Source organism: Arvicanthis niloticus, chromosome 14, assembly GCF_011762505.2.
Source record: "Arvicanthis niloticus isolate mArvNil1 chromosome 14, mArvNil1.pat.X, whole genome shotgun sequence".
In the NCBI taxonomy this organism is placed as follows: Eukaryota; Metazoa; Chordata; class Mammalia; order Rodentia; family Muridae; genus Arvicanthis; species Arvicanthis niloticus.
The window spans coordinates 33,836,967-33,969,145 of NC_047671.1; the positions used below are offsets into that span (position 1 = coordinate 33,836,967).

The 132,179-nt window shown below is 40.9% G+C and overlaps 2 long non-coding RNA genes across 2 annotated transcripts; both read right to left on the minus strand.

The window, feature by feature from the left end:
- Positions 1-23,724: 23,724 nt before the first annotated feature.
- LOC143434308 (uncharacterized) lies at positions 23,725-54,556 on the minus strand. The gene is made up of 7 exons (XR_013103717.1): positions 48,697-54,556; positions 46,173-46,311; positions 45,877-46,058; positions 44,642-44,767; positions 41,034-41,133; positions 40,407-40,650; positions 23,725-24,545 (listed from the first exon to the last, which is right to left on the minus strand). It is a non-coding gene; the product is annotated as an uncharacterized LOC143434308 (long non-coding RNA).
- Positions 54,557-56,536: 1,980 nt separating this feature from the next.
- On the minus strand, positions 56,537-71,880 carry LOC143434309 (uncharacterized). Its single transcript, XR_013103718.1, has 2 exons — positions 71,385-71,880; positions 56,537-58,950 (listed from the first exon to the last, which is right to left on the minus strand). It is a non-coding gene; the product is annotated as an uncharacterized LOC143434309 (long non-coding RNA).
- Positions 71,881-132,179: the final 60,299 nt, after the last annotated feature.

The following is a 132,179-nucleotide window of genomic DNA, read 5'->3' on the forward strand; positions in this document are numbered from 1 at the left end:
GGCGGGAACTGAAGCTGAACCTTGGAGGAACAACTGACTCGATTACTGACTTGCTTCTAGCTTCCCATGCAGCTAGCTTTCTTATACAGCCCAGGTCTTCGTGCCTAGGGAGGGTATCAACAGCAGGGGGCTTGTTCCTCCTATATCAACTGGTAATCAAGAAAATGTTTATAGACATAACCACAGGCCAGTATGATGAAGTCTCACATATGGTTTCTTGTTCCCTGGAGTATCAAGTTAATTGAAGGACTCAGGTCCTGGTTCTTTATGATGGTTTATGAGTGTTGGAATTTATTGAAAATATGATTATTTTATTAGGATTGACAGAATCTGGTGCCAGATTGATATCATTGTCATAGAGAAGTGCTCTTCCAGAGTCTTCCCTGGGACATGTTGCTTTTGTTAAGACTATAAGAAGAAAATGTCATGGCTTCTTGGAGCAAGTGAGTACATTGCTTACTGTTGGGAACCAGACTGTCTTCTAGAGGCCAAAAGCCTCAGTCCAAGGTGTATAAGCAACGTGTAGATAAACATGGGTATGGTTGTGGTTTGGGGAGGTGTTGTAGATTGTCAGGAGGTAGGATCCAGTGGGAAGAGATTCAGAACCCTCCCAGATTCTATCCAGGTTTCTAGGCTTTAGATATGCACACAGTTCTGCCTTAATGGGCTGCCCTCACCAAAGGCTCCAGCTGGCAGACTCAATGAATCAAGAAATGTGAACGAATACAATCATCTTTAAAACCGTATCTGGGTTTTGTTATGGCTGTGTCAGGGGCTTCTCTTTACTTTGCCTTTTCCTTCTCTTGGGTCAGCAAATGCAATGAGCTTAGATACTTGAAAGAAGTCAGGAGAGAGATGAGTGGGATGTAAGTCATCTCTAACAATAACAAATAAACAAACAAATAACTCTTCAAAAAACAAAAAACAAAACCATGAGAAACAGGAACAGCAGATCCTGTGTGACCTTTTGGGCGTTATCAAGGCTCTGTAAAGCAAAAGACTTCCAAACCTCTTGGAGTTGTCTGTTTAGTTTTGGTAATATGACAATTGAAGTCATTTGGCATGTTTTCAAAGATTGCCAAGCTCGAACCTTTAAGAGTGAAATGGGGGAAGATCAAGGGAGACTTAAAATTTTCAAGCACCAGTCGAATAATACCTTGAATACTGGGCTTGCTTTAAGAAGAGATCTACCTGTTCTCACCCCTTGCTACCCACAGCAGTTGGGTGAGCTAGTGCTGGGAGCCACAGGAGCGGAAAAGCTGGCCCTGCTCCTTGCCGGCTGCAGTACTCAGGAGAGTGGCCCTACATGTCTCCTGGCAGCATAGTAGAGCTGGCTCCGGTGGCATGGGTGCAGGTGAGCTTGCTGACCTTGCCCCTTGATGGTGGCAGCATTGGGTGAGCTATGTCAGGCAGCACTGAAGAGCTTGCCCTGGTGGTACAGGTGAGGAAGAGCTGGTGGGCTGCCAACCAGGCCCAGATCCTGACCTTCGAGTTGGCTTATCCCAATGTCTGCTTCATCAGTGAAGTGCTGGAGTGCATGGCAGGGCTGGTCCTGTGGATCCAAATCGGCAGGATCTCCATGGCACAGAGTAACAACAGAATATCTGAGAAAGTCCCAGAAGATCCAGAGGCCTCAAAACAGACCAATGACAATAAACATTTGCAAGTAAAGATATGTGTGAACAAAAGGGTGTACTGTGGGACACGCTGTGACATACTATGACTTCCACAATGAGATTTTTATCTGGGTTCTATTTATTTATTTGTTTGTTTGTTTTCTTTTGGGGGCAAGGTTGCAAGGACAAAGGGTAGTTATGAAGGGACTGGGAGATGAATGGGATTGGGGTGCATGATGTAAAACTCACAAAGAATCAATAAAAAGTTGATTCTTATCAACTTTTTATTCTTACATTTATTCATTTACTTTTGCTATTTGAAAAGCAACAAACAAACAAACAACCCCCCAAAAAAACCCAAAACAAAAGAAGGGGTCCAAGTTTAACCATTTACTTGAGTCACCCAAGCAAACACTTAGACATGCACACAATCAACAGGATAGGATCTCTGATTAGAAGCATAAAAGTAGCAGCATCTTGAGTTAAATTGCTCACCCAGCTTTCTCAATCACAGGCGAAGTCCCTAATGAAGACAAACAATTGTAATCAAATGGAACAGCTAGGGAGGAGCTCAAGGCCAGGGGACATGCTTATCAAAGAAGATGCTAAAAAACAAAAACAAAAACAAAACAATAATAACAAAATAGTCAAATCACACAGTTCTAGAGATGTGCAGTCCTGCAGGAGCTAATGCATCACTCCTCTGTAAACAGTCGCCAGCAAGCCCACATCCTTTCTGTTCTGCCGTTTGTGTCAATCAAATGTTTTGTACAAAGAATAGTAATAAGCATTGTCTTAGAACACAATGCACAATCAGTTGTCACCCTCTGCCTGAAGCGTTCCAGTTTACAGAGTGACCATTTACTGGACACTGCTCTGCCCAGGACCGTGGAATTATTTAAGGAGGCTTGCTTTTTTTTTTTTTTTTTTTCTGAGTTGAAAGGATAAGGAAACAAAGTCTTTACATCATGCAGTGACCAGGCATAGATGCAGATAGGAGAAACTTCTGAAACAAGTGCTTCTGAATCTTTTGAATGTCTGATGTGAATCAATTAACCACATAACTCATTTGTGTACCAAAGTTCCTCAGCTACCATGAAGAAACTACAGATCTCTTTGTGCAAATATTTCCCTGTCACAAATAAATGTAAAGGACTGGAGAGATGCCTGAATAAGGATAAGAGCACTTACTATCCTCTCAGAGAACCCAAGTTCAATTTCCAGTGCCCACATAGGGATTATGGCTACCTAAAATTTCAGTTCTAGAGGATCTGACATCCTCTTCTTAACTCAGAAGGAACCTACATTCACATATGTACAGATACACCTATATACACACAATTTTTAAATGTTTAAAAAAATTTCAAGAAAGAAAGAGATGTCCATAATAATGTCACACCATGAGCTTCTTTAGTTTTAGATGATAATAGCCATCATGTTTAGTAAGTTATAACCAGTAAGTTCAGGGTTATAACTCATTTATGTTGAGTCTTCCATTAGTGCCCCACTATCGAGGGATCAATAAGTGTCTTCTGAACTTAACATATTTTTTATCAATCCTCTTAGAATCCCTGCTTTGTCTCCCTAATTCTGTAATGCATTTAATTTGTTTAGCCAATATTTATTGAACAGCTACTACATGCTGTGCTAAGGGCTGTGTAACACGTGGTGATTAAGCCTCCCAGGTACATTTCATTTAGAGATTAAAATCATGGAGAGGGTGGCACTTCTCCATGAGTCAGGTCAGTTTCTCCCAGATAGCCATGTGTGACTATCGGCCCCATTCTGGCCATTAATGAGACATCTTGAGGCCAGCAGGGAGACTCCTGTCTAACGCACCCTGCTTCCACCCTACTCCAAGTGTGCATCACTGAATATTCCACTTTCACATCTTCAGGACATGAATTAGATTCATCTCAGATGCAGCTTTCCAGAGCACACAGTATTAGTGGTGTGACCACTGATTGTCTATTAGCTGGAGACAGAAGTCTTAAACAAAGCTTATGATCAGAGCTTTGTGTGCATGGATGCTGTGTTATATAAATAGTAGACTCAGGTCAGTACATGAGTGACCTGGGATGGAAATGAAGATAACAAAGCTCTAGAATAGCCCCAAGTTTCCATGCATCATCTTATCCCAGTTCCACATGTACAAAAAAGTGCATATCTCTACTGGTAGGTGGTAACCATGTATAGCCTTCCCAAATATAAGAGCTCAAAGCTTCCCAGAGGGAGGGCTTTGACAGAAAGAGAGGGAAGAAGGTTCTTGCTAGGGACTAGTGAGTATGTGGTGTATCAAAAGAGCTGAGTGTTCAATATGGTGGATTAAGTGTCTATATTTGAGGAGGGAGTGATCCAGGATATGGAGGAATGAATAACATAGACAAGAAGGCAAGGTTGGGAAAGCCAGTATGAGATGATCCATGAAAAGCCAACCATTGCCCAGAGTTATGAGTTGACACAAAATGAGAGTATAATAATATAGGACACAGGTCCTAGTGGTGAGCTGTGAGATGACATGGACAAGTTTTAATCTCAGAGCAGGTAACGGGATTGTATGCTTATAAAATTAGGCTTTGAACTTTAGGAGAACGGACTTGAGATGAGTTGATCATGGCCTCAGACACGTGTAAGACATAGGCAAATGGGGACACAGAGCCGAGGGATATTTTAGAGGTGGTTTTATAGAATTTTGTGACTGATTAAATGGGAATGATAACAGTTATGGAAACAGGGGCCATGTCTGGCTTGGGTTTGCAGAATTAGGTGACAGGGATGTTGGTAGAACGTTAACTTAATTATGAAGAAGAAAAGGAGGGATTTCTGAGGAACAGTAAGTTAGAACCCAAGGCAGCTTAGGGCCCTCTGACAGAACCTTCCCCCGAGATTCAGGAGGAGATATCAAAGGAACCTAAGGAAAGCCCTCTTGAAGTCTGTTTTCTAACTCCTCCAGTAGCCTGTGGGAGCTGAAGAAGCATTATTCATCAATCATTCAATTCCAGTAGAAAGCCTCAGATGGACCAATGAGTGGGCCACCCAGCTGCTTCCATCCAGTTCACTCCCCTGAAGACAAACCCAGAGACTACTTTTCATCTCTGAGTGTGAACAAGCCACTTACAATGGGCTCTACAGCTTCCTTGAGACCAAAGCCCAGGGAAAATCCATCCTACTAGCTTAGCTTGTGTTAGGAGCCGCGGTGAGCGTGACAACATTCGCCATTACAAGATGGCACGGACATCCTGTGTTCCCACAAGTAAACAACTAACTGCGCAGGTGCAAAAGGCAAAAGTGAGCCAAGCCACTGCCCATCCTGGGGCATAATATGGGGTGATGAGTGAACAGCCAATCAGAAGTGAACACACCACTCTAGGGTACATATAGCAGTGCCTTTCCCGGGCTTGGGGTCTTCTGCTTCTGCTGATACAAGAATAAAGCCTCGCTGTAGTAACTACCCGAACACTGCCTTACGTGTCTCTTTCGCGGGCGAAGGGGACTCGGAAGGGGCACAGAATATATTCCAGGCCCTAACAGCAGCTGTTATTTGTGCGTATACCTGCCAAGGGTGAGCGGTCTGGCCGTTCGCGTGTACGCTAACTCCAGCCAGCATGTCAAAAGTCCATAATTGTTGTTCCTCAGTGTTTGCATTAATCCTGGCTTGTGCTTGCAGTGCCTCGTGCCACAAGGCCTTCCACTCTAGGTATTGGCCCATATTGTTAAGTACCGCCTTCACTGTGTCCTGCCAGTCTCCTGGCGTCATAGCAGCTGCACTTAATCTCTCCACTTGGGATACGGTAAAATTAGCCCCAATTCCATATGTGTGTACTGCCTCAGCTAATTCTTTGACCTGCCTATACTCTACTGGGGCATGAACACGGGTGCCTGCTGCCCCTTCAAAGACCGGAAATGCCAGCTGTAGCTGTCTCCGATCTCCTGGGCTGAGAAATGAATTAGAGACGCTGCCAGGGGTATAGGTCAGAGGCAAGGGTGGGGCCTAGGGACTCAAGGTCTTTCTTAGTCTTATCTCAGAATGGTTATTTTTTGCATAGGCAGCTGCTTCCTCCTCTAGGCTTTCGTCTTTGGAGCTGCTAAGGTCTACGGCGGCAAGCTCCTTAATGGGGTATAGGGGTGTCCTTTTGACCTCCACTCTCTCTTCACCAGCCGGTGAAGGGTCCTTAACCTTAATAGGCCCTGCAGTGGCCCCTGTTCCTTTTGAGTACTCTTTTCTTTGACCAGCTCCTTGGCCTGTCTCTGTTGCCCAGGCTTTTTTGCCTGCTTCTCCTTTCCAGGCTCCTTGGCCTTGTCTTTTCCCCAGGCTCCTTGGCCTGATGCTGGCTAACACGCTCTGTTTCTGATACCCTGGAGTGGACCTCTCCTGAAACCTCTTGACTTGTCCTAATAGCTGTGCTGTGAGCTGGATCCCCACAACACAAATAAGCTAAAAGCAAAAGCAACACAAACAAGAGGCCAACTAGTGCAGCGGCGGCAATGGGTGAAAATCCGCTCACAACGAAGGCTTCCACCCCAAACATACTCTCAGAGACGTACCTCGATCCTGTAGTCTTTTAACCCGCCCCGAATCTGGGGGGGGGGGTGTCTCCGTGGCGCCTTGAAATTCCCAGGTTTCGGCACCAGATATTCTGCGCCCCTTCCGAGTCCCCTTTGCCTGGGAAAGAGACACATGAGGCAGTGTTCGGGTAGTTACTACAGCGAGGCTTTATTCTTGTATCAGCAGAAGCAGAAGACCCCAAGCCCGGGAAAGGCACTGCTATATGTACCCTAGAGTGGCGTGTTCACTTCTGATTGTCTGTTCACTCATCACCCCATATTATGCCCCGGGATGGGCAGTGGCTTGGCTCACTTTTGCCTTTTGCACCTGCGCAGTTAGTTGTTTACTTGTGGGAACACAGGATGTCCGTGCCATCTTGTAATGGCGAATGTTGTCACGCTCACCGTGGCTCCTAACAAGCTTGTCATGCTGGCAAAGTGGACCCCATTCTTATTATCACTGATGAAATCAACCAACATCATCTCATTTTCTTTTATCCGTTGGCTTTAGAAGAGCAATGACTTCAAGACTGGCTTCCATAAGAGCATCCAACTAAGCCCTAGACTCAGCCCATTATTTTCCAGGGTCCTTAATGTCTCAAAGGGCAGATGTGTTGATCTCCCTTAGTCTACTGACCTCCAGGGATATTTATTCCCACCTCAACCTTTCCCTACACAGCCAGCGCAGAGCAGACCCACTCTGATTGATGCTGGAAGCTAATGCTGAGGAGCGGTGTAACAGGGGAAAAGAAAGAGAGACATACGATCAGGGAGGGGTTGGAGGAAAAAGGAGTGGGTAGAAATGATATAATATAGCATTTACACGTGGAATTCTCAAATTTTAATTAAAAATCATGTTGCAACACGAAGACACCATTCTTCTAAATTTTCTTAACCATTTTCATGAATTAACTGGAGAAATTTCTTAGTGGTTGTTAGCATGCTTGCTGCTCTTGCAGAGGACTGGAGTTTGGTTCTCAACGCCCACATCAAGTGGTCCACAGACAAACATCTGTAATTCCTGATCTAGGATCTGATGCCTTCTTTTGGCCTCATAGCCATCTCTATGTTTACATGGATGTGCGTGTGTGCACACACACAAATATTTTAAAATGTCTTCACAGAATCTTCATTTCCTTGGAAATCTGTGTATTATCTCTTTCTTGGTTCAACCATAGTAAACTGATAAAGAGCTATAATCCCAGAAAGCAGTGTATTATCTTGGAAATCTGTGTATTATCTCTTTCTTGGTTCAACCATAGTAAACTGATAAAGAGCTATAATCCCAGAAAGCAGGAGCAATAAATGCCAAAACACTGTGAAATCATAGATGACCCCATTTCTGAGGATTTTCCCAAGCTCTGGAAACCATTATAGTGATTGTCCTCACCAACAACATTTCCCCAGGTGATGGAGAAATACATTACTGTGTTACTTAGTGTTTAGTTTAGCTTCTTTGTAGGTAATTTTAATTTACTGGCTAATATTTTTTCTATTAAATTTTTCCTGTTCATATTTGAGAGAGATCAAGAGAAAGATCCAGAGCAAGAAAAGGGGCGGGGAAGAAGAGGAGGAGGAGGAGGAGAAGAAAGAGGAAGAAGAGAAGAGCAAATTAATATTCATGTTTTTTGAGATAGGTGACCAGTTGGTGTGAAATATAGAAGGGCTCTAGGTAGAATGGGGAAGAGGGATCAAAGGATTTCTTCAGGGAATAGCAGAGGTATGGAACAGTTGGGACTTTTGTAGGTCTTAGTGACACACTGATTGCCTTTGAAGATATGATAGCACAAAGAAGTCCAATTTAGCCAGAAATGATAGCCTGAGCTACGTCAACAACTCTGTCTTGTGACCTCAGTCTGGCACAGATCCCAGGAGAGATACAGAGGATGACAGAACTGTAATTAGGACCAGATATTTCCCAGCTCGAATGTTAGAATCAAGTTCTCAGCTTGCAAGATAGAATCAAGTTGCATTATTCCAGAACTTGTAAAAACACAGTCACTATGACTCCAGAGAAAACTCTTTGCTCTAAGGAACTTGGGAAGTACTGCTAGGAAGAAAAAGACAAATAGAAATCAATGCTGTGAACATCTGACCCCTACCTGGCCCTGACACATACCGCATTTTTAAAATGTCCCAATAGCATCATCAATATCCCTTGAGAACCTAAGAGGGTTTTGAAATGAGTTGAAATGAGTTGCCATTTCTCTTCTTGGTTGGGCTCATTCATAATTTGTTTCTCAGTTTTGTGAGCTCGGAATTCTACCTTTATATCTAGTCTCTTAATTTGTCAGTTGGATACTTACACTCAAGTCATACTCAAATTCAGAAATGCTGGCTGAGAGTATCCACATTTAGAATTGTCCTAATTCAGAGGGAGATTTGAAGTGTGATGTCCACTGGCCCAGTGGCATACCCTTTTGCATCACACAGAAGAAAAGTCTCTGGAAGACATAAGGCTATGACCGTTACTATTGATTTTGCAGAGAAGGTAGCCATAGGGAAGCAGTGTCAGGTGACAATAAGGTCCAGCTATGGAAAAGGTTCAAATCTCTTCAGCTTGCTTGCTTCCTGTTGGAATCCTGGAAAAATCTCAGAGATGCTGCATGGAAGTGGCTATGGCCTATAGCTTTAACTGGAGACTTACCAGTTTCATGTTCTATTGCTACTTTAATAAGATTGCTAAAAAGAAAACACCATTCTTGTGATTCTTCCTTAATAAGCCATCACAGTGTGAATGATGGGCAATGACTTATGTGCTGAAGCTCCTTCTTTGCAGTGGGAAGCAGCCATGGCCCTAGGAGGGCATAACTGACTAAGTTGTTTATTTTATGGGGACACAGATTCAAGAGGTTCTATGAGGCAGAAGGAAAGGATCATTTGTGATTCCAAACCATTTATGTTTTTAAATTGGGTTTTAATTCACAATAATATGCTAAAGAGGAACACACACACACTTAAGAATTATGATGTTTAGTTGTGTCAACTTCTACAATTTAAAATCACCTGAACTGATGTGGGAAGACTCATCCCAAATATGGATGGCACCTTTTGGTATACCCTGTTCAAAAAGAGTACATGGCAGAAGAAGGTTATTTGTCTTTTGCTTGATTGGCCTTCCCTCCCCACCCCCAAGTAGATTCACCCTGTTGGTGATGCTGCTGAATCCTTTGCTGACAGTAGAACCTGTGGTTCCAGCTTTTTATCAGTGATTGAGGACCAGTGGCTCTCCAGGAACACTCCAGGTCTTCAGGGAAAGACTGAGACTGTGGAGGCCCCTACCCTTGTCACCTAAGAAACTTATGGTTCTCTGCTTATCTAGTATGAGATAGCTATTGTGGGGCTACTCCTGATGCTGAGGTAGCCTGTCTCAAGGACTGAGCAACTATTGGGTACTTAGCTCCTTAGATGTGAGACAATAGTTACTATTTTGAAGTATCTGATTTAATTATATATAAAACATATATATGTAAAACATGTATATCTGTAAAATATGTGTGTGTGTGTGTGTTTCTCAAGAGAGCCCTACTGCAAGGATGGCTTATGACTTAAATCCACATCCTACATACATAGATAGAATTACAATAAGATATTAGTGTGACTAATAAAGACATTTCTTATCCCAACTTCTCTTTCCTATTCTTTTGCTGTTTTAGTCCTCTGTGCATTTTCTTCATGTATCACTGACACCTCTGTCTGTCCACCTGACAAATTGCCGCTGCCCTGCAAGACTCTGTTCAGACTCCCCCTTCCCGTGGGGACAGTACCCGGCAGGATCCCTATCTGCAGAAATTGGCTGCCACTGTTTTGACTCTCAAGATGCTGCACACTGGTGTGTCACACATGGTATTGGGGAAAGTTCTACGCCATGGACTTCATCTATATTTATTACACTTAGGTTTGTTTTTGTAACTCCCCTGCATACACCATAGAGCTGGGATAGTGAATAGGTTCAGAAGAATTCATTATATAAAATCAAATATTTATTGCATGGCCGTTATGTGGGAGGCTGTGAAGCAATGGTATAAAATATGACAAAACGCCAGCCCCTTTTGAGCCTATAATCTAGTTAGAGTGTCCAGATGGAATATCTGCAAACATGACTGAGCAGTGCAAAGGCAACAAGTGGCAGTGTAGACAGATGACTCCAGGACCACAGACACTAATGTGATGGAGATTGGCATCTCTTCTAGGCTGGCACAATAAGCAACCCCTTGAAGCAATTCCCTGGGAGAGAAGTCATCCGTCTCCTCTTTTGAATTATAAAATTAGTTGATATATCTTTCGTGACACTCATCACACTCTGCATTGTCATACAGATACTTGTGTCATGTGTCATCATCTCTTCTTCCTGGAGTAAATTTTATTCATTAAAAAAAAGAAGACCTGCTACAGTGAAGAGCTTAGCATTATATCGAGGATATAGCAGATACTCAAAGGAACTCAGTTGCAGAAATACATCCTTGCCCTGTACAGAGAATGCTACATGAATTCGAGGCAGGGTCAGCGGTTAATGGTCTGCTCTTTTATTCGCTGGATGACTAAAACAAGTGTAAGATTTTAACAGTGTTCTGAGATGAAGGGCAGATCTTTCTAAATAGATGTCTTTGTGTTGTTTATTTACCTGTAAGTTGCTTCCATCTTGACACCCTAACTAGATTATAGGCTCAAATGGTCTGGAATCTTTCCAAGGAGAATGGTATTAACTAATGTGTTGTAAGAGAATGAGAAAAAAAAAGACAAGGAATAAGTATATAGGACTCATGAAAAGAAAGGATGTAGGGAAAAACGGAGCACTGACTGTGAGAAGCAACTTACCTCGTGATGAGTGGGGATTGTAACCCTTTAACTTTTCAAGTATTTTTTATTTTCTGCTGGTATCATGGCAGGCCAGGGCTTCAGTCAGCCCTCACAGTTTGAGGCGAAGTAGATGGAATGTATAGAAGGAGCAGAAGAGGAAGGGGGCAGAATATGTGGAAGGCTATGGAAAGAGAGAAGATACCCAGGAAAATCCAGTCTAAAAAACTTAAAGGGTCTGAGCAGTTTCTTAAGCTAATCTGATAGCACCAACAGCCCAGCTCCTGCGGTTAATTGAACATAGAGTTGCTGAGCAAGAAAATTTCCCTCAAATTATAACTATTTTTTCTAGTTTGTGAAGATTCAGGACAGTATCAATTTTTTTATTTTTATTTATCTGGGGAAAACAATTGCTACATCAGCAAAGAGACTCATACATCAAAACCTTGCTATGGTGGATCATTTGAAAACTTATTGGTGTATTTTTGCACAGAATAAAAGGTTCTCAGTGCTTCACCTTCTTTATCTTAACATAAACACAGTGTGAAATGGTAAAGTTCAACACCACGCCTGTGTTAGTCACGGGCTGGCAAATTCGCTGGCCATAAAACAGTAGTGGGGATTTCTCTGTAGGTAAAATGGTAATTGTATCCATCACAGAAGGCAGAAAGTGGTTGCGTATGGGGGTCAGAAGAGCAGCCACAAGCCTCTTGCCATCACTGGGAGATGCATTCATGTTAAGCCTGTTTCTCCTCCTTTGAAGACGGAAGTTATTGGCTGTTGTCTGAGGCCTGTTATGACCAGGCAGGGATCAAAAGCGCAAGGAGGGGGTGGGAAATCCTTTGTTCCTGGCTTTCTCATAATGCCCCCCCCCCTTTCTTTGACCAAGAGAAGCTAGCCAAATCGGATTATACTAATAGAACAGAAGTGTTTTGTATAAAAAGTTCAGAAAAGAAATCCAAACCAACGCCAAGGGCTTTCATTTACCGAACATTATTTTATTACTGAACCAACACGGAAAATATGTTGGCGCTCAGTGGACCACTTTCTGAAGCTGTAAAGAAACCACCATTGCTCAAATTGGGACTGATTTATTGGTAAATATAAAAGTCCTTTTATCCCAGTAAATAAGCAAAACAAATGTTTTCCTCTTAATTCAGACCCCTTAAAACACAACCTTCAAAGGAGAGCCTCTTCTCAATTGACCACAACTCACAGTGGGTTCAGTTGTTGCAAAACGAACCATGTGTGTCAGATGAAAATACAGATGCCCCAAGGTCACACCCGAAGATATAATAGAGAACAACACAGGTGCCAGAATGCAATGCGGCTGTTCAAGTAACAGAGGCAGGACTGTGAAGGCACAGAAGAATAGTTAGAGCCTTGTCTGCAGAGGCTGGGTTTCCTGGTTAAATGGCACTATTTTCTTGACCACAGGGCTCTTCACTGAGATCAAAGTTGAATACCTGACCATTCTCTCTTGGCAGCTCCGCTATGAAGATCCGGAATCAGGATAGACAGCTGAAGTGGCTCTGAGAACCTGTACTGCTAGCTCATTTTGAGAAAACAGACAAACAATATTCTTAGAAAGGAGGCCAAGTTGATTATAGCTACTGGAGGCCAGTGGGGGCAAGCTTTGAAGCTGAGAAACCAAGGTCCACCTCGATCTTTGATCACTGCGGGGGGGGGGGGGAGGTGGGAGGGTTGGGGGCGGGAGTAGGAAACTCCGGTGAGTTTCCTTCATTCCAGGACTTCAGCTTTGGTAACAAAAGTAGGAGGAATTTGGAAGCATCCTGTGCTTCTAGAAAACACGTTTCCAAGGAAAGCAGAGGAGTAATTGCAGCAATTTACCCTTTCAATTAAAATTTTCTTGGATGGCTGATTGCTGAATTCAATTTTTTTTTTTTTTTTTTTTTTTTTTTTTTTTTTTTTTTTTTTTTTTTTTTTTTTTTTTTTTTGCAATTTAAGGAGAAAGTGAAGAATGGTGGACAGTTAGATGCGGGGAATCAGTGTGGAGGCAGGGTTCTGAACGGATAAGCTGATGAGTAAAATCCCCTGGGGAGTGGGGGGTGGGGTGGGGGAAGGGCATTAGCAAGAGATGGAATTATTTCCCTTTGGACAAAGGATTATTTAGTGATGGTTCATATTTGTGTTCTGAATGGACAATGGAGTGGAAGTAATTGAATTAATCAACAATATTTAATATTGGTCATTTCACAAAAACCAAATTTTCTCGTGAGTTTGAAAGAGTGGACAATAAACTCTCCGGATGTCACTGTGGCTCAAGTTTAGTGTCAGCTGCCTCTTCAGATGGGGTGTATGTGCCCTCCAACTCATTGTTTGGTCCCTGTAACAGCTAAAATTTGAAGTCTCATTCTTAGGACTCTTTTCTTTTTTTCTTAAGAATAAAAATGAAGATGTTGCTCTACAGTCCCTAATATCCATCAGTGCCAGTACCTTGTCTTAATTGAGTCATACGAACTAAACATTTGCTTAGTTCAACTACATCATGAAGTAGAGGCCACATGAGATGAAGTCTTTTGCCCAAGCCCTCCTCCCCACAGCTGCTGCTATTGGCGACCTCAAGGTCAAGGAAACTTCCATAGATCATCCTCAAGAAAACTGGGCTTTGCTAAACCCCTTCACCAGCTCTGGTTTTATTATGTTTCCTGATTTCAAGTGTTCATTCCTGCCTTTTTATTGATAATTTACATCAGAAAGACACAAAATACTGCACCTCCATCAGGCTCACAAAAGCTTAGGCTAGTGACACCTCACATCTTCGTCTACAAAGTCACCTCCAGGGTCTAAATTGGTTCAAACCCATTTACCAGTGTTTTCTACTCTCCATGGCATTTTAGTGTCAATGACACCAGGTTAAAGAGAGTCAGCACCTGCTGCAGCCTCGAAACAGAAAAGTGAGAATAAAAATGAGAAGCATTTAGGGATTTCTGGGTAAGAAGGTGGTGGTACTTCTGGAAAGTAACCATCTGCCAGGGCCACAATGCTGTGGCTTGGAGTTTAACTACGTTATAGAGCATAGAATAGTCCTTGAAAAAGAGAGGCTGAAAAAGCACATAAATATCAACTAGGGTGGGAGTGTGTGTGTGTGTGTGTGTGTGTGTGTGTGTGTGTGTGTGTGTGTGGTTTCTCTTCATCAGGATCAAGTTGGAGAGACAGCTAAGGATTACTTAAGGATGCCCTGTTGAGAGAATAGTCAGGTTTAACTCAGTCTGAGGATAGAGAACAAACTCGTGTACCAGTAGGGCCTAGTGTGAGTGCAAGTATGTGCCACAGGCCTGAGGGCAAATGCAGGTTCATTGAGAGCTGAAGGTGTCAGGTACAGCTTCTACTCAGGGCCAGTCTTGTGCTGCAACACCAGAAACCAGGATGGAATTGCTGAAGAAAAGCCTAGAGTTCAGGGTTTTACATGAATCTCCTGGTTTAAAAATGGAGAATTGTTCAGAAGCCATAGGCTACCAAGCAAAAAGCTGAGTTCCCACTGTGGGATTCCTTTCTTTAAGTTCTTGGTCAATAGTGCTCTCGAGACCCCTATAACCATATAGGCTAGTACCTTTGCTCTCAGTTGCTCACAAGAACTCAATGGCAAGACCTCCTTGCCTAAGATACCACATACGTTGGTGCTTAGGAGGCCCCATTTTTAGCTAAGAGCTATTTGCAATTGATTGCTAGGCTGGGGACAGAGTTAGTTTTTTTCACAGTTGTGACCACATAGAGGTTGTTCATGTTCAACTAGATAAACCAGCACTTATGGTCATAAAGACAGTACTAACTCCAAGAATTGTATTATGTTTATTTTTGTTTGTTTGTTTGTTTGTTTTTTGAAGACAGAACCTTGGAACTCACTCTGCAAATCAGGTTGGCCTGGAACTCACAGAGATCCTCTACCTCTGCCTTCTGAGTGCTCAGATTAAAGGTATGCATTGCCATACCTGGCTCATAAACTCAATGGATAATAAATGAAAAAAAGAAGATACAATGTTGAGAAGGGAAGACAGGGAATCTAGGAGGAGAAGGTGAAAGTGAGAGGTAGGGGTGTCTATGATTAAAATACATGTGTGTGAACTTCTCAGAGAATAAAGGAAAAGTTAAAAACCAGCCGTTGAATTTTTTTGTGTTATAGGCAAAAGCCAAAGAAAACTGTGGTGTAAAGCTTCCCTTGTGACAATGGAAACACTGTCTTGGCAGGTGGTGACAGGTAAGATGGGAGCCAGGGCTGAATAGCATTCTCTGTGAGGATGATGGGAAGTGGCCTTGTGGCAGTAGAGGAGTCCAGCAGGTGTTTAGTGGCCTGTCACAATGAATGTGTGTGATAATGAAGCCAATCGAGGTAACTAGAAACAAATGATCATGGGGCTACATCATGAGGACCATGGAGGCAAGACTTACAAGGACTCAGGGCTTGTATTTAGCTTGCAGGTGCCATCATACATACACTACCAATGTATATTCCCCAAATGCATTCCCAAATCCTGGTACCTGCGACTGGAGCCTCATTTGGGCACTGGATCTGTACAGATTCTGGTAATGATATTAAGATGAGATCATCTTGGATCAACTAGGGAACGTGAATGACCAATGTCTCTTATGAGAAAAGGGAAAGAAATGAGACACAGACCCCGAGTAGAAATAAAGAAGGCAGGAAACACAGCAACCTGTCTCCAAGGTCACCAAGTGTTACTGAGAGCTGGTAAGATGTCTGGACAGATGCCTCATCTGAGCTCTCAGCTCTGTCTACGTCTTTAATTTTAACCTCTGGCTTTCAGAACTCAGAGACAAAATATTTGGTGTCCTTAGCCATCCAGTTTGGAGCAAGTTGTCATGACAGCCCTCAGCAACAAGTGTCTAAGAGATTTCTTATATGAATTCATTGCAAACCCACAGAGGTAGGAGTGGGAAAGCCATGAAAGGCTGCTGGGCTGGGAGTGATGTAGTCAGATTCAAAGGAGCATCATGGAGCTCACCCAGGGAAAAAAGCAAGCAGGAGGCCTCTAAATGGAAATGAAGGAGAGCCCTGACCATGGGATAGATAGACAGAGGTTCATTCTTAAGGAGAAACATGGCTAGAAGATTTGTCAGTGATTGGTTATTTTGAGGTGACTAAATAGTAAAGCAGATATGCCATGAAAAGTAGCAGGCCATGTGGAAACATGGCAAAATAATCTGTGATGAACATGCAAGGATGTTAAAGTTGACCCAGGAGCATATGCATTTGTTGCCAGTAGCATGCTTCTGTTCTTTGCTTCTCTGTGCCTGTAGTGAGTATTTAAGCAACGGTCATAGGAAAGGACATTTATAGTCCTGCCTGGGATTGATGAGCAAGGCATTCACGATATCTTTGGGTATGTATTCTTGTTCATGTGTATGCTGGTGCATGTGTGTGCCAGTGAACTTATATCTGTGTTTGTGTGTGTGTGAGGTCAGAGGGCAACCTAGAGTGTCATTCCTCAGGCACTCAGGCACATTACAAAAATGTATGTTTGTGTGTATGTATGAATTATGATATATGTGTGTCTGAGAATGTTCTTGTGTGAGTGGGGATATGTGTATGTCCTTTGAGGCTTTTGGAGGTCACGGGACAAATGTGGTTCTTTGGAATTACGTTCCACCCTTGCTTTTGTGGCAGGGCTCTTGTTGAGGATCTCGTGTATCAGGCCAGTTGGTCTGTACGCTTCTGGGAATCCTCCTGTCTCTACCTCCCATAGGCACACTGATGAACATCTGGTTTTATGTGACTTCTGGGAATCCTGACTTGGGTTGTTATGTTTGCGTGAAAAGTGCTTTGTCCACTGAGGAAAATTCTCTCTCTCTTTCTCTCTGTCTGTCTGTCTGTCTGTCTGTCTGTCTTTCTTTTTTCTTTCTTTCTTTTCTTTCTAAGAGACAAGCTTTCTTACTGGCTTGTAACTCACTAAATAGACTAGACTGCCTGGCCAGCAAACTCTAGGAATCCCCTATCTTGGTCTCTCTAGCACTGAGTTCAAGTGCTTGCTACAACACCCAGCATGTGGACTCTGGGGATTGAACTCAGGTTCTCATGCTTGCAAAACAAGCACTTAAACAAATTGAGCTATATCTCCAGCCCTCCTGGCACTTCCAAACTGCTGAATCCTCCTTTGCCTTAAGCCAGTCAGGTGATACACTTTTAGAATTAGAAAGGTTGCTAATTAACCTACTACTAGTACAAGACGTTTTACCAGCTACTGGTGCCCCTGGCTTTGGTATCAGTGGCAACCATGCAGTATGGTAGCATGCTCAGGGTTTTGCTTTGAAGAGCAGAACATGGAACTAAGCGTCTAGGGTCACTCTGAAGGAAGCCGGCATCCTTGTCAGAGAGAAAGGACCTTGTCATAGCAGTGGTGCATCAATGGATGTCATTTTTGTCATGCTAACTTGGGTAGTGTTTCACTCAACAGAGAGTTTCCAATGACCCTTTCAAGGCTATAGTGACTAATTGGACTGCCGGGGTGGGGGTGGGGGGCTGCGATATGCCTCTAAATTTTAATTGTTGTCACACTCCTTTTCTTTGCAGCAGAAACAATGGTCTGGCGTTGCTGGTGCTCTTTAAGTCCATTGCAGAGTACTCGGATGCCTTCCACCAAGCTTCTCATTGCACCTTCGAGAAGCACACATGTGACTACCAGCTCTTTGGGATCCCTGTGGAATTCCCTATGCTGCTCACTGAGGGCAATTAGCTCAGAACGTACGATGCCAATGACGTCTTGTTTTCGAATCGGTAAAATGGTGACTGTAAAAGGAAGGTATCATTGACTTTTTAATCTTCTGAAACTAAAACTTTCCTATTCCAAGTGTCTACACAATTATTGCTTTGCTGCTACAAGTAGGTGTACATTCACATAAACACGGGGCTAAGAGGAACACAGAGCTCATGAGCAGGACTAGCCAAACTGAGGCCTGGTTTTTACCTTCACTGAAGAAAAAGTTGGCTATCCCTACAGCGCAGAGAGTACAGGGCTTTAGAATTTTACTACAAATCTGGCAATAAACTTAGCTCTTAGCTAACTACTAGTTCTTTTACTTTTACTCCTAAAGATTCTGAGCCTTGGGCTGGGGATGCAGCTTGGTTGGTAATGTGCTTGCCCAGCATGCATGAAGCCCTGAATCTAATCTTCACCAATTTACAACAGGAGCTGTGCAGAATATGCTGATGACAGTACTTTCTGATCTTGGATAGCATCATGGAGTGGAGGGGAAAAAAGAAACATCAGTCATTATCTCCAAGGACAAGAGTTCATAAGGAGATTACAGGATGTGAAGTGACTTTGGAGGGAAGATGATGTTTGCAATGGGTCATTGAGGTTAAGTAGAAGCCTGCCACAGGGTCAAAGCCAAAGCCTTTTCCGAGATGGAAGTGTGGGCATGTCTACAGATTTCAGACGTGAGACACCGATGTTTGGCCACAGCAAATACATGCAGGTTAAACAGGTGGGTGTGGGTGAGACAACTTTGTGCGAAGCAGAGTGAATGGCTTTTCAGTTTATCCCAAAGGGAAGCCATATGCAGAGGCCTAACTGGATTCGTGACTGAGAAATACTGCACAATGGCAAGTATGGTGCATGAGAAACATGAATATGTGTGAAGGATGCTGAGGAGGAGAGTGAGCAGGAGTAGACTCAGTGGCTCATTTTGTGCAGGACAATAGCCTCCATGAGGGCAGTGTCCTGAGAGTGACAAACAGGGGTATACAGTAGTCTGAGGGACACTTAAACAGAAGCCAGAGCTGCCCATGGGTGATGGTGAGAGATGAAAAATCAGGTATGCCAAGTTTCATATCTTGAGAAACTGAAGGTTGAATGAAGCCATTTATCAAATTCAAGGATAAGCAAGAAAGAAACCTTAAAGCCATCTTAGTATTAGAGGCCTCCAGAACAATTGGGCATCTTCCATGATATCAAAGATCAGTGTGTCTGAGAAGGAGTTGTCCGTTTCCAGGACACCACAGGGGCTCCATGCTAGTGCTAAAGTTTAAATGGTTGTTAGTGCTAATGTTCTTTCTCTCTGAGAAACCATTGAGGTCAGCCTTCCACAAACAAACTATTAAGAACTCCCTTCTTCAGCTTTTGACTTTGGAATAGGCTTACATTTCTGGAAAAAGATAGATAGATAGATAGATAGATAGATAGATAGATAGATAGATAGATAGACAGACAGTCCTTTCATGGCATTCTGACTGCAGAATACAGTGTGGCTAGAAGAGACAGAACATTCAACTTCTACTTAGTATAGAAAATATCTTATATGTTGCCAATGGCTTATTCTTGCTTACTAAATGAAAATTGTAAAAACTGTCATTTAAATATATCTTCCCCAGAACCAAATCTGTTCAACAAGCACATGAAATTCTCTTCCTTTCAAAGCTCTTGTACACACTATGGATAAATGTACATAACACATTAGACTCTCCCTACTGTCTCGGCATCTTAGAGTCTTTCCAACAAGACTATTTCATCAAGGTTTAAATCCTTGATACTGATCGATGTTCAGCTATTTGATGAGAATGGGAGTCTGAATGTAGCACCAAATAAAATGAGTTAAGTCGAACGTATTGACCTTGTTTAGTGTGAATTCATCGATGTGGCAGGCTCAGAAAAGGCTGTCCAGTGACTTCATCTGTCATTCTAGGAGCCACAATTTTTAAAGTTTTCCTGGGGGTATGTAGGGATAATAAAGTTTCTAAAAGTAAGTTCCACTCTTATTTTAAGAATAAGCACCTGCTCTGTTCAGAAGCCTGTTTTGTAAAGGAGAAAGGTACCTCTTCTACTCTGGGTGACATGTTCAAAGCAGTCCCAATACTTCCTCCATGTCCTCTAATTGAATGCTGAGACCACCCAAAATACTGAAGGAAACACCAAGGAAGATGAGTGGAGATGACCATGAACCCCATATTTTACATCACAATTCAGAAGTAGCCCTGATGTCGCTAATATTATTCATCTGGGTTTACACACTGCAGAAGACATGCTTTATGGGCAGCTACAATTCTTTGCCTGTCTGGCTCAGAGAAATCCAGCAAATTCTCTTGGCTTTAGTCCCATGCACCAATTGCTTTGATCATTTTTAAGACATGAAAGTGTTACTTAAACACAAAGCACAGTGAACTCACAAAAGCATCTTTGGTATTCCATTGTTCCGCTTCTAGCACAGCAGATATGACTTGTTTCTATTATTTATTTAATGAGGGATGGGGCTCTATATATGCAGGTCAGAGAAAATTTTGAGGAAGTCAGTCCTTTCCATCATAAAACTCAGGTCATCAGGCTTGGTGATAGATATTTTCTACCCACCGAGCTAACTAGCTAGTCCAACATTCATTTCTAAATATGGAAGTGGGGGAAATGTACTAAATTAATGACATTTAAATTAATGAATCATGGAATCATGGAAGGATCCAGAGACACTGAGGTCAGTAGAGCATGCAGGATAGTCCCGCTTACAGATTTCTCATGCTTTAGAAACTGCATGTTAAAACCAAATAAGCAAACCTTAGTGATGTTTTCTGAATACGGCTGTTGATATTCCTCGTAAAGGGCAAGGCCCTTTGTAGGACAGAGGTGCTTTCCGTCTCTAGTGAAAGATACTAGATAATTTTGTCCCGGGCTTTCCTTCTTTCTGCCTTTGTGGTGAGCCCTGATCTTTTTACCTGGCCATTAATAAATTTTGCTTCTGTTTGTTCAGGAACATAGAGCTGTTTAAAATATTGGCAATGTCTCTGCCATGGCCCCTGGACAACCTGTCTTGCAGGCGTTGTTTGTTATGATAGATGTGCTAGCTTTTTTTTTTTTTTTTTTTTTTTTTTTTTTCACATTTGACATAAGCTGCCTGACAGTAAATATTCCATGTGCTGCCACAGACTGCTACCAGCCTGACTTCTTAATCCTTAGCTTGTGCCAATACTTGTATGGCTGGGTTAGCACACCAATCCTATAAAAACACAGAGGGGAAAAAATCTTTCCAGGTCTCCACACTTTCTTTCAAAAGAATTTGCTTTTTAGACTTAAGAGTAAACACAGAGTGAAGTCCACATGGAGATGGTAAACTTTGACAAGCAGCTGCTACTGACACTTGGGAGAGCTTTGGTTATTGGATGGATTCGCCCTGAGTTTGAGCTGCCAATTTGTAGCTCACTTTCTTATGTATCAAAGTGAAACAGAAAGCTTAAAAAACACTTTTATTGCTCATTGGCTATATGTAGATTGCATTGGTTTTGAAAACTAGTTTTCAACAGACTAGAAAATTGAGCTGAGTAGGATCTTCAAATTCTACTAGCAAATGCAATGAGAGGAGAGGAGGAGGCAGAGAGAGAGAGAGAGAGAGAGAGAGAGAGAGAGAGAGAATCCTTTGGAGACTGGCAGGGGGACGGGGAAGAAGGAATGGGATGAGGAACTGTGGGAGGGTGGACCGGGAGGGGGGGCAAAGACTGGACTATAAAAAATAAAAGTAATAAAAAATAAAGGAATTTGATCTGTTAAAAAGAAAAAAAATCCAAGCCCCTTCCATTATAAAGAAATAAAGCAATTTCATATAAGGAGACTTTTTTTTTTTGTAAAAAGACATTTAGTGAAACTAAAATTACTGACCTGCCTGATACCAAGTAGTAAACAAGTTTGAGGACAAGATTTCTAACTACCCACCAAACCATCTTCCTCTTTCTTTCATAGTAATGAAAGTGAGGCAGTGGCTGCCAAGACCCATTACCATTCCCAGCTGCTCTTGCAATGAGGTAGACCAGATGACTCTAAAGGATACAATCATCTCTACTCCTATGCCCAGACTGCTGAATATTTGTGTTTTATTGTGGCAGTAACAAGAAGGAAACCCACCTGAAGCTGTATCATCTTGAGTCATGGCATCCATAAAGCACAATGTACTTAGAGATGTATCCTTCCTATCAAAAGCTCACAGCATGTATGTGTGTGCGGAGCATCCAGCTCATAGCTATATTTGATTTCACTTTTATTTATCACCAGGTGCTCAGTGAAGAATACTGTGAGCTCTTTTTAAGGTATGATTATGTTCTCAAGCTGGTGAAAATGTAGGTGTGAAGCTGAATGAGAATCCAGCTATAGACATATTGATGACGGATAGGGATTTCAATTCTTATAGAGAGAGCAAGTCAGGCTGTACTGGCCTGGCAGGAGCCGGAGGGTTGGCATGGTGGAGGAATACTCAGGTGCAGGCTGGAGAGAGGTGGGGAGCCCTATAGTCAAAGTGTAACCAGAAAGCCTGCAAACTGAGGAGTAGATAAGAAAGTAAATTGACAGCAGAGCTCGGAATAAAAAGCGAAGTCTGGGAAGAGGCCAGCAGTTTGATAGTAAAAAGCAGATGTCAGAGAGAAAGAAATGCAGGTGGCTCTAGAGTCTCAGCAAGATGGAGATCAAAGGACTGAAGAGGCAAGGCAAAGAAGGTAAGTGGATGTGCACTTCCCATTCAAAAAGGAGTTTGGGAGAAGGAGTCCAAGCTGCCTCTGCCAATTGGCTCTTCTCCCTCAATTACGAAAAAGCAAGGGATGTGAAGTGTTTGGTGCACGTGTGGTGCCTCCTTCATTTCACGTGTATCAAGGCACTGCACGGGTGAGTCTCAGAGGGTTCCTAGTGAGCAGGAAGAGAACTATCCTATCACTGTTTCACTATTTTCACCCAATTTGAACAAAGTCCTTGTTATTGAAAGAGGCACTTGCTGTGCCTCTACTTCAGCCCGTTCCAGATGCTTTTTCTAAGTAGAGTAGTCATATCAAGGTTCACGGCAGAGGGTACAATACAAGTGTATAAAAGCCCTTTGGGTATGTACCTTATCACATTATATTTGTATGGATATGGTGAACATCTAATGAGTAGCTCTCTTTCCCTCTCCCTCGCCACACTTGTGTGTGTGTGTGTGTGTGTGTGTGTGTGTGTGTGTGTGTGTGTGTACCGAATAAGCATATGTATATATGGATGTAGGCAACCATGCAAGTGCTTGGGGAAGCCAGAAAAGGAAATCTGTTTGGGTGTCTGCCTCAATTGCTCACCATCTTGTTTTTTGAGGCACAGTCCCTCCATGAGCCTGAAGCTTCTTGTTTTGGTTCTTTTGGCCAACAGACTCCTGAGATCTCCTTGTCTCCTCCCTCTCTCACAAGTGTTTCCGTCACAAGAGACCCTGACTACCTTTTCAATATGCATGGTTATGACCTGATCTCAGATCCTCTTGTGTGCACAACAAATGTTCTTACCCACTGAGCCACTTTCCCTGAGCCTCATAATAATAGTTGCTGCATCGCACAGTCCATTTCTTCTTATTTCCAAACTGTAGTCATGTGTTTGAGCTCTTCATGTAAACAGAAGAAGTCATCCTTTCAGATGAAGATAGATAAGCTCTCTTCCAACCACTACGAGTGCAACGTCGGCAAAAGAGATTTTAGGGCAGTGACATCATTTTGAGTTTCACATGGAAGCTTTCAATGGAGATTAGCTTTCTTCCTGACGCCTTGAGGTTTTCAGGACAAAGGTCGCTTTGGTTTAGGAGTCTAACTTCCAATTAATAAAAACATTACCTAATGGTGACTGGTTTAATGACTAACAAGTGTGATAAGAAGGTCATCTGGATTTGAAAGACAGGAAAACGTCAGGATCCTGTGTGTCTCTTTCTTTAGAAAGAAATATCCAGAATATATCCACACAATATCCAGAATGAATATGAATTTTTATTACAATTTATCATAAGATTCATATCTTTGCAAATAGGACTAGAATAAGAAGCAACCAGCTTTACTAGCTTCTGGTGGGAAGAAGCCATTTATTTTGTGTGTCTTGTTAAATACAGGAAAACTGGAGCAAGGTAGATAGGTGGAACAGAGTACTATCATGACCTTGCTGGTGAAGAATACTGTGGTCACCTGAGATGCCAAAATAGCCTAGTCTTGGTAAGGAATCAAACACTTAGCCTCTGCTCTGTCTCTCTGAGCTGTTTCTCCCCTGACAGCAGGCTTTCCTCTTACTTGTAATTATGGGCCACTTCATGTTTTAAAAGGGCTTAAAAAGAATATTTCTAATCAGGTGACTTGATGTCTAAACCCTCTAAACCTAATTAAAAATCTTTCCCCTAACATCTAGGCTTTGGCTTCACCTTCATATCTGGTGGGATTTTCTGTTGCTCTCTTGATGCCAAGGAACTTGGAGAAAATGTGGGAAGGAAAGTTGCAGGACAGCCTATCCTGGTTGCTTCCACAGAATTACTCTGAATGATACTGCCTTTGCCTACAGAGGAAAGAAACAGCAATGGGAGATTGAATTATGTGTTTAAGATGAAATCTGGGTTGTAATTTCCCAAGAACAAACATATTACTTTATGACAAGCAAATACCCTGGCAGCCCCGCCTTTGGTTTAGAGGCCAGGGAGGATCTAACAGAGGATTGCTGTGTCAGATCCTGTGGAAACAAACTTGGTTCTTCCAGTCTGGCCTTCCATCAGGCTGGCTGGCTGGCCTCACATCTTCATTCTCCAAATGGATCCACACACATGAGATTTTGAAAGCAAGAGAGAAGTTTATCTTTTCAGGTAGGCTCTGATTTTCTGGAAAACAGGAAGGAACAGTGTGATTCTAAGGTTGCAAGCTCCAGAAGGAATTTCTGGACTCAGCATTTCCTAATGGCAGCACAGGGCCCAGCAAGGACCACATGCCTGGTCCCTGGAGTAGATCTGGAAGCTTTTCCAGTAAATTGGTTTTTTGGTGTGCCTTTTCAAATCACCACTTTGTACTATGTTTTGTGAAATCTTTTCTTCGTATCAGTTCTAGTGGATTTTGTTGTCTGAGATTAAAAAAAACCAACCAAACAAAAAAAAAAACAACCCACCAACCAACATAATAAGTCTGCTTGAAAAATCACAATGGCAGTGTGTGTGACTGTGTGTGTGACTGTGTGTGTCTGTGTCTCTCTGTGTTCTTTTTATGTACATAAGTGTGTGTGGAGGTACATGTGCACACATATGCATGTGTACATGAAGATCAAAATGACTACTAGGCATTTTCTTCCATAACTCTTCATTATATTTTATGTGACGGAAACTCTCACTGACAGTTATCAAGCTATCAATTCTACTAGACTGGCTGGTCAGGTTAGGAGACCCAAGATCATCCAGTTCCCAGGTCTCTAGTACTGGGATTACTTGGGTCCTCATGGTTATGTGACAAGTGCTTTACTGACTAAGCTATCTGCTTAACCTCATGGCTGCCTCCCTGTAGTATCTCCCACGGGCTCACTCTTCACTTCTTTCTCACTGCTGGGTCCCAGAATTTGGCTTGTATACCTTTCTTCTATTTAGCTGTCATTGTCTTTCCATTTTTCTGGGATTTGATGTGTCTATTTACCTGAAAGCAAAAGATATTAATGCATATATATATATATATATATATATATATATGTATTCTTAACCCTCCAATCCCATATCTTTTTGAAGTTTCTTGTTGCTATTCATGACAGAAAGCAAAAGAAAAGAAAAAAAAGAAGAGAAAAGAAAGGAAAAGAAAAAGGTTGCTATAAAACTGTGTGAATGGTAGGAATCCAGAAGTTCTTCATGGGTTGTCCCTGCCCTCCACTACCATGTCTTCTTCAGTCTCCCGGGATGGATCTCTCCAAGACCTCTTCTTCAAAGGAGTCAACTGCCTTGGTTACTAAATTAATGCTTTCAAATTTCAGAACCTTCCTTGTGTATGAAGGAACCTCAGATATGCTCATCGTTCTGAAGTCATTCTTGCTATCTCTGCCCTGGATATACCATCTTAAAACCATAGCCAATTTAATCTGTCCCCAAGACTAGCTTCACACCCTTGAGTCCTGAGAAGCATCAGCGCCTCAGCAGGACACTGGCATTGGTTTGTGAGAGCAACCTGGCTCAGGGCACCGTCTGAATGGATGCTGTATCTGCCACGATGTCATTTTTCAAGGCATGCTCATTCTTTTAAGGAAGCAAGCCCCAAACAGGTGTTTAAAAATGAAAGAGTGAGCACAGCAGACTTCAGACAGGTGGAAATAAACTTAGAGAACATATTAAGCCTCTTTGATTTCTTTTGGGAGCTTATGCTCCTGGAATTTGTGCTCTGCTTAGATCTAAGAAAAGTCAAAACAGCTGAGAAGGGTAGAGAATCTGGTAATGTCAGCAAGAAAGAGACTGGCTGGGGAGATGGCTCAGTGTGTAAGGTGCATATTGTAAGATGTGGTGACCTGAGTTCAGATCTCTAGAAACTACATCAACCAGACTTGGCAGTGCATGTCTGGAATGCCAGCACTAGTATAGGCAGACACGAGGCAGAGGCGAGAGAATGCCTAGAAGCTCGCAGTCCAGCTAGCCTGGCGTATACAGCAGCAAACAAGATGGAAGGCAGAGACAGACATCCCAAGTTGTTCTCTGATCGGTACATGTACGTCAGCAGACACAAACACCCGCACACCCACACCCATACCACCTTACTTGTCTCTCTCTTTCTCTCTCTCTCTCTCTCTCTCTCTCTCTCTCTCTCTCTCTCTCTCACACACACACACACACACACACACACACACACTGAAAAACAAAGAATAATCGATAGGCTGAAATAGAAAACAGAGGAAGTTTTCCACTTTTAAGGAGTTAGAATTAATATATCCACTTGGTTTCTAGGTCTCTTCAGCACTGCATCTGTTTCTGTCTCTACTATTTTTTTTTCTTCAGAGAACTAAGTTGCTTTGCCATACAGCCTGTGGCATTGTGTGAAGGAAATGTGTCAAAATTAGATAAGGCTACACTAATTTACACTGGTGCCATCAAGGGGCTAGGCTTTTTTGTTTGTTTTGTTGTTGTTGTTGTTTTTACTAATAAAAATTGTATTTACTTAGAAGCATTCAGAATGTCAACAAAACAGCCTCATTTTTTTTCAGTTATAGAGCAGTATTCAGTTAACAGGACAATTATCTCATAAGCTGCACGAGAGACAACTGGAGATGAAAAACCAAAACAAAATCCAAAAACAAACAAATAGGACAAAACAACTGTCCCCATATATAACTAACATGTGCTGTGCACCAACAAGAACCTGCTTTAAATTTCCATACCAATTTACAGCTCCCAGACTGTACCAAGCAAGATTAGTGGCTACTGAAAATACCACCTGGACAGGGCTATCTAAAGACAAATTTGGTAGTGCATTACCTATACCAAAAAGACACTGTACAGTTTAAAAACAAATCTTCTACAGCTATACATTTCAATTTTTATTTAAAAGGAGTGAGTCCTGTATATGGGGGTTAAATGCTTTATAGATAAGAAAAATAACTGTGCCAGAACCAACTTATTCATCATCTTCATCTTCCTCCTCTTCCTCCTCCTCCTCCTCCTCATCTTCCTCTTCCTTCTTTTTTTTTTGCTCTTTTCAGCCTTGACCCCCTCCTTTTTCGCTGCGTCAGATTTTCCTTTAGCTGTGTGGGCAGCAATATCCTTCTCCTACTTCTCCTTCAGCTCGGCAGCCTTCTTCTCGTAAGGCTGCTTGTCATCCGCGGCAGTGTTGTTCCACGTCTCTCCTAGTTCCTTTGCAACATCACCAGTGGATAAGCCAGGATGCTCGCCTTTGATTTTGGGGAGGTACCCAGAACAGAACAGGAAGAAGGCCAAAGGAGGCCTCTTGGGTGCAGCCGGGTCCTTGAACTTCTTTTTGGTCTCCTCTTTGGGGGCAGGGATGGAGGTTTTCATTTCTCTCTCATAACAAGCCTTGTCAGCCTTTGCCATGTCTTCAAACTCCCCCTTTTTTTCAGCAGACATGGTCTTCCACCTCTCTGAGCACTTCTTGGAGAACTCTAAGAAGTCAACAGAAGCATTTACATGCTTCTTCTTGTGTTCCTCCCATCAAGTTTGTACAAAGAATGCATATGAGGACATTTTGCCTCTCAACTTCTTAGGATCTCCTTCGCCCATGTTTAGTTGATTTTCCTCCATGAGGCACAGAGTTGCCCAGTATCTGACCGGTTCTTGCTTTCCCCGGCACTGTCTCTATAGAGCTCAATATACTTTGATGGCCGAAGGGGCTAGATTTAAAGAGAAATTTCAGGTGGGTTCTCTTCCATGCCTGAAAAGAAATTACTTTCTGTGGTGGGGTTGTTGTAATTAAAGCAACTTTTTTTTTTTTTTTTTTTTTTGCTTTTGTTTTTTTTTAGAAGAGCTGAATGGTATAGTTAAAAAATAAATGCATTAAAGGCCTAGGTAGGGATGATCAGTGCTTGCTGGGAACTCTGACCTCTTACTCCATATTGGATTGACTTGTCAATTTACCATCCTGAAGCTGAGAACTCTGAAACTGTGCTATCCTGAACCCTCCTAGGATTAACAGGAGCACCAATGGAGTTCATATTTTTGGTTAAAAATATATAGATGGCTGCATACTTAAGGAGTAATACTGGTTAACCAAGTGATAGTTGCTTAAAACATTTTTTTTCCTGGCTAGTATGGTACATTATGTCATAGTTGGCCAAAGCTTTCGAACCAATTAGGAATGTTTCCATTGTAAAGGGACAAAAGTGGTCTCTTGTAGAATTAAGCAAAATGATGAATTTATTGTAAAGCTCTTATAGGCTTCTGAAATGATAGAAGATTCAAGAGCTAGGCTTGGGGAAACACATGAAATCATGAGAGTCTGCAATCTGACGTGGTATGACCGAGTGTCACCAGAATTAGCGTGGCCAGGACACTGTTGCCTTATCAGGTCTGTAGGCCAGTACCAATGCACTGTTGATCAATTCATTCCATAAGCTGGATGCCGCCATTTGTGGGGCTTGTGGGACGGGAGGCTAGAGTGTCCTTCACGTCTACAAAATGATGCAGGATGCTGCCCGTAAAGCTACGCTCATAGGGATTCCACACGTTCAGCTCAAATTTATTTGTTTTAGAACTTACTGGTTCTGCCATCAAAAGAAAATTGGAGCAACAAGCCTTGGTATGAATTCAAACCAGAGAAAGTTCATCTAAATACTAGTAAAGAGAATGGACCATGACCTGCCTTGCCGGGGTCATGGTGTTTCTAAGTAAGAGGATGTGAAAGGGTCTATGGTTTCACAGTTTGTTATACTCCATTCCCATTAACAAATATGGGAGCATACGCTGGAAAAACAAACAAACAAACAAACAAACAAAACAAACTGGAAATGGCCCTACATCCTATCGAGTACTGCATGTGAGAAAGAAAGCCCATGAGAGTTTTGACCCAACCACTCTCTGAAGAAGCTGAAGCTGAGCTGATGTCCACATACATGTCCCAAAGCACATTAAGGGCAAAGCCATTACCAGCTCAATTTTCCTGCCTCTAGCTGAGAGATAGTTTCCGAGCATCACCTGGCATCTCTCCCCTAAGGATACATTTTAACATTTTTCTTCTGAGAAAGAAATCAGTAGACAATATCCTCCTTAGAAACACGCTTTGCAGCATTTGGAGATACAGGCCATCTGGGTACCAAGTTCTGCAGCTGGCTCATGCCTTCTGTGGGTCCAGGCACTGAGGATTTTCTAGAGGTTTAACCTGATGGCCAGACAAAATGCATTTATCTCAGGAAGGATAGTTTGGAACACCCACTATGTTTGAGGTTAGTTAACATAAAACAATGAGAAAATGTGTTCACCAATCCCAGAGGTCTTAGAACTGAGATTGGCAAGCCTGGGCTATATCCCAAATGAATTTCAAGTGTGACAGAACAGCTACTAATGAACAACTGCAGGTTTGGAGGACACATCTAATTCTTCCATATTGTCCTTGTTATAGGTATTCATGGCTTATCCACACTTGTCTCTCTAGGTCCTCTGACGAGTCAGGAGTGTCACAGCTTGCTGCCTGGGGACTAGTTATGGCCAAAAGGCTTCAAGAACACATTGTGTGTGCAATTGCCTAACTAGAAGGTTCAGGCTATTGTAGCAGTGTTTTTTATTGTGGTGACTGTCCTCAGATGGTCTAACTACAATTGCTCTCCTGTTAGTCTCAGAATGGAATTAGTGAGTAGTGGGTACTACCTACCCCCTAAACTCCCCTGGGGTCGCACTAGATATTGAATGGAGAAGAATAAATGTCTGCTAGCTTTTATCACTGGAATATGGGCCTTATTTGGTACAGTTTTGTCTCACTTATTCAGGTAAATGTTTCTTCAACCTGCCCTATTCTTATGATAAAAAAGGCATATAAGCTAAAGTATAAATAATTCAACAGATATAGTCATTAATTTAAACATTTAACAAATATGTAATCATTATAATAATAAATAGGTTGTCAATGAAATTGTTCTTCCCTCAAAGGAATAAAAGATATGGTTTATTCTGAAGCCAAATACAAGTGACCATGACCCCAAAACACAGATTTAGGTTACCTCAAATAACATGTTTCAGTGAAGCAGCAATTTCATGAATCTTTTTTAATAAAAAAATTTTTTACACGTATGAGTGCTTTCCCTGCATGTATGTCTGTGTGCCACATGCATGCAGTGTTGCAGTGTCTTAGGGGGCCAAGAAAAGGCATCAGGTCGCCTGGACCATGTGGGTATTTGGAATCGAACCTTGGTCCTCTGGAAGAGCAGCAGGTGCTCTTACCTGCTAAGCCGTCTTTTCAGACCTTTCACAAGCTTTTTGTGGTGACAAAACAAAGGTGTTTATAAATCAACACACTTTTCAAATGTATCAGTGGATACATTGGGAAGGCAGGTTACAACAAACCAGGAAAAAGCCCTAAAGGCCTCGGACAAGGACAGCATTCTTAGCCCTTTGATTGCTAGAAACTTGGGATCTGTTCATACACGAAAGGATTTTTACCTGATAGTCACAGAGTATCAGGTCCGATCCAGAAGTGGGCAAGGAATGACTATCTAGGGAACTACTAATAATCCAAGGAAATTGTAATTATGCTCTGAATCTGCAATATTCTAACACCACGCGTTATTGAATAACTATCTGATAAGTTAGCCTTTGCAGGCATAAATTTCTTCCAGGAATTCTCAACCACAGGGCCAAGTATCTTAAGTCAATAATTTAGTGTAAGTTGGTAATTTTAATGTATGACTTATTACAGGTCTATACCATACTCCCAGAAATCAAGAAGACTTGTAAATTTGAATTTAGCTTGGGTTGTGTTATGAGTCCCAGACCACTTCTGGCCCAAAAAATTAAACAGAATTTTGGCTATATATTATTTATTCTATTGAACCATATAATACTAAAGAATCCTAACAGGCTAATTCAAAGTCCAGACTCTCCTTTTTTTTTTTTTTTTTTTTTTTTTTTTTCTTTCTTTCTCCAGCCTGTTTCTGAATACTGAGAAAATAGTTCCCTTTGCTTCCCTGTTCAGAACTGCCTCACATCACAGAGGCAAGATTTTTCAAGTCTTATTCAACTGACGACAGGCTAAGGGTAGTAAATTGCAGGCATGGAGCTGACAAACACAGAATGTTCAGGATAGATGACTGGGCAGACGAGAGCAAGTTTGGGGTCTTTACTGACACTTCAGGGGGTGGGGCATATGGAAGGAAGAAGGAAAAAGATAACTTTTCAAAAGAAATACCCATTTAAGACCTATGATTCATACTGAAAAAGCCAAACTGAAGGACAGGACTCTGCCTCTGGCTGCACCAGATTGGAGTTGAGTCCTGAGCTCTTTACCTGGGCCTAGGAGTCTCTACAGCAAGCTTCTACCACCACTAACTTTGTAGTGCTCTCTGCACCTACCATGGACAGAAATCCCCCTGAATCCATGAGCCAAAATAAATCCTTTCTCTCCTACAGCAAGAAGGAAGAAAACTGCATTTCAGATATAGTTTTTCTTGTAGGAAAAGTAAAAACATAAGTTGGTTATAAGATTTCCTCTTCTTCCTCTTCCTCTCCTTCTCCTTCTTCTTCTTCATCTTCTTTTTTTTTCCTCTCCTACTTTTCCTCCACCTCCTTTTTCTTTTTCTATTACTACTACTATCTTACTTTTTCCCCCTTTGGCAAGGTAGTGGTGCGGGCTGGGAGGGTTGTTTGGTTATTTCAAGTCAAGGAAGTCAAAGATAATCATTCTATCCAACTGCATGCTCAAAGGAAGCTGAAATTACTCCAACTTGCAAGTGTATGATACTTCTTCCTGAATCTACTGAAAATCTTCCTGGATGTGTCCAGATAAAGTCTCCTTTGTTGTTGCTGCCTTGGCACCATGGAATCAAACGGCTGCCAATCACAGAGCCTCCAGGACTGCTGAGGGGCTCTCTGCAAGCAGCAATGTGTGCCACAGATAGGCTTATTCGTTGAAATATGTGGCACCGAGGGTCACTTTCCTCCTTCACACACTGTGACTAACCCTTTGCCTTGCAATCTTGCAGCTTTGTTACTTTCTTGTTAACTCCCTTGTTCACATCCAAAGGAAACTTGAAGAGACACTTAAAAAAAAAAAAAAAAAACAAAAAAAACTGGGAGACTCTGGAACAGTTTGCTCTTTTTAAAGCTGGCGTTTAACCTTTGCTGTAACATTTCTTTTTTCCTTTGCAAATAAAAAAAACTTGGAAATTTCCCTGGCATTGAAATCCAGCCTGCCTTGGACCCAAATTAAGCTACAAAGTTGCTGTTCTCTGGTATAATGACAAATTTTCTGTCTTAGCTCATTTCCTTCTTTGGAAAGGCTGCCCTGTTGCATTATTTACCATTTGAGCTGTTTGGACAGTGACCCGTTTGGTTCTGGACTGGGGATTTCTTGAAGAGGCATACTTATTTGTCCATAGTCTGCTGGTCTTTCACACACTGATCAAGGGCCATTTCTGCACAGCTGACTTGACCTCTCTCTCCTCCTTCTCCAGGAAGCATTTAAATTTTTTTCCCCAAACTCATTCATTTTGTTTCACCGGCTGGGAATCATGTTTACATACAACAAAGCTGTAAGAACCTATAGAGAAATCCTCTGTACTGTCGTTAATGTGTTTTCATTTCTGAACAGAGCGGAGTTTTCTTGTGCAGCTCTCCACTGACACCCTATTCAGGCTTCCTATTGTCCCTCTAGCTTTGTCTTCTGCTAAACACAGTCTCTCCCTCTCTCTTTTTCCTCCAAGCGACTATTTGCATGGAGATTTGCATTTAAATGGATGTGGAAAGTACATTAACAACACCTACACTAACCATGTAAAAAAAGGCACTGCATTTATTGCTGCCAGACATGAATGGAGAAAAAAAAATTCAATGAATGTTTTGTAAGGAGAGTCCTCAGGTAACTGTGTTTTAGACACAAAGACACTTCATTAGATTGTATTTAATACTGATTATGCATAGAGAAATATATGAATACAAATGCTGTACTCCCTAAGGGGATGCTGTGAAATTTGGTCCAGTTACCTGCTCAACACAGGAGGCAAGCATATTTCAGTATTTAGGTGGAATCTAAAGGCTCTTAAATAGGTGGAGAGGCTTTCCAGGGCTGGTCCATTTTTTGAGCTTTATGTCCTTGCTAATAGAATAAGGGAAGAAAGGGAGACAGAATTTAAATATACTGCATTTTATGGCAACTGCTTGAGGCTTTTCTTTATTCTTGAGAGGCTCTAGCAATAAGCATTGCATAAGAAGACTCCACAGCATGGATAGGAAAGGAAAAAGAAAATAAAAGAATATGCTGAATGGAAGCAGAAAGAATGGGGAGAGAGGCTCTGTTGCCTTCCTATTTGGGGTCTAGCCAGGTTTTAATGAAAAGGAAGAAACAAATAGAAGAAAGGGAAAAGATAGAAGAAAGCTAAAGAGAAGAAGAAAGGCATGCTATGGGGTAATATAAATCCGACAGTGAGTGTGCACACAGAAGAGGGACAGGAGAGCAGAAGCCAATTCAAGAAGGCTGTAAAGAGGCCTTGGTGCTTGCCACACAAAGCAGGGGCTCTGGGTTATCATTCAGTATTACGAGGGAGAAAATTAAACTGGTCTTGGCAAAAGGGATTCTATTAAGGGATAATATCTTCCCTTTATTGTTAATTATTTTATGTTTACAGTAGTCAGTGTAAATGTATATTATTCTTACAGTAACACATGGCTTAGCATAAATAATTTACCAGGGATATATGGCTAATTTCTAATTAACTTCTAGCTCTGTTCGTTTGCTTTAGATTAAAGCCCTTTCTCTTCTTAACAAGTCCTTGAAAGGGAAGCAGACAACCTAATTACAGTCATTCATTGTGGAATATTTATATTTAGCCATTAAAAAAAAAAGGTAGTATCAAACGAGGAACGTGATGGAAAATGAGGTGGAAACAGAAAAGCCTGTGCTGGAGGGAGGGGTAATTTATTGTTTGTCTTTGTATTTTTATGTCTACATAAGAAAATAAATAGGTCAGAGAAATTTATCAGTGGGCCGAATGCAATGTGGTACTATACCTCTCTGCTCCCAAATACAATTATTGTTTATTGCTTAAAAACAATCTTCCATAGGCTGTATGCTCTAAGGAGAAATCTATAAACATCAGAAACAAGTCTCTAACAAGTCTTCATTGTTTATATGGATGGAGAAAAGAAAAATCCATATTTTCCTTCCTGTTAACCCAGAATAGACCTGAATACCCGAATAGAGCAAATCCAGTGGGTCACATGAGCTTTGAAATGCAACTGTAGCAGAATCTGATTTCATACATTATGGTAAGAGTCCTTCCACACCAAGCTGCAACAAGGTAATAAATAATGTGAACTCTAAAACCAGGCACATAGCCTCAGTCATTGACAGGCTGTCTGCATGAGACACAATGCTCTCTGAATGCAAGGGGCTAGCCTGAGTCAGAGAGCATTGGGAAATTCACCATGGGAATGTTCTGGCATAAACACTCTTTTGTGTGTGCAGCCTCATCCTCTGTGCTGAAGCATCTTTAAAAAGGGACAAAAATGGGATCAGTCCTTGCTTTGTACCTGTGTCATTGTAATTGACACAAGAGAGGAAAACCCTAGCCCTCCCCCCCCCCCCAGAGACTTTGTATCTTGAACTAATCTGTGACACCCTTGGACTTGTGACACCACGGCTCTGAATTCACTGAGGCTTACATAAGTGTGCTGTATTAGTCTCAATATGCATTTACAATACATGGCATAATTGTTGCTTTGCCCCCACCAAGAAAAAAAGAAAGAAGGAAACAATTTTCCCCCAAACAGAGTATTAAGGGGAAACGTCTGTCTGAAGATTTACTGTTGAGACTGTACAAAAACACAGCCAAACATCCTAGCGTGTACATTCATCTTGTTAAAGACTGCGCGCACCCGGGTGTATTTGTTCTTCAAAGAGTGTGAGGAACATCAAATGCTTTCTTTGTGCTTTCTAAGTCTGGCTGCAGTTTCCCCCCCTCCATCCTTTTCTCTTTCCTTCTCTGTCTTTAGAATATAAGGCCAGCTAGGGAACGAGTGAGACAATAAAGAGCAAAAAGGTTTTGGGGATGTGATGAAAGGGAGAAACTTTAAAATCAGACCTGGTAGTTTACATGGGCGAAGCCAGGGAGGAAAGTCTTAAAAGGAGAGTGTGGTGTACCAAAGAACAAAGGATGAGACCTAAAATACCTTCCCTTTCCTCTCTCACTAATTCTTTAAGTACATTACATAATTTTTACCCAAACACCGGGTGGGTAGGCATCCCAATTATCCCGTTTTGTCTGCCAATCTTGGTGCTTTCTCTGCAAAGACCCCTCTCCTAGGGAGTTGTCTTATGCCCGCACCATTGAGCTCTTTTGCCAGCTGGCTCTCAGTTCAGGTTAGCTAATAGGAGGTACTGGCTGGAGCTCAGGGGGCAGAAGAAGGGAACTAAGTCTTTTCTTCCTTGTTCCCTCTTTGCTTTGGTGCTTTGGGTCTGGCATGAGTCCCTCTGTGATAACAATGTTTGCCAAGCCCTGGGTCCTTTGGGTTCCAGCTCTGGACATGGGTAGCACAGGATATAAAAAGCTTCTTATTAATGCTTATCTTGGGGCTCAGTCTCTCCTAATCTTGTTTATACTTCTGCAAGTAATCACTTTATAAATTGTATTTGTAGGGCTTTGACAAATACAGTAACTGGACAGACAGAAGCAGTTGGTTCTAAATACCTTGACCCTGCCCACTTCACTTACATAGTGTCTGAAATACTCCACAGCTTGGTGGACTATAAAGTTTTGGGGAATTCTTTCTATGGCTGCCAAAATGATGAGTCTTTCAAGCTCTTGGCTGCTTTTATTATGTAGATGAACTACTTGGCTTTGGTCAGAGTTGAACTTGTGTGCTTTAGGAAGGCCTAACAGCAACAGTTGACAGAGATCCAATCCTTAAAAGGAAAGAGGGTGGGTTATTGTAACTAAAAAATCCAGTGGCATAGAAGCTTCTAGACATGGTTAGGGTTAGCAATTTGAAAGATGCATCTGGACTCTGTTTCTTTCAGTCAAAATCTCAACTGGATTTTCTTCTGTGACAGCTTTGGCTTTTAACTGAATTATTCTCTTGGGTCAAAACTCCCCTGGGAGCTCTTAGCCTGTACTACCCTCCCCACCTTATCAAACCATAGAAATGGTGGCCTGTCTTCTTATCTCAAGGAAATAAGGACTGTTCCTTTAACTTTGAAAAGGGCAGCCTTTGGAGGATAAAATGCTACTGAGTAGAAAGAGGAAGAAGGAAGGACATAATGTGTGTACAGTTTATATGTTTTTAAGCAGTTTACAGAAATGTTCTGTCAGTGGTTATAGAAATGAAACCTGAGGGCCAAGTGTGAATGAGGATGCAGGAACCCATGAGCGGCTTACACTAAACATAGCCACGACCTTCACAACTGCCTTAAACACCTGTCTCTGGTCCACAGATAAATACCCATAAAAACAACCATGTCTGTCTAGTCTCTGCTTTATGGCAAAACCAAGATAAGGGATTTTGGAAAGCAGACTGAATACATTACCTTATGTCCAGTGGATGGGCAATCAATTTTAATTACCCTATTTATGAATGGGGGAGAAAGATAAGACAGTCAAAAACCCTCTCTGAGAAACAAAACATTTCAAATACAATTCAGCCAGTAACTTACGGGCCTTTAGGCATGCTCACGAGAACCTACATCTCTTGGTTTCCTCTTCCTTCGGGAAGTGAGGAGGACTCTGGACTCAGAAGCTGGGCCCTCCCTTTAATTCTTGCCTGCTTTTAATGGAGGTTTTTTGGCAAGAGAGAATCAGCAGGCAGACAGTCACTGGGCTTAAGTTTTGATATTTCTTCACTACTCAGGAAACAGATAACATTGAAAAAATAATAATACTTGCCACCTGGACATTTCCTTAATGAAAAGCATTTCAGAAGAAAGAACACTATAGTGGTCAAACTCCATCAATGACTGGGCAGGATACTCTTATTTATACCTAATTTTTATATTATTTATAATGTATATTTAATTTATATATAAATATTTATATTTAATACCTTCTTTGGACTTAGACTGTCTTCTTTCAGTTGTGAATTTCTAGATCCTGAGAGATAACTGGAACCAAGTGGAAACAGAAGCCTGTTAGCTCATTTTCTATCTGACCTAGAAGGAGAAGGTTGGGAGATCCTTGCGGGATAGCTTCCAAAGCATGTGGGACAAGAATCACCTGAACATCTTGGACTTGTGGTAGTTACTCTCCAAAGATGGCTCTTTCTCCAGTGAAATATGACTTGAATTGACTACACCCCTTGACTCTAGGCTGGCTAAATAAAGGTGGAAATGCTGCTTCCTTACTACCAAGCACATTAAAAAGCCTAGTCCATCTTGCCTGGTATCTTAGGATCTCTTGGGATGTTCTCTCTGGGCACTAGAAAATCCAAAGTGGATCCAGTTTCTTGAAAGGAGAGGAAGGACCCAGAGGTTTTTCGTTATGAAGGATCCAAGGTAGCTGTATGGTAAGGACTTATCGGAAGAGGAATGTCTGCTTGTTTACTGAGCCGTCCTACTGCTGTGCCAGCGAGCTGATGCACTGCACATAAACAGTGAAGCCATTGGAGCAGGCCAGCTATCTCTGGAGTTTGGATGACTCCAGCCTCACTTGCCACCTGATTACAACTGCATCTAATGTGGGAATCCATGTGGGAAGACCTCTCCCCAGGGCCCCATCGACTCTAGGACCACAGAAATAACAATGCACAGGGTAAAGGCACAGAACATTGGACAGCTTGCTGTATACCGATAGATCATTGAAAGAAGTTTGTCCATAAGACAGCTGAATGGTTTTATAGCGGCCAAAATGGTCCATGAAGGAAGAGTGACTTGGTGTCAATTGTAATCTAGTCCAGGGGTTGTGGCTGTGAAGAATAAAGACACCTTAAAGATTGAATTGCTTCATTTGTCTGACTTTTTTTGTCCTCAGGGCTGTTCTCATTCCTGTTATGGGATTTTTCCAACCCTATTTTTATACTCCTGTACTCTATGGATATCTAACTTTAGTAATGCATAGTTTTTCTCTGGGTGCTAACTCTGACTCCAATTTACCTCTAATCTCTGAAGTTAGTATCTATTATTGCATGTCATGAATATAATTCCGAGTAATATAAATAAATACATTATAATTTACATACAATAATGCATACTTATCAATTTCATCCTTTTTTAATGAGTAGGTTGGAGGAAGGGGGATCTCATACAAAGGCAAATAACTATTGAGAAATGTACAGGAAAAATCTTGTTTTGAGTTGAGAGATGTTATAATCACTCAACAATATTAATATTTGTACCCTATTTTTACTATAAAGATGTGTTTAATGACAAATTTTGGGATACAATGAGCTACTTCAGTATAACCTTTGATTTATTTGAGACACAACCTCTGATTTTAGTGAATTTAGAATTGAGTTGTAACTGAGTAATGAAGTAGTATTTACGAGCACATATCATATGCCAGGTACCATAGCATACATTCATATGTAGTCTAAATGGGTTCATTTAGTCCTCAGAAAAATCTATTTAGTAGGTAATTTTGAGACTATAGATGAGAAAAATCCCCTAAAAGATATTACATAGCCCATGATCATGCAACTTATAAGTTATAGAAATGAGTAGATGCCTATTATTGTCATGCATACAGAAAAGTGGATTTTCACACCATTTTGTACGATTTATCATAGTATGCTTTGTCACTCAACATCAGCATTCCTCAAGAACTTAATAATGGAGAACCTCAACCCTCACCCCAGGCTTACTGAATCAGGATCTGTGTTTTAGCAAGATCTGTGTTTTAACTCTGGCTGGATCAAAGGCATATTCAAGTTTCAGAGGTATCAACCTGGAAAACAGATACTGGAGGACTTCTAAGAAAGAGGCTGACACTGTGACATTCAAGGGGCAGGAGCTGATTCCCTGACTAGAGAAATGGGTTCTATCATTCTATATGAGAGAGGTTCCTTTGCCAGTTAAGAACACACAAAGCCATTATGCAAATGAAATGTGGTGAATGGCCTTTTAATGCATTTGCATTTTAAAAAATCTGAAAAAGATACTGTTTGATCTGAGAAGTATGGTGATCTATAACTGGGCAAACTCTAGTTTCCAGGATATAGTTTATTCTATTCTTTAAACTACCATGCCCCGCCTCACTAACAGTCACACGTATAATGTGTCAGCTTGGTTCTGGAAGATGGATGAACTTCTAAAGGGATATTTGGCTGTATTTCGTGGTCTAAGAATAGCTGCCAGAAGTCTCTACACAGTAGTAAATGTACTTCATCACTTTATGAAAAAAATAGCTCCAATTGCTGAAGAAATTTGACTAGGTCACAGATTTCGGAGAGACAAGAAAGCATTACATGTGACACTGCTGTCTAAGAAATGAGATCAATAAACGTTTGAAATGTAGGTGCAAGTAATGAAAGAAGAAAAGGCAGAGGGTTGGTGGAGGAAGTCTCATAATGTAACTTGCTGCCTGACTTTGATTTTGGCTTTAAAATATCTTCAGAGCACTGGAACATCTTGTTCCAGATCTTGAGACATCTAACAGATGGCCACAGAGAGCCGAAGAGGACAAGGCAAGGAAGTCGAGGGGAAATCCGTTTCACCAGTGTATAAAAAGCAAATCCACAGACAGATGCCACAGGACAGAAATGTTATCTAGCTAATTCAAGGAAACTCTATGAGGTGCAGATGGGGACACATTACTGCTCATCCTTTCCACAGTCAATGGTGGAGACTTGACCTTAAATACAGCACTTGTAGGAGAATACACATGTCGTAAGATTCATGACATGCTCTTATACTTGCTCTTAGAACAGCAAGTATAATAACAAGAGTTAATCCTGAGGGCAAAGCTGAGAACAGAAAACAAAGACTGACACAGTAAGAGAATGTTCACAAATAGTGGGTGGCAGTCCTGAAGCCCACCCTCTGCTTCACTGGAAACATTTTTATGAAAAAAACAATGGGCTTTGAGCCAGAGCTGGGTTGGAATTTTGGTTTTATCCTTAAGCCTTTCTGAACCTTTGATTTCTTACCTGTAAATAACAGCAATCTCAACAGGCTGTTCTGGAAATTCATTGTGACAATGGCTATTAAAGATCACATTTCTCCATATTCAGCTCCTCCTCCTCCTCCTCTTCCTCCTCCTTTTCCTTCTTCTTCTAGATTTATTTATTTATATGAGTACGCTGTCTTCAGACACACCAGAAGAGGCCATCATATCCCATTTCAGATGATTGTGAGCCAACATGTGGTTGCAGGGAATTGAACTCAGGACCTCTGGAAGAGCAATCAGTGCTCTTAGCCATAAGCCATCTCTCCAGCCCCCTTGTTTGTCCTTCTTAAAGACTCTTTAACCTATTTACGTTGCCCACCACTGTTTCCCCTCAGTTAGACCCCAAGTGCTCAGCCCTCCTTACTGTTTTGATGTCCTTGTGATCTTCTCATTCTGAACCTCCTTTTTGGAAGATGTTTATACTGCAGGCCCTGGCCCACACCTAAGCATTGTCTTCTCCGGTCCTTGATCTCCTCATTCACTGCAACTTATTTGGTTGTTCAGACAACATTTCCACCCCTACAATTTTACCTCCATGAGCTCAGGGTCTGAGTCTGTTTTATTCATCTCTGTATTTTTACTATTGAGTACAATGCTAAATACAAACCCTGGTGATCATTCGGTTCTCCCAAATAATGAAAGATGACATCAGGTTAACAAATTCCATGTTGGTGTTTCTTGATGAAAGAGAAAATGTTTCTTGAAGCCTGTAAAAGAATAGAAGGTAAAGTTTAAATATCGGTCCGTGATCATTGGGCCTACCTACGACTCACTTAAAGGACAGAGGGAATAGCCATATGGGTGTTGTACCTTTGAGAACTTAAAGAATGCCATTTGCAGCTTAGGTACAGTGTATGAAACAAAACCAAAACAACCAAAAACCAAAATAAATAAAAAAAAATAAATAAAATAAAATAAAAAGAAAAAGAAAGAAACAACATAAGAACTGGAAATAGAAGTTGCCGTCAAGCTGGAGTAACACTTTCCAAGCAATGGGGTTAGGGATTGTAGCACAGTAGCTAGAGTGTTTGTTTAGCATGGATGAAACGCTAGGCTCGACTCCCTACTACATCAAACCTGCTGTGTTAGGGGCTGCCTGCGAACCTATCACTCTAGAGGTAGAGAAAAGAAAAATTCAAGGTCATTTTTATTACATAGGAGGTTTGAGATCAGCCTGTCCCCAAAGAAAGAAAACCGCAATTGTAGAGAGCTGCTGTTTCAGTGGCTACACGTTTGCATTTCCAAGATTGGCCCTGGCCGCATGTTTCGCCAGATGTAAACATTTAGCTGCGCAGTTGCTAGGCAGATAGGCGTGCCTTAGCCACTGCCAATCCCGAGGCATATTGGGTGGTGAGCGAACAGCCAATCAAAAGTGAATACGTCACTCTAGACTGCACTTAAGCGGGGACCCCTTCCTCAGCTCAGCCTCTCTCTCTCTCTCTCTCTCTCTCTCTCTCTCTCTCTCTCTCTCTCTCTCTCTCTCTCTCTCTCTCTTTCTCTCCCTCCCTCCCTTCCGCCCTTCCGCCCTTCCGCGTCTCTCCACGTTTCTCCACGTGGGTGATAAAGATTAAAAAGCCTCGTTTACAGTAACTACCTGTTCTCTGCGTCTCGTGATTTCTCCGAGGACGCAAAAGCGCCAGGGGGGCGCGTTAGACGCAATGTCTATAATATCCCCATGCTTTCCAAATACTATAAACTGTGATAGCTTATAACTCATTTTTTTTGCAGCCTCAAGAATGTTTTGCCAGTGTTCATTTCATCTTGTGTGTTGTACTTAACATAGAAGGTAAACACGTACATACACACACAAACACACACACACACACACACACACACACACACACAGGACGATAAATAAAACATTATAATCTTAAATACTTAGAGACATTTAAATAAAGGAGCATCTTAATTGTCTAATCTATTCTTAATTTTTTTTTAATCGAGTGCCTTGTTTTCTTATTCCCACTTGGCAGTAGCCTTCTGTTACTTTAATATTGACTTGCTCACATCTCAAGAATTATCCCGTGTAATCTAATCTCTGCAAGTTCATCTTTTGCAGTTGCTAATAATAGCGTGATATGATTAATTTCCAAAGATTCTCATTAGTAATAATATTCATTTCAGATCCTCGTTAACCTGTCAGAAAAGAGCTTTGGATGCTTCATTGCTAGAGTCAAGGCAGGTTCCAAGATGCTTTAATTACTTGGGAGGAAGTGTTGTGCGCTATCTTTCAGAGTGTTTATGTGTGTTGGCTCAGATTCGGTCTCAGACACTTACTTTCTAGAATCTGTTGCATTAAGAGTCTTTTCAAAGACTAGGTGAATGAAAAACTGTAAAAAAAAAAAAAAAAAAAAAAAAAGTCTGATTTTCTTTTTTTTTTTTTGGCTAATGTTCTAGCCAGCCTTCTCTCTTAGGGTGAAGCCTCTTCTGCCTTAACAATTTCAGTTATGTTTAGCATATGTGGCCATGAAGGTTAGAGACTCAATACTTTCAATCTCTCAGCTGGTCAGATTTAGAGGCATGCATTTGGAAAGCAGAAGAGTTCAGGAAAGCCAGAGAAAATGAATTGGATTGACTGACTTTTGAGTTTTGACATATGTCTAACATCTACACAGCATGGTAGGACCATTAGTACTTGGGCCTATTGTGTCTGGTGGAGTCCTCTGAGAATGCGCACTATGTAGCCATCTCTCTCAGGATACTTCTTTCAGAGAAATAATTTTAAAGACACATGACCATGTAGTACCAAGTGGGAGACTATACCCAGATACAGTTGGATACATTTGAGAAGACTAATCTTCAGATAGCTAAATGAAGATTGGTGCCAGTCTTAATCCTAAAAATTTTTATTTATTTTAAAATTTTAATTAGGGGTGTGTGTGTGTGTGTGTGTGTGCGCGCGCATGCTTATATGCACATGAGTGTAGCTACTCTCAGAGACCTGAGACTTAGGGTCTTCCTGGAACCGGAGTCACAGGTGGGTGTAGGTCAAGTAACCTGGGTGCTAGAAACAGAACTCAGATTCTCAGCAAGAGGAATGGGTAACTTCCTACCACTGTGCTGGCTCTCCAGCCAGGATGTCCACTCTTTCACCACTGGTTCTAAACTTTTATCTTTATAGTCAATGATATACTGATGCCATTTTCTGGCTAGGGGTTTAGATATACCAAAGACATCAGCCTTTTGCAACCAGAAGCCATATAGACTACACCAGAAATGAGATCAGGTAGCTGTTTAGACTCTAAAGTGGGCACCTCCTATGATGAAGGATATTTTTGTGTTTTAAATAATTCTCTCAGCACATGGAGTGTATACAGTTAAGAAGGCTTTGTTATGCTACATTGAAAAAATGTGAATGAGCAGAATGGAAAACAACAAAGAACTTTCCAAGTCTAGCCACCATCCAGAATCCTGTCGACCTTCGGTGTTCTCCCAGCCACTCTTTATGGTGCTGTCTTACGGGGATGTGTATATGCACTCAGGCACATGAGTGCAATAGTTATATGTAAGCAGAAACATGCAGAGCAAAATCCCTAATTACATAAACTCAGATCACTCACAAACATTTATCCTTGGGTTTTTCTAACTAATCTGATCTTCCCTCTGAGACCCTACTCCCTACCTGTGGGAATAAAAATTGAATTTGAATTTAGTCAGATAAACTCAATGCGATGTCATACAAACATTAAAGCTTCTTTTGATAACCCAGGCTCTTATTTGACTCAAGTGAAATCCATGTTTGCAGGGTCCTGTCTCTTCCTCTAACTCTTCTCTAACGAGGTGCCCACATGATTCAAGTGACCTCAATAATGGAAAGAAGGGACCTTTGGGCATTTTTGACATGGTCTGCTCCTTCTGCTGTTTGATTTCTGAGCTATGAATCCCAAGGTGGCATTTCCAGGTCACAAGTGCCCACTGCTTGTGTCTGAGTATCCCTAGCTCTGATTCTCTGCCTCGTAGCACATGTACTTTTTAGAGACAGAAATTGTGTTCTCCACCATACAGGACATCTTGCTGCCGTGCTGGGTTGGAGCTATGCCTACTGAGAGTGTGGAGGGAGTTTGAACATATGAAAATAGCCTAGCCAGTCAGCCTGGGATTTAGAAATTACTTTAAGTACTGCCGAGTGTGAGAAATGAAGGGTCTAAGAATTGAGCACAGTTGAGCTATCTGTTACTGAAAAGGCTTCATTCTGCTTTGAAAATTCAACATTACCTGCCTTGCCCTCTCATCTGGGTCAAGCTTTGTTCTCATAAAATGCTGCCAGGACAACAATGCCTGTGGCTTTTCAAGGTGTTTCAGGAGAGACTGAAGAGCTCTTTCCATCTGCTGGGGAAGCTGCTGGGGGATAAGAGAGGGGCCTTATGTCAACTTGTCTCTTATTAAGATCACGTTAATAAGCACCACTCATGTAAATCTCAGAGGCAAACAGGAGTTTTTGGGTTGAAGAGTCCCTATTGCCAAACAGAATTCTCGTGCTTTCCCAAAAACACTTTGCCTGCTGTCTTTCCTCTGCAAATCAAGATCAGGTTTGTGTTTGCGGCCATAGAGGACAGCTGGAGAAACGTAAATTGTTTTAAAAGAAAGTCACTGATATGCTTGGTTATGTATAGAATAATATATCAGGTAAATGACATGCCGTTTGATAGGCAGCAAAAAGATCTTGGGAGTAACACCAGGAGGTCTCCCCCCAGAGCAGTATGCATGAGTATGTGTTATGGTTCCTGTGCAAAACCTCCATAAAGCTTCCTAAGAAGAATTGGTCGTCAGGTGTCCATGGTATTAAGAGGTGATTGGATCATGGGGCCACTAACCTCAGCAATGGATTAATTAATTGATAAATGGACTAAAGATAGCATCTAACTGGGGGAGGCTGTCACAGAGAACTTGCTTGGAGGTGCATATCTATTCCCTAGATTTCCTTTCTCCTTTTCTCTTCCTCCCCAAACCCACCTTTTCCTGGGCTTCTGAGATGAGTAGCCTCTGACAAAATGGTCCTAGTCAGGTTTCTCCTGCCATGTTAAAACTTCATGACCATTTAGACCCGATCTCTGCACTTATACTTTATAATCATGGTTCATCATTGAAGGAAGTCAGGGCAGAAACTCAAGACAGGAACCTGGAGGCAGGAACTGAAGCAGAGATCATGGAGGAGCACTGCTTACTAGATTACTTCTTACTGGCTTGTTCACTTTGTTTTCTTATATACCCCAAGACCACCTACCCAGGGAGAGCACCACACATGATGGACTTAGATTTTCCACATCAACCATTAAGCAAGAAAATGTTCCACAGGTTTCCCAAAAGGCTAATCTTATGAAAGCATTAGAAAATGTCTTCTTATTAATTAAAATTAAAGTTTCCTGTTCCTAGATGACTCTAGCTGTGTCAAGTTGAAAAGTTTAACAATAAATATTAAAAAAGGAAAGAAAAAAGAAACTAGCTAGTACCCATACTCATCCTCTGCAGTCTTGTTGTCTTTCACATACAGAAATAAAGCCAACCAACAACAGGCACATTTTCTGAAACAGTAGCATTCTTCCAGAATTCTTCAAGTATTTTGTCACAGCATCAGAAACTGTCACAGTGGGTAGCAGAGAAAATCGGAGATTCCTGGTGCTCTATACCCAGCCTGCAAAGAAAGGAGATATCCAAGCCAATTCAGATCTGGGTCTGTCTGTATATGCGCTACTGTTCTGCCGTAAAGAACACCATGACCGATGCATTTATAAAAGGAAGCATTTACCTGGGACTTGCTTGTAGTTTCAGAGGGCTGAAACCACATGATGGGAAGTGTGGTGGCAGGCAGGCAGGCAGGCAGGCAGGCAGGCAGGCAGGCAGGCAGGCATGGCCTTGGAGCAGTAGTTGAGAGCTTACATTTTGATCTACAAGCAGTAGACAGAGTGAACTGAGTGGGCTTGGTGGGGGACCAAAGCCCCCTAAAATCCCCAACCCCACCCCTACCCCAATGACACACCTCCTTAAATAAACCCACATCTCCCACCCATTCCTAATTCATCAAACATTCAGATACAGGAGCCTATGGAAGTCGTTATCATTCAAACCACCACAGTGGTCTGGATTAGGTACCAGGGGCAGGGGTTGGATAGGGTATGTGTGATGAGGTGAAAAGCCAAGAGATCCTTTGTTTTCTCTCTGTTGAAGCAGATTTTACATATGAAGAATAAGCAAAGAACTTGAACTTTTTCTCCATTTCACATTTGTGAATAAAATTACATTTGAACTATATTCCCCTCCTGTCAAGGACACAAATATCTAATAACGTGCTTCCAAAAAATAGCATACAACCATGAGCAGGCTAAACCTGATGGTATAAATGCCAGACAGGAGAGGGAATCGGTGGCTTCCTGACATTAATCGGGTCGTCTTGATTACATAGCACAGGCAATGAAAAGCTTGATTAAATGACTTTACTTCATTGATGTCTTTAAATAGCTGGATATGTAATTTGCAATTTTACCAACTCAGTTACCTATGGGTTACCATGGTGACAAAGTATATGCTGAAATGACATTTGACATTAATTTTATTATTTTAATTTACAATCAGTGAAACAATAGCACTTCTCCTTTCAATGTGTTTCATTTTAAGGCAACCGAGGTAGGATAAATGTACGCAAACTGCAGAGCAGTTATGAATTAAAGTATATTAAAGTGAAAAGGTTAAGTCCAATTCATCCATCATCTAAATTAAGCTTTAAATTGCTATAGGTGGTTGGGTTAAATGGTTTGTCTTGAAATAGGTATCTACCTGGCCTTCTAACCTGTGGTTGGTATTTAGTCCTGAGACAAGTTACACTCAAATATGTATATTATGAGATCTAGTGGTCTTAATGCTTGAACTGAATTTGAACACAAAATGAAAGTGTACTTACATTGAAACTACTGGCTATAAAAAAGAATAGGCCCAACTGGCTTAGTGGTAAAAATCCATAGTCTTAGCACCCAGAACAGCAGGATCAGGAATTTGAAACCAATCTTGGCTACATAGAGAGCTCAGGTCAGACTAAATCACATGAGACTCTGTTTCGTGCCTAACCCAAAGAAGACTGGATTAAGTATTAATGTTTTAGTTAATAGTAGAGGATGATATTATTTATTATACAGTTCAGTAACATAAGAAACTATGGACATTCTTTTTACTGATGATAGACTTTTATCAAGAACGGTGAAACAGTAAGGACTATAGGAAACCATTCTGCTCTTTGTCATGACTGTTATTGCTAACATAAGGCAGGCAGGAGAAGGACCTGAAATGTGTTTTGGAAATGAGTGCATGTGTGCTCCTGATTTCCCAGGTTCTGGGTTGTTAGGAGTTCTGTTTATGTCTGGTGAAAAGATCATGGCATCTTTAGCTTCATATACATCTCTGCTCTTAACCACCTCTGATTTAGGATGTCCATATGCCACACCACTTATTGTGTTTTCAGACAGGGTCTCAGGTCTATCACATGAACTTCCAACTGTCTATACAGCCAATAATGACTTTGAACTTTTAATCTTTCTGTCTCCACTTCCAGAATGCTGTGGTTATGGACATGAACTGGCATAGCTGACTTATGTGGGGTTGGACTTTGGCCCCTGAATTTCATATCTGCTATGGAAACAAGTTAATAAGTCTACCACCCCTCTACCCCCATACTATCTCTCTATATCAGTATATATATAGATAGAGATAGAAACAGAGACAGAGATAGAGATATATGGATAACTTTTTAAAAATCATTTTTAAATCATTATTATGGGAACATATTTAGAATATTTCTTTACAGTTTGCTAATAAGGAGAACTAATATCCCATCCCCTATTATAATATATCTGATATGTATGAATATTTCTCCTGTTTTTCGCAATGACACGTTTTCTTTTCAGTGTGGAGATGAAGATGAATAAGAAATATTTTAAGCCTACCTAATACATTGTTTTGTTAGACAGCTGTGCACAGAAATACTCTTAAAAATAGATTCTGTATTTTAATGGAAAAAGCCATTGCTAAAGCAGCCAGCAATGACAAAAAACATAAAATTGAAGTTTCTTTTCTTACATCAAGACTGTATTTGGAAGCTGACAATAGGAACACAGAACTCGGTACCTTTTAGTTCATTGTTGAGAGGAACACCTTGGCAACAAGTGTTCATTTTGATTACTTTTCTATTCAACCATCCAACTAGCCAACAAGAAATAAGGTGGTCACAAATAATTAGCATTCATAGGAAAATAAATTAAGAAATAGAAAATAAGTTCACCTACCCACTGATGGAAATAAACCAGTAAGTGCAGAAAGGAAACAGTAAGGAAAACATTAATTCAGGAGGTGCCCTTTCAGATCGCCCGAGGAATCACGAGTAGCAATTGGAAATCCTGTTTTTCTCCTGGGAGGAAGTGCTGCCTGGAATATCATATAAACTCTACTGATCAAATAAAGAGGAGAGCCTGGGGCTAAAACAGAGAGAAAAAAGTTACAACAAAGGAAAACAGAGAGTTGTATGAAATGACACATTTATACACCAGCAAAGTAAAATTAGAAATCCTCTCAACCCCTCATAAATGTGATACCAGCTGCAGAAGAAAAATAGCTATATGACAGACTCCAGACTTCAAAAACAAGATAGCATAAAGTAGATTATTTCAGAGAGTTCCCAGAACATGCCTCCCTAATAGATATGTTTAGGCTCCGAATGTCATAGATTCACTTAATTTTGATAAGTGATATACACACTTACTTGAAATAATTGGAATGTTTAAGAGAAATGTAATCGTGGAATAATATTAAAAAGAGGAAGTTGGAACAAAAATGATGTCTACGTATTATTAAATTTAAACAACGATTTGACATTTGCTTTCTTCTTTGGAAGCGTAAAGCTCCCCATTCAGGCAAAATGGTACTCTCTGGCTTTCACAGACCTCGTGGAAAAGCTTAGAAAAGTGTAACCAATGACAAAATGAAATATTGCGGGGCCATGCTTCGACATGATGAATTTGCCTTTGCAGAAGTTTCCATTAGAAATTCAATGTCGTCTATTAGGAAGGCCAGTGTGCCTCGGTTCATGCAGTAGATGGATCCTGATAGACCACAGATAAGGGACATTTGTGTAAATTAAATCAGTGGGCTTGTCATTTGTGGTTCATCATTTTGCAAAACCAGAGTCCATTTGTAATGTCAATGATGAGGCTTAAAATACCTAATTGATTAGATTTTCTAAATCAGATTTTATTAGAGGAAAGCATAAAAATATCCCTGAAAGCAATCTAAATGTCTGTGAAAACCTAGAATGACCAAGGAAAAAAGATAATTGTAGGAAATCATGAGTGATTCACATTTGAGTCAATAAAATGTAAACAAGCCTGCATGAGGGTTTCATCTGTGCACAAGGCCATTCTTCACCGAGAGAGCCTTGGATTTCCAGCGCAGGTTCATATCTGTCCATTTTACAGTTGCTCGGCCCTAAGTGCTCAAGTTGCTACTGAGTCTACCCTTGCTACAACTTCTGGTTTCATTGACACCTCCACCATGTTCTTTCCTAGTGTGTCTCAACATTGGAATAGTCTAGGTTACTCTAGGTTAACACTGCTTTTCATTTGGCTTCATACTTTTTGTGGTCTCTTCTTGTTTCATAGGTTGAAATATCACATGCACGAATTACATATTTTTTTTAATGTTTACTGCCTATAAATACCATATACACATGGACTTAGACTCACCCATGCAGCTGTGTCCTCAGTGGGTTAATATACACCAGTATTAAGTATGTTATTCTACTATGGGCAAAACAGGAAGTCTGAATCCTTAACCCCATGCATTCCTAAGATATCTTTCCATTTCAGTAAATAATATACTCATGCCTTTACTTACTCGAGTGTCCAACATAGACCACCCTACAAACCAAGTTTAAGGCCAGTGGGACTACCTGAGATCTTATCTCTAAACAAACGAACAGGGTGGGGGTGTAGTTCAGTTGGTAGACTCCTTGCACAGAAAGCTGTTGGTTTAGTCCCCAGCAACACAGAAAGCCCACCATAGTGGTTCACGGATGCAATCCCAACATTTGGGATATAGAGGCATGAGAATCATAAGTTCAAGGCTATCCTCAGCTACAAACCTAAAAACATCCTTTATGATTCTGACATCTCATGACAAATTCACTAGCAAAGTTTCAGCACCTCTAACAACGACCTGATCCTGTTACTTCCTTGTTGTATCGAGATGACTTCTTTGGATGCCTCCCTGTTTTATCTCTTATCTACAGTTGATTTCCACCAATTCAATCAGAGTAATTCTTTTAAAATAGATGCAAGATCAAGCAACTCAACCAATGCAAACTCTCCTATCAGCTTCCTGTGTACTCAGGATCCTTCCACCAGTCTACACAGCCCTGCATGTTGTGGACCTGATGCATTCATCTCTGATTTCAATTCTTTCTACTATGGCCCTAACTCCAGCACTTTACCACAGCTGCAGCCTTCTTTTATTATGTCATGGTCACTTAATTGCAGAGGCTTTACACTTGGCCTTGCTCCTTCCTCCCTCAGATACTCCCCTGGCTGCATTCTACCTTCACTCCAATGTCTTTGCTCTGAAATAGCCTCTATCCATGCTGGCTACAGCTCTTCTGTATTTTCTGAGGGTACCAGACCAGGAGAAAAAGTGACATCTGGTTGTTGACACCCACCAACTCAGAGTCACTGGCCTCTAGACTTTTTGATAAGCAAAGTAATAAATATTTGTATTATTTAAGCCAGTTTCCATTGAGTGTTTTTTTTTTTTTTTTTACCTTAATTAAAAATTACCTGTAGCTAAGACATTATCCTAACTGGTGCAAAGAACTGAGACAGTAAAAACGTGGCATTCATTTAAGTAAACCTCAGCTGTACTCAGAGAAAACAAACACAGCTCTTCCAGGAAAAACAAAAACAACAACAACAAAAAAAAACTCTGGACTCTTTTGGGCCGTGGAAGGGTATCCTGGTTCTTGGGTTGTGGATTTGGCCATCCCCCCAGAACCCCAGGACTCGTTTAAAATCTTGGAGTTTATAGGATGGTGATCTTGACCTCTGGTCTCTTCACTAGTTTTAGTCCTATGTATAGACTATAAACTATTATAAAGCAGTACATTAAATTTCATATTTCTTCATGTTCTTTGTGAGATTGCCTTATCACCAGTACAGCTCCTTAGCAAGGTGGTCTTGGCCAGACAGCTATCCCTCAATCCTTCTGTACTCATTACTGAATGACAAAGACTGGTGTCTTAGTTTCCTCTGTGAAGAAACACCATGACCAAGGAAACTCTTGTAAAGACAACATTTAATTGATGCTGGCTTACAGGTTCAGAGGTTCAGTCCATTATCATCAAGGTAGGAACACAGTGTAGGAGGATCTGAGAGTTCTATATCATGTTTCAAAGGCAAACATGAGAAAACTGGCTTTCAGGGAGTTTGGGTCTCAAAGTCCATGCCTATGATGATACACTTCCTCCAACAAGGCCACATCTCCTAATAGTGCCACTCCAGGGCCAAGCATATACAAACTATCACAAACGGCTGTTCTTTATCTATACAGGGAAGCTCTGCATTTCACAGAGCTGAACAGTGGCCACCTGAGCATGGCAGAATTTCCATTTCTCATTATTCTTCCCATTTGAGTCAGCTCCAAATCCTTTGGCTTCAGTGAAATGACTCCCCTCTAACATTTTCTTTACAGCGTTTAGCATTGTTCATGCTCAATTAAGGATGATGACGAATAATGTAACCAATGGTAATTAGTAGCCTGAAAGAATATGATGGCTGAAAAAAACAGTGGGAATCTTCCCAGGAGAGTTCTCTTCCTATTTCCAGGAGCTGTGTAGACGATGCTGTGAGGAGCACCATCCACCTGGGATAGAATGAGGGTGGACAAATAGCAAGAATAGATGACAGTGGGGAATTCTGCAATAGTGAGGTAATGAGCTGAAAGGCACAGTCGTTCCTTTATTCTATTTTGTTTCTAAAGCTTAATTTTTACCATTACTAAATATGACAATTATGTCTCCTTGTGAACACAGCAGTGACCTAGATATTGCCACTGTGAAGTATAGCATGGCTTTTGGATTTCCCTTGCTTATTTTTATTGGAAACTAGCCCCCAATGAGATGTTCTTAGCCAACAATGATCTTGCTCTTTCTTTTCTGGCTCCTGTTGTGTGCTGTGCCTGGAGTGGCCTGGCATCTTCTTCTGGTTCTGCTTGCTGTTTAGACCATCCTTTCTCTCCAGAGTATTGCTCTCCTGGAACCTTTATTAATCTTCCTCTCACAGGAAATGCTTATTCTTTGAAGTATTTTTCCCCGAATCTTAAGCCAGTCATTTTCTTAAAGGAATTGCATGAATTACAAACAATAATGTGCACCTATCTTAGGTGCTCAGTTTAATAACTTTGAATATATGTATGACTGTAGTCAAGGGCTGGTAGGTTTTCAAAAGGCTCCTTCATCACTACTGTTGCCTATAATACTACAGACCAGCCTGGATTATTTGCTTTTTAAATCCCTTCATATAAATTAGTGGGTTTCTCTTGAAGGTAATTTTTTTCCTCAGGCAGATATTTGATAGTGCCTGGAGACATCTTCCCCCCACCCCATGGGCACAGTGAGCAGGGTGTGGGAGAGTTACTATCAGATAGTAAATGAAGGGCAGTGTTGGTACTGACCCCTCTATAGTGCATGCAGAACATTGCCTGATCCCCAAAACAGGCCCTGAATGAAAATAGCCCTAAGGTTGAAATTTTCTGCTGTAAATAAAACCATAAAGTATATACTCCTTTGGATATGATCTACTTTCCTTAACTTTAAACCTATGAGATTCCTCCATGCATTTGTGCAAATCAGTTATTTATTACTGGGTGATATTCACCTGTATCATAACCCAATGTGACTTAATTTCACTATGTTATAAATATGAACATTCTACTTGGATGGATGTATATGTGTGTATCCCAGGCATGCATGCTTGATGCTCACAGAGGTTAGATCAGGACATGGAATCCCCCAGGACTGGAGTTACAGACTGCTCCGAGTCATCACACCCATGGTGGGAATTGAACCCCCGTCCTTTGCAGAAACAAGTGCGCTTAACCCCTAAGCTGTCTCTCCAGCCTCTCAAAGTCATTTAAAATATGGCACTTTGAATACTTCTTGAAAGGTATGTGCCAGAGTACGGAAAGTTAATATGAGAAGTGTAAGGTAAATTTTCTGCCAAAGACTCTAGATTCACCTCTGCTTTCATAGTTCCTTCTGCACCTCAAGTCAGAAAAATGTAGAGAATGAAAAGTTGGTATCTGCTTATAGAGCTATTGAAAGTATTAAATATATCTATATATCTATATAGGTCTATCTATCTATCTATCTATCTTTATATATCTCTATCTATATTTAACATTGTTTCCTATCATGTTGGTTTTGCTATGTTAAAATATGTTGGTCTATGTGTGTACGTTAGTTTTTGGTCAAAAAATATCATCTGTAATTGACACTAGTGAAAGTCAGGGGGGAGGAAAGTAATTATTTATTTGGACATTTTCCAAGACTCCAAAAGCCACTGTTAGCTGAAGGTCTCTGATGAAATACACCATTCTCAACATTGTTGACTTAACTAGCAAAAGAACTAGAGACAGATCACATGTATTTGAAACAATAACAAGTTTCAAGAACTCAATCAAAGAACTGTAAAGAAAAAACCTTCCAGTATCACCTTCTTACATCTGCTTACAGACAAGAACTCAAGTTATCATTTATTAGAAACCCTTCACAGGCTGGATTATGGATGAGTTAAATTTTCTTCTTCACTCCTCCCCACAGTCTTCTGGTTTTGACTTTGGGTAATAGTGTCTCATTCTGCAGCTCAGGTTCTTTCTGTGTAGAGCTTGTTGTATAGGCCAGGTGGACCTCAAACTGGCAGCAGTCCCCCTGCCTCTGCCTCTCAAGTTCTGGAATTACAGGTGTGTGTCAGTATGCTAGACTTTTTTTTTTTTCAGAATGTCAGGAATCACAGCACATGAGAGGAGACGAGGGTAAAAACTACTTTAGATGTTAATATTAAATATTTTTTGAAACACATCCTATTAAAATAAATTAAGTGGAAATTTAAGGGTTTTTTTTTTTTTTTTTTTTTTTTTTTTTTTTTTTTTTTTTTTTTGACAGTGTTGGATGGGGATTTTTTGGGGCAAAATTGTGAAGGAGCGTTTTCCTGAAGCAGACACAGGTGAAAGGATGTTCTGTTAAGGCAAGACTGGTACTGAGGCAAGACCCCTGGAGGATACATGGTGTTGGAGGGAATATAAATAGGACTCAGAAAGTGAAGAACTTTCTTCACTTTCACTTTCACTTCACAGAACAGAAAGTGAAGGAGGTTGAGCTTAACTTGCCTAGAGAGCTAGTGTTGGTCTCTCATGCATCTAATCTTTGCTAATCTTCGCTTCACTGAGAGAGGCACAGCTGAAAAATTGTCCTGGCCTTCCTGTTGGCCTTGGTCCCTCCTACTGACTTGTGTGAAGGCTGAGGCCTAGCCGTCTCTGCTAGGTAATTCCACTGATACAGATTCCTGTTTGCTATCCCAACTCTACTGAACTGGACTGCTGGTATATCTGTGAATTGTTTTCGAGTGGATCAAGCTACCATAGCTAATCTGTGAACTGAATTGCTGATTTCCTGACAGGGCAGATGGGATCTGCTCCAAAGAACCATTTCTAAACAGGTCCACTTTTCCCATATCCTTCTTTTTCCCCCACTACCTCTGGTGGGTAGTGGGCTAGAAGGGAGATTAAAGCATTTGAGAACCATCATTAAAAGAAGGATCTGAAAAAAATTTCAAGTTACAAATAAGCAACTAATTCATATGGTTGAGTGAAGAAATCGGTAGCGATATCATTAAATTTTAAATTTTATACTTTTTGAGGTTCCTGTGATGTTTTATTGTCTTATTATACGTCCCCTATATTTAGAGACAAATTCGGTGCTTGACCAGATAGGGTAATGCAATATGCAGTACGTGGACAATTAATGACAATGGCTTTTAAAAATAGCTCCATATAAAATAGGTTTTAAAAATCCTTTGTTTGAGAACTTCACATATGATTACAGTACGTCTTTGACATTTACAATCATTTCGCTGCCTCTTCTGTGATTTTCCTTGAGCCTTAGGTGTAGGGGTCATGGTGCAGATGGGTCAGCTGGGGTTGAGTTCTCCACAATGAGCCTTGCTCATCACCTTGACCAGTTCTGGGTTTCTGTTTATTTTGCTCTGTTGTCGTCACTGTTCTTGTGTGAAGGTCAACAGTAGTCCTTTGTTCTTGTTGTCCTATTGTGGGAGGGATCTCAATGCTAAGTCTGCATCTGATCTGTGTATAAATTCTAGAGGAGCTCTGTTTTAGTTAGCTTTGGTCTTCTGACAGAACGTTGGTTAGAAATAACGTAAAGAGAAGGTATTGTCAAATTTCATGCTTCTGAGGGAGTTCAATCTACCTGGTGAGGCAGGCTTTGTCCACAGTGACAGAGTGTACTGTGGTCACTGTTAACACTGTAGTAAACCTGGAAGCAAGAATTGTGGCTGGAACCAGGGACAGGTATGTTTTTCAAAGGCCTTCCCCAAATGATGCACTTCGTCCTGCTGGGACTCACCTCCTGAAGGCTGTCTAGTTCCCTCAACATGACACTCTAGTGCTGAGAGCTGCAAACAAGCCTTCTGCAAATGAACCTGTGAAGGATGCTATGGCTTCAAACTACAATCAATTAATCTGTTTAATGGTTCCTGGTCTTCCTTCTCAGATGTGTGGGGACATGACTCCTTATTAACCTGGTAGGTGAGGATAAGAAGAAGTAGCTTTGGCCCATGGAAATAAGTGAGAATGTTTAAATACTTACGTCATTTGGAACATGTCTATTGTTAAAAAGTCAAGTGATATCAGGTCAAGAGTTACAACATGGTGGGCTCAGATTATACCATGCGATTGCTTCATTGTTGCCTCTGGACAGCCAGTGGTCATGTTCCTGGCAATGAAATTGTTACAATAGCCTGAGTCTTACTCTTTAACAACAAACAAATACAGACTCTCTGAAAACAAACATTGAGTTTTGGAGAAAGTACAATTTATTTGGTACACATTAAACATCAGTAAAGGGCATAAAATTTTGAGTATTCCTCAAATGTGAGGCTGTTGTCATTGTTTCCCTAAGAAACAGTTCCCACTATCAGTGAATCAATGACATATGTAAATCTGTCAAAATTTGGGAGTTACCTGTTGTGACTTTTGTCCTGGGCTAGGGCAGAGTTGAACTTACTGCCCTCTGATATAAAGATTCAAAATACACTTTCCTGCAAACAAGACAAGACTATTAAAAAGAACTGACACTTAGGTGAAGACAGCAAAACAGGAGGTTCGCTCAGCAGAAGTTTAATTTGGAGGACTACCATCGAATATGACCAAGTTTTATGTCACAGAGGGAAAAAAAAAAAGAGCATCAGTGAAGATACAAGAAAAAATGAGGCCAATGTGCCCCTGTACCCTTAAACAAGACTGGTTTTAGGCATATGTTATAACAATTTTAGTGTCAAGTCCACAGCATGATTTACCCAGAGAGACTGAAGATTGCAATCCTTGCTCGATTCATTTGTCCTCTCTCCCGAGTGTGAGTACAGCCAGAGCTGTCTGCTTTTCGATTCAGTTGGTATATATAAAATATGTAAATGTCAAGCAGGCCTAAAGAAGAGCCTTGCCCTTTAGAAGCTGGGAGCCAGCGGTCTGTACCTTTTCCCATCCATCCTTGCCATCTAGTTGGTCATTCCAACCAAGACCTCTTCACTGGCAATGTCTACCTGAGGGCCAGGGAGACCATTGATCCCATGTGAATTCAGGCTACTTGAGCCACTATGCATCCTTTCCAGATCCTTCTGGCTCCATGCCCTCTCAGATAACACTCACTCTACTATCTTCACTACATTCTTCTTTTTAAAAACAATACTTATTTTTATTTTATATGTATGAGTGCTTTCCCTGCATGCCTGGATACCATGTGCATGCAGTGCCCTCAGAGGCCAAAAGAGGGTGCTAGATCCCTTGGATCCTAAGTTGTTACTCACTATGTAGGTGCTGGGAACTGAACCCTGCAAGCACTGATCAAGAAGCGCTATTAACCTCACCTCTGAATCATTTCTCTACCCTCTCCTCATCCATATCTTTTTGCTGTTGTCGTTAATATTTTAAAACAGCCCCTAAGTTATTGGTATAGTGAGGATCGAGTTTTGTTTACTTGTTTTTTTTTCTTCCACATAGCATTCATATTAACATACTTTAAAGTTACCACAGACCTAACAGATCTACCGTGTGCCTTGGACCATGCCGGAGTGTCAGGAATAGCCACTGCTCCCATGAGGCATGCATTTGTATGGCGAGTGACTGGTGTGTAGTTAAAAGGTTAAAAGAGCTGTGGAGAAGCAGCAGAGGAAAGGGGACAGTGAGAATTGGAACGGATGGGAATCAGGAAAGGTCAACGTTGAGAGGACATGGGGAGGCAGAATCATGACCCTCTGGACTCAGCTTTGCTCTAGATGAGAAAGTAAAGATGCAAAAGCTTGAGGTCCAGTGGTCTGCAGTCTTTCAGCCCGATTTCAGGCCAGGGAGGATCAGGCATAATGAGGGTCACAATAGAAGTGGTCATGGGCTGGAGATCCTGGTCTGCAAGGTCAAGTTCAAGAACCCTGACTGTGACGAGAAGTTCCCAAACAGGAAAGTGATTCATCATGTGTGAGGTTTTAAAGTCCACAGAAAAGTATTAGATTTTTTTTTCAGGACTATTCAGAGATGACTGGTATCTAACAACCAACTTATCCAGTAATAATTGTTTTAAATGTGTTCATATCCAAACACATAATACTCATAAGAAGAACATTTTCTGCAGACATGATGCGATGGCATCTCTGTAGTTTTTCTCTAGTTTTTATCAAATCTGTATGGGTGCTACCAGTCATGTTTTATTTGTTACATTTAAAAATTAGATGTAATTTTATAGATTTATTTTAATTGTAGATTTTTTTTCTTATTCTATTTTTCTTATTATACACAGTAATTGGACACAGTAGAAGAACTCGGTGAGATACTTTCATATATACAGTATGGATCAAGTCCAGCCACTTTTACTCCTACTCTATCTACCCTCCAGTAACCATGATTCTACTCCGCTGAGCTGGTGTGCCCAGCTTCCTCCTATGAAAGCAGCCAGCATGTTGTTGGCATCTGGCTTATTTCATTTAATGTCCCCAGTCCTACTGCAGAGGGCAGGGCTGTTTCCTCTCTGTTCCCGAACAGCAGTCCATACTGTGTTTATGTCACATTTCCTTTATCCATTTGTCCATTGATGGGCACCAGGCTGATTCCACGTCTTACCTATACTAAGAGAACATAGAAGCAGGTACCTCAGGTCCAGTCAAAATGTAACATTACCTTTCCAATGAGCTCATTCCTTAGTGCATGACTCACAGAACCTGTAAGGAAGCAAATGGTTACTATTTCAGGTCACTGGATTTGGAGGCAGACTGCCATTCAATAATGGATAATGAACATAATTAGAGTACAAGGGACCCGTTCAAACTCCATGGTTATTCCCTTTATTAAAAAAGTATGCAGTCTGAAAACAACTATGATCACCATGGTTCTAGAACTTTTAGATGAAGTTTCAAGCATCTCTCATGTATTATCTAACTTAGTCTATAAAATAGCACTGTCATATAAAAATCTATCTATCTATCTATCTATCTATCTATCTATCTATCTATCTCTATCTCTCTTTCATTTTGTTAGGATCTTGCTACATAGTCCAGTTCTGCCTCGGTCTCCCATGTCCTGAGGTTGTAAGTCTGTGCCACCATGACTAGTAAAAGTGTGTGTCCTTGATGATCTTGTTTTACGGACAAGGAAGTTTGAATCCAAAAAACTATTAAGGCTATTAAAACCAAAGTGAGTGGCTGTAAGGGTGACAGTCTGCCTCTAATGCTTAGCACCTACACAATGTAGAGCTACGATGAGCTCTACATTGAATAGAGAGGTGGAGATGTTGTGTACAGCTGGATCAAGGAGACAGGCTTGGTTAATCTCCCAAGGTGCAGTCTCTGCATGGAAGCAGTCTTCACTTAGTAAATGTCTGAGGGGAGAAAGATATGGTCGACATATTTTACACTGGCTTCCACATTTGCACTTGGACCCTGGAGGAAGGCTTTGCCAAGCCTCTGAGCCTCACTAGGGTCTGGAGAGGCTTTGCCATTCCCATGAGTCCTAGGCTATGGGGTCCTTGACATGGCTGTATCTGTGTCACTGTGTACAATCACTCAGGATTCGCTCACCCAGGGGTTTCTAATTCCCCATGTGAAACTCTTCCTAACAAAGCAAATCATTTGCAGAGGAGACATCTTCGTGTCTTCTGACTTTGAGTTACGTTGCCTAAAAATACCTTTGCTTGCACAAAGTAAAAATGTACGTTTTCTATAAATTATTCTTTCAAAGTGTTCACAAAATTATAAGTCAGAAGGTTTTCTATGAGTCCAGAAAGCAGAATTTACCACACACCCACAAAAAGTTCTTTCTGTACCTTAAGCAGGGCTAACGTTTGATTTACTTCGTAGTTGTTAATACCACTGGTAAGTTTGCTTAACTTTATTAAAATAGCTGAATTTGTTCAGCCAATGTTTGTTGAGTCATGCAAATGTGCCTCAAGTGTATAAATTAAAAAAAAAATTAATGCCTCTGTAAAGTCAGCACTAAGAGTTCTTGTTTAGCAGACAAAGAAAACGCTGATGAAGGAAATCAAGCCCCTGCCTGAGGACATCCAGCTGGTAACAGGCAGACCTGCTATTTGAACCCAAGTCTGCCTCAACCCAGAGATCATGCTCATTTCTACATGTCTAATCCTAAAAGTATTGACCAAAGCCAATGGTCCAATGGAGTAGAAACCCACCTTAAGCAGCGCTGAGAATCATTGTGTTAATGGGGAGAGGTCTATGCTAGAAGGAAAAAACTGTACACTCCATCCCAATGAAAACTAGTAACAGACTGACTTCTGACATCCCACTGGTTTTGGAATACATGCTATTTTATTCTAAGAAAGAAAAGAGCATTGGGATATACAGGTTCTCCTCACTTGTCTGTGCTTCATTTGTAATAACATTCACTATTTAGGTAAAGCACTTGAGCTAGGTTAGAGTGAGCTACTGTAAAGTACTAAGACAGGCATAGACCTCATGAGAGGACTGATAGATACTGCTACACCACCATTAATACCACATCTACCAATTTGTAACATTGAAAGTACATCCTGCATATCAGATACTTATATATGATTAATCACAGTAACAATGGAAATAGTTTTATAGTTGGGGGGTCACCCCAACATAAGGAACTGCATTAAAAGGTCAAAGCATTAGGAAGATTGAGAACCACTGAGTTAGAGATTGACATTCCTGACACCATAGGCCTAAGCTTGAAGCACTTGTCTATGTAGGTATAATGGTTCTTTCTCATGAGACCTATATAAATGTATGATATTAGGAGGTGCTACTTGCTGTCTGCCAGGGATTGTCGCTGGGTACACCGAGGACTATGATAGTTGCCAGGCACTAGTCTGTTGATGGTTAAAGCACAGAGCAGTATGCCTCCAACCAGACTAGGAACCCTAATTCTCTGGATTCTAGAGCCTTGAGCATTAGGCCCTTGTTCCCTGGGGTGTGGAGGTACAAGCCTGTGGCTCTGCCAGTCCATTCCTGGGTCTTAGGCACCCAAAGGTTCAGATTTGCCTTCCTCAGAGGAGCTTCTCACCTCTACATGGTTTCAAACAAATATATACTACTGTACACACAAATAGACAAGACTTCACCTAGGGATAGCATCAGGACTGAATGGAACATTCCATAGTCGGAATTAAAGCTTGAGTTTCTGGCTGCCAAGGCTGTTGTTTTATATCATATGCATATCTTATTTTTAAAAGTAGTTTAGATTTAGTTTATATAATGTTGTGAGGCCAATATAGGCATAATATCATGTTCTCCCTTCCTCTTCTTCTCCACCTGCTCTTTCTCTTCCTTCTTGTGTGTGACAGGACTGCAGGCATACCAAGATGGCTTCAGATTCACTGCTTGTCAAAGGAAGATTTTGAACATCTGATCCCCCTGCCTCCAACTCCCAAGCACAGGGATTGTAGGCAACTTCCACCATGCTGAGTTTCTATGGTGCTGTAAAATTAAACATTGGATTCTGTGCATGCAAAGTAATTGATCAGTTGATCAGTTTACTAACTGAACATTGTCCTCAGTCTAATACAGGGTCTTTTGTTCTGGTGGCAGTGGTGACAGTGCTGTATAGTAAGACTTTCTCTGACATGTGACTTTCTCAGATCTGCCAGTGATGTAGATATTGACACAGAGGCTTTTTAATATTTTAAAGCTTGGGCCCTTTACCTAGGGCAATCTCCCAGCTAGTCTAAAGTTAACCTGACTAATCCTGACACTCTGTCCTGCCATTTCTATGATCAACTCTGGTCTGTCCCTTTGCCTCATGAAAATCAAATCTCTCTATCTCATTTCTTCTCCCAGTGTCTCTTTTTGTCCCTCAGAAGTACCACCCTCTACTTCCTGCCCAAGCTATTGGCCATCAGCTCTTTATTACAGCCAATCAGATACGATTCTAGAGTGCCTCTAGGTGAGGGAGGGAGGAAGGAAAATATTTACAAAATATGGGGCCATTGATGAAACATAGAAATAACAATACAAAGTTCCTGCCAGAATTTTTAGCTCTCTGCTAGTACAGAACTAATAATCAAAAATACAGAGACACACCATCAAATAGTGTACTCCAAGAGTGTTGGGGTTTGCTGTCAGGATACCATGGGTATTTTTGGTTTTTTAACTAAACGGTATACTCAGCCTCACGATTCTTCCCAACTTTTAATATTAAAATTAAAAGCAAGTTTAACAGATTTCATAATCTTTCTAAGATAGCTTTGATTTTTTTTCTAATAAAATAATTTTTTTCTGAGCCTATCATGATTAGATTCTGGGAGTAATAAACATATGCCTATTTATAAAAGTGAAGAACAGTTTAGATTAGTTTTCCCAGAAACAGATTCAAATGTGATTTCCTTTCCAACTCTTGCATGTGGAGTCAATGCTATGAGCACCTCATGATGGCAGGCATATTGATCAATCCCAGTAATGACTGCTAGATACCATGCAGGAGAGAGGCCATTGCAATCAGCTTCATAGGTGAACATTTCTTCATGAAAATTCAGCTGTGATATACTTCCAATAGGAGGCATATGCTGTCAGATAATTTTGTTAGTGACAAATGAAGTAAGGGATCTAGTTTAACTTAACATTACTGGGTGTGGTGGCCCGTGTCTTCAATTCTAGCACTTAAGAGGCAGAAGGAGGAGAATCAGAAGCTCAACTCCAGCCTTGGCTACATAATGAATTCAAGGCCAACCTGTGCTACCTGCAGCACTGTCTCCAAAGCAAACAAACAGTAAAGACAAGACTCAGCACACTTAATAGATACACCCTGACTTGATCTCAGAAAAGTGGACTGAAAAAAAGGAGAGCAGGTGACCATCACTCAGAATAAGGAAAGCAAGTGACAGTTGCTCACTGCAGAGTCCTCTAAAGTCAGGATTAATGAACACACATTTAAAAGTCATGTTTTGTTTGGATGAAGTCTCCTTTCTTCTGCTCTGTCTCCTAACTATTAGAGTTCCATTCCTACACCACCATCCCAGCGATAAAAACCAAGCTTTAGCAGTTGGCTCTTCTGGCATGTCACTTGCCATTTCTCCTACTTATATTATATTGGGATCCACTTTTGGCTTTTCCTAATTATGGGTATGTGGAAGAGATAAGTCAAGTTTGCTCCAGTGTAAGACATTTCTGATGGCCCACTTATGGCAGGCACTGAGATGTCTTTTACACACGTACAAGTAATGGGATTCTCAAAACAGCCTTAGGATGACATGCTTTGGAACTATGAAAAGTCACAGGCAATACAACATGAAATGCAGGAATGAGCCTTAGCGGGTGGCCCAGGAGCTGTCACCAGTGGACAGTGGTGTGTTTGGAAGTTAAATTTAATTAGTTATTAATTAATTAACACGATACTATTTGCCTGCTTATAAGCTACCTGTACAGGCATACCATGTTACCTGTGGTGTCACTGAGAATTGCAGCTGTCTCAAGGACACAATAGAACTTATTTTTAATGCAGGAAGAAAAAAGTGGGTCATAGTGGTCAGGGTCCCCATGTCCTTCACCCCACTTTTCTGTGTGATGGGAAAGAGAGAAATGAGTTAATGACCTGCAACTGGCTATTTTAATATTTATTGGCAAGAAAGGCAATAATCAAATGACTCCTATGGGGACGAAGTATAATGATGCTAGCGATAAGCCTTCAAGTGAATTACACTAATTAATTTCCGTAGGACAGCATTACCCAGCACCTCCATCATGAAAGACAGGGAAGTCTCAATCCCAAGAAACAAAGTTGTATTTCAAAGGCTTTTGGGCATCCAGGGATTGAGATCCATAGCTTTGCATTCCAAATGGGATGTTGAGTTTACAGAATCAGGCCAATGCTCAAGTAGTCAACTGTCTTCCTTCTCTACAGAGGTCATACATGTGGGTGGCAGAGCAAAAGCTGGGGGACCCAGTGGAGACGCTGGGGTTGCTGTCTTGGCAGTACTTGTGCTACAAACACACAATCTCTAGCCCAGAAGAATCTCTCACATGAAGTTTTAAAGGCAGGAAATTCACACACACACAATGGAGATTCAAAAGCCTCCTGATCAGTAGGACCACTCTTTAAAAATTAAAATAAGATTGAGCTTCCTCTGAAAGGAAACAGTTTCTCCTGAGACACCACAGGCTTTCCTCTGCTTTCTGAATAAGCACTAATGCAGGTTTTTTTTTGAAACTGTTTGCTGATAGCACTTTCCTATGTTGGCCCAAGTGGGTTAAAATGCAGGTGTTATAAGAGAATAGATGTGAAGTTTCACTGTTGTGTAATGTGTTTTTATTTGATGATTTTATTGTGTAGGTCTAAGGTGTGTGACATGGCGTTTTGATGTATGTATGCGTAATGAGATGGTTATTCCAGTCAAGGCAATTAACATATCTATCATCACTAGTTCTCCTTTTAAAAAAAACACGCAGCAGGAATATTTGCATTCCCAGAGCCCAGTACAACATTGTTAACAATAGTCCCTGTGCTTTTCATTAGAGGCCTGTAGTGTCCTTCGTCCCACATAGTGGTGTCTCACCATTCAGGTCTCTTCCTTCATCCTTGCTTCTCTCTTGGTTACATCTCCCTTTTCATCTCTCTTCATTTGAGACAGGGTCCCATGTAGCCCAGGCTGGTTCAAGCTCCTGTCCAGGATAGCCTTGAGCGTAAGATTATCTTGTCCTTCCCTAGTGAGTGGGCATATCACTAATGCATGCGACCATGTCTGGTCAGTGCAGCAATGAGGACCACAAACTCATGCTCTTAGGCACATGTGTGTAGGAGTGTATATGTGTGTGTGTACATGTTTGTGCATGACTTAAGCATGTATATACGTGTGCTCGTGTATACATGCATGTATGTGTATGTGTGTGTGTGTGTGTGTGTGTGTGTGTGTGTGTGTGTGTGTGTGTTTATTTTTAGGTCTTTAATACATTTCCATTTGACTTTTATATATGCTCTAAGGTAAGAGTCTACTTCTTTTCCTTGCAGATATGTTTTCCTAAGACTTAATGAACATATCATATCTCCCCACCATATCAACAGGCTCTTGTTAGGAATTAGTGAACTACATAGGTTTTGTTTGTCTTTGGGGATCTCTCTTCCATTCCTTTGGTCTATGTGTCTATCCTCGTACCAGTACTATACCCTTCTGATTACTATATGTCTGTAACATAATTTGGAAGCAGGAAGTATGATGACTCAATGTTTTTCTTTCAAAATTTGAATGACTATTTTTTTTGACTCTGTAAGCATCTTAAGATTGGTTTTTTTCTGTTTCTGTGAAGAACATGACCGAGTTTTGTATAGGACTACATTGGACCTACAGATTTCTGTGTGAAGACATTTTGATGATATATTTCCCAACCCAAACACGGTATCTTTCTCTTTATTTCTATTGTCTTTATTTTTTTTTTCCATTAATGTGCTTCATTTCTCAGTGACCAGAGCCTTTACCAACTCACTCAAATTTATTACTAAGTACTGTCGCTCCTATCTGAAGCCTGATTGTGTCTTGGCTTCTGTTTTCTGATAGACTGTTATTTAAAGGAATGCAACTGAAATCTGTATGTTGGCTTATAAAGTTACATGCTAATGAATTATTGAATTAATTTACTAGTTCTGAGGGGTTTTGTTTGTTTGCTTGCTTTTGGTTTGGTTCGGTTCTTTGTTTTGTTTTATTTTGTTGATTTTGAAACAGTCGCATCTTTAGGGTTCCTCCTAAAGATCATGGCATCTAAAACCAGGAATAATTTTCTTCTTTTTGATTTGCATGCACCGATGAGTCTTGCTAGTGTGTCAAGGCTTTTATCTCACAGAAGTGACAGGAATTGATAACTTTCTTTTTGCCCATTCTTAAAGGAGGGACTTTTGGGTTTTTTCCTTGTCACTTAACTATGAGCTTTTTATAAATTGTCATCACAACATTAAGAAATTTTCTTTCTGTATGTAAATTATTGAATGTTTTTAAGCAAAAGGGTCACTGAATGTTATCAATTTACATGTATTTATTGAGATACATATATAGTTTATAATCTTCCATCGATTATGTAAAATATTATATTACATCATAAACATGTGAATCCAATTTCATATTCCAGGAATACATATTATGTGGCCATGAACTGAACTCCACACTGATGAAGGCTGTAGGGACTCCCAGTGGGAAAGCCTTCATGGCAGTTATGACAGTGACTATGGCTCATTCTTACTTTTTCCCTGGACAGGGGGCATGGCCTAGACAAGGTGCTGCTGACTCTTTTTTTTTTTGTGCAGACTGCTTCTGTTCTCCCAGCTTTCCATCTGTCCCCTCCATCCCCACCTCTCCTCTCCTCTTGCCTTTTCTTCTCTCTTCTCTTTTATTCTTCTCTTCCTCTCCCTTCTTCTTGCCATACTGAGGGTCTACCCCAGGACCTTTGCCAGACTAGGAAAGTACTCTCCCACTGAGCTGCATTCCATAGCTTTTGGCTTTGTTTTGTTTTGGGAATAGTTTCACTAAGTAGCTCAAGCTGGCTTTGAACCTTCTATGTAGGCCAGCTTTGGATTATAAGACTGTAACACCATAGTTTGCCCCATAGAGTTCAGACATTCCTTTGCTCTGCTCTGGCATGTACTTGTACCCATCTAGTTGCAATATAATTGGGTTCCCCCACCTCTTCTTTTATGGAAGAAATGAGTAGAGGGATCCTCTAGTCTGCCATCTTGCTGACATTACTCCTTGGGAATTTCTGTTCGAAGCCATAAGATATCAAACATTTGGTCTTGCTAATCTGAGACAGAAATCATAGCCACATTTCCTGCCATTTTGAGGGCTGTATATGCTAATAAAATTTATTTGAACAAGATAAAAAATTGCTGGTACTAGAAGTCTTTTTGTCACATTAGTTCAAAAAATTCAACTTCCAGCCATCTTGGCTCTATGACAAGCTTGGGAATGCAAAAGCGTAATGTATTTAAAACAGGGCACACTTTCCAACTGAAGGCAATTATGTTTAGAAACCCCCTCACCCAAGGGTATTTGAAACCATTTGCTAAAAACAGCACAGGCACACATGTAAAGTCTTGTGCCTTGAGGCAAGGCACTCCAGCTTTTCGAACTGGCTAACATTTTATAGCCTTGTGTGGAATAATACTTGAAGCTACATCTTGCAACCAATTATAAGATAAGCCAGATAATTCATAAGTACGATGACTCTATTTTGATAATATGGCTAGTCTGGCCAGTTGGCTTGAAATTTTGTATGTGACATTCAGTTTGAAATGGTTATTTTCTCTTATGTAAAGCTTTCATCTACTCTTCCTGGAACATTGATCAATTTTAGTACGTTTTCATCTTTCCAGAATTGCAGCATTTTTGGACTTCTGTCAAAACCAGCTCAATTGCTATTCTAAAGGCTAGCTTCGATGTCACGTGACTATTCACTGCTTCCACCAGAAGGAATGTGTAAATGCAAATACTGTTTACCCTGTTAATTTATCCATGGTGCACTGCCTACCCGTTTATTGCTGTGTGTGTCTGCTGTGTATGTCACAGAACACCTTTTGATTCTGCAAAAATGCACATCCTACCATGTTCACATCTGTCACTCTCTTCTAAAGAAATGTTTTCATGAAAGAGGGAAAAAAAAAAAAAAAAAAAAAAAAACGAGACAGTGCAAAGCTGGAAACCCTTGCCAAAGTGCTTAATGTGCTGAGAAGGCAGATTTTAGAGGGCTCAATGACTTTGACCAGTGAGAAATCCTATACCAAAAAAACAAAACAAAACAAAAAAAACTCACAAAATTTAAAACATAGTTCAGGACAAGATATTATCATTGTGCTTTCTATCGTAGTTAGTTATTTTTATGGAAAGTTCCTTATCATCCAGCAGATAAACATCATGATAAAAAAAAAGAAAAAGAAAAAAAAGGGAAATCATGTGTTTATTCTTTTTCTTTAAAAGAATTATAAATAATGACTTTAAAAGTACTGCTCTCAGCTGATAGGAGCAGATGGAGAAACCCACAGACAACCATTAGGCGTTGCTCAGGGAATCCCGTGGAAGAAGGGAGGATGAATTGCAGGAACTAGAGGGGTCAAAGGACACCACAAGAACATGGCCCACAGGATCAGCTAACCAGGCTCATCAGGGCTCACAAACACTGAGCCGACAATTAGGGAGCCTATATAGGTCTGACCTAGGTCTTCTGCATCTATGTTATTGTGAGACTCCTTACAGTGTGAGCAGGGTCTGCCTTTGTTTCTTTTGCCTGCTTTGAGGATCCTTTTTCTCCTATTGGGTTACTGCATCCAGCCTTGATATGAGGGGGTGTGCTTAGGCTTATAACTTATTATGCCGTGTTAGGTTTAATACCCCTGGGAAAGGAGGGAGAGGAAACTGCAGTCAAGAGATAAATAGATAGATAGATAGATAGATAGATAGATAGACAGATAGACAGATAGCACCACTTTCTAATCTCTTTGTCAGACTTAGTAGCATCAGGACTCCATGAAGTTTTACACATTCGTTCTTGTAAATCTCCATAGATTTGATGTTCTGAGTCTAAGTCTGATTTCAATATAAGATTCAGAACAAAGCAAGTCTAAATTTTAATCTAGTTCAAGTCTACCAACCTGTATGAGACTAATAGATTATTATCATCTCTAGATATTCAATTCCTCCTCTATACACTGGAGACATGTGTAGCATAGAGACCTAACAAATCAGGAAATGTTGCTCATCTTCCCATTTTCTCCACCTCTTAGGATACACTTATTACATTTTCACCCCTCTCGGTCAATAGTCATTGTAATAATCCTCATTCAAACTTTCCAGAGAAGAGTAATGGGAGAGATTTTTCCAAGACTAAGGCCAGTGACCAAATCAAATATACACAAGCATCTTCATATATGCTGATTCCCAGATACCCAAGTCCAGAACTTGTATCTGAGTCCTTTTGCTCACTAGTGGAGTCATTTCAAACTCTTCATGGTTTAACTTCATTCTCTATGAAACATGAATATAAATTAAAAAAAAAAAACTTCTAGCAGCAACAGCCTTAAAATTATCATGTGACTATAATTTGAATGTAATCATAATGATGTGGACTGTTTTCCACAGAGCAGGGTCTCAGACCATCCTTACATAAGGTCTCATTCCTGTCCCCTGCTCCCCACCCCACCCCTACTTTTTGTTGCCCCACCCCTTCTTCTGTCAATACTCTGTTGAATTATAATCCCAAAGATCATAGGAGCACAGAGATGCAATATCACACAGTTTAGAGTCATTGTAAAGATGTGGCATACACAGAATAGGCCATCCTCTGGGAAGTTCAGGCTCTCTTTGTTCTCCATCCAACATCTAATGTTAAGTAAATGGTGGCTTCACTTTTCCAGAAACTATACTCAATATTCTAAAGGTAAAAGACAGAGTTTCTCCCACCATTTTTTCACTAATTGTACAAAGGAGAAACTTAGATCTAGGGCTGAGGATGTAGCTCAGTTACCATGTGTTCCTTACATGCACATATGCACAAAGTTCTGGGTTCAGCCTCCAGGATTGGATCAAACCAAGTGTGGTAGCTCACTCCTGCAACCCAAACACCAGGAACTCTATTCAGGAGGGGTAGGATTTCAAGATCTGGCTGCTGCTGCACAGAGGCTTCAAGTCCAGCTTGGCCCTTGTGTGACCCTGTATCCAATGGATGCAGCAGCAGCAATCGGAGGAAGAGAAGATGCTGGAGGAAGAGGAAGTGGAGGAACAGGAAGAGGAGGAGCAGCAGCAGGAGGACAAGGAAGTGACCCAGTTTAAAAAAAACAAAAAACAAAAAAACAATCTGTTCATTGTAAAATTTGTGAGCATTTTAAAAATCTCTGCTTTAATACATAGCTTTAATACATCACAAATATCCATGGCTATTCTTCTGAGCTAGAGAACCTGTGAAAGAAAAAACATTGTGATGTCCGAAGGCTGGAAGGTAAACCAGCACTGTGTTTTAAGCATGGATTATTTCCAAAGGTGAACATTGCTTGGCTCTTTCAGAAAGACGCCCACTAACTCATCTGCAGTAGACCACAGAGGAGGCAGCACAGGGGCTGAGACACACACGGAAATCTAGGCTGTTCTTTAAACAGGGTACTGACCAGGCGCTTGTTTTTAATCATGTCCAGATGCAGGCTGCATAGTCACATAGATTTATTTCTTTTACAACAGAAGTCAATTGGGCATGACACTAATGCATTGTTTTAAGAAGACTCTCACTCAACTAAATCGAGACTCAGTAGGAAATTTAAAGAGAAGCAATTTCTGTTATGGATTTTAATGAATACTATTAAGTGATAACCAAAAAGAAAGAAGAAGAGAAGAAGAGAGAGAGAGAAATTAGAGATTGCTCAGAAAACATCCTTCCCCATCTTCTAAATCATCATGACAACACAGTCCTTGGCTGTGAAGTTAATTTCCTTCGTAATTACATTCTATTTAGAGGTGTGATTGCTAAGAAACACCCTCCTGGCTCCTGGCAAGGAAGCAGATTTTTTTTTCTTTCATTCTAGAGAGGGGACAAGGAGGAGGGCTCCCCAGTATCACATGCTAAGTATCAGTCTTCCTCATTTTGTCTTCAGGCACTTACCCTTCAGGGTCCCTCTAGTCCCCATGGCTGCCTCCTATCCCCAAAGCAGTGGATAAAGTTCACATAACATAAGACACAGACAATCTTTAAATGCACTTACTTTGAATTCTAGGAGCTTAGCTGTAAGGTTCTTAGGCTTCCCCCTGTCCTCAGCATTGCATAAGGGAGTACTGACTGGGCTTAGCAGTTATGTTACACTCACATAGGATAAAAGAGCTATGTACTTTAAAAATGAAATGTTTGGCAGTCTCCTTTGGCTTTTTGATACGCAGCTGAATCACATAGCAAGCTTGATTCTGTTAGGACAAAAGTGTATGTGTGTTAACAAAACCTTGTTTATGACTCCTTTTCTTCCAGTCATTTGAGATGGAAAAAAAAAAAAAAAAAAAAAAAAAAAAAAAAGGCTGTACTTTAGACTGTCTGTATTTGAGTTTGGTCAGGAGGTCTTCGCCCTAAGGAGGAAAATCTAGGACAAGATACTCTGTTATGTTAAATGCCAAGTTCCTGTTTTCAGAACACACACACAAAAAGAAATGGGGCCAGAAGATTTGACTAACCAATTGTAAGAGGTGAATCCCAAGGTCCTCTCTCAGGCTTCATGCAAGATCACAGACAGTGGAGGACAGTCCCGGAGTCCAGCTCAAAGAGGCTCTAATTCTATTACTGCTTCATGCACGCACATTATTTTTGCTCATTAACAAGATGGCCTCATGACGGAGCAGTCAGAGTGATTAGCAAAGCATCCCCTTCCATTCTTCAAAATATCATCAACACGCTGCTCAGGAAACAAACTCATTTTCCACCTCGGCTGTGATTTGCAGGGTTTCAGGCACTGATGATGGCTTGTCTGCTTGGTTTAAAAGAGCTTCTGATGTAACAGAACCTGACACTGTTTACTTCAGCCTATTATGCCTGCTGCATTCGCTGAATGCTTCACTGGAGAAGAAAAATCGAAAGAAGGCTATTCATTCTAATGCCAGCTGCTTTTTAAAAAAGGAAATCAATTTTTGCTTGAGCTCAGAATGTAGTCCGCAGGTCCAGAGTGACCTACCACTTTCTGATGTCAACAACAAAAGGGACTGCTCGAAAATTTCCACCACAATCACCCAACAGCTCAAAGAACATTGAAAATCCTAGATTAGTTTCATTTGAGTTTATGTTCAAATTGGTATCCGCTCATCCCAACAATATCACAAAATAGAAAGTCTTAGGTGACAGCCCTTCCACAGCAGACTGCAGAGGACTCTGGGCTCTGCTTTTCCAGCATTTGTTATAAATTACTTGGCAAGACCATTTTATGACGGAAATAATTAGTTATGTTTAGTATTTATAGCTACTATCATGATGCTTTCCTGCACTGCTAATTAATTATTTTATGGCCAGCATGTTTCAAATGCAATTAGTTAGGTATGGCAATGATCATAATATTTTGCATATTCATGACAACATTCTGCCTATTTACAGCAAAACTTGGGTGTCAAAATCAGTTATTTTCCTTTTGTTATGAGGCAGAATAATTACAGGAAACAATAACAATGATCTGTTGCATATGAATAACATTTTACAAAGGAGCACCTCCATTGATGTCACCCAGCCATGCTCCCCTGCTGTTTCTCATAGGGAAATAGAAACTCCATATGTCACAAGCTTTGGCTGGGCCTTTAGCCAGCTTGAAGGTCACCAACGGTGGCTTTTGCTCTTTTCATACATAGCCGGTGCCTCATTTGGGACCCTGGGCCTGATTGATTACTGAAAAAGGGATATTGAGAATGAGAATATATGGGCCATATAAAAGAAACAAGGGAAGCAGTTGGCTTTTGGCTGCTTTCAACAATGCCCCAAGCTTTTTTCTTTGGTACTATTATTACTCTTTGTAGGAGCTAGGGAGGTGCCTCTTAACAGAAGTGAAGCTGCCTCTATTGTTTCTGAACTAGAGGCAGAAGACAGACTGAATTACTAGTTAACCAGACTCTGCATCCAGCAGGCACACTGCCTTATGTCGAACTATTGAGCACTTCCTAAGTCTCGAGCATCTAGAAGTAATATTGCAAGGCTTGGGAGTGTTCTCAATTAGCCTGTAGACAAGATCAATGACATGTGCTCTCTTCCAGGGCTGGGTCCATTTCTCTTTGCTTTAAGCTCCCCTGAGTAGCTAGAATCCTCCTTTTCCTTTGCCCCATATGTCTGAGCAAAGTGCTGAAATAGTAAAAATCAAGAAAAATATTGACCACTGATAACAGAGACAGAGACGGAGCCATGTATCTCCTGTCCTGAGGCATGGGTGTGTGAGCTTAGAGGGTAGAGGTGGGGCAGCGAAAGGAAGCTTTTTACATAGATCCAGGTTTGTTCTTCAAAATCTAGGTGACCCAGGAGAAATACTTCAGAGAAGAAAAAAAAAATCAGGCAATGAACTTTGTTTTGTTTTGTTTAATTTTTCTTTATGTATGATACATAAATGTGAGTTTTTTGAGTTCAGAATACCATGTGTCCTTCTCCAACGGTAGGTTAGCATGCTCCGGAGGAGAGGCAGGTGGATCGCTGTGAATTCAAGAAGAGCCTGGTCTACAAAGCAAGTCAGGATAGCCAGGGCTAGTTACACTGAGAAACCATGTCTCAAAAACAAAACAAAACAAACAAACTTTAAAAGGACTCTTTCTCCAAAGGCAAAGACATTCTTTTTTCTCTCACCAGATTCTCTCCTGTTTTTAATTCAAGCCCATTTTCATTCATTGAGTTTGTCATGAGCAAACTGGCTTTGAAGTTAATAATCATTATTTTCCCATTTCTTGGGATAAAGGCAAAACGGACCCTCTTAGCACTCCCTCAGAAACCGCTCTTTATCCCTTTAATCATCTCTGTCACGTCTCTGAACTGACTCCAGTTTCACCACATCTGCACGTTACAAGTTCTTGGTGTTCTTAAATGGAGTCCAAGCCATGCTCAAAAACATCTGCCTGCATTCAGGGCCAAGTCTAGAATTAATCCTTCTGTTTAAACCACTCTGGTATGGGTCACAGGCTGGCTGTTTTGTTGCTTTAAAAAAAAAAAAAAAAAACATAACAAGAAGCAAAAAATAAAAATAAAAACCTATGGGCAAAAGATATTTTCTTAAGGTAAACAGCTAAGGAAATGGTCTTTTTTTTTTTTTAAAGGCTACTTGTCAGGAATGGACAATGTCTCAGTTTGAGCCTGACTGTCCTGACCAGGCTAAGACATGGAGTAGAGAAAATGGTGGCACCATGACGATTATAGAGCTTGGCAGCTCAAGAAATCTGGGCTGTTCCAAGTGAACCCTGGGGGGTTCTTCATGCTGGGGCCAGGATCGGGGAGATTGGAGGAATGGAGATGATTGAAGTAAATCCAGCCCTTCACGGAGCATTTACCACTGAAACTGCAACTGTTACTACTTTAGGAGATTCTTCAGCCGCTGTAAGACAAACTGCAAAGGCCAAATACTAACAAAATGAGAAGGAATGTTGGGAGATCCGAGGGTTAGCAGGATAGATGTATAGCGACAGCTGCAGCTCATCCACTTGTAGAAATCAGACATCTTTTGATTTAACAAGTCTGTCCCACTTAGCACCTGTGTTCCTAATCTAGCGTGCCTCCTTGCTATGCATTCTGATGATCCATTTCCACCCCCTTCCCCTTTCATAAAAGCATTATCTTTACCTGGGTTTTGGTTTGTGCTTGGGGGACATTTTGAAAATTTAGAAACTGACCAGCACCTGCTACAGGTTGACTTACTATGACTCACACCAGCTCGATCTCTCTCTCTCTCTCTCTCTCTCTCTCTCTCTCTCTCTCTCTCCTTCCAAAAGCCCAACCTCGGGCACAGATGTTCTCTCTGAGGGAAGTCCAAAAACCAAACATATTGCAGCGCTGATGAACTAGTCATGCTTTATGTCATCAAAGAGCAGCATAAAAAGCACAATGCAAGTGACGTGCTTTTAGTAATTGAAAGTCTAATCCATTCCACATTGCAAGTGCCTCCGTCATCTGTTTACCCACCTTTCATGGGTTTACAATGCTGTTGTTAAAAGGCAAGCTTGCTTAGCCCTGCAGGTTGAGAAACATCTGTATGTATCCCTATGGTCTGAAAGGAGCACAAAGGTCATGTTGAAGAGAAGTTATCAGTAGCGTATGGGTTTTGCATTCATTTTAATTCATCATTATGAAATACGAGTGTTGGATATCACTTTCAGCCCGAACAGGAAGCTTTTTTTGTGTGATTGATTTGCCTACAACAGTTGCTCCATTGAGGGAATCCGAATGGTTTTCACATACGTGCTATTAGTTAACATTAAGCTGGTGTGGTTATGAAAAATGTACAGGCCAGCTATTGTCATCCAACTGAATAACTTCACGTATTCCAAGCTAGGCTTATGTACTTTTTAAGATCTCCTTTTTTTCCAATTATAATTTTCACACTTCTTATATTTCTAGAAACTCCACAGGCATTACTAATATATTTCCATGAAGATTGACTTGTAGCAGGCTTCTACAGGGATTAGAGCTGACATCTGTGTAACAGTGCCTGAGAGGGGAAAATATTAATATAGTTTCTGCCATATGATGATAGACATTAGAATGTCATTAACAAGCCAATTTCTGAAATGGAACCTGACACCATATTGGGAGTTACGATCTTGGTCTTGACCCAGCAGTGTGATGATGTGGAGCCAAGACAATATACACAGGGATACAAGAGAACTCTTGTTTTTCCTTTAAACTCTTTCTATATGGCATATCAATGAAATTGGAAACAGCAATGTGTCGATGTTCTGCTTTTTGTTTTACCTCCTAGCTATCTTTCAAGAGTCATTTCTGTTTCAACACTATTGAGCTCATATTTTTCCCTTGGGAAAATTCACATCTTCTTACACTTTATCATATATATCACAAACTCAAGGGTAGAAGAGAAGTATGGCTTATCTTCTCAGTTGTTGGGCCTTGTTAGATACTTCCAAGGAAGATTCCCTTAGCACAGCTCAACTGCACCTCTGCCCATTGTTGTGCATTTTGCCCCCCTTGGACCACTCTCACATTAAATGAAGACAGAGTTAAACTGTATCACCTTTTCATTTTTCTTCATTGGCCAGATGAGTGTTCTCTCATGTCCTTATACCTTGATAAGCTCACAAATATTTTAATGAATGCAAATGCGTTTAACCTCACTTTCAGAAGCTTAATTTACCGAGATATGCATCAATAAATATAGAAGCTTGCCCATCACTTGCTGGCCATTGATCTGGCTGTCACAGAAGAACACAAAGATGTATGGCATGTATGCTGATCCAGTTGTTCATCATCATGAGCCTTTAGGAAGTTAAATATAGCCCCTGGATACATATTCGTGTACCATTGAGGTGTTTGGCTTGATGTGAGCGTTTGGGGGTGGGGGGGGGATCCACTCTTGGTTTGTCTGTGCAAACTTTTCCTGTTTGCATCCATTTTAGCATTTCAATGTTGTAAACATATATTTAATCTACCCCTACATTGACCCTTTTGTTCCCGGATAAAAGACACACAGAGCCTTTACATTTACAACAAACCTTAATCAGCACAAGAGCTGGGCAGATATCTACCTTTTAAGCTATTAGAATCTACTTTCCTATAGGTAAGCCCGATTTATTTCTTACTATGTTTCTTTCAACTGGGCTGCTCTCAACTCCAATTGGCCAGCCCTGAGGAGTTTTTATGGCTCACCTAACCCCTGGCAGCTTTTCCTTCCTCCTCCTACACCTCCTTCTTTTTCTCAGTTCTCAGGAAACTTAAAGCCCACCTGTGTCTCTTCTACCGAGCTGTTACCATTTTTATTCACCAATCAGAAATAACATGGGGGGCAGAGTCACATGACAGGTCTACAGGCAGATTGCAGATTCCCGGTCTTGGGGATCCTCACTCAGCATTACAACTTACAATGACTATAGGCAGGAAGACCAAACCTTTCTCCTTTGGAGAAAGAGAAAGCTTGAAAGAGGAAGGAAGGGAACGAGCAGAGTGGTTCTTTGAGGTTTCAGGTGGGGAAGCTGACTACAGGAAGACTGGGAAGAAGGTTTCATGTCCATAGCTGAATACAGATGGAAAGAGTCATGCATGCTCACAGCAGCATGCCTTTCCATCTTCTAAAGCACAGAACCCAACATTCCAGTGTGATTGCTTGCAGGCCCTGCTAAGGGGAAGTAATTCCCAGCATTGTGATTTTACCACACAATGTAAACAGATGGCTGAGGTTCACTGAACCCACTGAATGCTTCAATCTGATGTTTTACAGCTTTTGGGGGTGAGCAGACCATTTCTGACTCATGCCACAAGCCAGAGGGCCTTAATTGCTGCTTGATCATTTTGGATTTAGGGACTTGTCAAGAAGGCACCCTTTGTTCCAATTTTTAAAAGATAGTTAGAATGGAGGCAGAGCCAAATATCTTCTTGTTATTTTTTATTGCCCACACCAACCAAGAGTGTGTTTTCATAAAAGCATTGTACAGCTCTTCTTTTGTCTCCATCCAATAGTTAGAAATTAATTTCCTTTGTTTTCAGTGCTAAAACAGCCTTAACCAAAAAGGATGCCTTTGCTCCTTCTGAGGTACACAAAGTCCTGAAGGAAAAAAAAAAAAAACAAAACATGCAAGTTTGTACCAATATTCCCTTCTCACGTCTGGGAGGAGGAGTCCATCCAGTTTTGGACTTGTTTGATTTGAAAGGGATTTAATAGCTGCAAACCGGATTTGTCAACTGGTTCCTTCCACCACTTCCAACCATGTCACGAAATAACGGTTAACAGAAACCAAATTTGTATTTATTAATGTTTATTGTTTTGCAGCTGAAATTGATTTTCAAAGTGTACTTTTGAGTGCCATTTCCATTAAAAAACCAACACAGCAGATGTGTTATTAGGGCTTCTCCAGGATATTCCAGGAGGCCTAATGTGCCAGCCTTTCCTGCATGAAGGCAAATGAACAGAGTCCAGGGGGACTGGCTACACAGAACTAATGTTTTATCTAATCTGCAGCCGAATGAAACACGGACAGATTTTTTTTTTTTTTTTTGCTTTTCTACAGCACTTGTAATTAGCAATGTCTCCCTAGGTCTAGATCCATTTAGAATAAAGTAAATAACATTCATGATTTGGCTATTTCTGATTTATTCTTGTGGCTTTGAAAATTGAAAGAATAAGTTAAAATAAGCCGTCTTGAACAGCAATCATCACAAAGGATTGTCCAAATATGTAACATGTTTATTTATTTATTTATTTATTTAGGTGGATGGGGTGGTAGAATATGAGAATTCCTAGACCTAAGTCTTAGATTAAATACTGTTTTACAGGAGCTGGTTTCTGTTGCTCTAGGTTTGACCACATTTATTTTTAACCAGAGTGGAATAGGGTGTCCTGGTGTATTACTGAGTTTTATTTGCTGGCCTCACTGAGCAGAAAAGGGCATGATACAATGTTGCCTGTCTTCACTTTTTACTGGTAGATTTTAGAAAACAAAATAGACATCTTGTTAAAAGATGACAAAATGCCTGCTTTATTGCAAAAAATCTTTTGTTGCACACACACAAAAAAGAATCCAAACACAGGTTCTCAAATTGCCAACCTTTTTTCAGCTGAGGAAGAGCGACAGGGTGAATTATGTCTCTCTCTTTTAGACAGATTCTTTCCTCCTGTCATCCTCCCTCATAACCTTACTCCACCTACCTGGGTGAGTAGGTTATTCTCCATGGCAGAACTCCATTCACCTGGGGTCATCCACCCTCATAAAGTTCTTAAGGCACCGAGAGAAAACTGGCTCTTGCTGCAAAGGTTTTGATGTGATCCTTGTAAACTGAGAAAAGAATTTCTTAATCTCAAACATTTCTGGGATGTTCTTTGATCTTCTGACTTGCAAGATAGTATTTGTGCTTTTGGAAACAAACTCTTGTGATGCAAAGACCTTTTATGAGGGGAAAAAAAAGTGAGAGTGTTAAACTATGGAGTGATTCAAGATTTCAATTTGAGCCAGGTGTGGTGACCCAAGCTTTTGAATTCCAACAGGAGGGAGGCAAAGGCTTGCGGATCTGTTTAAGTTAGAGGTCAGTCTGATCAAAATAGGGAGTTCCAGGACAGCCAGCACTACATAGCGAGATCCTATCTCAAAAAACCAAACCTAACCAAACCAAAATAACAGCAGCAAACAAACAACAGGGCTTCAGTTTGGTAGATTTCAGGGGGGTACCCCACCACCACCTTCTGATGGTGTAGTGGGCCATTCTTCACTGTAATAACTTAGTGTTCTTTTTTTTTTTTTTTTTTTGCAAACACTCCCAGTTGGTTCTGTTTTCCTTGCTTAACTGATGATTATAGGGTGTATGAGAAATTCCTACTCGTGGGCAATTTAGTGGTTCTGGATACAGACGAGTGATTGTGGGTATATGTGGCTCAATAGTGGTGTGTCACCCTGAGGCTCTGACTGAATTTGTTGTTCTACCCTGAAGGCAGTGGCTGGCAGCCTCCAGAGAAGGTAGGAAAGTTGAGCAGGAAAAAAAAAAAAAAAAAGAGGTAATTTTTTTTTTTTAAATGACTCTTGCACAAGGTCCCAGACTGCTTACTGCCTGAGCGTCTTTTCTAGGGCAATATAGGAGAAGAAGCTCCTTCAGTGGGAAGACCTGTGTGGTGGCCCCCATCACAGTGGATCGCCTATGATGCACTCCGTGTACCTGTAACTTCTTCTCAGCTGCAAATTCATAAATACTTGATAAGCCATTGTAAAAAAAAAAAAAAAAAAGTAAACTAAAGGAAAAGCACCTATAATAGAGGGCACATAGTCAGCATTAAATAAATATTAGTTGAGATAGCAAATGACAAAGCTTTACACACAAAACAATTTTATGTTGTAAAAGTCACATGATTTCCTTTTGCTGCCGCTGGCTGTATCCATGCATCTGATGAGTGTGCTGAATATTTCATGTTAACTATTTTTAGTTTTGAAATGAAAGGGACAGAAAAACATCAAAGGGTTAGAATAACAGTCTGTGTGATCCTGCGAGGCCGTTGGAGTATGTAACTGGTTTGGTTTTGACTAGAAAGGCAGATGTGTGTGAGCTGGAGTTTAAGTGACCACCGCATCTAGAGGTCTCTGCTGTTTAAATTTTCAAAGAACTCAGTGTCGTTGAAGCTATTATGGTCCTAAACTCTAATTGTGGACTAGTGATTCTCAGTGTGGGTTTTTTACTTATCTTTTGTTCTGTGTGAATGTATAGGGGTAGGAATGTGTATGCAATGGCATACTGTATAGTGTAGGTGGGCCTTGAACTTACAATCCTTCTGCCTTAGCCTCCTGTGTGCTGGCATGAGAGCCATCACATGAAGCTCTCAAGGTAGGATCTTGTGTTGTGTGATGGTTACTTTTCATAGCTGTGATAAAATATCAAAAAAGATACATATAGAAGAAGGGAAAACTCGTTTTGACTAACAGGGCTTTCACCATGTGGTCAGTTAGCTCTGCTGGTTCAGGCCTCAATAGAGGCAACATTGTGGCAGAGAGGTTATGATGGGACAGACCTGCTGACATCATGGCAACTGGGAAGCAGAAAGACAGAGAAAAGCTCCACAGACAGGTTACACTCTTGGAAGGCACAAGAAAAGAAGTGGTAAGTAAGAGTGCAGTAGTTAATATTCCTAACATCCCCACAATGCTCCAACAATTGCTGCTGTCAGTGCTCTTCACTGCTACATAACTACTCTATGTCTAAAAACAAACAAACAAATAAACAAACAAGCAAATGAACGCATTAACTAATAACAAAGTAACCAGCGCAGGTCATTCAGCCGTAGAGAGCCTGCCCCACACACATGAGGTCCTACAGTATCACAGACTAGAGCATCAGGAGCAAAGTCAGATTTCCATAAGAATGAAGAAGTGAAACGGTCAATATTAAATGTCTTGACTCCAAATACAGTTTGTTTGGGGCTCTGTATGCCTAATGCAGGCATGAAAGGGCTGTGGTGCTCACTGAAGTTCCTGTTTGTTTTACCTGCAAGCACCTTGTGACTATGGACTTGTGAGCTAAACTACTGGCATTTGTCCCTAAGCATAATTTTCACTTGAAGCATGACTGACTTTGGACTTGAGTCTATTCACAGTTTAGCTTTTAGCAAACATGTTCTTTAAAAAATATGAAAGAAGCTATCTGGTTATTCCGGGGGTGGGGGAAAGCACTGGTAATGTATGTTGGCAGCAAGAAAATGTAAGCTGTCAAGTAAAACATCAACATTTTAGAAAGCTTGCACTTGCTGTTATGAACATAGAACTTTATGGATATTTCCAGGTGCTTGTGATGGTGTCAACACTGATATTAACAACTGTGCTTGTTTGCTATGTGTCATGAAATATATTAACCTTTGGAAGATCTGGATATTTCCAAGTGACCAATGCATCTTTTTATTTTTCATAACATTCATTTTAGTTTAGTATGCGTTGGCATATGTCTGAGTATGGGTCTTGAGCATGTGAGTTCCTGCACTCATGAGTAGAAAAAGGTACCGTGTCCTCCTCAATCTGTAGTTACAGTCAATTGTGAACCAATCAACAGGGATTCTGGGAACAAACTTTACTCCGGTCCTCTTCAAGAACAGGATGGATTCTTATCTCCTGAGCCGTCTGTCCAGGCCCCTCAATGAATTTAAAATACTGTATAAGTGCTTTCAAAGTTAACTCAAGGTCCATATATACAAACATACATACATACACACACACATATATCCTATGATTCTATGGTTACTGACTACAGTTGACTAGTAAGAAACAGCTATGATAAGCACTTTGGAGTAGTATTCAAGAAGAATGTTCACAATTGAGTTTAAAAAAAAAAAAAAAACTCAGTAAAATACTACTTTTTTTCCCAAACTTTGTGTATGTATGAGGTCAGATTGACTTCATATGTTTCAGCCCCAAAAGCAAATTGCAGCCAACCAAGATGGAAGCAGACACAGGGAATTCAGCTGTTTTCCATTATACACTGGACAAGAAAGAAATTGAGTAAAACTTCATAAATATGCTGTATTCCTCACTACTTAGAAAAAAAAGCATCGTCTTGTTTCACTTGAAAGATTAATGGACATACAGTGGATATCTTGCTACTATTTTTAAATAATCTAATAAAATATTTTGAAACTTTTGGTTTTGGCTTCCTGTAGGATATTGACAGATAGGATACACACATTGCAACATCTCTTTAGTGGATTTACTGATTTTTTTTATAGTGTGAAGGACAAAGGATTTAGGGGATCCCAAAGACTGAAACTGGCTATCCCACACAGCTTGCCTACAGAGCGTTAAATGTTAGAGAAAGATCTGCATTTTGCCGATGTAATTTTTGCTCTGTGGAATTATATATATATATTTTTCTGGAAGAACAAAATCCTCTTGAAGAGCAAACTATAAAGCTTTGCTTACCTTTCTTTCTTAAACACACTGGGGGATGGGCCCACTTTTGAGTTGCATAGCTTGACAAATGGTGCTCCAGAACATAACTTTCTGTTTTGGGCCTCATTATCTATCCTAAGTATCATTGTTGTGTTTCATATTGCTTTGATCTTGGGCTTTACTTTTAATTTTGAGTACCTCAAAATTTCACAAAAATTTAGAAAGATTACACAGTGGGTCATAGCAGTACAAGGTTCCATTGTAACATATCTTACAGGCTTCTTTTGGGATTTTTTTTTTCCATTCTGTATTTATTCTTAAAATGTATCCACGCTGAAACATATAAATTCTGTTACTTTGAAAATTACTGTTAAGTATTCTATTATATAAATAAATTCTCAAGATCCTCTCCTTGTAACAGTTAAAATTTATTCCTTGCTAATATGTAGCATTTCTAATTCCTCACTGCATAACAGAAAAGAAAGCAACAATAGTTCTCAGGCCGACAAAGATTTTTGTTTAAAATTTCAGTAAAGCAGGTAACTAAAGATAAGTACTTTGATTTTTAAACTTCATATTTTATTTTCTGTTTTTAAAAAAATTTATTACATTTTATTCTCCTCTCTCTCTCTCTCTCTCTCTCTCTCTCTCTCTCTCTCTCTCTCTCTCTGTGTGTGTGTGTGTGTGTGTGTGTGTGTGTGTGTGAGAGAGAGAGTGTGTTGTCATTATGGCAGGCATGTAGAGGTCAGAGGACAAATGGAAAGAACCAATTTGTTCCTTCTACCCTGTGGACCACAGGGATTGAATTCGGCCCATCCAGCTTGACGGCAGTCACCTTTATGTACTGAGCAATCTTACTGCCCCATCTCTCAACATTTAAATCATAAACTTCAGCATATGCTGTTACATATTGTAGAAGATTGGTGTGCAAGACATTCCAACCATTTCCATTTCCTTCCTGAGAGAAATGGTGTTTGGCTATTGACTTCTAACCAGTTGATATAGATAATCAAGTACACTGAATGGCTATGCTCCTTGCAGAATTCATATGTTGAAGCTTTAATCCACGGTGTGACTATTTTAGAGAAAAGGTCTGTGAGATTCGAAATGTTAAATGAAACCACAAGTAGCCTTTAGACCCCTGTAGTGGCACACACCTCTAATCCCTGTGCTTGGGAGACTGTAAGTTTGAGACTAGCCTGAACTACATAGTGAGACCCTGGAGACTGGAGGGTGCTTTGTTTTCTTTCTGCCATATGGGGACCCAGCAAGCAGACTGTATGCAGGCTGGGAAGTCAGCTTTCAGCACTGACTCTGTCATGCCAGCACCGACCCCATAAATCTGGAGACCTTGGACTTTCCATCTTGGGTTGGTGGTGTTTTCTTGCCACAGCCTATGCTGGCTAATCTAGCAGTCTCTGCACTTTAATACTCATGGGGTCATTGAAAATTTAGGCTGTGATGAGAGTCTCCTTGTTGAGTCTCAAAATCAGTGAAGCAAGCTGTTAATAATGCTGGAGTGAGCTTCAAAACCAAGTGGAGTAACCTCCCTTCTTCTACCGTAATTGCTGTTGAGTAGAGTAACCACCGAATATTTTTGTTGTTGTTGTGTTGTTTTTGGTTTTTTTGTTTTTAAATCACACCTGCCTGAAAGACTGAGGAATCTGCTTGCCAATAGTCACACTTACACTACCAAACCCCACGATCTTTTTCTGAGTGTCATTTTTCGGGTTCAAAAAGTCTGCGCTGTCTCACTTCGATGCCTTCCATCTCCCTAAAAAGAGCTCTGATCTCCAGAAAGCTTTGTGCAAACAAAGGGAATCATGGGAGCTGGGTGACATTTAATCAACCCAGAAGCTTCTAAAAATTCCAAAGGCCGTGTTATGTGGAGTTATCTGCCACGTACAGGAATGAACCTGTAACAAGCAGCTCACCAAGGCTAAGAGTCAGTGACCCATAACAGCTAGGAGGGACACAGTCACTGGCTTGGTGCAGTGTTTTTGGAAGAAGATCTATATGTCGAAGTCCTGGCAGGAAGAGCAGTTTCAGGCTGGGTGCTTGACGGGAATTTCTAGGAAAGCATGAGCAGGGTTACTAAAGATGTAAGTGTACCCTCACAGGAATGCTAAAATGGCAATGCTATGATTGCCCTCAGTCTGAAGAGGAAAAGAAAGGAGAGTTTAGGGGTCTGGAGAGCACAGGAAAAAGTCTGAATGCAGCAGAAACAGGCTGATGGACGCATCTCCTTCTCCTACTCTCATTTCTGCAACATAGAGCTTAATCCAATGCTCAAAGCTACACTTAACCCAAACAAAAGTCAAAGGGCAAAGGAACCCTTTCCAGCCAGCTTACTGTGTGTGCACACATGGCGGTGAAGGGTAGAGAGGACCTGAGTGTGTTATTTGGTTTGGGTGTGAAGTGGTCCTCATAGGTTCCCATGCTTACTGCTCGGGTCATGCTGGGAGTAGGCACTGAGGTGGGGTCTAGCTGGGTGAAGGGGTTCCTGGATGGGCCTTGAGATTCCTCAGCTAGCAGCACCCCTGTCTTGTCTCTGCCTTCTGACAGTGGAGACAGTGTGATGGGCTTCATTGTCTGGCTTCCCACACCTTGATGGGCTCTGTTGGTTGTCTGTCATTACCTCAGCTCACAACACTGCTCTTGGACCCGCTGTTCTCTATACTGCATTATTTTTCCTCAGATCCCCCTTTTGAGACTTCTGTCCACCAGAGTTTTCACTCTCCTGTCCGTTTTCTATTTTACCACACAGGGCCCCACTTATTGAACCTTTAAGGTACTCCACCTACTCACCATTGGTCCCAAGAAAGCATCTCTTCTAAACAGCAGTTTCTGATTGGCTGGCATTGTCTGTAACAACAATCCTTGGTCTCTCAGGCAATCCTCAATTAGGTCCTCCTGCCTTTGTGAGTGTGCAGTCCCCAGTGTTTAAGCAGAGGCTGCTGTACCATTCCTCTTACACACACACACACACACACACACACACACACACACACACACACACGCGCAAGCACAGGCCTTGTTAATTATCTTGTGTGTGTATTGACAGAAGTACAAGAGCATGGAATGATGGGAATCAGTGAGGGAGTGAGGGAAGGCAGCAACAACATCCTGACACTCGGGCTCAGCGTCCCACATGTATGGGGTATCTGTAGGCACAGGGCTGAGAGATGAGGCAACATGGAATCCTTTCTGGGCTGTCACTGCTGAGACTGCCAGCTGCAGAATCACAGTGAACAAAGTCATCATTGAACTCAGCATGTCAACAATGCTGTCTTTGCTGCCTGTCACAGGCATAAACCTCGAGTCTTGGTAAGTGGCCCTTTTCTGTGAAAAATCTGAAGTCAGCGGGAGGCTTTTGTAAAGAAAGCATGGTAGTTGAGGTGACACAGTTACATGTCTCTTACACAATTAACTACCACCTTTTTTTCTATATCACAGAGAGTTAATATCGTGGTTCTTTGGGCCAAAATTTTAAATATTTTTATTAAAATTATTATTGTTATGATGATGATGATAATGATGATGATTTATCATTTGATAGAAGGTTTCTCTTCCTGGAACAGACTATATGTACACACACACTGGCCTCAAACTCACAGAGATCTGCCTTCCTCTGTCTCCCAAGTGCTGGGATTAAAGCCCGGCATTAAATTTGTTTTTTAATTCACTCTACATTTCAGGATGGTTTCACATACCCTGTGAACCGATAGATAACACAAATTCTATATATTTTTTTTATATATGTTTCTCTCAATAGTTCCCATTTTGTTTGCACTAAGAACTCTTCTTCTTGACCACTCTAATTGTCTTTAAGTTGAACATTTGGGAGGGAATATTTCTAAATTTTCTTTGATTTACATAAGTTTGTTTTCATTTAGAAAGTATTGGACCTTAGGCTTTGGGATTCTTGTACTTAAGAGATATAAGCCAAATGCAGTGACCATGGAAGTCAACTGATACTGCTTTAATTCTACACTTTGCCATCAGCAACCACAAACGGACCTGATGCAGGCTACACAGAGCCTCTTGGGAGCATCAGACAGATTATTAAAAACCAAAAAATGGAAAACAAGATAGTTGTTAATTGTGTGGACAAAATATGCCCAGGGTACCTAGTTTAGAAAGCATGGCCAACAGAGCCTTTTCAGAAGGCTGAGTACCTGGTAAACAGGAAGATCAATCAGGGTAGCTCTCCAGAAAATAGGGAGGGGACTGAGTTCCCTGAGCTATGGAGGAAACACTGCATAGCCGTCAGAGAGGCGAGGTGCTGAGCAAGGGAAGAGTGGCTTATAATAGAGTTTGAAAGAAGAATGATCTCCTGCGGTTCAGCTGCAGTGGGGTGCCACTTACTTCAGTCTAGCTGCAGAGGGATGCTACCCACTTTAATGTAGCTGTGGTGGGATGCCTCTCAAGGTGGATAGGTTGCCTGGTGACTGGATTCCCATCTTAAGGCTCACTTGCTCATGTGTTGAGTGATGGGTAAGAAACTATGGCAGAAAGTAAATCTTATCAGTCGGAAGGCTGTGCAAGTCGGACTACGTGGGGCCAGGACTTGGCATGAGCCTTGGAAAGAAATGGGCAGGCACATGATCTGCTTCAGAGCCCAAGTTAAGCAGATCTGTTGATGAGTGTTACATGTGGCATGTGGTGAAAAGATGATCAACAAAACTCGTGGGTTTCTGGGAAGCCGATACTGTGATGCTGGGGTGAGCACACTAGCCCTTGGGGTATATTGTCTGAGTCCACATACCAGCTCTCGTTCTCAGCAGTCCTTCTGTCTTAGCAAATTTAACTTTGTGGTGTCTTGGTTTTCTTCTCTCCAAAATGAGAGTGACATGGATGTTTTCCCTACAGGAATGTGGTGAGCTCTGAGATTAGGGAGTATGACTTGTGTTCTGGCGGACAGCAACCCTGACTCAGTGTTGGTTGTTATGTCTAAAACAGGAAGACTGAGAAGGCATTAGAACAGAAGGTGCAGCTGTGAGGGGAGGGAGCCTTCATGTTTTCATTATTGAAATATTGAATGGCTTGTTGGAAATACAGATGAAAGACTATGGTTTGAGATTAAAAAAAAAAAAAAAAACCCTTACAGAAAACTCCCAACCCGAAGTCTGTCTTTTTCTCCCTTCCCTATCCCTCTATTTCTTTCTTTTTTTTCTTCTTATTTTTGAGACAAGATCTCACGTAGCCAATGGCACCCAGCCTCAAACTCATTACATATCTGAGAAAGAGCTTGAACTTCTGAACCTCCTGACTTCACTTCCTGAATGCTGGGATTACAGGTATGCAGCCATCATACCAGGTTCATGCAGTGCTAAGGACTGAACCCAGGGCTTCATAAGTGCCAGACAAGCCCTCTACCAATTGAGCCATATTTCCAGACCTTCTGTTTCAATAGTGAACTTCAAAGGAAAGTAGTCAGCCAGCTGGAAATGTAGGCATAGAAGTGTGTGGAAGGTTCTAGACATGGGAGGTTGAAATAATCACCTTGAAAAATGGAAGTCTATATAAAAACAAAAACAAAAAAACCCCAAAATACAAATAAAATAAAATAAAACTCAATGTGGATGATGACTGAGTCCATAACTGATATTTGAGATTCTATATTTTCAAAAAAGATGTCATGCTCGATTCGTCAGTTTTCTTTGTAGGATTCAGTTGCTAAAAATCTTACATTATAAATACAAGGATGTTCCTGTGGACTTAAAAAACTCAGGAGTTATGTTGAACTTAGAACCCACGATTCTGTTCCAGTGGTCCTTGCATCTATAGAAGCAAAATTGAAATTTTACAGAAGCTGAGACCACACTCTCATTACCTTAGACTGCTTTAATAGCCATTTTCAAAATGAAGTAGACAGTCAGGGACTAGAGATTAATCATCTCATGTGACTTTCTGAGAGGGCATTGTACTTCTAGTCAAAGCCATTGAAATTGTTCCACCATTCTGAAAGAGGACATGAGGATGCCCCACTCTGTCATGTCTATATGGGCCAATTTTTAAACTGAAAACCATGCTTAAATTGTGGCAAAGCCACTGGCTTGGCTTTAATAGTCTATAGGAATCCCAAACTGGCCTCAGTTGATTTCACAGGAATGTGTGTATAAGCAGGAACACACCCTTTGAAAATGTAGGTGAACAATTGCAAATACTTGCAAAACACCAGCGTGAATGTGAGGTGCCTGTTTTTATTATGGAAAAGATTAAGCATAACTTTCAACCTCAGCTTTATTTTATTTTATTTTTAAATCTATGACCACTGCTTCTGAGAGCAGGACAGAGATTCCAGTACACTCTCTTCTCAGATTACCTGTATAGGAAGCTTTTCTGGGCCTGTGCTTTTTGTAACCCTACTCTGAGTGTATTCTAGTGTTGCCTGCCCATTATGACAGGCGTTTCATGCTCAGGAGAGTGGGTATACTTTGAAGGTATCTGTATTTGATACAGAAGCATTGTAAAATGTCCCTTTGAAATGGGATCCATAATGCTCTAAAATGTACTAGAACAGTCATTTCTACCCACAGGGAGCTATCACATCCTTTTTTGTGAAAAAGAGATCTCCCAGAGGAGGCTCTGTTACTAAAACTTTGAATATTTGTGGAAATTAATTTTGTTTAGAGGTGTTTTGATCCCCCCAAATAGAACAGTAAGGTGTATTGTTAATTGGCCTTATCCATGATGGGGCACCTTCTGAGACCTCTGATAGGAAACAAGACTGTTCGAATAAACACCCTGGGAAAGGTCTGCACTAAGGCTTTGGGCACATGTGGATTCAGAATCTGTCCATTAAATAGGTCTCTGTGGAACACTAAATGGAAGTTCATCTGAGACTCTACCTTGATGTTATAAAATCCAAACAGGCACCACAGGTTGGGAGAGAGTTGGAGATATCACATGTACCCACTGCCGATTCTCAGCTCTGTGACTTGTCCCTAGTCCATTTGCCCCTAATCAACGCCTCCTTTAGTCACAATTGTCTCCAATGTTGAATCTCAGAAACTCTTGTTCCACAAAGACAAGAGCAGTTTCTAGTTCTCCACTCACAGGTGCTCTTCACGGGTCCTCTTCCACATCCTTGCTCTTTCTCTTTTGATGACCAGTGGGACCTGTTCCCTACACATTAGCAAGCTCCTTTATTCATCAATCACCATCTTGTATTTGATGGCTCCTCTATCAGTCTTCAGCATCCTCATTTCCCCTGCAACAGATTACCTTCCCATTTTGGATGAGGCTCCTAGTTTCTGGGGCCTGAAATATTGAAACATCCTAGATTCTATTTTCTGTCTCACTCCAAACCCTGTTGAATCAAAAACAGGCTCACTTTGTCCTTATTCTCTTTTGGAACCTTCCTTAGTGTTGGGTCCTTGCTCTCTCTAATTGAGTCCACTAGGACTTCCTGCCAGCTTTTCTCATTTAGTGTGCTTTCCCAGGAAACTCTACGGTCCTCAGAGCAGATGGAGATGGTGAGGATCAGGTGCTTCCCTAAAGCATAGCTAGGTCTTTCATACATGCACCCCACACCCAGTATCTCAATCCCACATCCAGCATCGCTAGTGAGCTCAAGCACAAAGATGCCCAGAGAGATGTAATACACCTTACTTTGCATTCACCAAACTCTTAATGTAATTTTGATATTCCAAGCTTTGAGAATCATTATCTTCAAAGATAAGCAATAGCTGCTGGGAGGAACAAGCTCTTTCACCTTACGTTCTCCAGTCAAGGGTTTTGTTCTTGCAGTATGCATCTCCAGGTGGAAGCCATGCATGACTTCTTGAACGAACATTAGAACCTACCCAGAGCTTGGCTGTCCCCTGGGCAGAACCGAAGTCATTTTTTCTTTTCTTTTTGTTTTCTTCCAGTGGGTTTTAGATGTTTGTTCACCCTGGATGCATTCCGATCCCACTTTGACTCCTCAGAACAAATGACCTTTGTTAGCTGGGAGTTGTGTGAAGCTTCTTGACAGCATGGGCCCTGTGACACATGCCCTTGTGCTCCAACATTCTGCAGCTCTGTCCCTTGTCACGGTTAACTCTGACCTTACTGGGTAGATGACATTTGAGAGGGGCCTGTGGGTTCGGGGAGAATTTGGTAAGTGGAGAGAGGATATTTCAGGCTGAAGGAATGTTGTCAACAAAGACAAGGGAGATGGAGTTACAAAGCATTACGCCACTAACAAAAGAAGAATGGTACAGGCTAAGCACAAGAAGGGAGGCTGTGAAAGGAGTGTGTAGTCAGCTTGGAGAGCCAGCTAGGAATCTGGGCTGTATTGGAAAGACCAGAAAAAGGAGAGTCATCATATTTGGAGTGCTTACATGTTAATATTTCAGGGATCACCACTGTGTGATTTTAGTTCCCAGAGAAAGACAAACTGGTGACAAAGTACATTATGCCTGACCCCTCAGCTGAGAAGCCAAGGTGAGAGTTGCTTCCACATTATAACACCTTGGGAAACACTCAAGGCTGATGTGGACTCAGCTGTGGATGGGATGACTGGTTGCTTTTCCTTTGCTTCTGAAGGTGATGACATTGGCCACACAGGTTTTGTTTATATTGTTGTGGGGAAAGCACCTTAAAGGAGACCAGTCCCTTCTTGAGTCTTCTGTGCCCCTCCCTGCCTTCCCTCATCCACCTTGACATCTCTTTAAAAAGAGGATAATTCTGATCTTGTAGATCAGAATTGAGGACTGAGACTTACTAAAGAAAACAAGCTGTTAGTGTCCCATTTGGTGTCTGGTTCTGACAGGGCACCAAGAAACCAAGTGGCTACGAAGCTAACTGCCCCTGCAGGTGATCCGGTGTGATCCCCACACTTTAGTTAGCCTCTGGCTGTTTGGATTTCCCAGTGATAACGAAGAACTTCTAAGGGAGCCATTGCAGAAGCAGCTGAAGCCCACAGAGGAGCTTCCATGCCTGCCTCTGCTTAAAGTGGATTTATTTGATCAGTTTAAAAGATTTGCTGCCCAGATTGGGTTTAGAGCATAAAACAAAGACTCAAGGAAGAGAAGTGAGAGATTTTAAGATTTTTTTTTTGAGGGGGGGTCAAATTAACGTCAATTTTTTTCTTGTTTAATTTCATCACTGGACGTTGAGAAATGAAAGAAACAAGTCTTTCTGTGACTCCTAGGGCAAGACATCACTGCCTGAACTGATAATAAAAAAGAACCGGATGGTAAGAAGGCCTAGAAATGGGGCTCAATCATTCCCTGCAATTACTGTGTCTTATTGATAACTAGCAGCTCTATCCAACAAATGCCATCTCTGGAACAAAGCCTGTCACAGATCAGACTGAAGCCATTAAAAGCTTTGATTAACATGTCCCTGGGGTGTGCTGGGGAAACTTTCTACGCCAAATGACAGCCTATTGCTACTGCCTCTGACTGGTTCTCCCGAAACACTCTCGTGTTTTAATCTAGTGCACAGTTTAAATTAAAAAACGGCAATGACTTTGTGTGACCTAAATATGAGCCACTTCTATTCCGGGTGGGATTTATCAACTGCTAACAGATTAAGTGCTCAGAGAAGCAACAATTAACCTTCCTGTGTGGTGGCTAATATTAATTATATAAAGAGATAATTATATATATATATATATATATATATATATATATATATATATATATTTGTATATATATAATTATGTGTGTGTGAGTGTGTATATACACTGTACATATGTTGTGTGTACAATATCGCCTTCTGGCCTTCAATGATTCCCAGAGAAAGATTCACACTTAATATGCTTCATTTACTGCACACAAAGCTTTGTGTATATTACTGGTGGAAAACAAAGTTGTTAGTGCTTGAGGAAAGCACTGTTTACCATCCCTGGTATTTTTTGCTGCTGTTGGTGGTGGTTTCTGGTAAGGATGCTGTTGCAAATTCAACCTTTAAAGCCGTAAAGCCACGATAAAGCTCATCTTTTCCATTTGGGGTTGTTAGGAACAGGGGACTACCTATCATCTGCACAAATAGGTCTTTTCTATACATTAGTAGCTATTCAGTCTTGATTGACTGTCAGAGAGAGAGAGAGAGAGAGAGAGAGAGAGAGAGAGAGAGAGAGAGAGGTCAGTGTGTCTGTGTCTATGTATGTATGTGTGTTTTTTCACTGTTACTATACACTCTCCTAAAGTACAAGTTTCAAATGATTATATGTTGGAACTGCCATGACCCACATGATATAGTGTAAAAGAAAAAAAAAGTCTCTCTACCTATAGCCCCCTCCTTCCATGTATTTATTTTTGGCACTAGGTCTTGAATCCCAGGCCTGGTGCTTGCTAGCATGCACCTCACTATTGAGTCACACCTGCAGCCTTCTTCACAGTATTTACACTATGAAAGTGGAAGAAGACAAATAGGCCTTTTATGAGCAGGATTCTTACAGCAAGTTTATTGCTGATAGCCACTCGTTGTGGTAAAGGGGAAAAGGAAATTAAGCTCATACAGAATAAAGAAAAAGCAGCTGAAGCACAGCTGTCCAGAGACCCACAGTGTCCACCTCAGTGTCCACCTCAGTGTCCACCACAGTGTCCACCACAGTGGCAGAGAGAGGCTTTCTCTCCCAGTGCCCAGGGGATGAGCCAAATTTCTTTTTGAAAGGCTCATAGCTCATCCCTGACTGGGGGCTCATGGTACCTCCATCTTTAACCACAAAGTGTGTTGTGTGCTTTCAGAGTGCAAGGTAGGGGACCTTCAGGCATGAGATAGTTGTGATTACTCTTTAAAATAGACTTTTCTAGTTAATCCGACCTCTACAACAATGTAACGCCTGTACTGTGAAACAATGGCTCTTGTGGTCAACACGGATTGGGAGGGATGTGTACCCAGTAAAAGATGGGGCAAATGGATTTGTGATACTACACCATCTGACACTTGGGACATTAAGCTAAGTAGCTGCATTTAGGAGAACAACTGTGATCTTTTCTGTATTAGTTAGAGTTTGCCAGAGGACTAGGATGAACACATACACACATACTCACATACATCAAACACACTTCACTCACTCACATAGACATTCTCTCTCTCTCTCTCTCTCTCTCTCTCTCTCTCTCTCTCTCTCACACACACACACACACACACACACACACACAGAGAGAGAGAGAGAGAGAGAGAGAGAGAGAGATCTTATATTAAAACAGGAACAATAGCTGTTTATGGCAGCAGGAACAATTGATCATTATTTATCAAGAATTTTTTCCTCTCACAAGTGTCCATGGCAGGTATGGCTCACTCCATATTTACATATAGGTGTGACTTCCAGTGGTGGCTAGCTCTTCATTGTCATGTTGATTGGATTTGTAGCAGCCCAGGAGGACATTTTCTTAGGATGACCAATCCTGATTATGGGTGACATCATCCTATAGGTTGAGGTCTGGGATTAAATAAAAAGAAAGTAAGCAAAGCAGACTGAGCAACAGCCTTCAGCTTCCTTGGCTTCCCAGTTTCAGGATCAGTGTGGCCAGAATCTCACACTATGGCAGCTTGGGCTATCTAACCATAATGGACAGTGTCTTTTTTCAGACTGTGAGCCAAAAATATATATTTAAAAAAAATATTGCATCTTAAATTATTTATTGTGTGTATTTGTGTGAATATATCTGTGTGCATATATGTGTGTGTGTTATCATGGTTTATTGCAGGTCAGAGAACAAATTGTGGGACTCAGTTTTCTAGCATGTGAGTCCTAGGGTTTAAAATCAGGGCTGCTCAACCAGCCCAACCAAATGGCATTTTGTCATAGTGACTTGCAAAGTAACTAATATGCTCCCTTCATAAAAGTAAAATACAGTGTCCAGGAGAATCCTAGGTAGGAAGGACCAAATGGAAATCTGAAGGCATATTTGTCTAGGCATATTAACCAAATGCTCTCCATTACTATAATTTGATATTTATTTGATTATTCTTTTTTGTAAACTTGCATTAAATTCCAATTTTTCAAATGCTGTATGATATAATTGCTTTAAATATGAGCAGGTGATGACTTAGCATTTGTGTCATGTTAACACATTTGAGGCCAGTAAAAGTGCTGGCAATGAGTATATTTAATTTCCAACTGGAAACAAGGAAGGTTGTTAGTGCATGGGTAGACACATGCCTCTGTCAGGAAGTATTTGTCTCTTCTGTGCATATCATAAAGGAGTGTGCTGTGCAGAAGTATTTTCTGGTGTTTTGTGGACTTTGGATAGGAATTCCTCTCTGGGAAAGCGGTAGTAACAGAAGTCCAAATTGTTTTAATATTGTTCTTGACTTGGAGCTGAAAAAGGAATGAGTCAGGGTCTTTCAATTACTTCTAGGTGCTAGCTCCATCTAGTTTAGAAAGTCAAAATTCTATATCTACATAATTATATAGAATTATAAGTCTATAAATAGTCATTCCCCTGAGGCCATCTCTCTTGTGGAGTAAAAGATGTTTTAATTTATTGACTTAAAATCTTTTCTAATACTGAAAAATTCCTTGGTGAGGAAAATTCTGTCTCTACCTATGCAGTGTATCTTGTCACCTTACACATAGCTAACAAGATTGTTAGCTCCTGGGATAGTGAAAATTCATAAGTGAAACAATAACAACAAAAAACATTTGTTAGTTGAATGGCATTATTGGAAGAACATTTTTTTTGAGGGTTGTATGTGGTATGGTATGATATGAGTATATATAATATGTGAAGTATATACATACATGCATGTATGATTGTGCATGCTTATATATGTACATGAGGAGGTCAGGGAGAATGTCACATGCCTTTATCTGTCACATTCTGTCTCCTTTTTTAGACAGGGATAGGCTGACTTGACCTCAAATTGCCAGGGCTACTGTTCTCCATTCAGTCCCAATGCTGGGGGGATAGGAACACATGTCCCTACTCAGCTTTTCTGTAGGTATTAGGGATTTGAACTCTGGTCCTCATACTTTTATAGCACATATTCCTCACTTCCTAAGCTTGAAGAATGATTCTTAAAAACAGCTAACTTTTCATCCAAGATACTACTATAGTAATAAACACTATTCTGACAATACCAAGGTGCTTAGGCAGAATATTTCAGGACTCTTGTGATGGGTTTAGGAGCTGAAACTGCTGTCTGATTGTGTGGAATGGTGAAATACTGGGCTTGGTTATCAGTGAATTAAAGAAAAGTAGAGACCTAGGAAAGGAATGGGAATCACTAAGAGAAAAGAGTTTTGTGAGGAGATTCTGTATAAAGTGTACTTTTGTTGAGAATAGGCCGGGAATGCTGAATTATGAGTAAGAGTAATTATGAGTAAGAGTAGAAGAATAGGGATTTAATTGGTAAAGAAAATGGCTGGACACCAGGGTGGTTGTTTTCCACAATCTGAAGAACCTCAAAATTCTTGTTGAAATTTGATTCTGCTAGACCATGGTGAGAAGCTCCAATTCAGACGTAGTTGAATAGAATGAAGTAATGTCAAGGAGACAATCTTTGTCTGCATCCACTAAGCGTGTTATGATGTCATCACAATTATTAAAAATGGATACCACTGTGATTCCAGTCCCCAAATAAGGGCACTGAGATCTTTCCAATACCAAAGACTTTGAAATGACAGAGCTAATATATAAAAACAGGACATTGAGTTCCAATCTGTGCATTGAGATACTTTTGCATATGTTCCTTATCTAAGAATGTATGACTCAGCTATTCTTTCTAGCATATAAACTCTTGGCTTCTCAGTTATAAAATCTATATACATTGACTGTGTTTTGCATATTAGGTGACAATCATTGTTGCATACTCTTAACTACTCATGAAGGAGAGATATTTATTATTTCTGTTTTATAAAGAGGACATCATTTACATACATACACACACACACACACAAGTACACTTGTAGCTAATTTCTTTCCTTTTCTTCCTTTTTTTCTTTCATAAAAAGAAAAAAAAAACCCACTAACCATCTGAAGGAAGACCTCCTGGGGCTAGGGTCATTTTTGTACCTTTAAAAATGCCTGTTCTGGTAAAAGATGTGCTGAGTCCATAAATGACCCTTCTCAGGTCTCAGAGGCACATAGTGTCGACAAGCAAAGCTGAGTCAAACGGGAACAGCAACAGAGGTAAAGAAAAGCATATGTTTATATATGTATGCATGTATATGTCTATGTCTGCCTATCTATCTATCTATCTATCTATCTATCTATCTATCTCTTGGTTTTACATGAATCATAAGATTGTCATGGGTAATTATCCTACAGTGGATTTCTACTTACTCTTGAAACTTCAGTGTAAATCTGTAGGAGTACACACACACACACACACACACACACACACACACACACACGCACATGCACATCTGCACATGTTTTTACAATAACAATGAGATCATTTGTACTGAACTCAATTTCTGTCTTTCATATGCTGCTCAGTTTGACTACAAAGCCGATATCTCTGAATGAGCCTCAGAAATACTATAAGCCGGAGTGAGGCCCCTCCATGGGAGGCTCATGACTGCACTCAGTAAAGGACAGCTCTGGGTAGCACTGAAGTGGCATGGATAGTACCATGCCATACTCAACGTCATGGACACAGGAGCCTTTGTTAGCGCTGGAGACTGGGATCCCTTAGGTAACTGTAGATCAGCTCCCTAAATGTTGTCTGAATAGAAGATGGGCACCGTTAACAAGGTTAACAAGTCATCTTTTGTGGGTCCGTAGCGCAGTCTTCCAGCGGGTGTAAGCTTCCTTTCTAGCATGGCTGCCTGGCTGTCAGCCTTCTTTTGTTTTTATCCAGGTGCCAGCTTTTAGTTCATCATTCTTTTCTTTCTTTGAGCTACAAGCCATCTGGAGGAAAACCTACTGGGGCTGGGGTCATGTTTTGTACTGTTTAAAGTTGCTGTTTAGGTGAAAGATTTTATCAAGCCCATGAATGACCCTACTCAGATCACAGAGGCACATGGCAGTGCCTCTGAGGTGGTGCTTCCTTGGTAAAGAAGCTGAGTCAAACAGAGGGAACAACAGAGGCAAAGAGGAGCGCGCTCCAGCTACAAAACGGGCAGAGAAATACAGATCTGCCCAATTATAATTCAAACAAAAACAAGTGAGAAACTGTGGTCGTCGAGGTTCTCTTGGCTGAGCATCTGGGCTTTGCATGCATGCATGCATAATTAAGCTGCAGGCAGCTGCAGGCAGCTGCAGGCTTCTGCAGTGCAACAGGGCAGGCAGGATATCATAATACACAGTAGGATGCATACCAGCGGAACTCTTTTTAATTCCCATGAATGCTACGATAAAAAGACATCAGCAAAAGCTAAACAGCATCCAAGACACCAGTGCATTGTGATCCAGGTCACTAGGAAAACAATGGAAACCGACCTGGTTTCCCTTCATTGTTCTGCTTCCTCCACACAGATGAGAGCAAGAGAGCTGACTTTGTCTTAAAATACACACACTCAGAAGATCAAAGGATCAATGAACAGTTAAGCAACTTTCAAGGCACCGCGGGAAGAGGAAAATTGCTTTATTTTGAAAGACAACAGAGAAAATCACATACGTGCATTGGGGTATTATCATATGCAGATGGTTAGCTTTCAGAAGAATTAAATATTCATGGGAGATACAAATCTCCCCCATTAGATTTTTTGATATATATGAAAGCTTGTGATCAATGCCTCTTGTGCTTTCACAATAGACAGGCCCTGTTCTCTGTCTGGATGTTCCTGACACTGATTCCAGCCCATGACATCACCAATCCATAGCAGCACTGTCCTTTGAAGACCCAAGGCAGCCAGGACCAGGGAGATCCTCAGGGGGGCTGAGGGGACAGGCCACAGTGCTTGCTTTTCATCCCCAGGTACAGTGCTGTAGTACAGTGCCAATTGTCTAATTGTTCACCTTTGTTTGACAGGGAACTAAAAGGATTGGGGTTGGAGCTTTAATCGTGTTAAGCACACAAGGGTGACAATTGAAAAGACAAAGTGACCCTCCAGGATAGGGTGGCATTGTTACATAGAGCAGATTTCTTATCTCTAAAACTCCATATCCGCCTTCTTCTTGCTTTCTCCCCCAGCTCATGTGCCAACTCACACAGACAACAGGATTATAAGAGGGATTTTGTTGAGGGGCAAAGATGAAAAGTCTGGTCTTGCTCCTTATAGGAGGCTGAAGTCAAGACTTTATTAGACGAGATTGGCTAGATGAATGAATGAAAAACAAAACCTGCTTCAAAAACACCATTAAGGATGTGGGAACACCACAATTACCACCACCACCACCACCACCAGCACCACCACCATCACCACCACTACCACCACCAGCACCACCACCACCACCACCACCATCACCACCACCACCACCACCATCACCACCACCATCACCATCACCACCACCACCATCACCACCACCACCACCACCACCACCACCACCATCACCACCACCACCATCACCACCACCACCACCACCACCATCACCACCACCACCACCACCACCATCACCACCACCACCACCACCACCACCACCACCACCACCATCACCACCACCACCACCACCACCATCACCACCACCACCACCACCACCACCACCATCACCACCACCACCATCACCACCACCACCACCACCACCACCACCACCACCATCACCACCACCATTACCACCACCACCACCAAGACCTCCAGATTCGAACCCAATTCAGAATTTAGTTCATTTTCATGGGGTTACAACATGCACTATACTGATTATATTTGTTGAAATTCTCTGCTTTAAATGGTGGAGAAATTTTCTTCCTTTCTTTTCTCCTAAGCTTTAGAAACACATTCTCCATAGAAGACGAGGAATTGATGGAGACCAAACAGCTGCAGCTCTCTGTTGGCACTTGGGCGATTGTGTTTGAGCACACAATGGTTGTTTGAGGTGTTTCCATTCGCGGTCCTAGGCCCTAACTTTTTACACTTCTGTCATTGCCACTGTCCACAAGTGAGTTTCAACTTACTCCAACTTACTTATACTTTTTTTTCTAGGTAAACATGGAAGTATAATAGATCTTTAAGATGATGCTTGTATTTCCTTTGGATAAGGTCTCAGAAGCAAGGGTGGTTCTTTCTTGTTTTGTATTTGTAATATGGAGGAGGTGGTGGTGTGTCTCCCTGTAGTCTGTCTGTGTTTTAGTCTGGCTAGAAAGTCCAGATTTAACATTATTTATTTACCATCCTCCTGCTCTAGCCTTTTGCTCTAGCCTTTTGAGTGCTGGAACTGTAGGTATGAACTACCAAAGCTAGTCCAAACAAGTCTATTTGAGGTGGAAGTCTCCATCCATGTTGTTGTGGGAGATATTTAAATCGGCAGCTCCCAATCTTGCTTGTTCTTATTCAGCCACCATGTTTCTGACTAGGCTAGTCTTGAGGTCCCGAGAAGCTGCGTGTTCTTGCTGCTGCCGTGGCTCAGTCCTCCAGCTCAAGCTACTGAGACACCGGCCCTGCCACCCATGAGACACCAGTGTGGGAGATGGCTCTGCCAATCTCCCATGCTGTCTCTACAAGGTTGGGCTGAGCCATCCACACGGTACCTGGTAGAAATGAGATTCTAATGGTTAAAGATTATCCAATAGGTTTATATATTTGGTAAAGCTCAATAACAAGATGCCCACACAATTAGATGCCCACCCAATACCCAACCTAGATATGACAGCTACCTTAGACTGCTAGAGACACGTGTACATCTGCCGCCATTTCCTCTCTCTCTCTCATCCTCTCTCTCCCTTTGCTCCTCCTCTTCCTTTCCCTCTTCCTCTCCTTACTCCTCCTCTTCCTCTACTTACTCCTTCCACCTTAGCTCCTCCCAACTTGTGGGAAAAATTTTCCTCTACACATGTTCCCTCAATAACTGCTATTTTACAGTCCCATCAACAGTGTGCAAGTATTTCATCTCTTCTATATCTTTGCCTACACTATCTTTCAACTTTTTCATAGTTCCCTTCTAAGCTAAGATGAAGAAATTCCTTCTTATGGCTCTGCCTTGTCTTTCCCTTATAAATGCATAGGTTGAGTACGTTTTCAGGTACCCAATGGTCATTCAGATGTCTTCCTTTAAAAACTGTTATTCACCCATCTTTTATTACAGTTGTTTTCTGCTGTTGACTCAAATGAGTTTATAATATGTATCAACTTTCATTGAATTTATAGTTTGTAAATACTTTCTTGTGTTTTCATAGGTTGCCATGGGATTTCATTGATTGTTTTCTGTCATTGTAGAGAAACTTCTCTTCTTCCTCCTTCTCCTTCTCTCCTTCTCCTTCTCCTTCTCCTTCTCCTTCTCTTCTTCTCCTTCTCCTTCTCCTTCTCCTTCTCCTTCTCCTTCTCCTTCTCCTTCTCCTTCTCCTTCTCCTTCTCCTTCTCCTTCTCCTTCTCCTTCTCCTTCTCTTCTCCTCCTCCTCCTCCTCCTCCTCCTCCTCCTCCTCCTCCTCCTCCTCCTTCTCCTCTTCCTCCTCCTCCTCCTTCTTCTTCTTCTTCTTCCTCTTCTCTCCTTCTCCTCCTTCTCCTCCTTCTCCTTCTCCTTCTCCTTCTCCTTCTCTTTCTCCTTCTCCTTCGACCTAGTATATTTTGAAATTGTTGTTCAGTCTTTTGTTGTTAATAAAAACAATTGCCACTGACTCCAGCATCAATTTTTTTTCCTGTGCTTTCTCATAGAGCTGTATGATTTTATAACTTTAGGTTTGGGTCTGTGGTCCATTCTTCTGAAACCAGATATCAGTGTTCCTAACATCTTTCACGGAAGAGCCGATTCATCCCTTCAGTCCTGTGCTTTTGACACCTATGCTTGGGAGACTTTAGGTGTGGGTTGCTTTCTGGATTTTTCCCCATCCCCACGCTTTCTATAACACTAGTTTCCACTAATGTGCTGGCTTACTTGAAACGTGATGCCTCACATTTTATTTTCCTTGTTCAGGTTGGCTTTGACTAATTAAGGTCTTTTTTTCATGATTCCACACATATTTTTAAACTATTTGTTCTACTTTTGTGGAAATTGCCATTGATAGTTTTGACAAGAATTGAATTAAATCTTAGACAGTTGAACAATATTAACTTCATCAATCAATAAATACAAGATATGTTTCCCTATATATCTTAATTTCTTTCATCAACTTTACATGTGGTAATAAAGTTACACTATGGGAAAAATAAAACCCAAGGGCCTCTTCCTTTTACTCCCATGGTCCCCTTTCCTAGACCACACGTACTCTTGTTACAGCTCAGCTGTATGGTTTTCTGATCTTTCTTCAAGGATGTTTCAAAAGAGATAAGTGCTAGGAATCAATGTACATGATCTTAATTACCAAACAATTTGTTTTATTGTCAGCCATTCATTTTCCAATGGCCATGAGACAAATGCTACATCCTGGCACTAAGGATAAACCAATTTTATCGTGATGCAGAAACACTTGTTCAGTAATTTTCCTTCTAACTTTTCAGTTAAAGATACCCTGAACTCTAAGGAGATCACGTCACACATATAGGTGTTGTTTATTTAAAAGGACTGAACATCTGCTGTATGTCCTTATTCTACGCATTGCCTTTCTGAGACTCCCAGGCACTTAGCTAACCATTTCTGTGAATATATTTTCAAAACATTCTCAAAACTATGTGATAAGACACAATCTTTGTAGAATAATTCAAGATGTCTAAAAGATTTAGCTGTAGTTTATTTTGTGTAAGATAGCATGGGGATAAGATATCCTGAGCACATATGGATTACTGGGGATTTGATCAGCACTAAACAGGAGCCTGAGATGTATGTATCCATCCAATGACCTAGTCATCTAAGACGGACATTGGGGGAATGGGGAGTCTTTTAATTTGGAGGACTGTGCTAACGATCTTTGTATCTTTCATAATTCCAATTCTCTTAATTTTATATTTTAAATATCTATAGTACTGTGGCTTCTTATCCAGTATCTGTTAACTAGCTTTTAGCCTTTTTATCTTAAATTCATCCTGTCATCTGAACCTCAGTGAACACCAGTCTAGTACAGTCAATTTCCTATAAGTACCTAATAGGTAAGTTTCTATCTCTGACAGGCAGAAGGCAGACAAGCCCAGAGTCTGTGCTTCTCTTGGGATTAGCTTGATTCCATAAAGAAGGAGCCACAGAAGAGCCTTGGCAGTTTCAAGGCTTAAACGTTGCTGTCCGGTTCCTGGAGCACCGTTTGACATTCCATCTAGAATCTCTTCTCATCTCCTATCAACACTCAGCTTAGGGATCAACAGCTTACTTAATGTCCTCTCCATTTTGCACTTTCCCAGGGGTACACCTAGTACTCTTTTCACCCCACCCCAATATATTCAATCCATGATGATTTGGTCATTGCTTGGATAGATGAAGGTCATCATAGAGTTATGTTGGGCCTTTAATCCCTCTGGATGTTTCTGGAAAGACAGAGTATGTTGTGTGCCCAATTGTCGTTTCCTAAGTGAGCAAAGTGTTGAATTGGAAAGCAACATAAGGAAAAAGGAAAGCAACATAATCAAAGGAGCTTAGAACAAATTACCTTAAAATCTGCCACATTTGCATGTTGAAGTGGAAAGATGAGAAAGGATTTTTGTAACCTCTCACTGAAGCTTGATGCAATAAATTCACTCCCTATACCAGAGAGAAATGGCTTTCCCTGTTTCTGAAGACCTAGGCTCACAGGAAAGAATAGGAACTGACAGTATTTGCTATGGTCCCACTTTGTTACTAAGATTAAACCATCTTTGCAATACAGTAGCGGGCCTGGTCATTCTTCGTCAATTCTAGAATGAATATAATTCTAACCACTATTTCCTTAGGCAGTTTCCAATGTCTTGTAAGATGTATTAGATGCATATGCATGCTATTGTCCCTTTACTCTATTTTGTTACAGACGCTGCCTATAATAAAGATTAGAGAAGTTAAAGATGCTTTTTCTCCATACGGCAGGGGTAAGAACACTGAGGCTGGAAAGAACAGGACCCCATAGGACTGGAAACTGTAGTGAACTCATTTACTGTCCTGAAGCCATGCTGTACTGTCAGCTAACATTACTTTTCCTCTGTGGGAAGAAAGGAGAGGGAGTGGAAAGCATATCTTTGCTATCAGCTCCCTTTGGCTTATGTGAGCCTGACTTTTGAGAATGTCATAGAAAGGGGATGTGGGCACAAATCTATAGAACCCAGGGATGCAGGGTGTTACTGTGCTTAATGATGTTCAACTGTAAAGCAGCCACCACTGGAAGCTACTGAACATCATCTTGTTACCAATAGCTAACCCCTTTGCCTTGTCTGATTTCTTGGTGAATGAATTCAGACAATGTATGTGCTGAATGGAAAATGTAGTGTTTGGAGCCGGCGAGATAGGTTAGTGGGTAAGAGTGCTTGCTGTCAAGCATGAAGACCTAGATCCCATTTGATAGAAGGAGGGAATTGAATGAAAAGTTGTCCTCTAAAGTCAACATGACTGTCAGGGCGTATGCACACACTTGCACATGCATACCCTTGTATAAATGTGTGCAAGGCAAAAACAAATAAACAAATGTAATTTAAAAGAAAACCCAATTTTCATATTAACTATATGTGAGTAGGGCCATGAAAATTAAATCTTTTACTTTTTTAAAGATTAGTTTATTTTATTTTACATATATGGACATTTTGCCTGCATGCATGTGCAGACAGCAACCTTAAACTCTGAGCTGCCCCTCTATCTCTAGGTCCTTCTCAATTTTATACATTTCACTTAATTTCTGAGAGTCGTAGACTGTAATGAGGCAAAGATGCTTAGAAGTTATTCAACTTAATCATTTTGTTTTATGGACAGACAAACAGGTCAATGTTAATAAGTATGTCATCTACAAGCGTGAATTTATGAGGAGCACACCTCAATGAAGTATGGCAGATTATTTAAGATACTGTGCCAATGTCTTCTTCAAGGATATGGCCCAAAAGATCATCTGCTGCCTAGCCTTGTGGGGACGATGAAGTCCTAGCAGTAGACATCTAAAGTTTGCTATTACAATTTTCTAAGTATTGTGACAAGTTAACCAAAATTACAAAGTGAGCTGTAGATTTGCAGTTCTTAGATGACATCTGTACAATGCACACAGGTCCCTCTTAGTTACATGATAAGCCTCAGGCTTCTGATACAGCCCCGTGCAACTACGAAAGATCTGACCGGCAGCCTAAACCTGACCACTCTCTCTCTACTGGCCTCTTCTAGTCTACTGGACCTTAGAGTATAGAGACCAGCCAAGATCACCTCTGCCTTCAGGTCCTAGTAGATGTTGGCTTTTGTGTGGTTAACCTTTGCCCTACCTCCTGACCTGGATGTCCTCAACTGCTTTATCTTTGGGAAGTATGGCACCTGCCTGCTAACTTCACAGTACTCCAGGAACACCTTGGTCCCAGTAGTCAGCACAAGGTAGTGAGAGCCTGTGAAATCTTCCCTGGCTGGAAGACATGAGAGAACACACCCTATAAGCTTCCAAAGAAGCTGCTTTCCAGGAGTGATTAAGGATCATAAATTCGGTATGGGGTCAGAGAAAGACAGATTTGGTTTTTCCTAGAGGAGTTGCTGGGGATGCAACAGGAGAAGAGAATTTTGGTATAAGGACTCTGTGAAGGGCTAAAGGAGCTGAAAAGGCCATGAGCAGGAATTGGAGCAGGTCTCAGATGCACCTTAACTCAATCCAATATGACTCTTTTCTCTCAGCAGCTTCCCCAACGCGACCACATGCTTTTTAAATTCTCATATTTATCATTCTTCTCGATGGCACTTGGGATTTTTTTTTTATTTCATGTCTGGAGCATTGGTTTGATAAACAACCAACCCCACTATATGCCTGAAACTGGGCATACTGCTCTATAGAGCAGAGGAGAGGGCGCTAAGACAGCTGATCCTAATGTGGATTTGATCTTGGGTTTTCCCGGAGTCTGATCTGATTGATACACTGAAAAGGTGAGGCATAAGTCAGAGTCGGGAGACAGGACTGACTGTGGGAGGGGACTTGGAAAGATGCAGCCGTGTGTCCTAGGAGCCACTGAACTTCTGTTGTGGCTGATGATCACAAAAATATCTGAAGAAAATTCCCATTCTAGGCTTAATATTTAGGAGCCCAGGCTAGCAGCCTGCGGAGCTTCAGTCTTTAGCTCTTGAGATGGTAATTAAACTCTCCTAGTACACTCCTCTGAGAATGAAAGGAGCTGATATATCAAAGTGCGTAAGCTACTAGACCTCAGTAAATTATTCATATCAGCCTGATTATTATTTTCATATTCCACTGCTGGCCATACTCCTCTAGGCAGGATCTGTTCCAGCTTGCTCTCAGCACACATTAGCTTCGTGTTTAGGCACAGAAAAACAAAACAACAACAACAACAACAAAAAAGAGTAAAACCCAGTTGCTGATCTTCAAGATTGGGAGCTTTGGGTAAGGAAGGCATTGTGAAAGTCTGTCTCTGAGACCTGGAAAGCTCCTGAAGAACAAGTTACATCTGCACAAGGGAAGGTGAATCTCAGGGGGTCCTCACAATTAGCTGGTTGCCAATGAGCAGGCAGTTTTGGAACTGGCCCCTGGAGCTTTGGAGAAGGTGGGTTTAGAAAACTGGTACACTTTAGCCATTCCGTTAGCCAGGCACTGCCTGGCATAGCCCGGCACCGCCCCTAAAGAGTTTGTTTAAAATCACACTGAAAGGTATGGATGGATCAGATAGAATTTGGTCAAAATATCCCATTAACAGAAAAGAAGCAAGCACAGATATTTTAAAGGAATGCCTAATTTGGAGCTTTTCAGTATTCCTGTCTACCGAGGAGCATATTTGCATCGCTAAGCAGAATGGTTTCATCCTTTATTTGCAAGCCCAGCAGACACTTTCCGATGCAAATCAATGTATTTGTACTTGCGAAAGGTGCCCACCTGCATGCTGAGGCAGAGGCTCCAAGCTCTAACCTGTATTTCTATGTGAGTCACCTTCTCCCCTCCCCCTTTCTCATCTCCCAGCAGCCATCCCAATTCCACTCACATTTCAAAGGAAATGATCTCTCTCTCCTAGGCCCACTCCCATCTCCCCTGGCTTTTTACAGCTTCAGCCATTGGCCGCCACTAATGTGTTCTTTGTGTATTCAATGCTTACCTGAAGCTCACTTTTGGCATTATCTTCCCAACGTTTGCAAATGCCTCAATGGGCCTATCTGCCACTCAAATAAAAATCCCTGGTTCTAACACAGCCATGACCCATTTTCACCATGCATCTAAGCTAATCCTCTCCATCAGCCCTGAGCCTGATGCATGTAGCTTCCAAAACCAAACCAAACCAAAACAAAAAAAGATGTATTGTATTTTTAATTATGTGTATGTGAGTACACATTGTTTACCTTGGGTGGTATGTGCATGTGAGAACAGGTGCTCAAGAAGGCCAGAAGAGAGCTTTGTGTTCCTTGGAGCAGGAATCACCAGCAGTTGTGAATCACCCAATATAGGTGCCGGAAACGGAACTTAGGTACTTTGCAGAAGCAACACAAGCTCTTATGCATATGCAATCCCTGCAGTCCCAGCTGCTGCTGCTGGTGTTGCTACTGCTGCTGCTGCTCCTCTTCCTCCTCCTCCTCTTCCTCCTCCTCCTCTTTTTACTCCTTCTCCTCTTCTTCCTCCTCCTCTTCCTCCTCCTTTTACTCCTCCTACTCTTCCTCTTCCTCCTCTTCTTCCTCCTCCTTTTACTCCTCCTCCTCCACCTCTGGCTTTTTGAGACAAGGTTTTCTCTATGTAACAAGCCCTGGCTGTCCTAGAACTTGCTCTGTAGGCCAGGTTAGCCTCGAACTCACAGAGATTTACCTGCCTCTGTCTTCTGAGTGCTGGGATTAATGTCATGCACCACCACTGCCTAGCTCTAGCTTTCTTGTTTTGAAACAGCTTTTCACCTCTTCTTTAGCCTTTTGAAAGTCTGCCTGTTACTGAATCACATTTCACCTAATATTTTTCCTTGTGTATCTCTCTACATACACATATCACACGCCGCCGTGAACTCTTTATTTTACACATACCTATGAACTTGCACTTCCCACATGTGACTTGTTGACATTTGTATATACTCCATCTGTGGCTGTTTCTTAAACTGGACATATTGCCTTGAAAATGCAATGATTGATAGAAATATGCTTTATAAGTTAGAATCAGTAATTGATAAAAATACTATTTTTTTTCTTTTAAAGAAATATAGCTAAGCTGAGCATGGTGGTACATACCTTTAGTTCCAGCACTCAGGAGGCAGAGTAAGAAGATGTCAGTGAATTCAAGGCCAGCTTGGTCTACCTAGTGAGTTTCAGGACAGCCAGAATGCCATAGAAAATATTTAAAAAAAAAAAAAAAAAGCAGCAAGAAAAACTGTTTGAAGCATCTGTTCTTAAGTGAGAGTCTGTGAAATGGGTAGGTCTGAACTGAACTGTGTAATTCCCCAAGGTGAGAATGTATGTGCCCCCTGACACACACCATGTAATTAACTGGATCTAAAGTGAGACACATGGCGGCTTTGATTATGAGATGCTTTAAGGAAAAGGAATTGGGTCAAGGGAGTAACAGTTATCTAAATAACACATGAGCCCAAATGTAGTGACTTCAATCAATACATGGTCTTTATCTCACGTCGTTCTTGTGTGTCTGGAGTCTAGAAGAGGCTTCGCCGGGTGATGCTGTTGCTATGATGTCTGCTGTGGCTGATGTCATCTGAAGGACTAGGGAGCCTACAAGGTCCAGTTTTAGGTGACTCATTCATATGGCTGGTTGTGGGTAGCTGCCTTTGATTCATACCATATGGCCCCCTGTACAAGTCTCTGAGTCTACTGGGATGAAAGCTTGGGGCAAGGAATGACGTCAACATTCATGAGTTGGCCTGGGAACACACGGACAGTTATTTCTACAATACCCAATCAGTGACACGACACAGAGGAGAATGACGGGGAGCCATCCCAGAAGCCAGCTGGCACACCTTAGAAACTACTGTGTGACTGTGTTTAGACACCAAATAGGAGACATCAATTGTCTTCTCTTTCATGTCATGAAGTTGGCAAGAGCTAAAGATTAGTGTTCAGAGACAGATTTTCAGGCCTGGTATGCTGGGAATGTTCCTGAACACCCATCCCCCTCCCAACAAAAAATAATTAAAGATGCATAATTAGAGGATGCTTCAAGCTTCTCAATCACCTTGGGGACAGGGAGCAGCCCTCCTAACCACTTCATAACTCTCAGGAGCACTTTGGACAAGAACTTATTATTGCAAAATAAGTCTGCATGCTGCCAGAATACCTCTACTACTCTGACTTTTTTTTGGGGGGGGGTCAATTTCCTCAAAATGGAAGGTATTTATCCCTTTGGGAACAAATACTTTCATAAGGCTCTGGGTTGATTGGTTACTTACTTGGCCCTTCTCTGCTGCAATGGATGGCTATACTCATTGCATTGGCATGACACACTCATTTAAAAGGATTCATGTTTCTAATCATAAAAAGATAAAGGGTTTTTTTTTTTTTTTTTTTTTTTTTTTTTTTTTTTTTTGCCTTTTCTAACATCTAGTGAATAATTACTATAATTAAACAAGAAAACAAGAGGCCATTGTATATTTGGGTAGTTTTTTTTTTTTTTTTTCTTTTTTCTTTTTAAGCTTCAAATGCCTCTCTGTGTGTGAGATTCATGGCGTGCTTTCTTTTGTCCCAAAGCGTGCTTTCTGTGGAGTGTTCATGAACTATTCTCAGGCACCATACCAGTTGGCATTAAAAATAAGTCAACGTGGCCTAATTGTTATCCTGCCTCTCTGAAACCCTTGATAAACAAACACACAACTCTATTCTGTGTTCTGAAACTTGTTCCCCTAGCACCTCGTTTCGTGAAAGGCTGGCCCTCCCTCCATGACCATTACTGATTTAGGAATGCCATATCAAAAGCATTAGAGCCATGGGAGTCACTGTTAAGGCAGACAGCAAGGAACCGCAGTGAATGCAACGTGATATAGGAAATCAAAACTACCTGCAGTCAAATTGGCAAGGAGAGGGCGGTGCCTTGTTTCGGATAGTCTCACCTCACCAACCTGTCACTGGGGGGGTCCCTTCTCCAAGTCACCACCCATTCCTTCTCTAGGCTTCAGAGTAAGTTTACCTTTTTTTTGGAGACTCCTGGTGCTTTGCTATACAAGTTGACCGTACCATTAGTATTCTAGCCAATCCCAATGCTGATGTGGACTCATGCCCAGCTCTGTGCTTTGTGAGAGATGCCATGGAAATGAATCTAATCGCGCAGATTCCAAAGAGATGCTGGAAACAATGTAAGTGCGCTCCTGTCCTCCTGAGTCCATCTGCCCATCTTCACTGGCACTTATTCTCTGATAAGTGAGAATGACAGAGAATTCTGAAGCCTATTGGGCATCGTATCTTGCAATTCCTACAATTCCTTAACACAGAGAAGGTATTCTGCGAATTCTTACCAATTGATTGCCATAAATCCTGAATAGTTTGTTGTTTCAGATTTGTATTTGGCTCATTGAAACCCAGTACTTGTCTTAGTCCTTTTTCTATTGCTGTGATAAAATACCATGACCAAGGCAGCTTATAATGGCCAGTTTAATTGGACTGATGCCTTCAGAAAGCTAGAGTCAGCGATGACAGAGTGATGGCATGGTGGTGGGAACGGCTGAGAGCACACTAGGAACAGCCAGAATCTCTCCACCCTTCAAAGGTCTCCCCAAGTACTCCTCCTCCTCCAGTAAGGCTATACCTCCTAGCACTTCTGCAAAGGTTTCAGCAACTGAGGATTAAGTATTTAAACATATGAATTTGGAGCGGGGTGGATAGTCTTATTCAAACTACCATGGTCCCAGAAGCAAAATAATTAGACTAGGATGATGTTATACAAAAAAAAAAGTATAAAAATAAGTTTTACAATAGTTTATCATATTTTATTATGTTAAATACATACGAGATGAAATTTAGCATCCTAAGTAATTTTTAACCATTGTGCATGTGCCCAGGATGCAGGGTCGAGCACATATTACACTGTGAGATAGAGACCAAAGGGCAGTGTTGTGGAGTTGGTTCTCTCTTTCCAGCTCTATATGGTGTTCTCAGAATTGAACTCAGGTCACCAGATTTGGCTACAAGTACCTGCATCCACTGAGCCGTTTTTCTAGCTTGACTTAAGTGTTTTTAAATTCTACAGTTTAATTGCACTAAATACACTTATAGTGTTTTCTATCCAACCACCATCCGTTTCCATAACTGCTTTTACTTTATAAAAATGAAATTCTCTACCCATAATAAAGAGCAAATCAACACTACAGCTTCAAGATCCTCACAATCACCATGCTATCTTTTTTTCTCTTTATGATTTAGACAATCCTAAATATCTTATCTAAATGGAATATTTGTCTTTCTGTAGCCAGCTAATTTCATTTAGTACAATGTCTTCAAGTTGCACCTATATTAGAAGATAGGTCAGAATTCCCTTCCATTTTAAGGCTGAGTAATCCACATGAAGTTTTGTAGATTTATAAAATTTTGGAAACTTGATCATTATAGAAAGTCAAGGGGTGGTGAGGTGGCTCAACAGTCGCTTGCTGAGTGAGCCTGAAGACCTGAGTCCCAGCTCCAGAACCAACTTAAAGGTAGAAGGAGAGACCTGGGTGCTCAAAGTTGTCCTCTGACCTCCAGATCTTTGTGTTGGCATTATGCACTCCCATCATACATATTACATGCACAATAATAATAAAATAATAATTTTTGAAGAAAATTTTTTACATGTTTTACCAGTAGTTGAGTAAATAAAATATTATTCCATAGAGTACACTTTTGTACTTATTACAAGAAAACAAATGCTAGCAACATTTGGTTTGTGTACACATTATATACATAGCCTATATCATCTAGGAGAATGTAGGGCATGTTCAGGAACATTATATATAGAGAGAGTTATAGTTATATAGTTAACTACTTATATTCAGGAGTAAAAAGCTAACAAGACTTCATGTCTTTTCATTCACTCCACAAAGGTTTTAGGGAAGTCACAAGAGACTCAGTGTTGAGAGATAAAATGAAATGTTGACTTTAGCGTTTTCTAAATTTTTTTCTATAAGATTGTCCAGATGAAGTTGGTTCACATGTATACTCTGCCTAGTGAGAGGAAATTCACTTAGAAAATAAACAGTTTGAAAGTTATGACAAAGCAGTAAGTACTGCTATAGCAGAAAGACTGTATTTTCATTTTTAACATACGCATTTAACACTGTGAATGTGTGAATATTAGATATATGGAGCGCTAAATCCATGACTTATGTATCATTTGGGAGGAAAGAGTCCAAGGAAAAGTGATCTTTTCTGAGAGTCACTGGTATTGCATGCCACAAATCACAAGACTGGATTCATTCATTCTCATGACACATCAGATAGTCAACGCCTCATAAAAGTTACTATGACCTGAGAGAATCAAGATCAGCTCTAATGAACAGGTCTCAAGTAATTGAACTCCTTGTCCCAGTGAGCTTAGCAGAATGATGCCTAGGAAGAAGGACATTAGGACACATTGACTGAGCATCTGATCACATCACAGCCTTCTTTTAATGATGTGGTTTGCATGACAACTTCCGTTTATAGTTCAAAATAAAATGGTCCTCCCCTTTCCTGGCATGTAACCCATTTGCTGGGTTAATTTGATAATGCTGGCTGAGAGATGACAGGAGCGAACTTGGCTGAATGCTAGCATGTGCTTACTCTAGATTCCAATGATGTGCAAGAATTCCCTTTTATAATGGTCCAAGGTTCACAAACAATCTAGGGGTCACTGCCACAAAAGTAGGAGTAAGCATCTTGTTTTCAGACTTAAAAAAAAACCTTAATTAAAATAAAAAAAAAAAAAAAAAAAAAACCAAATCAAGGCCAATTTAGATCTACCTACGGACCAAACCATTTCACAGTGTATAACTTGCAAGAGCCTTTCTGGTGTCCTTTTCAACTTCCAAGATAATTCTTTGATGGGATTACAAACATTCTTTGATGGGAGAACAATCAGGCACAGGTGGCAAAGTGGAAGTTTCTGATTGTGTCATGTGATGCAGACTTGTGATGTTTTGCTGAGGCCAGACCCATGAGAGGACATGTGATGTTTGGAGAGAGTACAAGGGGGACTCAAAGGACACTAATGGGGCCCTTAAATAGCTAGCTGTGCAACTTTTCATTGGTCTTGCTTCACTTCCTGGGGGGGGGGGGCATGGCAGAAAACTCCTGACATTTCAATTGGTCCTGGTTGCTCCCTACTGACTTCTGCCTCTTTGCCAGTGATGGGGCGATTTCTGCTGGATCACAATGCCAGTACTGATTTGTGTTTGGTGACACTTTTAAACTAGACTGTTGGTATATGGACATTTCTGAACTGGACTGCTGCTATCCTGACAAATGACGATTCAAATTGCCCCCCAAAACTACTTCTAAACAGGTCCATATCTCTTTGTTCTCTTTACTATCTTTTCTCCCCTACCTTTGGGAAAGAAGGGGGGCATCAAAGCATTTTAAAAACTTATTAAAGTCGGTTTTAAAACTTTAAGCCTACAAGGTGGTTTTCTGTGATTGGGTTACGGCCCATTGTGGAATTATATGTGAATAGCAAATGACAAACCTTCCCTCATATGACAGTGAAACTAACAAAACCAACCATCTTCATTGCTCATAGCACCCCAGACTTATCCTGCTTAGTAATTAGTTGTTGTTGTTCTGAGAGAAAGTCTCTCTAGATAGCCTAGACTCGACTAGAACTTACTATCTACATAGTAAGTTGTACTAGGTTGTACTAGGCCAACCAGGTTGGTTGGCCTCAACCCTATGCTAATCCTCCTGCCATAGTCTTCTGGAATTATGAGTTTGAGTCACCATGTCCACTTTAGGGATGTTTTAATGTCCATTTGCTTAAACAGGAGATATATATATATATATTTTTTATTCCCAAAAAGTACTCTCAGAGACAGTTTTAGGAAATTTTGTTTCATTTTTTTTTTGTTTGATTGATTTTTGTGCTGGTAAGGAAAGTATATACAGTTGGGGAGAAGCCTCTCCAGGATTTGATGCCATCATGGGGGATGGTGAGATCACCCTGGCTATTACAAGAGAAAAGTTGGGAACATGTGAGAAAGTAGTTTATAGAAGTAAAGCAGCTGAAGTAAAGCAATAGATCAACTGGTACAGTACTTACCTATCATATATGAAGAGTCCCCAGCATCATACAAACTTCACGTAGTGGTGCTTGTCTAAATCCCTGCACTTGTGAGGTAGAGGCAAGATGACTAGAAGTTCAAAATCACCCTGAGCTACAGAGAGAGTTGGAGGCCAGCCTGGGCTATATGAAAAACTTATCTCAAAACTCAGAATAATAACAACAAAAATAAACAGTTTCTTCTTTGCTGATAACCAGCTCACACATTGGAAGAAATTTCTGATTATAATGTTCATCTATAAAAATGAGCTGCTCACCTAATATTCTCCCCATGATCATGAGTCACATGAGAGCCAAGCTTCGAAAGAACTCAGCGATTTCTAAAACAGATGGTTGGATCTTGATTTGTGGACAGACTTGAAGAAAGACTGAAGGCATTTTGGCAGTTTAAGATGAGTTCTGTTCTTCTCCTTCTCCTTCTCCTTCTCCTTCTCCTTCTCCTTCTCCTTCTCCTTCTCCTTCTCCTTCTCCTTCTCCTTCCTTCTCCTCCTTCTCCTTCTCCTTCTCCTTCTCCTTCTCCTTCTCCTTCTCCTTCTCCTTCTCCTTCTCCTCCTCCTCCTCCTCCTTATCCTCATCCTCCTCTTTCTTCTTCTTTCTTTTCCTCTTCCTATTTCTTCTTCCTCTTTCTCTTCCTCCCCCTCCCCTTCCCCTCTCCCTCCCCTCCCTTCCCCCTCCCCCTCCCTTCCCCCTCCCCTTCCCCTTCCCCTTCCCCTCCTCTTCTTCTTCTTCTTCTTCTTCTTCTTCTTCTTCTTCTTCTTCTTCTTCTTCTTCTTCTTCTTCTTCTTCTTCTTCTTTCTCCTCCTCCTTGTGTCCTCCTCCTCCTCCTCCTCCTCCTCCTCCTCCTTCTTCTGGTTTTTCAAGACAGGGTTTCTCTATGTGTAGAACTCATGCTGGCGAACCTGGAGATCCACTTGCCTCTGCCTCCCAAGTACTGGATTAAAGGCATGCACCATCATTGACTGGAAGTGTTGGCTTCTTTTAAGATTATTGCTATAGTTTGGACCTTAAGTGTTCCCCAAATGTTCATGGGATAAAGACATGCTCCTCAGGATGGAGTATTTTGAGGGGGTATGATGGGGCTTAATGGGACGATTCTAGGTCATTGAGGGAGGGAAGCACATGGTAAAAAGGAATGTAGCCACCTCCTTAATTTTTGTTGTATTGAGATGAGCAGTTTAGCCCTTATACATTCTTACTATGATCCTCTTCACCCAAAGCAATGGTGACAACCAATCACAGGCTGAGGGCTCTAAAAGTGTGGGACAGAACAACCCTTCTTGTCTTAGTGAGTTGATGTAATGGAAAGCTGACTAAGCAGTTATATATTTTAAAATATTTCCACATTCATTTGGGAAAAAAAAAAAGTCTGGTAGTCTGAGCTGTGTGAAGGGTGGGGTTTAGGCTCCCCAGCATCCACTTCCAGGTCTCAAACTGCTCAACTCTGTGAACTTGATGCATCAGAGCATACCCTCAGCTCACAGGCCACAGGATTTGGAAGTCACTCAAATAGTACTTGTGGTTTCAGACTCATGTTCACATCTCATCTTCACCTTACGAAGAGACAAGGTAGATACAAGTTCCTTTATTTCATGATAGCTTTCTTTTTTCTTTTTTTTTCTTTTGTGTGTGTGTGTTTCTTATAGACTCTGTATTACAGAGTAAATGTGTTAGAAACCAGCATGTCTGATGGATATTCAGTTCAGCCATGTTTCTTACACAATGTTTTGTTGTTGTTGTTGTTTTGTTTTTTTTTGTTTTTTGTTTTTTGTTTTTCGAGACAGGGTTTCTCTGTGTAGCCCTGGCTGTCCTGGAACTCACTCTGTAGACCAGGCTGGCCTCGAACTCAGAAATCCACCTGCCTCTGCCTCCCAAGTGCTGGGATTAAAGGCACGTGCCACCACTGCCCGACACACGATGTTTTATAGGAGAGATAATTTTATATATTAAGCATATCCTGCTTCTAGGATCACAGTGTCATTATTTGATACCACATGTATTTACAAAGATAATGCAAATGAGCAAAGTTGAAGACATTTCCCCTTAATGTATTGAAGCTCCAAGAAAAGGGCATCAATTTGATTCAGTAACCTTTTATTTAAAAAGATTTATTTTATTACTTTTAGTGTATCTCTGTGTGTGTGTGTTCATGTGTGTGTGTATGTGCGTGTGTGTGTTGTCATACATATGGAGAGGCCAAAAGAAGGCCACAGGTCCTATTAAGATACATTGTAAGTAGTTATGAATCAACAAAGATGGGTAATAGGAACTAAACTTAGGTCCTTTAAGTAGTGAGTGCACTTAGCAACTGCTCCATCTCTGCATCTCCAACTCAGTAACTTTTAATCTCTTTCAACAAGTCTTTCCAACTTTTATGTCACAGTAATACTTAAATATTTTTAATGGTCAAAAATGTCAATTTCAATTATGAAGATGCTCTATATTTTTTATAAATTAAAAAATATGGATAAGTACTAATATTTATTAAGTATAACTTATAGGTATAGTTTTATTACTCTTATTATTTCCTCCATAATAAATCAGAGTAAGTTAATAATATTGAAAAAAGAAAAAACTAATCCTCTATTTTTCTCTAGAAAGATAATCATTACAATAAAACCAAATGAAAAATTACTTTTACTTTAAAATACTATTCAGATATGCTTTAATAATTTTGCATATTTTTCATATTTTTTAGTTAAAATAATGCAATGCTTCACAAACTGCTATGCTCATTTATTAGAGGGTATCATAGCTCTAAACACAAACTTTCTCAGACCCACAAAGACAAGGCTGGGCTTCTTCATGAAGTACCTGCTGTTCATTCCCAGCTCTGGATGCTGCCTTGCAGTGAGGATGCTGGTGTGCTGAGAGGAGACTCAAAGGATTGTCTAGAATGAGAAGAACTACTGTGTAGCAATAATGCCTATTTCCTGTGAGTCACACGCTGTTCTGGGCACTGCGCGGAGTAGACGGGAAGGGCATTATCAAAGTCCAGGGGTTCAGGGACTCAATATTTCTTGTAAACAGACAGAAGATAGGTATGACCATGATTGCTAGAAAAAAAATATGAGATAATCGTAATGTGTGTATTCACAGGTATGCACACTTCCCCCAACATGTTCTGATTTCCAAACTTCACCCATTTATAGGCCAGAGTGAACTTTTCAAAGGCAGAAAGAGGAGTGGGCCATAAGCCAAACTTCTGTTCTTAACTTTTAAAATGTTATGTACATTTTCAGTTCATCAAAGTAGAATCGTCTTATACCCCAGTTGCCTTTGGGAGCAAGCATGGGTATTACATAAATATACACTTCCCAGTGAATACAAATGAAAACATTTTATCTAACTAGAATAGTTTCTATAATTAAACATTAAAAATTAAAATAGATGAGAGAACGTTGGAATAATGATTTCATTAAAAACTTTTCTTATAACGCTCAGCATTTGAAAAGTGGTTGAAGGCAATTATAGTTTTATCTTTTAGGCCTTTAATGGAACTTAGTCAGCTCCTGTAGCAGGAGTGCCAGCCCTCAGCCTCATTTCCATAGTTAGTTAGGAAGTCCCCGGTGTTCCTTCCAAGGACTCAGCAAGGGCCAGAGAGATTAATGCAGGGCCGCATGCATGCAGCAGGTCATTACCACAATTAGACTTGTTCTCATCAGGATCTGTTTGGAAAGGATTAACATTTTAATGTTTATAGACTGCAACCACGATTTTATCACGGGTTCTGATTCTGGCCTCCCCTAGAAACTATTCAGCAACTAAAGTCAAGGAAGCAGGTAGAGAGAGTGGGGAGCTGGAGATCTTGGCAGCAGAGTCCTCCTGAGAAGGGGTGGGTCTCTTACTGGCAAAGCTGGGTCATCTGGTCAAAGCCCTCAGTAATAACAGAGGTGAATAAAAGAGGCAGCCACCCCCTCCCAATGCACACAAAAGGTTCTGGTAAAATATTTTAAGCCCCTCCACGGAAGGACAAGTACAGACAATGACAGAAACAAGGTGTGGGACAAAAAAAAAATGTGATAAGCAGCTTAATTTTGTTTCCTCCTTGAAACCAGGACTTAAGAACTCAGAGGTTCAACAATGAACTGCAGAAACGTCAGCAGCTTTCAAGATTGCTCCTGAGTGTTTGAGTTTCTCTTTGGTCAAGTTAGAAGGTTCACATTGTTGAATCTAAAAACTCAATGGCCCTTGTAGGTTTTAACAATAAACTTCCTTTTACACCTGTGCTATCAAGAACAATCAGATAAAGTCCATCTCTCCCCTCCCAGTGCAATTTCAAAAGGGAAACAGGCTAATCTAGGATTAAACAAAGCCTAATAAACGTGCCTTACCAGCTCACTGAGATTTAATACATGCCATCTATTTACATAATTGTTTATTGGAAAAAGAAGTGAATGTCCCAGTAGCCCAGCCCCAACCAAGTGAGAAAGGATGGCAGGGTTCAGTCTCAGGCATCTTTCATGTTTCCTTTGTTGGCCTGACTATACTCCGAGCTAAACCCTTACAGGTGGTTTCTGCCCCTTGATTTGTGGATGCTTCCAGTACTCAAGGCTCCCAGCTCCCAGTCTCTGCTTCGATCAGCTACTAACTAGCAGTGCTTTTTTGGGTAGAGAGTGGAATTCAGCCAGCCTCAGCTGAGGTGTGAATTTTAGAGCAGGGAGGAATTGGGGAGAAGAATGGGATAGGAAAAAACATTCTAGTTTCTGCCCTCTCAAAGCCACCTGTGAAGCACAGGCTTTCCCGTAGATCCTGCTCTCATGGACAGGACTCATGGGTTTCCTTATTGTCTTTTCTTATTCACCTCATACCTTACAAAATGTTCAGAAAACTGAGGAGATCAAAACAAGCAATTGAGAAACCAACAAGAGGAAGTTTGATTTCAAAATAGGCCCTTGCCCGTGTGGTGATGTGTGGAAGTTAGCAACACAGAATCCTGATCCCCAAACACAACCAGACTCCAGATGGTTCCTTCTCAAATGCTTTGAGAAACAAGCCCTCACCCTCAGCACCTACCTAGTAAGGACTTGATTTCTGCCTTAGGGATTGACCTGTCTGAAATTGTGACTGAAGAAATGACAAACAGATGAGCAGAAATGCTGGGACTGATTGGGCCAGGGACTTTGATAGACATGCTACCGCCTAGGAACTCAGCTTATTTATTATATACAGTCTAAACCTGTAGTCACAGGCTAGCTAATGTAAGTAGGAGGTCTGTATAGAGAAGCAGTGTCTGTTCTGGTTATCGGGAGGAGGAAGCTGTGGTTGACAGTTTCTGTACACACTGGTTTCAGCTAAAGGTCAACTGCTTATAAGCATTCATATTCTGGCCAAGGAAGGCTTTGCTATTCTCATGGATTTGAGGCATTTGAGTCCGTGGCATGGCGGTGTTCAGGTCAATAATGAACCTTCATGCTGGACTCTATTCATTCTCCAAAAGGAATGTTAAAGTGCAAACGTAACCAGAGTCTGGGTTATTCATCTATGGATCCTCTGAGTGATATAGTCATTCTCAGTGATTACCCATTTAGAACCTGAATTTTGGCCCCACGTGATAGTGTAGTAATTGTGCTCTTGGGGGATGCTTTTCTGGAAGTAAATGTTTACATGTGGCTAATGGGGAAACTTGGGTATTTTGCCAACTTGGGTATTTTGGCCTATGTGGAAGACGCATGGTAATACCAAAAGGTGATGGATCAAATGTGGAGGGGAAAAGCTTGTGACTACAGGTAATGGAGGTTTACTTCAAGGCAGGGGGATCTTTCAAAGTTTGGAGAAGAGGACTCTCAAGCAGTAAAATATAAAGGAGGAAGAGAAAGAAAAGAAGAGCCATCAAAAATCCAGCTAAGGACTAAATATCCTCTGGTGATGGAATAGGGTAAGCCACTAATGTGAGTCTTTCTGAAAGTATGCTTTGATCCTAAGACCACATTTTTTGAGGACAGCCACAGATGCTAAATCTGACTGTATCAGTCATAGATTCAATAGATGCATCAACCATTAGACTTATAAAGTCCAAGAAGGCAAGACTACAACTGTTTTAATCCAGTGAAACATTTGCCCAGGAAGGGACAGGCTTTAGATGACTTTTGTTTATAAACAGTACTCTAGATGTTGAGAGTGGTCGGATCTGGAACAATGTCTCATTTGATCCTCTTACACTTGCTTCAATTTGCAACAGTCGAAAGAAAGTAGCATCATGCTATGACCATTTGCTAGTTGTGTAACTCCATCCCTGTGTCACTGTGACAAATTCCTCTTGTGCGTTATAAGACACGAAAGTAAAGAGTTATCCATGACCGATTTGGTCATCCCTAAGTAGAGCTTGGTTGTTTTGGAAAAGATAATTTACAATGTTAAAAAAAAATACTAAAAATAATTTTTAAATGTAGCCTTTAAAAAGCATGCATTCTACAAAGGTGATGTCAAAATAAAATTAGCTAGATAGCTATACATCTGTTATTTGGTAGAGAAATCAAAAATTCAGAAATTTCTTCTTTCCCCCTACTGGCCCCCAAATGTGTTTCTGGTATTTCTCCAACAAAGCTTGAAGTCTATTGCTGCTTCCAGTGGGCATTGGAAAGGCTCCATTTTGGCAAGAGTGCTGCGGGGATGACCCTATGTGATTCCCAATGATGGATCATAGCTATCAATCCTTCATAGATACCAGTCATAGATACCAATCAATCATAGAGCACAATTTAAACTCTGTCAAGTACTTGGGTAGGGAACCGTACTCTAACATACTCTAATGAAATCATCTCAACTTTGCCAGATAGAGAGCAGGTAGACAAGGTCTGAAGTGAGAAAGAGGGACAAGGAGAGACAGAGATAAGGAGAGAGATGGTAATGGGACACGGGGTATGTGTGTGGGGGGGAGGCGTGGAGCAGATGAGGTCATAGATAGCTCATGTGTTATGAGCCAGAAACTCTCAGATTCATTTGTTAACCCACCAAAACTTTAAAGATGATAAAATAATTCAGGGCGTAGTAGTACACACCTCTAATGCTAGTTAGTACTCGACAGGAAGGTAGAATTAACTATACTTCTTTCAAACCATGAAGTTAAGGACTACAAATATTTTATTCCTGTCTAACCAATTTTTATACCTTTGTTCCAATTTTTGGCTATGGTTTCTCAAAGCAAGATATAATCAATGTAACAACAGCATTGCCCAAATGGTAAGAGGTCATTAAGAGCCAGAGCTCCTCACAGGGCTATGCCAGCACCATGACAAGAAGTCTAGGAAACCACTTACAGAAGAGTCACTTTCCTTGAGGGTCAGAGAGAGACCAAGAGGATTTGATTATAGACAAAAGATATCCCAGATAACTGGAATTATTAAATCATCGTCTGGGTTTGGACTTTCATTTGTGGACAAGGGGAGCTGATAGAGGCTAAGCTTTGTATATATGAGGCAGGGGATGGCAGTGATGACCTAATCATGACGCAGCTTGGATCTTATTGTTCACTGTGTATCTTGTGTCTCATAATCTCCGAGAATTCTATTTGAAAACAACGCCAAAACACAAAATATGCTTAGTGCTCATAATTCCTTTCATATGTGGCAACAGAGCTGGCTCACGCTTCATAAAAACAGAGGGATATTGCTCACAGCTGTATTTGGCCCATTCTTACACTCCAGAGAATTCACTCCCCTTTGCTATTTTTATAGCAATCTTTGCCACTTCACTCCTTTCCCTTTCTCTCCTCCTTTTGATTCAGCTGCAGCTGCATTCAATAAAACACGGTGACAGATAGACGGATCCTACAGAAAATCTGCTGGTTGCTCTTTCTCTAAACTTCAAATGTAAACAATACAAGGACATTTGTTTCCCTGTCATGTTTCTTTTAGTACATAAAGATGAAGAACCAAATCAATCCGGGAAAAAATAATATGTTGTCAGTCCCTCCTGGCTGACTCTTGCATACTCATGCTTGCTAGGAAAGATAGCAGACAAACAGCTGACTGAAGCAGGGACAAGAGAATTTCTACCCTTCTCATTTTAGAATTCCTTAGCAAGAAAATTCTAGAGAAGAAAAGTTTAAGACTTAGGGAGAGAGTTTTTTATTTGATATTTTCAAAACACGTTCTTTCCTTTCTTTCTTTCTTTCTTTCTTTCTTTCTTTCTTTCTTTCTTTCATCAGTTAGTTAGTTTGGGTTTGTGTGTACATGCATACATGTGCCCATGTGGAGGTCTGAGGACAGCTTGTAGGAGTCAGTTTTCTTCGTTCACTATGTGGGTTTTGATAGATCTTAAGTTGTCACGCTTGGCGGCCCATGACTTTACCTGTTGAGCCATCTCACTAGCCTTCTGTGGCCTTTTAGGTATGCTTACACTCTGTCAACAAAAGACCAGATGAAACTTATTGTATGTGGTACAGGCATGAATCTTCCAAGTACTCCCGATGATAAAATCTGAAGGTGGGCATTTTATTAATTTGAGAAGGGTCTAGATCTTATAAAATAGTTGAAGCTCACCATGATTCACATCACTCTCATCAATAATTGAGACTGATGCTGGAAAGAAAGATCTTCACATTAACTGTTCAGTAGATTGATTTTCGGAATCATTATAATTGTACCAATGGGTGACATACCCCGCTAAAGATAGGTCAACTCCACCTAGACTCAAGTGCTTCTTCTAACACTGAATAAGATGTTCACATCTGTACTCTCCAAGTTGAAAAATGCACTATTTTGTCAATAACATGAGGTACAGAACTTACTCTATGCGGTCAGCAGCAAATTATCAACTTTGGTCTCTGGTGCAGTTGGAGGCATGCAGAGACACTTGGTGACTCAGGCGCCACCAGCTCCCTTGGACGTTCTGCTGCTGGAAGACATTTTCAGCCTCAAATCATACAAATGACAGCCAGTCAGCCTATGTGGAATTTAATCCTGTCGTTTTACTGAGGAAAAGCTCATTCTGATGGCAGTAATTCCAGTGCCTTCACGCCTTTTAAGTGAAGACAACTGAATGTTTAACTGAGCAATTCAATAACACATTTCAGAGATTTGGCTGAGAAATTAGGAAAATTCTACCATTTCTCTTAAAAGTACATCACCTCATTGTTAGTCATTGTGGTAGCCATACCAGAACTCAGAGGGTAACTCTAACTGACTCATTCACAGAATTCTACAGAGAAAATAACTTCTTTTGTTGATGACAAGTCCATTAAGAACTTCATTCCATCATCAAGTTCTGGCTAGTTGATGTCAGCATGAGGTGCCCAGTAGGGATTAGAGATAATGCTCTTTAATTCTCTGGGGAGATTTTGCTTAAGTACTCATACCAGCATTGAGTTAGGACTGCTGATGAATAGAGTTGAAACACACACATTATCCCCGTGGAGGATAAAGGAAGCTAGAACATTCACAGGAGGGGTTGCTGGAAAGGCTCTGATCCAGACCCAGACTTCTGCTCTGTGGTTTAAACACATGAAAAGCCTTTTCTTGTTTCTGTTCCCAAACACACAAGCATGAGGATGGCCTTCAAGCCAGTTCTGTAGACAGAATCACAGTCTTATGTAACTTTCTTACTTATTTCTCAAAATACAGTTACTTCTACTTACAGTTAATTTCCCTTTAAATTTTCTTGCATGTCTTTTGACAGTTCTTTCAGTAGAGAGCAAAGGCCTGGTTGTGGCCTCTACAATGCCCAGCACATTTATAGAGTAAGTGTATTTTGCATAGTCTCAGTAAAAGTGGATTGAAGAGGAATAGCTAAGGTGTGTAGGTTATGGGAGAAGGCAGAAATGAGTTATTTGAGTCTTTCAATTTTGATACAAAATTGTTGGCAAAAAAATACAAAAGCAAAAATAAAAGCAGATGTCCATAACCACAGAGAGGTGATCTACCCCATGGCTGCCCTGCTGGGGAACTTTGCTCGGGACTTTTGGTACTGTTTAGTTCTCCTCTTAAAATTCTCTGAGATTCCCATCTCTCCCTTTGGTACGTTTTCTTGTTCCATCAAAATATGCTGAGTAATTCCTAGGGGTGGCACATGGGAATATGTGGCGTTTCCTGTTTTCTACTACCCTCTTGGACAGTGGATATTTTGTCATCAAGCTCTTGGTTGTGACTCAATAGACAAACCAGAATGTCTCTTTGAAGACAGAGAGTCGTGAGGTAGTGTGAATGGCTCTGCTGCCACCTCTCTTGCTGGGCACAACTGGTGACTGCTTTTTCACACACACACTGCACTCCCCCTCCCCCCCCCCCCCCCCCCCCGCCCTGTGCCCCTTCCTTTTTTTTCAACATGTGGATGGCATTACAGACTTATGAGGTCAGTTTAACTAGTGTTCTACTCAGATTTTTCTTTTCTTGTCTGGGACAAACTCCTTCTAAAAGAAAATTTTATGGGTCCCATGAAAAACAGATATAAAAGGGCCTTATAGATTCTTTCTCCCTAGCCTGAGTAGCTAAAGTTGCCCCTCTGGTTTGCCAACCAGAGGCCAGTTAATCTGTAAACAAAGAATGCAGAGTTACAGGACAATGGGCTACCCAGCCATCCCAGGAATGAAGATAAGAGATAAACATCCGCCTGCAGGAACTGCTCCCCGCCCCCATGGACCGGTTTGGCCAGATGTTCAAAAATTGGAAAACAACCAATCGTGTGCACCTGTGCGAAAGTTTCTCCTTTTTCCCACCCCGAGCTTATATTAACCCTAAACCCTGGAGCCACGAGGTCGATGCCCCTGTCTCCTCCATTGAGACACGTGTCGGCCCGGAACGTTCCGCCATTAAACTACCTCCTGTTCTTGCAGCAAGTTGGTCTTCTGTGTGTCCCTTGGGTGCTCGCCATCCTGTATCTCGAGTGGGGTCCCCTTTGGGGGCTTCCCTAGCCTTACACTTCTGGTTCAGGAAAGTCCTTTGTAAAGCACCCCCATCTACTAATCTCCATGGAAACTTTTCTGAGATCAGATTAATCAAAGTAGATTTGCATGCATAAAAGTCAGTAGGCTAGTGAGCGCAGATCAGTCATGATACAAGGTCAACCAGGCTGCAACCACACAAGCAGACCTTCAACTCAAACCATGAGTCTTGAGGATTCCATGTTGAAGTAGATGTGTCTGTATCTCTCACCTACTATTTCCATTTGAAAATGAATATACCCATTGAAGGTCTTGCCATTATGTCCTAATGTATTCCCCATCCTGCTAGCTTAAATTCCAGTTGAAATCCAAATGAATAAAGTGAATAGAGCAGGTACCTCTGCCCCTCAGTCGAGGCTTTGGGGAACACCGGGAGGTGGGCACAAACACTAGACACAACTGTATTCAGTACTACCCAGTTCTGTTTTCACTGCCAGAACATTGTGATTAAAGAGGAGAGTCGTCGACGTGGAACTGGATCCAGGCATGGTTGAAAAGGTCACTGCTGCAGAAGAGCAATTAGTGTGCCCCGCTGCCCTGGGGGTTTTGGCTTAGGAAATATCCCAGAAACATAGTGCTTGGATTAACGAGTTTTACAATCTGTTTGTCATAAACCCAGTTGTCAGAAATCTGCCTTGAATCAGAAATGATAATGCTTCCCACAGTAGAAAAAGAAATGCAGGTTTTAAAGCTGGAGAAATGGCTGGTCTGTTAAGAACACTTGCTTCCTTTTCAGAGGACTAAGGTTCAGGTCCCAACACCCAAGTCAAGTGGCTCACAACCTCTCTAAGTACATTTACAGGGGTCTATAGTCCCCTCTTCTGGTTTACTTAAATACTGCATGACATGATACACATACAGATAAGCAGGTACATACACATCCACATTAAAATAAGCAGACAGACAGACAAACAGACAAACAAACAAACAAAAAATTTACAACTGTACACAGAATATAAAGAGGGGCTGTTGATTTGCTGGTAGCATAAATGCATGGACAAAGAGTAGGGGCCATGGCTGTGAAACCTCTCTATAAGCCTTTGTAGTATTTGAGAGTGACTTTGCCTGCCTCAGAGCTCAGCACAAAGCATTGTTGTCTCCTAAATGTGAATTTAGGGGGAAAATAGAGGTTAGGAATGTCAGCGTTATGTTGTCTATGTTATTAACTTTCTTCGAGGATCAGTTGCTTTATCAGAGATAATCTTCAAGGTACATAATAAGTAGGATGTGGAAGCAGGAAGAAGTGGGAGCAAGCTTGTCAGTATGAGCAAGGGGTATATTAAGTTGGACTGTAGAAGGAGAAGCGGAGAGAGGCAAAGTCTGCAGCTCTCCTGGGCTCACAAGCCTAGGCTACCCTTAGCCTTCACCTTAGCTGATCCTACACTGTAGAGGCAGATAGGACTTGTACCAATCCCTCTGAACCAAGAGTTTTATCACTGAAGGGAGATGACCCACAACAGCCTGGTAGAAACTCCACTTTTTTGCCAGGTTCAGTCAAATCCAGAAAAAGGAGCTGGTTCTCAATCTTATCATCTGCAAAGGTGAGATTTGGTTTTATATTGCAGACAAAGCCCTGAAATTGTGTCTGACACAAGAAGCTTCACACAGTGAATCAGGAAGCAATGACATGAGATCAAATCTGCTTCTCCTGTAGTATAGTGTACTGTCAGATTGGAAAGAAAGGTGACTGAGCCCTCTGAGGATTGAGGCAGCTGCCTCTCCCCACCCTCTTCAGGGTGGCTTCTCGGCATCATAGCAGGCCCTGATATACAGATTGAGGCTTGGCATTTTGCAGCACAAGTTCATGGTCTTCCTGAGGTTAGATGCTATAAACACATTCAGAAACTCTCTTAAGCATACAGCAGGCCATCTCTGGGGAAGCCTATTTTAACATTCCTCTCTATTTCTCTGTATAAATGTATGTCAGGTTCTGTTTGGATTTGCCGGAGTTTCTACATCCCACCTGCGCAGGTATACAGAGATCTTTGTTTTCACAGGATGCTTTTGCTTTGGTTCCAGCGGTCAAGAATAAGGGAGGCAAACCGAGAAGGGCAGAGCTAATGAGGGGGCTGGTAGACTCACAGAGCTGGTCATACTGGGCAGTGCAGGTGCCAGGATGGGAGGGAATATGAAAACCCTTTGATTTCCTGTAGTCCCCAGTGCCCATCTCTGACTGGTATCAAGTTAGAGGATACTATAGAATTTCATAAATTCCTAGGGTGCTCAGACGTTGAATGTACATTATCTGTTCTCATCGCACAGCTTGTCTAAACCTCCACGAAGGCTGAAGTAGCAGTTGGAGCTAAGTCTTAGCTGGGGTTATTTCACCGAGGAGATATTTTGTGGTCAAGCCTAGAGCTGACAACATGGTTGCCATCTCTTTCAGCAGAGAGGAAGTTTATAAGCTTGGAATTAGTGTTTGATGTTTCAGATTTATACAGTGCTGGACCAACTTTTAAACATTCTATGGGGGATAAAACAGAAAGCAAACAAAACAAACTCAACAGAAAACACTAGGATGAGGCAACAGAAGGGTAGAGTGCTGTGGAAAAATGGGTTCTAGCCCAGTCTCCACATCTACAACTCCTGCATGCAAGGCTCAGGGATTGGTGCAGAAAAGGAGGTGAAAAGATTATAAGACCCAGAGAGTCAGGGACTTTGCTGTGAGATTGGGTCTCCTAGGAATGTCAGAAGCTACACCCATAAAATCTCACCGACATAACTGTCTAAATATGAGCTGAACAAGGATGACACCAATAGGCATCCCAAAGCAAAAGGGAAGGAGGTGCACAGAAGACCTCAACCTTACACAAAGACCTACATACAGCTAAGGGATGCTCAGAGGGGAGAAATAGTCTTTCCCAGGGAAGAGCACTCTCCAAGTGGCTATCTGATACCAAGTGTTCAGCTATGAAAACCTACAATAAGTAGCATTTACAGACCAAGCAAGTTGTACTTACGTATTTAGGCATACACACACATTGTATACACATATATCATATTCATTCACACACATACACATAGTCACTTACATATATAACAACAACTAAAAAAGAAGAGGCCATGAATGTGCAAAAGAGCAAGGAGGGGTACATGGGAAGGCTTGGAGAGAAGAAAGAGAAGGGGAAATGATGTAAATTTTAATCTCAAAAAATAAATAATTGAAGAAAATCCAAAGTGCACATGTGATCAGAGGGGAGGACTCGTTTCAATCTGAATGACTTATGGAAGTTTACAAACAGTCATTAAAATATTATGATGCAGCACCACAAAATTTTACAGTTTTATAATAGGTCAGATGTAGATAACATAACCCAGCATTGTGGCCATAGAATCTGTTAAATTCGACAGGCTACCTTCTATTAGGACTCTTCACTCACTCTTCATTTTTTTTTAGTGCATAATAGTAAATGAATATTTCCTCATTGTAAGATTATTAATAAAGGGAGTACATCCATAACTCTCAGCTCAATTCCCTTTGCAGCTATAATCACTATGGACACAAAAACATAGCTGTTGCCTCGAAGGGAACAATACATAATTTATTCAGCACCCAAATATTTGTGATCATGGCCTCTCTGGAGATAGAGATTTAGGATGACCCAAATACCTCATTCTAGTGAGGAGAGGGAACAGTTTCATGAAATTTTAGTAGTAATACAACAAAGGACCTCATAAGTCAAGACATTTAGTAATGACATTGTTAGATACACTATATAGGTAGATTACAGCTAAGTGGCAAAGTCTTGACTAGAGACCTTAGATCTTGCTGATGGCTTCTTAGCCTATGGGTTGGGGGATGGCAAGTGGTATGGGTGGGTATGTTGTACATTCCTCAAGGGGTCTCACCTGCTAGTCACAGGGTGTTAAGTTAAACCAGGGGCTTGCAATTAAGAATACTAAAGATAGCCCAGGATAATTAGTTTCCAGAGCTGTAAATTTTCAGCTCCTCACAGCCACAGATGTTCAAAGCAATCAACCAGCCTTGAAGAATTCTTAGCATAGATATGGATTTTTTTTTCCTGAGAACTTCATGTATACCAGTGTATAGCCTTTAGAAACACTTTCCTAGAGGTGTATGTCTGTTTGCCTATGTGTTATTTGTGCGCATAAAGAAAATGTTTAATGTAAGAACTTTTAAAGGAAAAGAAATGATGACTAACATGTCTTATGTGCTAGGCACTGGGTATGTTTAACTTAATCTCCACCACAATACAATGTAGTAAATATTGTTTGTATTCCTTTTCAATTATGAAAACTAGGAATCCAGAACTCCCTTTTCTGGAAGAGCAGGAGTTCAGATCTGGGCTGGCAGTTAAGGCCTGTGAGGCCTAGTACTTTTTGAGGTAGATGATATCCTCAATAGGAAATGTATTCTGTAGAAGTTATGGTGCGGGAGCTTTCCAAAGAGACTCATGTATTCTAGATGGCTGTACTCTTCTAAGTGTATACTTACACTTAGAAGCTGCTGTGTGGTATTCTTGTATGGATGGGCCATACTGTATCTTACCTAGTTGTGGTCCTGTTTTGTATTTCTTTCCATGGGGTGTCCAGGCACTGCTGTATACCAGGCAGTGAAGGATAGAGTGGAGCTGAATTCCATAGTCTGCATCATTCCTTGGGGTGTCTGGACCTCAATGTACACCAGGCCAGAGAGAGTGAAGCAGAGTCTGGAACTAGTGGGTCAGCAGGATGCCAGGCTGGCAGTGAATCCCCAGAGGAGGGTTCCACAGAAGAAAGAGCGATAGCAAGAATGAGAGTGAGGAGAGAGAGAATGACTAGGCCTTTTGTGGGCTTTTGAAAGCTCAAAGCTTACCCACTCCCATTAACAATCTCCTCCAACAAGGCCACACGCTGTCCAACAAGGCTGCATCTCTTAATCCTTTCTAAACTGTCCACCAACTGGGAACCAAATATTCAAACATATAAGCCTATGGGTTCCTTTCTCATTCAATAAACAACAATAAATGTATATGAATAAAAAATGTAATAAATGTATAAATAAAACCAAACCTCATTGCTAGGGAGTCCCTCAAATCCAATTTTTTCAGGCTATGACACATTTAAAGAATGTAATCAGTGATTTTGATTTTTTGTTGTTTTTAAGCTTCTGCGGAAGTATTTAGATTTGGCAGACTGTCAAAATGAATTTGGAAGTCAATCTGGGTGACTAAAAAGTGGCTGATGAGACTGGAAAACTGAATGTTTACAGAAGTTGCAAAAAACAAAGAATGAATGAGAGAGAGAGAGAGGGGAGAGACAGAACACGCTAAATTAAACAAAATTCTGAATCTTTTGGTTGTTTTTGTTAAATTTTTTTTAAATTTACCAATGGGCATTTTGTGATAAATAGGCTTTAATAACACCATAAGAGGGCTGACTGTAGGGCTTCAATTTGTTCTCTGTAGAAGCTAGAGAGAAGCCATCACAAGCCTGCTTCTGAGAAACGCCAGGTGGGTGGCAGTGCTACTTAGACAGACAAATGATTTTGGGCTCCCACAATGCTCTCTCCAGATAAAGGGAGAAGATTATTCCTCGGATGCAGCCTCCTGGATTCTTGTCCTTGGTTTCCAATTCCCAAGAAATCAGCTGAGCAAATTTCCCGAGCAAATACCACTGACCTGAAAATGAACAAAGGTATTTGCTCAACTTCAGCATCATAGGCATTTAGGTAGGAGTCCATTCGATGTGGAGGCAGCAGAGGACCTGAGCTAAAGACCAACTTGTAGATAATTCTTCTTTCTCACTGTCTTCTCTTCCAAACAAAGGATTCAGTCACACTCCAAATTTATCTATATGTTCTGTAAGTAATTGCTTGTGGCTCTTAAAAAAAAAAATAGGATAACAAAAGAGTTAGGATGCTACAAAGAATCTCTTCTTTATATTATCCAAATAATCATTTTAGAAGAGAATTTTCAAGGGAAAAATCATCAAAATGACCTCGATCCCATCCTGTAGACTTTAGAGTACTCCTTAACTGACCAAATACAAATTTGATTTGATAATGCTTATCTTGCTAAAACTTCTTATTCATAGACATATCAAACATATGCCTGCTGGAGAACAGAAAGTAACTGATGCAGAAATGAATAATCAAGGCATGAGTGGAGTTACGGAGCTAGAAGGAGGACGCACATGAAGAGAGCCATCAGACCTGATCTAGTTTAGACACTGAATGCCATTCAACCATCACCTTGAGAACAATTTTAGATTCGACTTTCATTTGGAGCTGAAAGACTAGCACTGTGGCCTCACATTTCATGATTATTTAGAGACCCTTCAATTGATAAATCAGATAATTATGTGACTATTGAACTTTTATGAATGCTATTTGATTCTGGTTTGCTTCATTTACTCCTTGGACTTGATGGTCAGTTTTGGGCTTTGACTCATGATTTAAGCCATGGATATTTTAGCATTGATTCAACAAATCAGTTTTGGAAAAAAAATTTAAGAAGCCTATCAAGCCAACTCAATAGAACATATTACAGTAGTTAATGTGTGCCCAAGCAAAAATAATACCAATAGGTTTATGTTAGTTAGCCTTGTGTCACCTAATGGATACTTGAGCCAATAAACTTACAGGAAAAAATATTTTGGCTTAGAATTCCAATTTAGAATCCATTGGCATCATATGGGTTTGGGGTGAGGTAGCAGATTATGTTGGGACAGCATACATATGTGTGTGTGTGTGTGTGTGTGTGTGTGTGTGTATATATATATATATATATATATATATATATATATATATAGAGAGAGAGAGAGAGAGAGAGAGAGAGAGAGAGAGAGAACGAACCTGGGGGGCAAAAGCAAAGAAAAAGCAAGAAAAAGAAAATGACCAGTCCTCCAAACCCCTTTGAGAGCACATTTCCAATGATGTAACAACTTTCTGCTGGGCCCCACCTCTCAAAGGTTTCATCTCCTTCCAATAACTCAACATTGGGGGCCCAGAGATTTTCAAACATGAATTCTGAGAGACAGTCAAGATCCAAATCAGAGCAAGTATTAAGTAGTTCAATTTATTTATAAACACATATATGTAATAAAGAACATCTGTCTTGGTATAGAACATCAAATTGCACTACTTGGGGACTTTGAAAGAAAAGCTTTCATTTCTAAGTTTTTCGTGACAGGACCTAGACTGAATACACACACACACACACACACACACACACACACACTAAGCCTGGATGAATTCAGTGTGGTCATTAACTCATTCATGCCATGTCTTTTTTTTTTTTTTTTTTTTTTTTTTTTAAAGAGCTCAGAATACAGACATTTTTTTGAAACATCATTTCTTCTCAGTAGAGTTTATGGTAAAAACTGAGCACAGGGGTACATGCCTTTAATTCTAACACTTGGAAGGCAGAGGTAGGCAGATATAGTGAGTTTCAGGCCAGCCAGCCTGGTCTACATAGTGAGTTTCAGGACAGACAGGGCTACATAGTGAGACCTAGTTTCAAACAAAACAAAAGACAGACAGACAGACAGACAGACACAGACACACAGACACACAGACACACAGACACACACAGAGAAAGAGAGAGAGAGAGAGAGAGAGAGAGAGAGAGAGAGAGAGAGAGAGAGACAGGAAACATCACATTCTCTGTATTTTCTTGTTCTGTGAGAAATATTTGTGCTATAGAAGGAGTCTCAGAGAATTCTGGGACTGAATGTTCTTAAGTTTATATCTTAGCTGTAGTGTTGGGTGAAGGTCTCTGCTTTGAGTCATCCTTTGGGGCTATAACTCCAGTCTGAACTATTTTTTTTTCCTGCAACAAATATCACTGGGAATCTCACATGTGACTTCAGAAAAATTTACAATGCTTAAATTCCAAATGGATATTATTGACTTTAATCAATTAAACTTT